This window comes from Oryzias latipes, chromosome 3 (genome assembly GCF_053564925.1).
Source record: "Oryzias latipes strain Hd-rR chromosome 3, Olatipes_Hd-rR_3.1".
Taxonomy (NCBI): domain Eukaryota; kingdom Metazoa; phylum Chordata; class Actinopteri; order Beloniformes; family Adrianichthyidae; genus Oryzias; species Oryzias latipes.
This window is the reverse complement of record NC_136239.1, coordinates 33,361,592-33,505,770: the sequence shown is the minus strand read 5'-3', so window position 1 is coordinate 33,505,770 and position 144,179 is coordinate 33,361,592. Positions and strand designations below refer to the sequence as shown.

General features: G+C 40.4%; 3 protein-coding genes and 1 long non-coding RNA gene across 14 annotated transcripts; 1 reads left to right on the top strand and 3 right to left on the bottom strand.

Annotated features, from left to right (window-relative positions):
* Positions 1-30,512: 30,512 nt before the first annotated feature.
* LOC101162827 (retinoblastoma-like protein 2) lies at positions 30,513-40,506 on the bottom strand. The gene is made up of 14 exons (XM_023953643.2): positions 40,373-40,506; positions 39,156-39,240; positions 38,863-38,969; positions 38,677-38,768; positions 38,399-38,533; positions 38,157-38,315; positions 37,975-38,038; positions 37,788-37,894; positions 37,536-37,712; positions 35,081-35,152; positions 34,292-34,343; positions 33,261-33,382; positions 32,884-33,045; positions 30,513-31,636 (listed from the first exon to the last, which is right to left on the bottom strand). The coding sequence occupies exons 2-14, from the start codon at positions 39,230-39,232 to the stop codon at positions 31,442-31,444; spliced, it is 1,521 nt and encodes a 506-aa protein (XP_023809411.1). The 5' UTR covers positions 39,233-39,240; positions 40,373-40,506; the 3' UTR covers positions 30,513-31,441.
* A 766-nt stretch (positions 40,507-41,272) lies between these two features.
* On the bottom strand, positions 41,273-115,748 carry chd9 (chromodomain helicase DNA binding protein 9). 10 transcript variants are annotated; one of them, XM_011493380.4, is made up of 39 exons: positions 115,379-115,748; positions 102,680-104,301; positions 83,235-83,653; positions 73,354-73,462; positions 69,555-69,701; positions 69,078-69,146; positions 68,830-68,885; positions 68,306-68,423; positions 68,011-68,097; positions 67,596-67,733; positions 66,620-66,741; positions 65,408-65,651; positions 63,091-63,267; positions 62,818-62,961; positions 61,078-61,333; positions 60,724-60,934; positions 58,802-58,997; positions 58,522-58,704; positions 57,464-57,649; positions 57,191-57,301; positions 56,903-57,099; positions 55,850-56,049; positions 55,554-55,713; positions 52,513-52,602; positions 51,163-51,266; positions 50,792-50,909; positions 50,637-50,694; positions 50,492-50,540; positions 50,122-50,380; positions 49,833-50,038; positions 48,681-49,574; positions 48,429-48,598; positions 48,093-48,326; positions 47,109-47,286; positions 45,860-46,008; positions 45,513-45,743; positions 45,200-45,349; positions 44,927-45,031; positions 41,273-44,760 (listed from the first exon to the last, which is right to left on the bottom strand). In XM_011493380.4, exons 2-39 carry the CDS (start codon positions 104,201-104,203, stop codon positions 43,753-43,755), a joined length of 9,057 nt encoding a protein of 3,018 aa, XP_011491682.1. In that variant the 5' UTR covers positions 104,204-104,301; positions 115,379-115,748; the 3' UTR covers positions 41,273-43,752. The 10 variants fall into 10 exon arrangements, with proteins under 10 accessions (XP_011491682.1, XP_011491685.1, XP_011491691.1 ...); XM_011493383.4 differs by having other exon boundaries at positions 47,109-47,283; XM_011493389.4 differs by having other exon boundaries at positions 48,144-48,326.
* Positions 86,171-96,708, top strand: LOC144991215 (uncharacterized). The gene is made up of 2 exons (XR_013655191.1): positions 86,171-86,311; positions 91,956-96,708. It is a non-coding gene; the product is annotated as an uncharacterized LOC144991215 (long non-coding RNA).
* A 2,130-nt stretch (positions 115,749-117,878) lies between the features above and the next one.
* aktip (akt interacting protein) lies at positions 117,879-123,320 on the bottom strand. Of its 2 annotated transcripts, none has more exons than XM_011493367.4 (10): positions 123,145-123,320; positions 122,478-122,595; positions 121,634-121,842; positions 121,399-121,463; positions 120,487-120,587; positions 120,127-120,215; positions 119,446-119,544; positions 119,015-119,122; positions 118,868-118,928; positions 117,879-118,758 (listed from the first exon to the last, which is right to left on the bottom strand). In XM_011493367.4, the coding sequence occupies exons 2-10, from the start codon at positions 122,523-122,525 to the stop codon at positions 118,648-118,650; spliced, it is 891 nt and encodes a 296-aa protein (XP_011491669.1). In that variant the 5' UTR covers positions 122,526-122,595; positions 123,145-123,320; the 3' UTR covers positions 117,879-118,647. The 2 variants fall into 2 exon arrangements, with proteins under 2 accessions (XP_011491669.1, XP_004067364.1); XM_004067316.5 differs by having other exon boundaries at positions 121,634-121,845; positions 123,145-123,319.
* Positions 123,321-144,179: the final 20,859 nt, after the last annotated feature.

The following is a 144,179-nucleotide window of genomic DNA, read 5'->3' as shown; positions in this document are numbered from 1 at the left end:
GCTCTTGGCCTTGCCAGAGAGCTCAGGGATCCCTCTCCCTGCGTGGAGAGAGCACTGCCGGGTCCAGAAAACCAGCACCCAAGGGACGCGACCACCGTTGCCAAGGGCCCAGTACCCCCTACCAGGGATGGGGTAGGGGACAGATGGTCCAAGGTCCCACCTTCCTTGCGAAATGCGTGTGCGTCACCCAGAAATGCAGGTGTCATCCAGAGTGACCTCTGTCAATTAAAGGTATGTCCTTTAATTGACATCACAGCTGAATGAATATATGTGTATATATGTATAAATATGTATGTGTATATATGTGTATATAAGTATGTTTGTGTATATATAAAAAAATAAAAATAAAAAAACGCCCCTCTCACCCTCCGCGGGTGGTTTCTCCTCAAGGCTCGGGTCCTCTACCAGAGGCCTGGCAGCTTGAGGGTCCTGCGCAGTATCTTAGCTGTTCATAGCACTGCGCTTTTCTGGATTGAGAGGTCTCAGGTCTTTCCAGGGATCTGTTTTAGCCATCCTCCATCTTGGGGGTTACTGCCCCGAGTGCTCCAATTACCACAGGCACCACTGTCACCTTCACTTTCCATGCTTTCTCCAGTTCTTCTCTGAGTCCCTGGTATTTCTCCAGTTTCTCATGTTCCTTCTTCCTGATGTTCCCATCGCTTGGCACTGCCACATCCACCACAACGGCTTTCCTCTGTTCTTTGTCCACCACTACAATGTCTGGTTGGTTCGCAATTACCATCCTATCACTCTGGATCTGGAAGTCCCACAGGATCTTTGCCCTCTCATTTTCTACTACCTTTGGAGGTGTTTCCCATTTTGACCTTGGGGTTTACAGTCCATATTCTGCACACATGTTCCTGTATATTATTCCAGCCACTTGATTGTGGCACTCCATGCATGCTTTCCCTGCCAGCATCTTACACCCTGCAGTTATGTGCTGGATTGTTTCAGGCGCCTCTTTGCACAGCCTACACCTTGGGTCTTGTCTGGTGTGGTAGATCTGAGCCTCTATTGCTCTGGTGCTCAGGGCTTGTTCCTGAGCTGCCAGGATGAGCGCTTCAGTGCTGTCCTGTAGGCCAGCCCTTTCTAGCCATTGGTAGGTCTTCTTGATATCAGCCACTTCAGTTATGGTCCGGTGGTACATCCCATCCAGAGGTTTGTCCTCCCATGAGGATCTGTCCTCCAGCACTGTATCCTCTGCTCTCCATTGCTTGAGACATTCACTGAGCACACTGTCAGTTGGGGCCTTCAGCTTGATGTAATCAGGCATCTTGGATGTTTCACCCTGGATAGTGGCTTCTACGCTCACTAGTCCTCGGCCTACTTCCTTGCAGCTAGCATACAGTCTCAGGGTGCTGGATTTGGATAAAATGTGGTGAACAGGCATCCCATGGGATGGGATATATATATACATGCACATATACATATATATGCACATATACATATATATATACATATACATACATATATACATATATATACATATATACACACATCTACATATATATATATACACACACATCTACATATACATACATATATACATACATATATACACATCTACATATATATACACACACATCTATACATCTATACATACATACACATATATACATCTATATCTACATATATATACACACACATCTATACATCTATACATACATACATATATATACATATACATCTATATCTACATATATATACACACACATCTATACATATATACATCTATACATACATATACATCTATATCTACATACATATATACATACGTATACATACATACATACATATACATACATATATACATACATATATATACATACATACATATACATACATACATACATATACATACATACATATACATACATACATATACATACATACATATACATATATCCATACATATACATACATATATACATACATATACACATACATATATACACACATATACATATATATACATACATATACATACATAAATATACATATATATACACACATATACACACATATACATATACATACATACATATACATACATATACATACATACATATACATACATACATACATATACATACATACATATACATATATCCATACATATACATACATATACACATACATATATACACACATATACATATATATACATATATATACATACATATACATACATAAATATACATATATATACACACATATACACACATATACATATATATGCATATATATGCATATCGGAAATATGAGAAAATAAAAAAGGTGGAGGCGTTTCTGCACTGTTTAGAGATAATATTGCAACCCGCAGACTATCATTTGGTGTGTTTTCATCATTTGAGTATGTGTCCTTTAAGATTGAGTTAAAACAAACTCCTCCCTTACTCTGCATAGTCATGTACAAACCTCCTCAGCACAGCCAAAGTTTCATTGATGATTTCACTGAAATGCTCTCAGTTGTGTGCACAGACTTTGATGGTCTAGTCATTACAGGTGATTTTAATGTTCATGTTGATAATGTCAATGACAGAAATGCAAATGAGCTCAATGCTGTCCTTGAAACCTTTGATCTAATTCAGGATGTAAGTTGCCCCACCCACAGCAGAGGGCACACTCTCGACCTGCTCATCACAAAGGGGGTTAATATTTACAATGTCAGTGTGGTTGATGTCGCCCTCTCTGATCATTTCTGTGTATTCTTTGACCTGTCTGTTGCTCCCAAACCACCGCCTGGCCCTGCAGTTGTCCAAAGGAGAGTTTGTAGAAATGATAAACCCTGAAAACGCCTCTGGTGCCAATGTTGATGAAATGCTGGATTCTGTTACTTCTAGCATCTTGAATGTTCTAGATGCCATTGCCCCTATGAAGGTTAAATTGAGAAAACATAGACAGAAAGCTCCCTGGAGGAACGATGATCTAGTCAGGGCACAGAAACAACAGTGCCGCAGAGCTGAGCGAAAGTGGCGCAAGTCAAAACTCCAGGTTCATTATGAAATGTATAAGGGGGAGTTGTACGCTTACAACCAGATCTTATGCAGAACAAGGGAAAAGTACTTCTCTGAAATCATTGGAAGTTGCAGCAGCAACTCTCGTGTCCTGTTCACAACAGTAAACAGATTAACTAACCCTCCAACCCAGCTACCAATAGAACTGGTTTGCACACCCAAATGTAACGAGTTTGCTGTATTTTTTAATGACAAGGTTCAGGGCATTAAAAAAGCCATCAACTCCACAACACATATAAGTATCGAACGGCCACCTACTCACTCTAAGCTGACTCACTTTGTACCTCTAACTGACCAAACTGTCCAAGAGACCATCACCCGTCTGAGCTCGTCTACATGCTGCCTTGATGTGTTACCCACTAGATTTCTAAAGTCTGTCCTGAACAGTGTGTTGCCATCAATTACTCAAATAGTTAACATGTCTCTTCAATCTGGAATATTCCCAGAGGCCTTAAAAACTGCAGTCATTAAACCTCTCCTGAAGAAAAGCGGTCTTGATCCCACTGTACTGAATAATTACAGACCTATCTCTAATCTGCCATTTTTAGGAAAAGTCCTTGAAAAAGTTGTCTACCAACAGCTCACTGATTTTCTCTTATTAAACAATTCATTTGATGTTTTTCAGTCAGGTTTTAGACCCCATCATAGCACAGAAACTGCTCTTATCAAGGTAACCAACGACATCCGCCTGAACACTGATGATGGCAAAGTCACTGTCTTAATCCTGCTAGACCTGAGCGCTGCCTTTGATACTGTTGATCATGGGATCCTTTTGCACAGACTCCAAGACTGGGTTGGCATCTCTGGATCTGCCCTAAGTTGGCTCAAGTCTTATCTGGAAGACAGGAAATACTTTGTTGAAATTGGGAGTTGTGTCTCAGACTACATGGCCTTGACTTGTGGTGTTCCCCAGGGATCGATCCTGGGACCCCTTCTGTTCAACCTCTACATGCTGCCACTAGGGCAGTTAATACGCAGTAATAACATATCTTATCACAACTATGCAGATGATACTCAGATCTATGTGTCACTGACAACAGGTGAATATGGGCCAGTGGATTCACTCAGCCACTGTCTCCAACAGATCAGTGCGTGGATGCAGAACAACTTTCTCCAGCTAAACTCAAACAAGACCGAAGTTATAATTTTTGGCCCACAAAAACAAAGAGAAAGTGTCAGCAGCTACCTTCATTCTCTGTTTCTTAAACCCTCAACTCAAGTCAGAAATCTAGGGGTAATCATGGACTCTGACCTGAACTTTAACAGCCATATCAAGTCAGTAACATCAGCGGCATTTTACCATCTGAAAAACATTGCCAAAATCAAAAACATAGTGTCAAAGCCAGACCTGGAGATACTTATTCATGCATTTGTCTCCAGTAGGTTAGACTACTGTAACGGCCTGCTCACCGGCCTCTCCAAACGAGCTGTAAAACAGCTTCAGTACATCCAGAATGCTGCTGCTCGAGTCTTGACCAGAACCAGGAAGTATGATCACATTAGTCCTGTGCTCAGGTCTCTGCACTGGCTCCCTGTAGCTCAAAGAATAGACTTCAAAGCAGCTCTGCTTGTGTACAAGTCTCTCCATGGCCGAGCACCAAAGTACATCTCTGACATGTTAGTGCCATATGAACCATCTCGTACTCTGAGGACCTCAGGGGCCGGCCTCCTGTTGATTCCCAGAGTCAGAACTAAACAAGGGGAATCAGCGTTTCAATATTCTGCAGCTAAAATCTGGAACAGCCTCCCTGAAGTCGTAAGACAGGCCTCTTCTGTGCTCATGTTCAAATCTAGACTTAAAACATTTCTGTTCAGCCGTGTATATGACTGAAAGGTCCTATCTGCACATTTCTTTCCTTTCCTTTTTTTTTTTTTTTCTTTTCTTTTAAAGTAAATTTTACGTTGATTATTTCTATGATGTATTGTGATTTTAATGCATTTTTCTGTTTTGTGAAGCACCTTGAATTACTTTGTGTACGAATTGTGCTATACAAATAAACTTGCCTTGCCTATATATGCATATATATACATACATATATACAAACATATATACAAACATATATACATACATACATACATACATACATACATACATACATACATACATACATACATACATACATACATACATACATACATACATATATACATACATATATATACATACATATATACATATATATATACATACATATACATACATACATACACACACATATATATATATATATATATATATATATATATATATATATATATATACATACATATGTGTATATATATGTACATATACATATAAGCCCATCGAGACGACTGTTGTTGTGATTTTGGGCTATACAAATAAAATTGAAAATTGAATTGATATATACACATATATATATATATATATATATATATATATATATATATATATATATATATATATATATATATATATATATATATATATATACACATATAGGCGCTTGAGTTTTCCTTACTTTTGCTGTCTGTGACTCCGGTTAAATGTACAAAAGTAGTCAGAATAAATGCCTAATCAGAATAAAAATGTGTCATGTAAACACACCGTTCGGAATACTCTGTCCTGATCAGTATCATTCAGATCAAAATTTCCTTCTGATCAAGATAGGTGGGTAATGCAGATTGTTTATCTGATCGTGGTGCATGTCAACAATTTATTCAGATTGTGGGTCATTACTGCGCTGGTTTTTACATCATGCAAAGACGGTGTGGCACTCCAGAGAAGGTTTTGGAGCGCGAACAGGTCCGGCCGGCTTCTCTGCATGGGTAAGCTGCTGGACTCAAGAGAACCATGTCTCCTGGGAGAATTGTGTCTCCAAGCAGAGGAGCGGCTTTTGTATGCAGAAATGCCACTCCGCACAGTGAGAAACTGCAAATAATCATGTGAATTGGTGTATCCAATCTTGTCCGGACAAAATAAAGGCTGATGTTTTTCCCACATATTTACATGAACCTAAGAGGCACATTGCAGCATTGACCACGTGGACTTTAGTTTAAGTACATACAAAGCTAAATGTTTTTGGCACGTATTAGCCTAATCCTAACCCTTCTTCCGGGTCTGTTCCACCAAAATTAAAGCACTGGCCGAACATCTTTAGAAAATTATGAGCAAACAGGCACTTAATAATAATAACAACAATAATTAAAGCATGTTTAGAAGATTATCTTGCTGTATGCCGCAGCTTTTTCTCCTCTTTTTTTCTACTACAGCCGTTTCCAGTATTTTAGATAGTTTTGCGCATGTAAAAATGAGTTATTCCAATCTAAAGCGTGGCGTTTGTAAACGTGTGATATAATCGGATAACGTTTTTTGGGGCCCATGTAAACAGTTCAATTCTAATCCGATCTTTGATCCGATCAAAGACATTTTGCACATGTAACCGCAGCTAGTGTTATTGAGCTGGGTTTACTTGAAATGGAGAATTTCAGCGCCTAGTGGGGTTAAGTTTCACATGGTTGCCACTTGATTTGAATCTGAAGTAGGGCCTTCATAAAAAAAACTTACTAAAAACAAATGTTTTTTAGTAAGTTTGTAAGGAAAGTGGTTTTATTTTGCTATTTTTTTTTCTGGGGGACTGAAGCGCCGCCTTCCCTGTCACATCTCCAACAGGGTGCAATAATCAAAACAAGAATAAACAGGTACAGAGCGTGAAGGGAGGGGCAATTCCATCAGATATGAATAGAACTGAAGGCTTGAGGTTGCCTAGAAAAACTTTAACTGATAAATGTAGACTAAAAAGCTGACAGAATTAAAATACCAAAAGATTTGTTTACTCGATTTTGTGGACAGTTTATATTTATTTTAATTCATGCTTTAAATTAAATTTTGAAATATTTTATTCAAATCATGATAGGACATGTGTGGCTGGTAGACTACCAGCTAATTGTCCTTTAGAGATGAATAGACTTTCAGGGAAATAGCCTGTGAAGTCACATTTGCTAAACCTCAACCCTCCTGCTGCGGCAGGTACAAACATATCTGGACACCAAAACTAGAGTGAAAGGGAATAAACGACAGCAGATATTGCCTTGAGGCTCCACTCTGACTGTCATGTAACATACATGCCCGATGGATGCAGAAGACAATCACTCCATGTCTGCTCCTGCGTGTATGCATGTCAAAAAGTGGACTGAAATTGCTCTGCTTTTCTGTTTTACAGGAGGAACAAAAACATGGACTGGTCTGAAGCTCAGTGCCATGCGCTAGTCTCACTCATGTCTGCCAAGAGTATAATCAACATCACACGTCACATATAAACACATTAGCTTAGATTAGATTGTGACCAGAGTTTCAACTCGTCAAATCTAATACATAGGATGCTGGATGGAATCCAGATGGTTGCTATGGTGCTGTTGGTCCTGCAGGGAGTGGGGGTTGGTGCTACTGAGGAAATAGAATTGTTTGTTGTTATTTCCAGGTGGTTTGGTGTGTGTTCATCTTTGTGTGTGTGTGTGTGTGTGTGTGTAGTCAGGGTAGTGAGTTACAGTTTGTGCAAATCAACGCTCCGTACACACGTATGTTTGTGCAGCCATGTGTCACCCTTAACGTATGCTTCCCAGCAGCTCTGCCTGCTTGAGAAGCAGAATGAGCCTTGGCGCATGACAGGAAGCTCCCTGAGATGATCCAGGAGGACAACACGGAGATCCGCCCGGAGCCAGAAGAAGAACAGGGATCTGTTTTTGTCCTCCCTGCCTGGTCGCATCAGCTCACTGGCTGTGTGTGCAAGAAATCGAGCTGACCGTGCTGTAAAACAACACCATAGATACAGAGGGATGTAAAAAGTGCACTCGGGTCCATTTTTAGCCTAATTATTATAATACAAATGTTTTTCAATTATCTTCTCTGCAGCTCACACCCTCAATCACAAACAGAAAAATGCTAGATCACAGGAAAGTAAATGGATAAAAATTACAGCTTTTTTATATTCTGAGTTAATATATTTAATATACCTTGCTGCAGCTTGCAAAGACATGATAACGCAAAGAAAAAGCTAAAACTACATAGGGAGCAGTCAGTCTGTTCTTGAAAACATTCTCAAAAAACAATCTTGTGTTAATTCTGAACTGTTCCTGTACTGCTAGAAGGACTATTAATTAAGATAATGTAATACAATTTTAACATAGAAAACACAAAAGTGCACAAAACCTAAAATGTTTTCTGTACAAATATTTTAAAAAAAAAATTTAAAAAGACATTTCTAAAGGTGCTTTTTAAAATTATTTTAATTGCTGTTTAATAAAACTACAGATTTTTGCATCATTCCTTTATATTTTGTGAGTTCCTTTTATTTTTTAGAAGCTCTAGAGTTGAAAATAAGCAGTTTTTACCTGATGAATATCAATATTGTATATTTATAAAGGTATGTTACAAATAAATAAAATGCCATTTTATTTGGTTATGTGCATAGATCCTGCAAAACATTTAACAGCACATTTAAAAGCACTGGCCGAACATCTTTAGAAAATTATGAGCAAACAGGCACTTAATAATAATCACAACAATAATTAATATGCCGCAGCTTTTTCTCACTATTTTTTGTACTACATCCACTTCCAGTATTTTAGATAGTGCTGCGGATGTCCAAATGAGTTATTTCAATTGAAAGCGTGGCGTATGTAAACGTGTGATATAATCGGATAACGTTTTTTGGGGCCCATGTAAACAGTTCAATTCTAATCCGATCTTTGATCCGATCAAAGACATTTTGCACATGTAACCGCAGCTAGTGTTATTGAGCTGGGTTTACTTGAAATGGAGAATTTCAGCGCCTAGTGGGGGGAGGTTTCACATGGTTGCCACTTGATTTGAATCTGAAGTAGGGCCTTCATAAAGATGGTCTGCTTTTTTTTCCAACCAAACGCAAAAAAATAAAAAATAAATTTGTTTTTGTTAGTTTGCAAGGAAAGTGGTTTTGTTTTGCTATTTGTCTTTCTGGGGGACTGAAGCCCCGCCTTCCCTGTCACATCTCCAATAGGGTGCTGTAATCTAAACAAGAATAAACAGGTACAGAGCGTGAAGGGAGGGGCAATTTGTGGACAGCTTTAAATTAAATTTAAAACTTGTGCTATCTTATGGGGTCCAAATGACCCCACCCTTACATTAACGTGTTCCACCTACCATGACAAAGGTGAATAAAGGTGAAGAGGATTTCATGTAATCCATGGACACCAGTGAAAATCATAAATCATTGAAGAAAAAGGTTTAGCGCACTGTCTTGTGGGGTCCAGATGACTCCCAATGTTAAAGTGCCTTGGATAGCACAGGGGTTATATCAAGGTGATAAGAGTTTTCTTATTTAATAGACGAGTTATTTCACTCATGATACTGCTGGTGTTTCTGTTTAATCTTTTATTAGAAGGTTAAACACAATTTTAAAGTACCAGTAACCTTTTGTCACCCAATGTTTAAGTAATTAACAATTAAAAACTGCTTCAAGGTAAAGTCAGTTTGCATCTCCCACCCTGTAATATATTTTGTTCAAGACTGCATTTGAAAGCATCAGACTTATTTGTTTTTGTTTTGCTTTTTTTCCACCTTCATCTTGCAATGATTTGATATTTTGAAGGGGGACAGAAAAACTTGAAGTTTTCTCTTCCAACTGGTGTCAGTGTGGGTGGGATCCATCATTGTTGTGTGCTCAGTTGTGCAGAGAAACGTTGTCATTGATCGTTGCACATTATTTCAAGTCTGACTTCCACATACTGACTGTCTCTTTGAAACTGTACTCTAAACTGTATTTGGGCTTTCAAGCATAAAGCTGTGGAGCATTTAAGCTGTTGTCACTCAAAGAAACATCTCTTCTCTACAGAAGCAACTGTTTGTCAGGATCGGAGTCCTTTTTACTAGTTTTCCAAGAAAACAAAAATATTTTGCAAAGAAATATTATGGAAAGCAAAAGTAATTTCCTGAAGAAGAAAAAAATCAAATGTTAGAAAAACAAAGCACAATGAGAAACCAGTAATAGATAGATACTATGGGATATTACTGATTGAATGATGATAACGTTTTTCCAACCTTTCAACAGAAGCGATACTGGATATCATTATCCAATCAGCGATGTCACATAATACCTGTCTTTTCCGGTTTCACGTTGTGTTTAATTTTTCTAACATTTCATTTTGTTTTCTGGAAATTACTTTTGTTTCCCAAAATGTTTTTTTTACATTTTGGTTTTTAATTTTTTTTGTTTTGTTTTCTAAAATGTAACTTATATTGTTTCTTCAATTGCCAATGTGATTCTTAATATTTTTGGTCAAGTGATTTACTGATCAGATTTGCACTTCTGGGCCACCGTAGGAAGTGGTTAGTTCAAAACACGTACTGCAAAAAAAGAAGGATGAGACATCAAAATGAGCTCATGACAAATAGTATCAATATATACCAATGTTAAAAACTGGGCAAGTTGGGGGAAAGAAAGTGGACCTCGACCATTAAAAAACAGGAGTACCGGTACAAATAAATAATGCTGGACAATGGTAGCACCAGACAACTCTACCCCAAAACCCCCAAAATTTATAAGAGAGCTTCATATTTTGGTTGGCTTCTTATGGTCGGAGAAATCGGACAATATTCTTTAGGTTTGTTGTTTATTTACTGTGTGTTTGTGTGAGTTTTATTGCAAGAGGATTTGTGACCATACTTCAACAGTATAGCAGCGGATCCTGCATAGAAAATGTATGACTCATTTTAGCAAAGATCTGTCTAATATAACCTAGATACTATTGTTTGGGACTAATTAGATTCAAGTGGGAAACATTTTTTATAACACAAAGTGCTAGGTTTGGCCAAAAAACAAAAGATAAAATTTATACAAAGAACATCTTATTTGACCATCTTTAAAGAAATGTCAGCTACAGGGAAAGGTAAGAAAAGTGTTTTTACCAGGATAAATATAGTGTCCTTCCAAGAAGTTGATGTAATGACATAAAAATTCTATTTTTCTATACTTCAGTTATTACAGAAAAGGCTAGGTAATGTCAAGAACGCAGCCTCAGCAGTTCTCTGACCATGTATTTTACTGTTAAAATGTGCAGCAAAGATTCTGGCTTTCACTTACCTGGTAGTTTTCCTTCTCCAAACCTGGAAAGATGAACCCTGTGTTGCATGCAGCTGAACTTCTCTAACTCCATAATTACTGGTTAATCAGAGCCGAGGACAATCCTGATTGGATCCAGCTGTCTGTTTATTGCATCTTTCAGTTCTCTACTATGACCACATTATTAGATGTGGCATCATTCCACGCATGATGTCAATTAGTAAATTATAATGAAGCCCAATATTATACAAAGGAAACAAAACCAATACAAGTTACTGTTAGTAAGGTTGTCTTACCTTTCAATGTTTGCTACCAATAAACAATCAAAAGGAACCTTGTGACTTTTTAAAACATCCACCAAGGTAACAGCTTGTCAGGTTGATCTAAATAAAATAAAGTCTGTTTCTTCATTACGACATTCAATTTATCATGTTTAGACAGAAAATCAGCTTAGAGATTTTTACGTTCTGGTCTGTGAAAAAAAGTGGAAATGGTTTAACCCTTGTGGCTTGTGCTATCCTAGGCACTTTAACATTGGGAGTTGGGTCATCTAGACCCACTAGACAGTGCTTTGAACCTTTTTTCTTCAATGATTTGTGATCTTCACTGGTATCCATGGATAACATGAAATCTTTCCACCTTTAAGGCCTGTTCACACCGGGACGAATTTCGCCGGCGATTTTCGCCGACGTTTAACGCCTCGTGACTAAACAAAGGGCACCAACGAGAGTTTGCACACCGACGCGAAAAAACGCCAGGCGTTAAAGCGTCAAAAAAAAAAAACGCCTCGGGTTCGTTTTTTTTTTTCGACGCGTCGCGTCGAAATCTACTCGACCAATGAGAATGGCGCTTTTGCTCACGTGTCTGTAGCTTCTGAAGTTACAGTAAAACACAACTTGGGGGCGCTCAAACACAAAATGCCTTGCTGAGCACACATACCAGCGAAGAAGATAGACGCCAAGTAGCGTCTACACACAGCCGCGAAGCAATAATGACGGACATTCTAAAATATCCCCGAACCAAGCACCAGTTGGAGCTACTGGTGCTTGAAATATTCATGTTTTCTTTGTTTGATTCTGACAAGCGTGTAAATACTTGCTCTCTTCTTCTGAGTGAAAAGCGACTTTCAGAAGCGTAAAGTTGCGCAGCGCCACCTTGTGTACAGGAGTATTTCTGTTTTACATTAAGCGCCATCTAATGTCAGGGAATGAAATTGCATGTTCACTCCACTCATCGTCAGCGAAAATCGCCTGGGTGTGAACACAAAAAACGTGGCGAAAAACGCTGGCGAATAACGCCTGGCGAATATTCGTCCCGGTGTGTACGGGCCTTTATCCACCTTTGTCATGCTAGGGAGAACATCTGATTTGGTGGCATCAACCATTAGGCCTATGGAGGGTATTCCAAGTTCTTGTGATCAGTAAATATCCTAAACTCCTAAAGCCAATGGCTTACAGAGCTATTTGCATAACTGTGATCTTCTCTCCTACTCCATAGTTCCTTACGATCCTCCTCTGCTGTGAAAACTAAAATTGCAAAGTTAATATTGATCATATTCAAAGCAAAACAAGGAACAGAAAAAGAATACATTTTGGCATTTGCGTTTTGGGGAAAAAAAGCAAGAGATTTTATGGAATATCCTGAAAATCGCTGTTCAGTATTAGAATGAAGACCCAGACTAGTGGAGATCCTAGACTCCAAAAAGATGTATTGGGAGGAAGCCAAGTAGAAATGTGTGTGGTTATGGTAAAAAGCTTTGTTGGAAATGTAGACTTGACTTGAACTTAGAGACAGGATGGAACAAGCATGAAAAACGATAAAACAGGCATGAAGGTGGAGACACCAAAGGTAGTTTTCCCAGGGGAAATTGGTGAGTAGCATAAGCTTTATTACACTAAAATAGAGAAACCAACCAGAAGAACAATAAAGACCACTTAGAGCTTCATAATGAAGGAACATACAAGCTGCTAAATTCACTATAGGGTTCCCAGTGAAAAAAAAGATGGCTGAAGGCAAAAAGCAGGACAATGAAACCCGCCCAAAGGCAGACGAAAAGTGGATCTTTCACAACACTAAGTCAAAAACAGAAAAACAAGGGTTAACTGAAAAATTGAATCGCATCCAAAAAGATTTAACAAGAAGAATTTAAACTGGTAACACACAATTGTTGTGTCACAAAATCCATAGTCATGGAAAGAAAGCAGTTCAGTCATGGGCATCCCAAAATCAACAAAACTACAAAGCAATGTCACCAAAAATAAATTAGTCAACTTTACCACAAAACACAAATCTATTACAACTTTCCCAGCAGATAAGGGCAGAGTCAATATCATCATGGACACAAAAACATGAAATTAAAAATGGAAACTCTAGAAACAGACAGAGATACCCATGACATTTTGAAAAACAACCCGAAAAGACTCTGAACACCCTTTTATAACCACTTCCAGAATGGAACATGACAAAAGATGCAAATGAAGACATTATACCCACAGCCAGCTTAACCCCAAGAATACATGGTGCACCCATATTTCATAACAAATATGCTTCCCTGCAACCCTTGTGGATAGTATTGGAGTGCTATCATAGAATTTATCAAGGACCTTGGTGAAAATCAAAAAACTCAAGGTTGAACTAAAAAAAAAAAAAAAGAAATGGCAAAACTGGTAATCAAAACAAAATAGAGGAAATCCTTGTCTCACCTCATATCGCCCAGTTTGAACTCCAGCTGGTCATCTTGACCTCACCGGCATGCCTAAAGGGTTTGGTACCTTTGAGCAGTTAATCTAACTACCGACACAAAGCCAAGAGCTTTTAGACCCATAGCAGAAAAAAAGGACACTGACAATCTAAAAGCCATTAGTGCTGGTAAACTCATTTAAAAGACAAGCAAATGTGATTGAAGTTAGGTTTGTTTGTCATATCCTGTAATCGGGATGAGTCATATTCAAAGCCTTAAGGCCCGTACACACCGGGACGAATATTCGCCAGGTGTTATTCGCCAGCGTTTTTCGCCACGTTTTTTGTGTTCACACCCAGGCGCTTAATGTAAACAGAAATACTCCTTTACACAAGGTGGCGCTGCGCAACTTTACGCTTCTTAAAGTCGCTTTTCACTCAGAAGAAGAGAGCAAGTATTTACGTGCTTGTCAGAATCATACAAAGAAAACATGAATATTTCAAGCACCAGTAGCTCCAACTGACTGGTCAAAAGCCAAAGAAAAAAATGTTTTTAGTGATCATGAGATTCTCTTCAACAAAAGCATAGTGTCTTGACAATTTTTTAGTATGCTCTTGTAAAAAAACAAGAGAAAACAGCAGCATTATAGCTTGTTTTTTGATATGAAGCCCCTAGGCCTGAATAAATGTTCACTGCTCACAGCAAACCTTCATCTTCACTCGGTTTTCCCTGTGAAGGTCATTGTTTGCCTTCCCCATGTTGTATACATTACATTTCTCAGTCTATTGGTTTATTCTCATCTAATGACTTGCATGCTTCGCTGTCTGATTTGCCAAAAATGAAAGCAGACATGACAGAGTAAATGACTTCCAATTCAAGTCGGGAGTCGAATCCTCAGTGAAAAACACACAGCAGATGAATTAGAGATGGAGAGGCTGCTGGTGCTATCAGGAGATGCAATCATGATGCAATAAAGCTGCAAAACAACAGAGAAGACACAATTAGAGTTGACTGCGCAATAAAATGGAAACAGTTACTTTAGTTTTTTTGAATTGTGTTTCTTATAAAATTGCTTTTATTTCTCCCCAAGAACAGAGTGTGAAACTAAAAACAAAATGAGAATCATGTCATCTATTTAAAAGCTTAGGTCAATTACATTTGTAAGGAAATGAAATTATGAATATTTGTTTTCTGCCCTCGCCATAACTGTGTAAAATAAAAGCTCCATCTAGGAGATTCCTGTGTTTCATCTGCCATTGAATTTGATGTAAATTGGAATCCGGTGTTCATTAAAGGCACTTTCTGTGACTCATTAATCAAAAGAGAAATGTTTAAAGGATTTGGAATTATATCTTTGTGCTTTTTATCAGTGCTTTGCAGTTTTCACAAAACACTGCCGCAGATGAATCAGAAGTCTTCAAATAAACGAGTAAATGCTTCACTTTCATCTGCAAAGCTGTTTTGATTTCTATTAATGTTGGCGTGTAACGGAGATATAGTGCAGCATTCAATACTCCCTTTGCGATATAAAGTCCCTAAAAATAGTTGCTCTTTAAAGCTACTTGCAATCTTATGAAGAGATAATTGTGCTGCTTATTTCTGACTCCATAATGACATCATGCTTCTTCACAATCTACAGTACCTTTAGCAAGTATTGCTTCAGGGTTCATACTTGAAATGCCACAAAAGCTGCAACAACACAGAGTAATTTAATAGCTTTCTGACTGCCAATCCCCAGGAGCCGACACAAAGGAAAAAGGCAGCTATTCTAATGTGTGCTTGGCTCTCCTCCTAAACTCGGCTGCAGCTAGCAGTGATAGGACTGATGGTTTTTATATGTATCTTTTTCCAAGTGATGGCAGATGTTCCGCATTTTCCAGCAGAGCTCCGTTCCAGGGGGAAATCAGGGAAAACTACGCACTATAAAATTAAACCACTGACACTTCACCGGCCCTGAAACCAAATAGATGTTGCTCTATCTGCAAGCTGGAGCGAAGCCATCATTTCTCACGTTAAGGGTTGCATCATGGCTAACTTTTTATTAAGGCTACAATCTACAATGAGATTTTCTGTGACAAATAAAACACAACCCATACCTTATCATCAGCTGTCATTCTGTGAAAGATAAAAACGCTATGAAGAACTAAATACAAATCAAACAATAAAAATGGCAGAAGCAGTGGTGAAAAACAGTCCTTTCCACAAAACCCACAACGTTCTTAGTCGGATTTGTTTTATCTATCTAATAAGCGACTCGTCGCATTTCGGGCAGACACTCGGCAGAATTGCAGTTTACTCCCCTAGGGCGGGTCTGTTAATTAACCCACCTGCTTAGCGTCCTATTTAAGTCAGGTGTACAATTGTTCATTCTCTCTTACCTTCAGCGCTCATTCTTTGCCCCTCCCTCCTCCCCGGCTTCCACCTGTGGGCTCCGTTACGGGGGTTGTTACCCGAAAGTGTATGGAAAAATAATTGTCTCAAGGAATTGAACGGAGCCTTATGCCAAAACGAAGTTGTGAATCAAATTGTGAATGTCATCCTAAAGATGTTGTGAAATAAATGTTCTTCTGCAAGAGTTGTCTGACTGAAATGATTTTAAACTATTAGGGTCTTTCTTGTGAAAATTCTGCATCAAAGTCAAGAAAAATATAGGATGTATTTTTAGCCTCACAATAAAAAAATATGTTTTTAACATGGTGTTGTTGCATTTTACCGATGGACATAAATGAGGAAAAATGGTGAGAATTGCATTTCTCAGTATTTTTTTAATTAAGTGAACAAACTGGAGTTGAAAAAAAAATGCTGTTTGAAAAATATTGCAGTTGCAAGGTAGAAGCCACTGGGCAGGCTACAAGTTAACTATTCTGCTCTGTTCTGATATAGCCGCTTGTAGACAACATGGTTGTCTTTGTTTTCCTTGTCCAAGCTGGTATCTGGCTCAAAACTGTACAGCTGCATGGCTCCAATATTTCTTGCCGTAAGCTACTGGAAGAGCGTGTAAAAGAGAGAGCTCTCAGTTATGGGTAACGGGAAGGGGAGAACAGAGTTTCTCTGCACCAACAGTTCCGCCCACAACTCGGAGGTGACTTTCTAATGAACTCCTGCTGCTCTGCAGAAACTATGTCCATAGAAAACACAGGTTTTTGATTGTGCCTAAAAATTGGACATTCATAATTAAAAATGTCAGGAACTGGTGGTGTGGGACCCAAAAAGCAGGAGACCAGGCTTGGTGACAAAAATTAACCCATTTGATAAATATACTGAAACTTCACAAAACCATGGGAGCAACAAAAAACATAACAGGTGACCTGACAAGGAAGAACTGAAAATCAGACACTTAAATAGACTGATGGGTAATTAAACTGAAATGAAGACAGCTGTGGTGTGACTGAAGGAAAGTTCAAAACATGACCAAAATCCATAATATAACTGAAGTTAACCAAACCAAAGTTTGCAATACTCACAAAAAGACCATGGGGAATACTTTCAAAATAAATAAAAAATTGATTGGAGTGGGTCTTTAGAACTGGAGATTTCAATGATCGTAACTCTTGAACTGTTTACACAATTAACATAATTCTGAAGTGGAGAAAAGCAGCTTTGCGCTGATATGCAACACTTTACAGTATTACAGTATGAGCAGCCGTGGTGCAGAGGTAGAGCTTCCATCAGTGTGTGAATGTGAGACTGTAAAGCGATGTAAGTACACACCATTTACCGTTTTAGTGAAGTGGTGACACAATCACTGCCATCCACATGAACCAGCTGATTTTATGCAACACTTTGCTAATGTAAAGTTAATAAAGTTGCACAAGTTAGTGAATTTGGTGTAAAGCTGATATGATTCATGTTGAAGTGCATCAAAGAGTGCAGGTTACCTCCATTTTTAAATGGTTAACAAGGTTTAAACTACATGTATAACGCATTTTCTTTGATTTTTCCTGAAATAAAAGCACTGTTAAGTACTTTTTTCTTTCAAATAAAAGATTTTACATGATTTTCTGTGTAGCACAGTAGGTTAATTTCCCTTACTTTAAAAGTGCAAATGTTTTTTTATATATTTAAAGTTAAAATGCATATGATGTTAAACATTTTGATTTTAATTTTTTTGTTAATCGAGTTTTTTGTTGATTTTAAATGTATGTAAGAAGTTCAATAAATGCTGCACAAGTAATAACTTTTTATTATTATTATTAACTTCAAAAAGCAGCTTTATAACTCTGATTTGTCTTTTCTTTGTTTTGCTTTGCTGTTAAACTCAATTTTAAGCTTCCACAAGCAAATGTTTTTTTTTGTTTTGTTTTTTAAACAGTGTTTAATGCTTTTTTTTTTTTTGTCAGAACTTTTAACCTCCAAAGCTGCCTCATTAGTAGCTGGTGACATGGAGTTGAACCTGGATAAGGGGATTAGGCCTTGGGCATTATGCAGAGAGTAAAGATCAAAAGAGAACCAGCAGTGGTCAGAGTGTTCATACAGGTAGACTGGTGGAACAAAGCCTTTTTTAATTACCCTTTTAATTGCCCCTTTAACAGCATGAATTAGCATTTTAATGATGGGTATGTAATTAGGGTGGAAAAGGCTGTGAGAGCTGCAGGCTGCTATTAATGTCTCTCAGCTCAGAGATCACAGCAACAGGAGACAAAAGCAGCTGCACCTGAGCGTCGACACTCACCGCATCACTCAACCAAGAACGAACAGATGCCATCCACAACAGAGCCTCAGCGTTACATGCACACGCCTGCTGCCGCGCAAACATGTCGCATTAACTCGGGTGAGCATTTGGTGGACATCCAGACATGAAGAGAAAACAATGACAAACATTTTCATACACACAAACCACCACCAGCCTGCCAACTCTCTGAAAGACTGATGGAACCATTAAAATAAATGTCCATTAAAATGATTATGCCATTCCTGATTACACACTGGACCCCTGAACTCATGATTTTCTTTGTTAGTGATATTGCTTCAGAGAGAACAATAACCATCTAAACTAATGTACAGCAAAAAGAAGTTCATGTAAACAGAAACGTGCACAAACACACTGAAAACTCGCAGGATCAGTCTGTCACACAAAAGCTCTGACGACCTTGGCAATTAGACCATTTACAGCAGGAGCAGCTCACATGCAGCCAATGAAGGAGAGAATGCTTGCTAAAGGCTTTTTGTCTAATTAAAAAAAAAATAAATAAAAAAAATAAAAAACTTGCTGGTTGCAAAACAAAATATTTATTTACAAAAAAAGACAGAAATGCAAACATTTGTAAGGAAACCAGATCACCTGTATTGTGCTTTTTATTTTGTTATACTAACTCACTTTTACAATGGCAGGTAGAGGTTTAAACATGTGAGTTCAAAGCATTTTTAAGTGAATATGTCATCTCCTTTTTGCTTTTATGATAGCCATATAGCATCTTGAAGTGTTTATGGCTGGAAGGGGATAATGTCCTTAAATGGAAACACAAATTGATGACCTGAACGACCCCAAAAAACCAAGAAAACATGTAATCTGAAAGCTGAACTAAACTGAACTAAACAAGAACACACGGTTTGTTTATGGTGGAATAGTATTTAAGAAAGTCGATGGTTAGGATGGATACAAGCATGACATGCATCAAAAACACATCCGAGGCCTCTATTCAGAAAAAAAACCCCACGAACTTTGGGTTTATTTTGGATACATTTACAATTTTTTTACTTCAGGGTTACTTTCTTTAAGGTTAAAGGATCTGAAAAACAAAACTTGCTACCATTTGATTGGCAGACATCTAAAACTACGTTTCTACCATTCTCAGCGATGTGCGTTCAAACGGCCACTCCCAATGAAAAGTATATGTAGACACACATAAATGCGTGTTTCATGCTCCTGCCTTCAAAACTATCACGTTAATGCACAGTTACACAATTTTCTACAACCGAGTTGCCACAGAAAGCGTGTTTTTTTTAAGGTCAATCAGGTTGAAACTGTCACCAATCAGGAACTTGGATTTGGTGATGGCGTATGGATGCCGTCCCTTCTAATTCCCAGAAGTGCCAACCATTAGAAAATTAGTCATGGAGGAGAAATTTAATAAATGTGGTTTCTTCCCAGCTGGAATCATATGACACCAAGTCTTTCACATTTTGGAAGAGAGCTTTGAAAGAAAAAGCCTAGAACAAGATTCGTGACATTTCCGCCGCTTTGACATTTCACATCAAGCCTCCTCCAACTGTTGGTGTCAGACACAAACTAAAGAAACAAAAAACAAAGAAGCCCCTCCCTGCTCATCCAGTGTGAACTCTATGGGCTAAACCATGGTTAGAACCCATGTTTAGCATGTTTTTGAACACGCTACCGTGCCCGGTTTGTTCGTAGCTTTGAGGTATCGTTCACCAGCACCCTGGGTTTGATTATTGGGAATTAATTCGACTCAAACAAATGTAGACATGCAGAGAGGAAACAAACAATAGATCATCTTAATACTTAAGCAATGAGCCTTCCAGCTCTGAAACAACAGAGCAGCTTTTCCTCTCCTCCCTTGAGCATGCAGAACTGTGTCACGATGACACAGCAGGCAATAATGCTATTAGCAGACTATTAGTGCTATTTGATGTGTGTAAAAAAAAAAGCCCTTCAGCAGATGGTTTAGTGATGTTCAGGGTATTAGGCCTGTTGCCGTGGTGAACACAAAAGCTCCAGCAAAACTGCGGGGGAAATTATTGTGATAATAAGGCTTTTCTTCTCCTAATGGATTTTTATTTTATTCCAGTGATGATGAATGTTAAACATAGCAAAGCAAAGGAAAATAGCCCTGCCACAGATGGGCACTTTTGTCTTATTTGCATGTAGTTTTATTTTCATCTCAGGGGAAAATGAGATTCTCTCTTTATTTTCTCAGGTTTATATGCACAACAAGATTGTTTGATAAAATATTTTCATTACATTCCTTTTAAAAATACTTTTAGATTTGTAATTGGTGACTAGAAATATCACAATTATTGTGTCCAAATCATTTATATACATATACTGTATATCTTTAAGCTACTGAATTCTGTTGCTGCTTTGGCACAGCAAATGCTAGTTTTGTTGTACTTTTTTTCTCATAAATGATATTATTATAAATATTAACATCAAACGTTGGTTCAATTCCTTAAAATGTGAAACACTAAGTGAACAAATACCATCATATTGGAGGGATTTGGTATCATTTGGTAGTTTTTCACAATACAGTTTTTTAGGTAATGTAAAAATTCCTAAAAAATGTGATAGTCTTTGATATTCTCGCTGCACATAAAAACAATAGGTCGCTTATACGTCTGATTGTTGGATTAGAAAGTTCGTCATGTTTTAAAAATATGTTTTACATTCATGACTGTAGCAGAAGAATGTGAAAAAAAGGACTAAACCATTTCTAGAAAGCCTGTATATTTTCTCATATTTGACTGGAGGCTGTAAAGGAATCCCATGCAATGAGATGTTAAATTAGAATTTGTTCTATCTACAGAGGCCGTGTTGTTTGAAGGCTACAACAGGTGTGCAGAATGTGCACAGACTGACTTCAAATTCAGACTTAAATTTAATAAGCAATAACAAAAAACGAGAAAGAAGCTTGCAGTGTGCAAAGATGATAAAGTCTGTTTGTAAGTGTGCTCTCAAGGGTGTCTGCATCAAGAATAACAATGTTGTTGTAGCAGACAGTACTATAAGCAAACAGAAAGAGTCGATTTTTTATGTTACTGTTGAAAATGTAATTTATTTTTGTTAACTCTCAATATGGCAAAGAAAACACGTGTGAGTTTGTGCCTGTGAGCAGGAATGCTGCTGAAGGAATGATGCATTCCTGCTGAAGAATTTTCTTTGTTATGTACGCCGCATTGGATTCAGAAGAATTTACAGAAAAAAAGTACATATAAGTGGAAAACTCGGAACAAAGAGTCCTCATTGCAACAACTTACTTACCTCCAGGCCCTGGAGTTCTGACTTTTTGACTGTCAGGAATTAGGATTTTGGAGAATCCGCTTGCAGGAGACGTACAAAGGTGGAAGAGAACTTCAACTCAACAAAACATAAAATTAAACCATAAATGAAAGGGGGAAGACAAGCGGAAAAGCAAACTCTTATGGATCAAGGGGTCAAGAACTAACAGAAAACAGCTGTGATGGTTGAAGACTGAAACCAGGTGGGAATACAGGAACCAAAAACCAAGTTGATAAAACAAAACATGATTCATATAACATAAAGTAAGAAGGAGAACTTAATAAAATGGTTTATGTGTATTTAGCGCTCTAAAACTCAGAAGGCCCAAAGCACTTTACAGTCACCCATTAACACACTGATGGCGAACATTGATGCCAGCCTATAACCACCAAAAGCAATGTGGGGCTCAGTGTCTTCCTCAAGGACACTTTAACTACTGGGCGCCCAGAGCAGAACCAAACCTGCGATTTTACAGAGGTCGACCGCTCCACCTCTGCCTTAAAACACACTTAAAAATGTTCTTTCAAAAAAGTCTGCAACATTCTTAAAGACCCACTCTAATGAAAATGGTGGATGGAAGCACACACATATATATATATATATATATATATATATATATATATATATATATATATATATATATATATATATATATATATATATATATACATGGTGACATATATAAATAAATTTCATCTTAAAATTGCATTTCTTAGTATTACTTTATTCAAATTGTTGTAAGTGCTAGGTTAAGGGTGTGAGGGGCTGTAAGCTAGAGGGAGAACGCAAACAGATATGTGACGGGTTGCAGGTTTACTCTGCGCCAAAAGTTCCACCAACCACTGCGAGGTGAATTTCTGATGAACTCCTGCCGCCCTGCAGAAACTATGTTCTAGGAGATGACAGTTTTTCAGATTTAGGCTAAAAATGGTATAATCCTGATTAAAAGACCGCTGGGAACGCTTTAAAAATGTATTTCAAAAAATGATTGGAATGGGACTTTAATTTAGTTTCCAAGAGTCTGAATTGTGATTTATCGGAGTAAAAAACAGAAATCTGGGCCTCGTGTGTGCAACAGTCAGACAACACACACGTGCAACTTCAAGATGAAATACTTAAAGCATTCATGAAACTGAGTTTGCCACCAAGTTAAAAGTGATTACATTTTTGTTTTTTTACAATAATTGACTTAAACATGAACAGCAAATATGAAAACATTAACTAAAGAAGAATCCATTTAGAGCTGCTTTGCTCTAACAGACATCATAGTCACCAAAAAAAAAACAATTCAACCTGGACGAGGAACAGTTCTATCCAGTCTATTTAGATAACACTTACACCTGATGTAGTGATGCCACAGTGCCTCCCACCCCCCCACCCACTGAACCATCATACATTCACCTTCACAGCCTTTTTTTTTCTTATCAAATTTGATATTTTACACAGCGCACTCGTCTACCTTCACAATAGAGGAGCCGATTCGGCTGAAGGTCACCGTGACATCCGGGCTGAATAAATGACATTTAGAGTACAATTTCTTATTTTTCCCCATTTCCTTTGAAGGTGTTCCGCTACATGAGCAGAGCATGTTCACGCCCACGTTTATGCACAGGTTCATAGGCGCAGCCTGACAGAGGGGCTGCGCTTGTTAGATCGTTCATGTCCGATGAAGGGAGTTCTGCATTCAGTGATGAGCAAGTCCCAAAGTCCGTTCCTCACCTTGAAACACAAAAAACATTCATCTGTCACTAACCCTTGTGCTATCCTATGGGGTCCAGATGACCCCACCCTTACATTGACGTGTTCTCCCTACCATGACAAAGTTAAATAAAGGTGAAGAGGATTTCATGTAATCCATGGACACCAGTGAAGATCACAAATCATTGAAGAAAAAAGGTTTGTTTCTTAGTTTGTTGTTTTGTTTGTTTTGAAGTTATTCTTCTATAGTTTTATTGAAGAAATTTATGTATACTTTTCTAGTTTTTTATTTATTGCTTTAGTTCTGTGTATTTTCAGTAGTGTTTGAGTTTCAAGAAATAGGTTAGCTTCCTGGCACATCCACAATTGGTGTCCAGCATTTTGGCGTTCCCCAAAAACCAATTTTCATAACATCCAGCAGTAAATGTACCTGGAATTCCCACGTGTGGCGCAGTACGCCCTCATGAGAGTGTTGACAAGATTGTGTCAGCGATGCACCCAAAACAGGTCCTTTCCAATTTATGTCTATAATTTTGTAACAATTGGATTAAATAAGCCACCAAATCACCAAAAATCTCACACTTTTCGATTCCTGCAGAACTAAGAACTGTCTAAAACATTTGACAAAACTGTGCCGGACTTTAACAAAAGATTAGTTTAGCCATTTTTAAACGTTTGAAGTACTGAAACTCCTGGTAGTCTTTCCAAACACTTTTGGGCGGATTATGGTTATTTTTGCATTTTCTTTTAGGATACACAATGAGATACAATCCTAGATAGGACGGATAGGATCAGGAATTAGTACATCGGAGGGACACCACATGTCAGAGGTTTTGGAGATAAAGTCGGAGAGGGCGGACTCAGATGGTTCGGACATGTCCAGAGGAGAGACGGTGAATATATTGGAAGAAGGAAGCTGAGTCTAGAGCTGCCAGGTAAGATGAAGACCAAAGAGGAGGTTTGTGGATGCAGGGAACAAAGACATGAAGGTAGCTGGTGTTAGAAGAGAAGGGACAGAAGACATGGTTAGACAGAGGAAGCTGATTCGCTGTGGCGACCCCTGAAGGGAAAAGCCAAAAGGAAAGGATTGGAAAAGAAGTGAGATACTATACACAACCTCATTTGTCTGTTTTTCGATCCTGTTTTTATGTCTACTCATGTTTTACTCTGATAATTTCTTATTAATGTTTTATTCTGTTTTTTCTTATTTTTAACCTTGTACAGCTACCTTGGGTGACCTTAAAGGCGTTTGAAATCAAATTTATTATTAATATCATTATTACTATCCTATTCAAAAAGTTTTAGTATCATTATACAAAAAACAGCAGGTTTTTACCCTTGTAATGTTAATTTTATTCTATGTTACATCATAATCAGAAGTCAACATGATTATTATTATCAAGTGCATATATTTTCTATACATTTATCTACTTTATTGTCTTAAATCTCTATTTCAGAGTTCCACAATAGATGAACTGCACATCCCACCAACATTGTCACTCCAGACATTGAACTATTTTTAAATCAGAAAGTGTTTCGATGTGCAGAGCTATCTTAGAATTGTGCAGCAGTATGATGTTCAAGTACAACCTTGGATGATGCAAAAACAATCAAACGTTGTGTCACTTACTGCAGTTTTTGCGCTATTGCAGCACTGTAGCGAGAGATTTTTGTGTCCCTGTTCAGCAACACAACTATTTGTGTTAATAGATAAAACCCATCCATGTGGGTGTTTTTCATTTGCTTGTTTGTAAGAGGCCACATCACATTTTAAATGTAGAAAATAATGTTTATTTATACATACATTGCTTTCTTTCTTTATATGCACAGCTACAGAACCATTTAAACAAATTATTTGTGTCCATGCAAAACTGTGGGTCTGTGCATCTACTTTGGTGTTTTTGCAAACATTCCCAGCTGGCAGGTTTGCTTCCGTTATTAGAGGATGGCCTTTATTTTTTGACCCTGTTGGAAAAGGACATGTCTCTTTGTGCTTCCATCCAGGATAATCAAGTCATCCTTGTCCTCGTGCCTCCCTGTATCTCTCCTCCAGCACCCTGACCTTTATCTTCAGTTAAATCTCATTTGCCTTCAGGACTTTATGGGGTTTTCCACTCATTCATAATCTATTTGCAGTGTCCTACAGACTTTTCATTGCTTTGACATTTGACCAAAAACTTAATGGTTAGATATTTCAGTCCTCATATTCGTTTGTGGTCTATTCAGTGAACTTCTTTGGGAGCAAAGAAGCTGGGGTGGATTGTAGGAAGCCTTGCTCCATTTTTCCTGCCAATTGAGCAGACCAGATTATATGTCTTCAGGAAAAATAATAATAATATGTCACCAAAATATGTAAAACAAAGCCTTAAACTTTGAAGATACAAATCATTTTTGTCTAAACATTTGCATTAGATCCTGTTTAAAGTAGAAAAATAAAACACAAAGCTGGAGATATTCTAAACACTTTTATGTTTTGGCGGGAAAATTGACTGTCATAGAGATCACAAACGATCTCATCATTTTTGCTTTAACGTCCTCTTATCCTATTATTCTGATTTATAGATATGAGGCAGAAAGATGAACTTTTAAGCACATTTAAATACAAATATATTTTATTTAGGGATGTCAAATTATTGCATTTACTGCGATTCATGAATAACAGACATATTACTGCATTTCTTTATTGTTTTAATCTTGTTTTTAATCAATAACTATGATCTATTATGTAAGCGATAATGCCTGATAAGTTGTCCTGTATTAAATGATGATGCAGAAGCCCAATCATGTTGGACAGTTACATCTGCAGAATCTGTTATTGTGGAAGGCCATTATCCCACTTATACCATAGTCACTTACAAAAGAAATACATATCAAACCAATTATTAGTACTTTCATCTTGGCATAGTTTAAGTTGAAATCGTTTTTCACAAAAAGTGGACTATTTATAAGGCAGTGTGACGCATTGTTATGGCAACGGCTTCATAGCCAACACTGAACCTGCGCCACTGCTTTTCTAAACGTTAGGATAAGTTAAACAAAGCCTCATTTCAGGGTGAAAGTTCACCTATTCCTGCTTCTTTTTGTCCAGTCCGAACAAATAAACAAAATATTCCTCCGGAGTCACCTCCTCATTCTCTTTTTTTTTTTCCTCTTCTGCAGCATCCCAGGCTTTAAAATAATCCAGTTCACCAAACGTGTAAAGCAAACTCTGAAATCCCTCACGTCTTTTCCACTGTCTGATAAACTGTGGAATAATGTATGTCAACATATGTAATAAGAAGTTTGGATTGTTGAGTTAAAAACACTCTGGACCTGATGTTTTCTTTTTGTTATTTTTCACAATTGTTCAAGATTTAAAAAAAAAACCTTGGTGGTGTAAAATAAAGGTTGGAAGTCTGTTATGATAAAAAAAAAAACTTTCATAAAGCCTCTTTTTTAGTTGTTGATCTTTTACTGTGCTACAATGTCACAACTTTCAATGAAAATACCTGAAAATGAGACTTTTCACATAGATTTAATTAAAAATAGATTAATTAAATTAATCGCACAAAAAATGAATTGCATGACAGCACTAGTTTTATTTACATTACATTTTTGGCAACTGATTATTAAATAAAGCTGAGGTCTTTTTCTAAAGCCTCTGCTTGTTTCAGCGTAAGGTTGCAGTACTATATTATTGGCTTACAGCTCGTAGGGAGTACAGTCAATTTTTGTGTCACAGCTTCAAAAGCAGCAAACGTGCTGATGAAAACCCCAGTGAACGGGAGACAGTAAAGCCTGAGAATGCTTTGGAGTTAGAATTTAACAAAGCTAAAGTTAAATTTGGCATCTTTTTGAGCCAGTCTTTGCTGCTTTGGTTGTTTACAACCCGGCTCTCCAAAGATCCGACTGGCATTTGATGATCAAATGGTCATGACAGATTTTTCCCCAAAAAATACATATATATATATTTTTTTCTTTTTATTCTTTCTACTACCACACATAAAGAAACTAATACCCTTGTCAGAGCCATGCATGCAGCATAGTGTTAATAGGCACACAGTTATGGGGATGGAGGAGGAGGAGGAGGGGCAGGCTGGTTGAAATCTGTGACATTCTTCAAGGCCAGTGTAAGATTAAAGACCCGAGCTGTCGTGCCTCTGATCATATATTCACAAAAGATACCCTGTGAAGAACATCTTTAAAGAAACGCCGGCTGGAAAATAAGACTAGCACTTGAGAATATTTTGGCAGGCCATTATACACATCACATAAATGGTCTATTACTGTGCAAGAAGATTAAGCCCCAAAGTTGTAAGTTTTCCTATTATTTGTCCTTCTGTCAGCGTTCTTATTTCTAGCAGAGCTGTGCGAGCAGCCATTACTATTTTCTTCGACTGTAATAGCTGGTACGGTCCATTTTTTTTTTTGATCAGACAAAATCTTTTCACTTTTGAGATGAAAGAACACCGATTTAGGAAGATAAATAAATAAGTAAAGCAAACAGCCTTGGGCACAATGCGCAACCAAGCGCATTTATGCAGAAATGAGAAATGTCAAAAGAGCTTCTTTCTGTAATATTGCCTATTTCACTGGCACATAACACTGCCGGTGACTCGGGGACATGAATTCGGCACACACAGTACAGTAAAGCGAATAATGATTAATATAACTTTCATCTTAGGTTTGCTTCACTTGATGTGGCCTTGAGTCCTTTAATGGTTATTGCACGGTAGAAGGATGGAAGTCTGCATGTCCTTCAAATGGAACGTGCCCATTATGGACTCTCCCTTACCGGAGTTTTCCATACATGGCTCTCTATATATAAACATATATTTTTCCCTGCTCTGTTAATCAGTTTCTTTGTCTTTAAAGCAGCAGAGGAGTTATCCATTCCTGCGCCATTAAAACATCAATGTCTCATTTCTGCTAAATGGCAGAGGAAAGATAATTGGCATGTGTGCACGCATATTAATTAACTGATAACGAGACGATAAGCCCCCCCCCCTTCACCTGCAGGTGTGCTGCTGCTAATCAATTGAAAATGAAATGGGGTTAAAATGGGCTTCTTTTATCCCGCCACTGAAATTAAAAACCTATTTAGTGCCACATTTTTGAACAAAGTGCTTTTCATTTATCTTCTTCGGCACATTATTCAATCACACTTTCCATTTGTATAATGGTAATATTTTCATGTAATTTTCCACTGCCTCAGAGATGGTATTTTTTGATATGTCTTTGTGAAATGGCTATTCCATTCCAGCTCCCTTCACTGGCTGGTAATAAACTTACAACCTATATTTCAGATTAAATGTCTTCAGCAAATGGAGCCACTGCTGGATGTGTGACGGAGCTGGTGGAAGAACACTTCTGCTCCCTGCTGGAGCCTGGAGGAACTGCTGGTTCAAGCCCCCCCTGCTGGAGGGAAAGCTAAAGTTGTCTTTTTAACCCACCTCTGGGCTGGAGCTTGCTTATTTGCAGTGTGAAGGACCTGCTGCCTCATAAGAGCACTTGCAGTCGTGTGATGTGCAGAGCATGGCTACCCGGTGCAGATAGCTCCAGCTGAAACATAAGCTGGCTATCTTTACGGGTGCTGGAATAGCCTGCAGCAGAATTGGAAGCGTTTGAAAGAGCGTGTTGGAACTATCAGTCCTGACCAGAGGTGTGTGAGCACAAGCGAGGAGAGAAGAATGAACATGTGAAGGGCTGTGGGAAGAAATGCCGCAGGGATGAGTGCAGGGATCTAAACAAAGGCTAAAAACAAGACATGAAGGAAACACGGGTACAAAAACAACTCAAAGGAAAGTCTTTTATCACATAAGACATGCGAGAAAATAACATTTCTATGAGATGGGCCTTGCTTTCAGCAGGTCAAGTCGAGGCGTTGGGGGAGTATTGTGTCTCTGAAAAGGCCTGGTTCACCTTTGGACAGGCCAATCTGTACACACACGGAGCGCTTCTCAGTCACCACGCCGCCATTTGTCACGTCAGTCGGGCTGCAGAGGTGACCATTTCAAAGTGACCCCTACACGGCCATCATAAATCGCTCTCTGTGGAGGGAGGCCCCATGACCGTGGGGATCATGTATGAAATGAAAGAACAGAATTCAGTGGATACGTCCAATGTTTCAAAGAAATCTTTTTTTTAATGTGTTTTATAAACGTTTTTACTCTAATATTGGTGCTTCTGCTCTGCTTTGATCAATTGAGCTTGTCTTTATGAAAAACGTCTCCTGGGCCTCTTCACTAACAGTGACCTTTTCATGTTTTTATATACATTTTATTTAATTGTGAATGTATTTAAATTGTTGTTTTAACTGTTTATTGTATTTTTATACTGTATACATGCTGTGCAGCGACCTTGAGTGCCCAGAAAAGCACCTTATAAATAAAATGTATTATTATTTTATTATTATACTTTTGGCTTCAAAGAAGTTCAGCAGCAGCGGTGGAACAGCCGATGCTGAAAATGACTGTAGAGCTTAAAGGAGCTGAAATTTCAACTACTGACATTCATGTTCACATTCATTCTCTCAGCTTTCCCAGCAGTTTTTTAATGATGTCGTTATTAGCCAGAATCCAAAAAGAAATGTCGTTTTCTAGAACAGAGTTTCTGCAGAGCGACAATAGTTTGTTAGAAATTCCACCCTTGCTTTCCGTCACCCATTACTGAGAGCTCTCTGTTTACACTCTCTCCCATTAGCTTACAGCCCCTCACAACCCCAAACTAACATTATCGGAGAAGAAGAAAAATATCGGAGCTGTTGAGCCGTTCCGTTTTTAGCCAGATGGTTGCTCCCAATTCAGGATTTGAAAAAAGAAATACTTCATTTTCTTCATATATGTCCTCCATCATGAAAAAAATGCCACGTTAAAAACACCAACGCCATTTTTATCAGTCTTGAGGTCACATTGATCCATATTCTCTTAAATTCGTATCAAAATAAAGCTAAATAGATCCATTAATAAACTTGACTTTGGGGCTCATAAGAATTCCTCTAAAAGTTTAAACTTAAAGCCATAAACTTTGTACCATCTAAACATCTACTAACTCCCTTAAACTGCACAAATGTATGAGGGGAATAAAAAGGAAACACTTTTTGAATCAGAAACGCAGGAAAACCCTTTTTAAAGTGACATTCTCTTATTGGTGATTTACCAGAGTTTATTCAATGATAACAACAGGACTAACATACAAAAAAATATTCATACAAAAGCAATTCTTAACAACTCTTTCAGCTTTTAAGACCTGCTGAAAAATAAAACAGACTTCAGGACTTTGTGTGCAAAATCCTAAATGTTTTCTATACCATCAGTGAGGCAACAAACTCACTTTTAAACAAGCTGTGGCGTGCGTAGCTTATGCATTTTCACAATAAACAGAGAAAAAATTTATTCATAAAGGAAGAAAGTTTCTGTAAAAAGCATTCAGCTCAAATGTAAAAAACGATTTTCTGAGTGGATCTTAAAGAGACCAAACCATATTGATTGTATCTGCGGTTAGTTTTTGGTTAAAGCAGATGAATTGCTGGTAAATCCAGACAGAATTATTCTGTCAGATTAAAAAAAAAAAAAGTCTTCTTCACTTCATTCTTAATACTAGAGCTTCTCCTCTATATCCTGGAAAGTGCACTTAGTTCCTTTCAAATTCTCTTAAAAAAAACGATCTTTTCATCAGGAATCCATTAAATGAATGCTTTACCAGATCAACACATACCAGTAATCATAAGCCTCTACAGCTTTGTAAATACTCGTGGCTAATGAAGTCCTTCTCACAGGTTTCCCCTTTCCTCTGGAGCGTGTGAAAGCTTTTAAAGCAGTTTCCTGTAACCGCGCTCAAAAATACCACACCTGTCTGATCATCACAAGGCAGGAGTTCCCATTATTCTGTAGGTTTGAGGGCAACAAGCCCAAAATATGTACATAGAAATACATATATATTAATATATATAATATATATTCATGGGTTTATATTAAACAAGATTTTTGTTTTTTTACATCGTTTGAGTGTTTTTAAAAGAGGAAGAACGTCAGACTTCCTGCTGAAGAGACGGTCAAACTCGGACGTGATTCAGCGCTTTGGACCGATCCTCGATGACTTCGGTCAGACGATGGTGCAGGACGGACTGACCGTCTGACTGACGCCTCTTAGCAGGAGGCCCTTCCTCGTCCTCCTCTTCCTCTCTGAACGACAGAGCGCGTCCTTTCAGAGGAATTTTTGCTCCGACCTTGTTTATTACACAAAGACTCTGAAAAACAAGGGCTCAAATTCAGTTGAAGAAACGCGACATTTGCCGGGTTCTGCTGAGAGTGGAGTGGAGTTGTGGTGGAGGTGTGCGGCGGTGTGGTGGAAGTGTGCAGCGGTGTGGTGGAGGTGTGCGGCGGTATGGTGGAGGTGTGCAGAGGTATGGTGAAGGTGTGCGGCGGTGTGGTGGAGGTGAGCGGCGGTGTGGTGGAGGTGTGCGGCGGTGTGGTGGAGGTGTGCGGCGGTATGGTGGAGGTGTGCAGAGGTATGGTGAAGGTGTGCGGCGGTGTGGTGGAGGTGAGCGGCGGTGTGGTGGAGGTGTGCGGCGGTGTGGTGGAGGTGTGTGGCGTGGTGGCGCGGCGGTGTGGTGGAGGTTTGCGGCGGTGTGGTAGAGGTGTGTGGCGGTGTGGTATAGGTGTGCGGCGATGTGGTAGAGGTGTGTCGCGGTGTGGTAGAGGTGTGCAGCGGTGTGGTGGAGGTTTGCGGCGGTGTGGTGGAGGTGTGCGGCGGTGTGGTGGAGGTGAGCGGCGGTGTGGTGGAGGTGTGCGGCGGTGTGGTGGAGGTGTGCGGCGGTATGGTGGAGGTGTGCAGAGGTATGGTGAAGGTGTGCGGCGGTGTGGTGGAGGTGAGCGGCGGTGTGGTGGAGGTGTGCGGCGGTGTGGTGGAGGTGTGTCGCGGTGTGGTAGAGGTGTGCAGCGGTGTGGTGGAGGTTTGCGGCGGTGTGGTAGAGGTGTGTGACGGTGTGGTAGAGGTGTGCGGCGATGTGGTAGAGGTGTGTCGCGGTGTGGTAGAGGTTTGTGGTGGAGGTGTGCGGCAGTGTGGTAGAGGTGTGTCGCGGTGTGGTAGAGGTGTTCGGCGGTGTGGTGGAGGTGTGCGGTGGTGTGGTGGAGGTGTGTGACGGTGTGGTGGAGGTGTGTGACGGTGTGGTAGAGGTGTGCGGCGATGTGGTAGAGGTGTGTCGCGGTGTGGTAGAGGTTTGTGGTGGAGGTGTGCGGCGGTGTGGTAGAGGTGTGTCGCGGTGTGGTAGAGGTGTTCGGCGGTGTGGTGGAGGTGTGCGGTGGTGTGGTGGAGGTGTGCGGCGGTGTGGTGGAGGTGTGTGGCGTGGTGGCGCGGCGGTGTGGTGGAGGTGTGCGGCGGTGTGGTAGAGGTGTGTGGCGGTGTGGTAGAGGTGTGCGGCGATGTGGTAGAGGTGTGTTGCGGTGTGGTAGAGGTGTGCGGCGGTGTGGTGGAGGTGTGCGGCGTGCGGCGAACCTCAGCGGGGCTTGAGCCGAACACGCAGGTGCGAGTGGGCGTCAGCAGAGACGGGCTGTCTTTGTTCAGCCGTGAGATGAAGAGGTTGGTGTTGAGAACGCGGTACCTTGCAGAGAATTCCCTCTGCCGTTTGGGATACGGAGACGAAGGCGGAGTGTCCCCCTGGACCAGAGAGACAGGAAATGAAATTTACAGTCTCACTTACACACCGTCTCACTTTCTGCCCGTCCTCCTCTTCACACGGAGGTGAGATTCCACCAGCCTGTGTGGAGTCACTAAATATCAAGACTAAAATGTATTTAAACACTCACATTTTTTCCATGTTCACAAGTCTAAATTCAGAGGCTTTGTCTTGCTTCTAATGGTTTTTCACTCACCCTGCAAGCGGGGTCAAACTGTTTAGCAAAGTTCTGCATTTTGCTGCTGTAGGCTCGGTAAAAACTGATGAAGCTGCCTCCTCCCTCCTCCTCCCTGGGAGAGCTGGGCGTCAGGATGTCAACTGTGAGGTTTGGAATGAACCAAAAACAAAACATTGACTCACTATGACAATCCACAAACACCATCCATGGATGACCAAAGGGTTATTTGAAGAATTTTAAAACAATGAACCAAAGATAAGGAGGAAATAACAACATCCTCATTACTATAACTTATAAGAGAGTTAGTTATAAGCTCTCTGTGGGAGCAAAATGTAAGAATCTATATATGTATGGAAATATATATATATATATATATATATATGTGTGTGTGTGTGTGTATGAATGAGTATATATATGAATATGCATTTGGTAGGTCAGCACCATAAGAGGAAAACTCACGATGCGCAATATTAATGATCAATATTGAATAACGATTTGACTTGTGACACATGAACAAATAGCAAAATAACCAAAAACGTCATTTCTATTTCACTGCAACAGTTTGATTTAAATAAGAGTCAAAATCATTTAAATGATTCTCCAAATGACCCTTGTCTACATAGCAGACAAGCATCTAACAGAAAAGGGCTCCATCCGATTGGTCAAACGCATAACTGGATTTATTTTTTTTCGTTAAATACTTCAAGCTGCCATAAGTTTGTTTTAGCACATTTAAGGTAACCATTTATCCCATTTCCCGCCGTCTTTTGCGATATGCGTATAGCACAGCTTGATGTTGCGATAACAATAAACTTGCGATTGGTTGCGCAGCCCTAGTATTTGGTTAATAAATATTTGTGTAATATTTGTCAAGTTTTGTATCTTTTGGATGGGCTTGGATAAATGCTTTTCCATTTCTTTGGGGTTAATGTTGATTTATCATCAAATTAACTTCTACATCAAACTGTAGTCAACCATAAATAAGCAGCAGCTAAATAAAGATTTTCTATAGCAGATTAGTGAAACCTTTAGTTGCATGAAGTCGTCACCTGTTCCTTGAGTCTCCATGACAGGGTCTGTGATCTGCAGGTCTTTGCAGACCTGAGGACAGAAAAAGGCTTTAGAATCAGGGATTTGGGATCAGATGGTTTATAAGTAATCTCAGTGTAAATGTTCTAAAATATTGTTATAAATAAAGCTAGATAAATGAGGGTGCTAGGAGGACTTATTCTAAAAATGGTTTAATGTCTATAATCATAGTTATAGTTGAAAGCTAATCTGCAACAGCTGGACAGGAAATAGGAACTAGATTTAACGACAGTGTTCACTCGCTATTTCACAGTCTCACGGTTTTGCAGACTTTTTTTGTTTTTTTAAAGCAGATGGAGAGAAAAGAGTCTCAAAAGTGTAATACTTGATTAGAAACTTGATTTTTTTGCCCAACTGTGTGCACTTGCAGTTGTGTATTCATATAAGTTCAAGTCCCGTTAGTGTCACGTCCCCTGGGGGAACGGTGAGCTGCAGACAAAGCCGCACTCGGGAACCGTGCGATGGTTCAACCCCCAATCCGACCCTTTAACTCTGAGGGTCAAGCAGGGTCCCATTTTTAGAGTCTTTGGTATGACTCGGCCTACCACTCTACCACAAGGCCAATGAGCTGGTGTACAAAACGTACAATGAATTTACACACACACAATTGAAATGTCAGCAGCTTAAAACTATCTTTGAAACGCCTCTGCACACACATCTATAAATGTACGCACCGATCGCTGCCTGACGCACACAGACACAAAGTGTGAGATCACTAAAACAAACTGGCATGTTTTTAACAAACTTACACCGTCTGTGGAATAATGCAGAGAGCTGTAGGCGTCCATGATGTCACTGACAGTTAATGTGGTCCTTGTAACCTGTGAAAGAATAAAAGGCAAACACCAGGAGTTAAAGACTCAGTTTAAGCTTTCAAATACAAACATAAATAGGGAATAAAACCAAGAGTTTACGCTGCCTTTTTGCACCTTAAAAACAGTAAACTTCTTAACGCTGTGTAGTTATAACTGGTGTGATTGATAGATAGATAGATGATGACTTTATTAATCCCACAATGGGGAAATTTCATTTCTGTGGCAGCAACACGACATTCAGAAATAATCTATATAATATAACATCAATAAAGGACATCACAAATGACATTTATATTAGATAATTAAAAATATTACTAAAATTATTATGAAAAATTATTATCAAAAATGAGATTCTTATTAAATAAAGAAATAAATATTAAATAAATACAGCTGCAAAAGTGTAAAAAACATCTGCGAAACATGTAAACTGTAAAAAACAAAACAAAAAAAACATTACAAATTTTTTCAAAATACAGAAATAACTAATGAAGTTCACACCAAAAACAAAAACAAACAACTGTTCAGGAACAAAAAACAATTTAAAATTGAAAAACAACAACTACAACAAAAGTAAATGAATCAATGACTAAACAGAAAAACACCCCTGGGACCGTGGAGTGTCACTTTGACACGGTGTTGTACAGTCTGATGGCTGTGGGGAGGAATGACCTGCGGTAGCGCTCCTGCTTACACTGAGGGTGCAACAGTCTTGTGCTGAAGGAGCTGGTCAGTGCCTCTACAGTTTTGTGCAGGTGGTGGGAGGGGTTATCCATGATGGATGTCAGCTTAGCCAACATCCTCCTGTCCGCCACCTCCTCGATGGACTCAAGTGTGCAGCCCAGGACAGAGCCGGCCTTTCTTACCAGTTTGTTAAGCCTCTTCAAGTCTCTGCCTGCACTGCCCCCCGCCCAGCACACAACTCCATAAAGGACCACTGAGGCCACCACAGTGTCGTAAAAGGTCCTCAGCAGCTGTCTGCACACGCCAAAGGACCTCAGTCTCCTCAGCAGGTGAAGGCGACTCTGGCCCCTCCTGTACAGAGCATCCGTGTTGTTGGACCAGTCCAGTCTGTTGTTCAGGTGAACACCCAGATATTTAAATGTGTCCACGACCTCAATGTCTGAACCCTGGATGTTCACCGGTGACTGTGATGGTGAGGACCTCCTGAAGTCCAGTATCAGCTCCTTTGTCTTGCTGGTGTTAAGCAGCAGGTGGTTAACTTCACACCAGCTAACAAAGTCAGTGATGACCCCCCTGTAATCCTGCTCACCCCCCCCCTGATACACAGCCCACAATGGCACTGTCATCTAAGAACTTCTGCAGATGACAGTGGTGGGAGTCGTAGGTGAAGTCTGATGTGTACAGGGTAAACAGGAATGGGGAGAGCACAGTTTGTCAGAGCACAGATTGTGTCACATACAACACAGCCGAGCAGAAACTGGGAGGAGTACGCTACATAAATGTAGTTGGCACTTACGGTGAGTTTTACCGAGCATGGAAGAGGAAAGCAGAGCACAGCCACACAGGTGTGGTTGGGAAGAGGAGACGATACAACTGGCGTTAGAACCCCCAACCCCTGCCTGTGCCCCATCTTTGAGCCCTTTGCAACAGCAGCATTGATCATCGTCCGTTTCAGACTCGCCAGCTCTGCCATGCTGCAGACATCCCACCTTGGTGCTCATGTTTATCCATGTCTGACTAGCTTAAGGAGCCGTGGACTGTTTTTATTTGCTCCAGAACAATCTCCATCTATGAGGTCCATTCTAGTATCTTCCACAATCCTCACTCAAATATTTATGTTTGCACCTCCTATTTATCATGGAATCACTCTTGAATTAAAACCCTCAAATGCTAAACCACCAGCACACGGTACGCGGTTTCGTACTCCACTAAAAGCGAGCGGTTTTGGTGTTTTTAACATGTTTTTGTGGCATTTTTCTGATGATGGAGGACATTTAAAAAAAAAAAAGATTCACTTCTGACTATTTCTTTATTTAAGTCATAATGAATCAGGAGCAGACGAAACAATGGCGTTTAAAATAAGAGCGCCAACAGTCCCATCCACAACTCCTGCTGATCTGCAGAAACGATGTCCCAGAAAACGACTGATTTTTTTGGGTTTAGCTAAAAACGGCACAATCATAATAATAATAAAAAAAAAAACTAATGGAAACACTTTAAAAGATGATTGGAGTGGGATTTTAATATGGGTCTTTGTAAATCGGATTCCTGGAGTATTGATATGTTTTTAAGGCGTCCATCTTTGTTACAGACGAAAAAAAAACAACTGAGATTTTGGTGGAATCAAGAAATACTTTTTTCAAATAACAGCGCGCTGGTTTTTATGGCCAAAACGTTCACCAGCATGAAGGAGGAAATCCAAGCTCACCTGAGCTGTGATGTAGATGGAAGAGAAGAGCAGCTGATCCAGGTGATGATTCACCATGAGGCGAGGGTGCTGAACCAGCGAGTTCTCAAAACAGGTCCAGATCGACCTCCTCAGATCACCAGAGAGCTTTAGTTTGGAGCCCAGATCCTCCAGACGTGCTGCTGTCATGGTGTAAACCTGCGGCCAAACAGAAGCAAAGCTGCACCAAACCTCACCCGTTTCCAAAAACAGTAAACAGACGACGACGCTCACCATGCGAGAAAACTGATGCAGGAAGTTGTTCTTCTCCGCCTTGTTCACTGTTGTGGAGTGCTCTTCATCGTCGTTGGAGGAAAAACACGTCTCCAAACTGACTCGATCTGACAAAATAGAGCAAGAGTTCAGTCTTCAGTGCAAAGTGCAAAGAAAACCCAGAGTTTTGGCTACACTTTTAGAGGACCTTGTGGTTGGTGACAGCCTGAGTCTGGACGTACAGGACTTTCAAGGAAACTTTGTGGCATCACCTGCATACAGCACAAGGGATTCTAAAACACTGCTCTGCTGGAAGGAGCTGCAAAGTCCTGACATTCTGTTAGACACCAAAAGATGAAAACGTGTCAGATCTGATCTGTCTGTGTCCACCTGCTGGATGAGAGGAAAACGGCCGCCATTAGCTTGGATCTCCTCCCACAGTGGCGAGTCGCCGGTCCAGGCCAAGCTCTCCAGGATTTGTTGTTTCACTTGAGAGAGGGACTTGCAGACATGATAGTGCTGATCGAGTGTCCTCACAAGCTCAATCACCTGGACAAAAGGAAGTTATAGATGTGACAAGGGCCAATAAGCTCTGATCACATGTTGACTACTAGTCTAAGCTGCAAACACACCTTTATCAGGTGGTAGGGCGTGAGCTGGAGGATGCGAAGAAGCTGGGGGAAATCACACGGTAGGTGGTTTGAAGCTATCTGGACCTCCAGACAGCACGCCACCAGACAACGGTGGAAACCATTTGACAAAAGTCCCTACAGCCAACAGTAGAAAAAGAAGTTTACTCTGAAGGAAATAAAATGAATGACTGGAGTAAAAGTAAGGTATGCAGTGATCGAATTTCAAATCAAATATAACTGCGGTTTTTCCAATGGCCACAGGAGGGCGACATACTCACAGAGTTGTCACTGATGACCCGCCTCTCCATCATGTTCTTCAAAATCCTAAAATAGTAGATCCCGGCTTGACGACAACACTCTTCGGCCAAATCTGTAAGCATTGAATGTGATTCATACTCATCATAACCTTTCTTTCTGAAAATAAAAAAATAAAAAGTAAATACTTAAATCACAAACATGCCCACCTTTGTTGCTCTGGTCTTCCTCCCTGCTCTTGTAGTTCTGCAGAAACTCTTGGAGTGTACCATCCAGTCTCACGTTAACCTCCTCTGTCAGATCTTTGGACCAATCCCTGGATTCAAACCAATGCACAGAAATACAAATAATTCTTTCATCAGCTAGAAAAATAAATGATATGCTGAAGTTTATAAACAGATGTATGAAGGGTTTGCTTCATGTGTTTTCCTCTTATCCGTCAAAACAACAAAAACAACTCGTTTGCGGTGCTAATTTGCTTCTGCTCAACTGACTGTCTGACCTGCACGCATTCGTGAGGTGCTCACTGGGGCCCAGATTCTGCTTTTCCTCATCGCCACCCTGAGGTGTGGTTGCCATGGTGACCTCTTCACTCACACAGGACAGGAAGAAGGTGGAAACAGAAAAAAGAAGGGAGCCATTAAAAGAGAACACATCCATGCATCACGTTCAGAATGAACAACGAGAACAAATGACTTTGGTGTAGCGTCTGCTTGTTAAGTCGAACATCAGTCAGGTACTTTATAAAAACCAGAAACATAAGTCCTTAAACTCATAGAAGTGGTGTTGTTGTGCCTGCTGAAAGACTAAATGTTAAGGTTTTACTTAATAAAAAACTTTACTGTTAAAAAATATATTCCAATCAGATAAAAGTCTGGTCTATTGCAACGCTTTGATTGATGTCAAATGGTAATCAATGGTGTCAGCCCATTATTTTTGACAGATGTTTACAAACTTGTCACTCAAAAGCTCCGAGACACTGGGGTCTCTGGGAGTTTAAGCTGCAGCACAAATGACCAAGCTTCCACCACCGTGCTCAACAGTTAACACAATCTTAGCACTGATTGTGATGTTGAACAATGCTGTGCGTTTAAGAAAACATTTCAAGTTTGTAGCACGTAGCCAACTGACTTTGATTTTAAATGTTGTTCTTAGCAACGACATCTCTAAATCCTTAACCCTTGTGCTATCCTAGGCACTTTAACATTGGGAGTTGGGTCATCTAGACCCACTAGACAGTGCGCTGAACCTTTTTTCTTCAATGATTTGTGATCTTCACTGGTGTCCATGGATTACATGAAATATTTCCACCTTTATCATGGTAGGGAGAACACTTCAATGTAACGGTGGGGTCATAGGATAGCACACGGGTCAAAAAGCGGGTCTTTACTTAAAAGGGCCTGATTTCGCTCGTCAAACATGTCTTTTTTTCCGTACCACTTTTCTTAAATATTCCAGACTTTAATGAAATATTGTCTTTCAGCCTAGTTTCAACAATATAACACATTAATAATTACTAATAAAATAATCGGGGGAGAAAAATAAAACATGTCTCGACAAATTCCAAAGATGGCGATCACAGGCTAAAAACTATAACAATTTTATCCCTTCTTTTACAGAAACGGCTCCTTCTAAAACAAGCACGTGTCTCTCCATGTTTAGCATATACAAATAGACAAAATAGGAACTTGGTTAGGTCTTCCTGAAGAGTCATCTTACCAGAAAACCTGTCGTCGATGTACTCGCGTCGAAAATTTAAAAGTCAAAAGAGGCGCTACACTAGCTAGCAAGAACGTGACAGTGGTGCGTTCCTTTTCACCGGAAGTTGGGGGAAAATCCTCTGTATGGTACCTAAAAGTGTAGGATTTCATAAAATAAAACAAAAATTGCCAAAACAGAACCAACCGTAGTGATACAACATGTTTATTTAAAATTTACCTGAACTTAAATCTACTCAAACGTAAGTTTTAATGGACAAATTGACCAAGATCCCGCGTTGATTTAAAAACGTTTTTTTTTTTGTTAAGTCCTGTGAACGCAGCATTGCATGTTGCATAGTGACGTAGTTTAAAAGGGACAAGCGTGCTTAAGAGAACGGAGGCAAACTCCCGCGAAACTTGATGGAAGAAATCTCACGAGCAGTTTGGGGGTTGCTTTATCTACATGGGCTATTTATTTGATGACCCAATCTTCCGTTCCGATTAAACATATATAACAAATTTAATTATATTATTAGCAAAATATTATACACACATGACAAAAAAAAATCTTTTTTTTTTAATTTCATACTCAACATCTTCAGTGTGGAACCACATGGTTTCTGGAGAGAAGTTCATACATTCATCCAAGCTGGAAATAGTGTAGAATGTGCTTGTAGAAAACTGTTCAAGTCATCCTTTATAGTTGGTACATCCAGTTGTAAAATGTTGTAAATGGAACTTTTTAACGGTTTTTAAGGGTAAACTAATTTGAGGTACTTGTAATATGAAAATCAGCTTAGGTAATTAGCACTCAGACAAACACTTGACACTTTCACCTCAAATGTGAAGGTTATCACAAAAGAAAAAAAAACCACTTCCTTGCTAAAGTCTTTCAAAGAAAAGACAAATACACAAAGAATTAATAGTCAGAAGAATATGTTTAATAAAAATAATTAAACCTCAATTTCCTCTATAGAACTTCATAGAAAGTAATCCAATAAATTACAAATGACTTAAGACGCATTTTCCTGCACTACATGAATTTTTTTTGACTGCACGGACCACAACTTGCCAATGTTTGAGAGAGAAAAAAAAAACAGGGTGACATTTGATACTGGTTTATACTCTCCGGGATTGCATGAGAAAACTGTATTGGAGACCTTCCATGTACAGCAGTAGTGTGTTTTGTCGTTCCTCTTGCATATTGGTCTCTGTTGGCCTGTCAACCACAATTCAGCACTGCTGCTGTACCAACAGCAGTGATTTAGGAGTCCTACAATACAACATCAAGAAAAACAAATCTCCACTTCTGTCTTTTAGAGCATCATCCAATCGAGCCACCACTGATGGTCAGAAAGTCCTTACATCAGTCGGGTACAGCAGAGGCTATGCGTTTGCATACAGACATACATATGAGTTAAAAGAGAGCAGAGGTGCAGATGTACAAAATGACAGTGGCATGTTTCATTGCTCCGACATAGAAAAATACCATACTGTTAGTAATAATTAATGAAAACTCAACTGCATTGCAAGCAAACCCATGACAAGGTCTATATAGAACAGGCATACAAGATAAGCACTTTAAAGCAACAGTAGAAAACAAACATGTCTTCAGTCTTTGTGTTCATGGTTGAACCCACCAAAGAGGGATGCTACAGCTGTACTTAAGAACTGAACAGTATAGAATCAGGTTGGAGAGGCCCAAGCCAGAAGTTTCTCCCTGGAAATGATGAGTCTAACAGTCCACTGTGTAACAGCAGTCCTAGAGTGAAAACTGTTGTGCCAAAGAAAATTACAACAAAAAAAAAGGGATTTCAGCTCGAGCATACTCCAGTGTCTGTGTCCTGGTTACGGCTAAAAAGCTGACGCGTGCAGGAATACTGAACAGGATGGACAGCGGGCACAGATCTGAGCCGCGGAATTCAAGAGCAAAGTACGAGGTAAGGGCACTTCTACCTAAGCTTGAGATCTATTTGTGTGGATGAGGGAAAAAAAAAGTTAAAACAAGAACCGTCTCGGAAGCCGAACATATCCTCATATTAATACTCAAAATGGATTCAAACCCTTCTGAGAGAACGTCTTTGAAAGCGATACACATTAGTGATGTGGCTTCTGAGTTCTAGTTTGTCCCTTCAGCACAGGAAGGTTTTAACAGTGGAAGATGCCATCCCAGAGAAACGGAGGGGTGGGGGGGATAAAAAAAAAAACAACATGGTGGAAGCTCTCAGAGGAAAAATGGACAAAAAGGCCTCTGACACTCAGTCTAGCAGATACAAGGGAGTTGTGTACATGGACAGAGAGCAAAAATACACTCATGCACATGTACATTTGCACAGTGAAGCCAAACCATTGAGCAGAGTTGAGGTAAAGATGCAGTTCAATGCACAAAGACTGTAGTAATATCCAGAAACACTGTCAAAGGGAGGGGGGTCAAAGGGCAGTTGTTGTTTTTTGGCACACAGTCAAATTTTTTCACCACAGTTTGAGGAGCTTTTATTCAATATAGATGTGCGTATGAACAAACTGTGGGCAACGCAGAAGCACAACTATCATAAGGTGATGGTGAAAAATAAAAAAAAGACGATAAAATGTGTGAATCTTTGAGAGAGAGAAAAAAATAACAATCCACTAAAAAAAAGTGACTTGAGCTTATTAAGAATTGTGAATTGTTATTGAGAAGTTTCCCCACTGATTTGATATTTGAAGAGAGAATGCCAGGTGATTGTGTCACCAAAAATAACAACCTCCAGAAAGTGAAGTTTGTGAGGCGGAGCCAAGTTGTGCACGGGGGGGTGGTGAGTGTCAAAAACATGGCAGACGGAGAATCTACAGCTTCAGTGACATTCATTAGCTGCCCAGGTTATTGCTGACATATCCGATGTGTAATCTGCCAAGCATGGGTGTCAACAAACCAGCAAAAAGGTACAGACTATTTACAAAGAGGAGCCAAAGTGTCAAGCGTCAATCTCCCCACAGCCCCGCCCCTGACAATCAAAATATATTAACAGTACAGCTCCAAGAGCATGTTGATGTAGTTTCACTTTTTTTTAATAAAATTAATCCTGACATAATTACAATAATGCCGTTTTTTGTTGCAGTTGTACACAATGGTGTGGTACATGTTCACAGAGTTCAGAGTTCCACTGAAGCCGGACATGCAAAATGTCTCAAACAAGATTGTACCTCGTGAACAAACACATACTTTAGGTCAGTTCTTCCTGTTTTTTTTTGTTTTTTTTGTTTTTTTTTGTAGACTTTCTTACACAACATTGTAGTTAGTTTTCATATTTACATGTAAAGAAATTTCAACATAAGTGCTTGAAAAAATCCAAATATGTGAATATATGTTTACATTTCTAAGCAATACATAAATAAAATTTCTGTTATATATTTATAGGTTCAGTCCTCGTCACTCGAGTCTGAATTATCAGAAGATGAGGAGGAGCTCCCAGACTCTGACGAAGACGAATCCGCTTTGGCCGAACCTTTGAGATCACAGTTTTCTTTTGGATCTGACGGTTCGTCCTCATCTTCCTCCTCATCTACAGTCTCCTCTGGCACCTCGTCGTCGTCCTCCTCTTCGTCGTCCTCCTCTCGATCCTTCTGCGCTTGAAGCTGCTCTGCCCCTTGCAGTGAGGACTGGGGGGTTGCAGGAGGAGGAGCAGCAGCAGCAGACGGAAGGGTGGAAGGGTCATTGTTTGAGCTCGGCTGCTGTGTGGCAGACACGGGAAGGTTAAGGCCTGGAGTGAGAAGCATCCCTGGGTAAAGCATACTGGAGAGTAACAAAGGGTTAAGAGAAAGTGGTTGACTGGTGGCTGCAGATGCAGCTGAAGCACTTTGTGTGGTGGTGGCAGAGGAAGAAGAGCTGGAAGTGGAGGAAGGAGTCCCGTTTGAGTCCTCTGTCCTTTCTCCTTTGTTGTCTGAGGTGTGAGAGGGGGTTTCAGAGGCAGACGTCTCATCTGTTGCACTGCTGCTGATTCCCTTTGTCTTCTCTTCAGAGCCTCCTGCTCCTTCCTGAGCCGGTTTCCCAAGCAGGTTGCTCACACCCAGCAGGTTTGGCATTCCAGCCATACCAGAGAGCATCATGGGAAACATAGCAGCTAAATTACTTGCAGCCAGGTTGCTGGTGTCAGACGGCAGGCCCAGGAGACCAGCAGTGAGCTGCAGGGACTGTAAACTCTGGAGGTTTTGCTGGAAAGCCTGCAAACTGGTGAGGTCCATACCAGGGAGTAGGCCGTTAGCCAAGACCGGGTTCAAGCCAAAGGCGGAGGCAGCCGGATTTGGCGCCGCTGCAGCTGCAGCCATCTTTGCCAGAGGATTCTTCGGCCGGCGTCCTCGTCGGCTGACCTCCTCGGGAACGATGGGTCCCGTCAGGATCCGATCAAACATGCTCTCCGGAAGGTAACCCTGCAAAATAAAAGAACACGAGTGTTCGATGAATCACAGTGTTTATCAAAACCAGGCAAAACTTTTACAAAAGCTGTTATGAATTACCCAAAAGCTTCAACAAACCTATAATTAGGAAATTGGGTTTTTGATAACATTGCATTTCAAACAAAGATCTGCAACCCACCGACTGTTTGACTACATCCGCCCATTCAGGAGGGACTCCATACTCCGGGTTCTCCTGAAGGAACCGGGACAAATCCTTCAGAGGAGGAGCGAAGGCTCCCCCAATCTAGGAGAGAGACACAGGCATTGAAAACCCATCCAGGCCTGATCACAGCCATTCCATCTTCACTCACTTTATAGTCTTCTGTGCATTAAAACCAGTGACAGGGATTCACCGAGAGTCTTTTATCGGTTGTTAATTTCTATTTAAAAACAACCAAAGATGTAAACACACCTTGCGTGCATTTCTCCTGTTGATAATTTGGACCCTTTCTTCTCCCGTCAGGCTATTGACATCAATCTTGTTGGGGTTCCTGCAGCGGTGCCTTTTCTGTTTTGGCCGACCGTCCTGGAAGTGGAACTGCATTTGCATCTTATTTACTCCCTGAAGGTCGCAAAGAAAAACAAACGAAAAAAAAAAGGATATTACAACGTTGTGCACTTGCATTCTTTGTCCATATACAAATATTTATCAGAGTATGGGATCCATAGACAGACAGAATGTGTGGTCCCTGAATAGAAGAGAGGAAAACAACAGAGGGACTCACGGGAATGAAGGCCCCGGTGTCTGCCACGAAGCCAGGATGCTCGTTGAGCCATTGCTCCAGATCTTTCTTCCTGGGAGCATCGTCTCCAGCGAGCCGGGTGCCGTCTTTGAGGTTAATGACAGGAACTCTGCTCTCCGTGTCCGCAGGGACCTGACTGGTGCTCGGGCTGTAGTTTGGCATGGCGGCTGCAGGCATGCCCACCTGACCGATACCTCCCCAACCTGGAGGCATCTGAAGACGTGGAATAAGAATGTTTATATGCACTGTAGGGAGACATGCATTTAACTTTCTTATATTTATGCAGGAACTTAAACATATGTTGAATGAACTGCCCCCCCCTTGCGTACCTGATGGGAAACAGCAGGGGTTTGATTCCTGTTCATGAAAAGCAGGTCCATCCCCTCCACGTTCTTCTTCCTGCCCCTCCTCTTCTTCACCGCCGGCTGACCATCGAGTGCTCCGTTCAGCCTCATCTGACTGGTAAGACCTGGAGAAACTGAAGGGGAATCAAAGAAAGAGGACAACTCCGATGAGTATTTTCAACATCAGGTTTCACATAAGTGCACATTTCACTAAAGGACAAAAATCTTAAATAAAAGTCCAACTTAGGTTAATATGTTTACAGCATGAACCAGCTGTTTTAGCTGTTAAAGAGTCTATGGTAATGATTTGGTACATCTCAAAAAGTAATATACCAAGATTACACAAGTATATTTATAGGAGTTTTATTAGAAGAGTCATTTAAAAGAATTCAGAATAAAAAACCTATTTATTTAAGAAAGTAAGAGAACAGAAATGTGGGAACATAGGAAGACAAAATAGCAGTCCTCCTCTAAAAGCTGTGCTCTGCTGCCATCTAGTGGTGGAAACAAACTCCCCCAATTGCAGCACACATAAACGGGTCTGTAGAGGGTCTGCAACTCTTCATGCAAAAACAAATTCCATTTGGTCCGGTTTCTTTCAGAGCCGCAGAGTCACTGTTTATAAATTTACACTTTGTATTTTATTCAGACTGTGAAGGTATTCCTTTATAAAATGTAGCTTTTAAATATTTACAATAATTGAATCATAGGAGGGTCTAAGGGCAGGGATGCCCAGTTAAGTTTAGTTTAGCGATCGATGGAGCAGATTTACAAGAAAAAAAAATGTAAGAAAGCCAAATCAAAGCTGACACATCCCATCTTTAGGATTTTGGTGTGCCGTCTTCCTTATCCAGAGTAAACATAACAGTGATGCAGAATCCAATTTTTTAAAATATATTTGTATATGCTTTAAGCGTATTCTAATAATAATCTGCTCTTAACAGCATTTTTCTCGTTTATTTGACACTAAAATTTAAAATATAAAGGACAAAACGTAATAAACTAAGATTAATTAACTACAAACCCTTATCATATTGATATAATTTGCATTTCTTTACAGCCACAGAGCCACACTGAAGGGATGAAGAAGCAACATGTGGCTTCAGAGCCTCAGGTTACAGCCTCCTGGTTTACACCATCAGGATATATTAACCACATTAATCTACAATCTACTTTCCATCTACAGTCCCGTTCATGACTTCATGATTTTCTTTTATTTGTTGAACAAACGTACCCGTCTGGAAGTTGCTTTGAGGCTTAGTAATGTCAGCCAGTCCTGTGTCCGAAGCGTTCTGCAGCTCCTGAAGCCGGGCCAGGTACTGCTGCTGGGCCTGGGGGCCTTCTTCGGGCTCCAAAGGCCTCTTCAGAGGTAGACCTTGCTTCTGGAAGGTCAGCTTCAGACCCCCTTCCTGCTGCGCAGAGACACGTGGATGTGAGACAAGCTGAAGACAAAGGGAACCATACTACTGAGCTGAGGAAAACGGATCAGGAATTGCAGAAGGAGGATTTCTTTGAAGGGACTTTTTAAGAGCACACAACAAATGAATCTATAAAGCTGTACCTCTAAAAACAGTCTACACCATGAAAGTCCCTAATAGGAATGCTCTGATTGCTTCTTATTGAAATGACAGGGACACACAGACACACAGTGGGTAGAGCACAGCAGAGCAGAAGGTAAACTACTAATGGTCTGGATTATAAATAAAAGAAAATACTATATCAATACAGTTTAAGGTAAACGGTAATAAAAAAAGAGTCAATCTTTATCAAAAAACTGCACAGAAAACAATAAATAAAGCAAATTTGAGACCTGCCGAGTTAATAGCCCTATTGCCAAGAAACATGTTAGATATCACCCACAGCAGAAGGCCTCCATTCCAATCAGATTCCTAGTGAAACCCCCCCTTCAGTGTAAAGAGGCTTCAAACCTTATTATATTCTTATGACTGAATGATTTGTGCTTGTGTAATTACAGCCTGAGAGCTCAATTCAAATTGAGTGTGTGGGGAAATGAGGGAAAGGCTGCTATTAAATTAATCTCTCCTCCTGCCGGGAAGACAAAACTGCTAATCATCCCCAAAGAAAAAAGCGGGCCAGCAACCAGAGAAACATGCTGAATGCTGCAGCTAGCACCGGTCAAGGCAGCAGAGGTGGCAGGGGTCCTAAAGTTAGAGCTGAAGCGGAGGAAGGAGGAGGGTGAAGGGAGAAATCAACATACATCGTTGAGTTTTACTGAGAACTCCTTGTTTTCTGCAACATGCTTGGTCACCTTTGACCCCTGTGGCGAGGCAGAGGGGTCCTCGCTCACGCTGTTGTTGGCATTGTCCAGCAGCTTGGTGGTGTAGAAGGAGGCCACTGCGCTGCCGGGCTCATAGACCCGCCGTGGGCCTGGCCACTTGCCTTTGAGCACTGCCTGGCAGATGCTGTCCAGGCGGTTGATAATGACTCGGTCCTGAAAGAAAAGAAAAAAAGACCACACCCTTAAAATCTGAACGTTTTTGGAGGCTTTTTAAACCTTGAGATGTCAAACCACCCGTTTGTTGACGTCATTTACCTTTGGCCAGTACGATGCAGCCAGCATGTACCCTCCTCCCTGAAAGGGATGAGATGAATTGCTGGAGATGCCGTTCTCCGACAAATGGGCATCTTGTGCTTCATCCCGTGCGGTGCTCAGAGACGCCACGCTGTCCTCGTCAAAACCCTTCACGCTTGCTGCTGCAGGCACTGCAAACATGCCAGAGGCGGAGCTTAGACACACTTGACACGCCCTGCTGAGCAGAGGCTCTCTGATCAAACGGAATCTCACCTTTCTTCTTCTCCTCCTCCCCCTCACTTTCACTGTCATCAGAAGAGGATGAGGAGGAAGAGGAGGACGACGAGGAGCCGGAAGAGCAAGAGGTTGATGAAGAAGAGGAGCTGGATCCGGAGCGTGAGGAGGAGGAAGATGATGAGGAGGATGAAGAAGAGCGGGATGATGAGCTTGAAGAGGAACCGTCGGAGTCCGACCCGGAGCCGCGTCGGGCCTCCTTGCGACCCCTCTTGCTGGCCTTTTTGGGTTTCTTCTCAGACGAGTTGGGTGTGAGTGGTTTGGTTCGTGCGGCCACCATCTGCTTCTCCATGTCCCTCACTGGTAAAACAGGCTTTTCTTCCAGAACCGAGGGAGCTGAGGGAGCTGATGGCATTTCCGGTGCACTCCAGCTCTCCCCTCGTCTCTCCTTAGTCTCCTCCTCCTCCTCCTCTGAGGCTGGCTCCACTTTGGGTATAACCCCACAGGGATCGGCGTCTTTCTGAGTGGACATGGGCATCGGAGAGCCTGTTAACACTGCGCTGGCCGCCTGGTATTGAGGGTGCAGATGGGGGGTGGGTAAATGTGCCTGCTGCTGCTGCTGGGCAGCTTTACTTTGGCTGTAGTTGCGCTGGGCCGCCATGAAGCTGAGCTCAGGGTCTCTCAGGATGTGGTAATCTGTGCGGCTCACGCCGTGCTTGGCAGCCCCGATCAGCAGGTCATGGTCGTGAGCGCCAGCCTCCCACCACACGGGCAAATCCGAGCTCATCTGACACAGCGACAGGCGTTCGTAGAGCAGTGGATGTCTGAGAACCTGTTCCCGGACTTGACGAAGCAGCTCGACTCGGTACAGGGTGCGGGAAGCTCGCTCCTCCGTGATGGGCTGGATGGTCAGAGACGGGTCCACAGCCGAGTCTGGAGCAGAGAGGAAGAGCGAATGAATACTTTCACAATCCAAAAGCATGTTTGTGGCAGCAGCTTAAACACCACGCTGTTTGCTTTTCCACTAATGATTGACCTTATCAACCAGTTACCTCAGAACTGCTGAGTCAGACAGGACAGGGGATTCACAGAGGAGTTCAACTTAACAAATAAAATCTCAAAGCAGTTGGTGTAAGTAGTGGTAATTTCTTGAACGTGTGCGGTTGGGACTATAACCAAAAATCTTCTGACCTCCCTCTTTTGGCGGCAAGCGACACACCCGTCGACACATGGCGGTGAAGGCGCAGAGGTACTTCTGAAGGCTCTCGTCGGTTTTCTTGTGCAGTCGAGCCATGGCTCTGAACTTGGTCCAGTCGAAGCGCCCGAGGCTTGGGTCGAAAACAACCCCGAATGTGGAAACCACTCGATAGAAATCTGCCTCTTCGCGCCTGGTCCACCTGAAGGAAACACGTATTTAAAAAAAATGGTACCCTTTGCACATATTCAACAGATTGGAGGATCCGAGGTTTTTTTTTCTAACCTTTGCTGACGCTCAATTTTCGCAGCCATCTTGGGGTTGAGTGTGTCGTTGAGCATTGGGGGCAGGGGACAGAATGCAGTGGGCAGAAGCATTGGCTGCTGGGACTGAGTTTGGAACTGAGACTGAGCCTGGTGGATGTGCATGATTTGCCGGGTCTTGGTGAAGCGCTGCGAGGCTGTGATCAGCCGCCGAAGTCGGGCTGTCAGCACAGAGGGGGAGGGCCAGTAGGCACTCTGGCCTTCCATCACAGGGGCGGCATCTGGATAGGAGCGACAAAGAGCAAACTCCAGCCTTTGTTGCCATTTTAACGGCACAGAAGCAGCTTAAAATTGTGAGACAGTCTGCAGATTACAGTACATCTAATTCTCACCTCCAGCATTATCAGAGACGACTAAATCTCCAGGAGAGGAGGCGTCATCCTAAACGAGAAGATTTATGGAAATGCAGTGACACACTTTGAGCAACATTTAACAATTTCTCTTTTCTAGCATTACTGAGGCTTCTTTGAATCTTACCTCCATGTCGTCCTTTAGCAGAGCCGGAGCAGGCTTGTACTCTGGATCATCCACATCCCTACACAAAAGATTTGCATCATTTTAATAAAACCAGCAGGTTACAGCTACACACCCACAGTGAACTGTGATCCCACAGACTTTTGATCTGTGCATACCCATCCATTAAGTCGTTGGCTCTCTGTTCGGCAGCGATTGCCTTCTCGTCGGGCCGTCCCACGCGCTCTAAGAAGCAGAGAGTTGGGTCTGCACGAATAGTGTTGTACTTTTCATAACCTGGAACGGAGCAGGAGGACACTTAGTCTGCTAGCTTGAAGATAGGACCAAGGGAGTATACACAAGCTGGTTAGATTCCCACAAAAACACTCGATATCAGTGGAAAAAGACTAAAAAAAGAATAGCTAAAGTATACTTTTAATCATCTTATCAAAATTGCCCGTTAGGTCATTTAAACACCAGAGGATATTTTAGAACGGATAAAGTTTTCTCTCTTTTTTGGAGTATTTGAATAGCAGACTAGGTTTTGTACCATGCTTGAAGATGCCGAGAAGCAGGCATTTGTCAGCGATTGCATCCCACCACAGAGCCGGCAGCTCTGAATGGTCGGGATCTGGCACCCAGATCTTTATCTCACTGTAAAAGGAAAAAGGAACGGATATCAAAACACATTCTTTGTGGAGAAATGGTAAAGACGGACCATTTTGCAGTGAAGACGAAGTACATGTTCGTCATCAATGAACTTCGTTTCAAAATAAAGCCTTTTTTAGGGAAACAGCCAAAAAGTGAGTATTAATAGAAAATGTTTTCACAAATCGGCCAGTACAAGAAGGAAGTGGGAGATTTTTTTTAGCTGCCAGTTTCCCTCAACTTTTGAGGATAAAGTTTATCTTCATTCTCTGTAAAATATGTACAGCTGCTTTAAACTTTATTTGCACACTTTCAAGGTACAACAAACAAATACAAAAAAAATACACTAAAGTTGGTATTTTTTAAATATAATTACTCGAATCCAGCGTTTAAGCAACTTTATTAGCAGCATCCTCATAACAGTTTTTTGCGGAATTTTGTGCATTATTATAACGGTGTGTAGGAGCAACTGTTGCAATGAATCCACTTAGAGTAAAGATTCCTGTTTTCTTCTGTGAAATGCAGTTTTTTTTTTTATTTTGAAGTCAATGGCTTTTCTTCTGTTTCCTCACTGGATCTTTTCTGTCATAAGACACTTTTCAAATATGTTTATTTTAGGCAAACTTGGCCCAGCTAATTTAGCAGTCAGCGCAGCTGCTTCAAGAAGATAGAAAATGTATTGTCAACATTTGTGTGCAGAATGAGTCTGATGGGGAGAATCCAGAAGTTTTCCAATATAAAACATCCTTGAGAATCAGATTGTAAATAAAACAGAAAAAAAAAGTAGACCGGGTTTTCTTTTTTTTTCTGTTCCACAAAGCAGTCAAGGGACTGGGGACCACGGAGCTACACTGCACTGTGGAAACCGTTCCCTCTTTCGCCACCAGGTGGAGCTCTGGATCTTTATATTGAAAATGCAGGAGATGCCTCTTCCTTCAACAGGTTGATTTCACATGTGAATGAGGCATGTGCTACCACGGGATTTGATCAAATATTTAAGGTGGTTGCAGAAGTCTGACGTTGGGATCTTCAGCACGAAAAGACAAGAACCACCTGTAGCTGCAGCCGCCTGCTGGATCTGGAGGTGCCCTAACCACAACAGCTGCTCTGGTTGAACTCATTTAAGGCATAAACTAAAAAAGGACAGCTTTGTTTTAGAAATCACCTGCTGGATTAGTTGATTCTTTGTGAATAAAGCGGCAGAAGAATACCCTAAAGGAGATAAACGTGTGCAGCTCCGAGCTGCGCTCACCTGGAGTCCGCGCCGTCCAGCACCTTTTGGGCCAGGCTCCCTATCACCTCCTGTTTTAGGTAGTAGAGCATTCTGACCCTGAGCAGCACCCTGCGCAGAAAAGAAAGCCGCCCGTCACAACAAAGCACTGACTGCACACAATTGCTGAGCGAGCAGAACTGACACACCCACACGCAGATGAACACACATGCCTGACAATCGTACAAACCGAGTCCAAACCGAGCAGGACGATGAATGCCGCACTGCCCTTTCAATCTAAACCCACTGATATTTTCTTAGTTAGCTTTGAGCAGGATGTAATTTAGCCCAGAAATGGTTCTAAAAGTGTTCGTCAATTGACGGTCAGCATCGATGTTGCTTAGGCGCACGTTGCTGCACAGATCACAGACGCTGTACAGCAGGACTCTGAGGATTGATCTAACAGACGAGAGTTTCTCCTTGGTTGTCGTGTAGCTGCGTTCTGCCAGGAGATGGGGGGTTTGGAGGAAAAAAAAAAAAAAGGCTGACAAGGTACAGAGAGCGTGACTCACGGGGGAGCATTAGCTCTGTGACGCACGATTGCACATCACACAGAGAAGCCTTGGAGCAGCGTGGTGGGAACTGCGGTGCACCAGCCTGAAACATCTGGCATGATATGAGAACTTCCTCAACTGCAAACACATTCTCTATATAATGACTGAAATAATACAGAATTATTGTAGGCTTCGATTTTCCTCTACCTGCTAAATTTGAAACCTGAGCCCCAAGTTCTGTCATTTACAGGAGGAGGAGACACTTTGGAGCCCTGAGGGCTGCCGATCTAAATACTTAATGTCTGTTTGCCCAGTCCCCTTTTCCCTCCTCCACCCTTCTGCCTCCTGGCAGGGAGGTTGGCTGGACCCACCCAGCCAGCAGCTGCGGCTTCCTCTGCCTGTCAGCGAGTCCGTCGTCACCCCTTTGTTAATGTCCGTGTGCCGTGTGAGAGGCGGCAGAGAATCTCCGCACAGGGATGGGAAGACTTCCTTAAGCAAACGAGCCACAAATTCCCGACGTGTTTAAAACCTCTCATGATATCATACACTAACATACCGTTATTTTGGGAGTATAAAGCTTAGGACACACCGGACATGTGAAGCACATTTAAGAAACCATTAGATGCACTTTTAGCCCATGGTGTTCACTAGGGGTATGCCAAAATATCGATATGGTGATGTATCGCGATATTTAGTCCCGTGTGAATTGTATTTTTGTTTACACCACAGTTGCACTAATTGGTGTAATTTATTTTGAACAAAGACACTATAATTTGTTTACAGAATTACAGAATTATTAATGATTTACAGCTATCTTTTTAAAATAACGCGATAGTCTATATTTTTCAAAAGTTAATACCAATGTGCCTGGCAGCTACTTGACTTATTCATTTTTTATCCTGTTTACACTAATTTTGTACTAAATAAAGGCACTGCTGTTCATGTTCACTATTGTTTACACTGAATTTTACAGATGCTTCCAGATGAAAATTGTCATCGTTTGTCAAAGACAGAGTATTACTGATTTCAGCAATGTCACACAAAAGTCTGTTATTCATTACACCAAATAGGACACAAGTTGTTCATCATCATTGTGTTAAAAAATAAAAAAATAAATGGGGAAATATTAAAAATATATCATGAGTTCTTAGAGATGATTTATATCGATTATCACATTATAGCCATATTGTGATAGTATTGTTATCGTGAGCAATGTATCGCTAATCGTATCGTAAGGTACCCAGGGATTCCCAGCCCTAGTTCACACTAGACTATTTTTGTACCGTTTACTAGCTCATTTTGTGCGTAGAGCCCGAAAACTGTCATAAAACCTTGCATGGCTACACGTGATCGTCAGAGTTTTGAACGTGGAAGCTCGAAACGCGTTTCCATAGCCTTTTCATTGGAAGTGGCCAGTTAAAGGCGTGTTGGTGAGGGTGTGAACGTAGCTTCAGTCGTGGTTTTTCTGCATTTTTTTGGCCAGAGGTGCAACTTGTAGTCAGAAAAGTATGGTAGCAAGAAATGATAGCTCAACATGAAATGGTATCTGTTTGTGCACCTTTTTCTTAAAATTATTTTTTTAAATCCAGCTTTAAATCAAAGAAATGCCAGGAAAACAACACATACCAAAGAGTAAAACTATTTATTCTGATCTCTCTCCTTCTCTGCCACCGTTTTGGGTCATTCATCTGTATTTTCTCGGGTTTCTGGGGCTGAAACTGTGTCCTACATTTGCAGTTGTGTTAAGAAAGCCTGCAAACCTCACTAACCCCGTGCCACCAGTCACATTCCAGCTTATCAGAGTGAAAACTCAGAAGTCAGCAAAACCTGCTAGCAGCATGTCCCCAATTGCCCGGGGCGTCACATATCAGACAATCCCTGGATTCAGCACTACTGGATGGGGAAACAATGGAGAACTTTCTATAGAAGCTGCAGTGCTCTGCATGCAAAGGCCAAATCGCACACAGGCCTCCCTTTTAAAAAGAATCGGCCGTCTATTTGGCTTTATATCTCAACAGCAAATGTTTGCTAACAGCCATCTTCCCTCCTCTGTCTGAAAGCAGGGAGATCTATGACGGCCATTAGCAGGTCTCAAGTCTCCTGAAGAGTCTAATCAGCCACCGAGACTCGGTGTGATGCTCGTTTGTTAATCAATCAGTACACTGTCAGCTCCAATAGACGTTTGAGTGCCTCTCAATTACCGAGGCTTGGCGGGGCCACAGTTAAAAGCCACATGCAAATTGTACTTTTATTCACTTAGACTGCATTCTATTAAAAGTAATAGAGACAATCACTGTTAGGAGAGAATAATGATTCCCTGCCAGTTTCTATAATAACAACACAAGAACACACACACACAGACTTTCTCCCCCATTAAAGAAAAAGTAGACAGCCACCACATACACTTTTAACAAGCACTAAGGGCTGCAGCATAAACAATCTCTGTTCTACTAACCCAGTTTTACATCCTGGTTGTTACGAAACAAACAAATGTTAGAGATCCCAAGCAGGAGCAGGGGGAACACCTACTTGTTGCAGTGATGTTTCAGGTGCTTCTTGTAACCATCGTCCTGAAGAATATGCTCTGGGTTGTGCTTCCTCAACCACTCTGCCTTGTGGATGTCAAAAGAGCTGGACTGAGTCTTCATCTTCTTCCCCTTCCTGCCCCGTGGGACTGGAGCTGACAAGCCTGGTGAAAAACGAGAAGGATTAAAGCCACCGGTGCTGTAGAGGAAAAGCGCTAATTCATAAATCTCACCTTTCCCAAGGTGCAACGGCTGCGCCGATAAGATCAGTTAATGAGGCTTTGAATTCCTGACACTCACCCAGGTGATTCTGCAGCTCCTTTGTGCGTCCATCCTCGGTCGGGGCAATGAGGTCCCACATGAAGCTCTTGATTTTGTCGTCTCCACGGTAATGGACCAGGCAGTAAGCCAGCAGGGCCCTGCAGATGGACTCTACGTCCCACTCAGTCAGCTGTTTTTTAAAACGACCGTGGTTGAGAATATCCTTCCAGCGACCCCACCTGGAAAAGAAAGAATAAAAGAGTTATTTCAAAGTTTAGACGCACAAGAATTTGGGTGGGATCATTTTAGTGTTAAGCTTACTAGTGTTTTAACAGACTTGGTCCATCTTAATCTAGTCTTCAAAAATCTGATTATATGTACTATCCACAAGTCTGACAGTTCTACTAGATCTGGAGTCTGAAACCTGAGGCTGCAGAGGCTCTTTACCCCTATTGTAGCTCTAATTAAAGAAAACATGATCATCTTTAAAAAGTAATTGTAAAATAGCAAAAGTAAAGTTAACCAACTCAAACTTTATTCAACTCATTCACAAACAGTTTAAGGACAGTACGTAACACAAGTCAAACTCAATAATTTTGACAGTTTTTTGTGCACCACAGAAAATCAATTGCAGGCCCTAAGCACAGCCAGAATTAAGGCGTACCACATTATAAAGCACATTTTTTATTTTTGAACAAATGAAAGGATTTGGTTCGAAAAAATGGGCCGCTGAAGTAGCTCTGATTTCATTTTTGTTAGATTTACAAACTTTCTGGCTGAGACTACTTTTTTTTTTTTTTTTTAATCACTGCCAACATTCCACTACCTACTACTACATTTGTAGTAAATTTGAGACAGTCTTTTGTAACACAAGGCGTCTTATTTAGAAGAAAAGTCATGTGAACCTGTGTTCTAAGGTTATAAACTATTTCATGTTTAGAAAAAAGGAAATGTTCACTAATAGTAACAATACCATAAATACAAATCAGCTTCTCATTTTTTTCTAAAGGGGTGATGCAAGACTTTGTTGTGGACTGGGTTGTGGACCCAAATGGGTCTTTAAGGTTGTAGACCTGTGAACTACACACGTACCCGTACACAAGCAAGTTCTTCTCTACTCTGAAGCATTCCGTGCGGCCGTAGCTGTTGAGGCGATCGTTCCGCCTGAGTTTAGGTTTGGTTTCGTCGCCGTCACTTTCTCCCTCTGAGAGCTCTGCCAACTCGTCCTTGGTGGCACTGAATGGCCTGGTCTGCTTCCTGACACGAGGTGTGTCGATCACTAAACTGTTCTGTGGGGCGGATAAACGGACGTGGTTTATGTTCACCACCGTTAAGTAAAGTTGACTTGCCAGATGAGCCGTGTTGAAGCGCAATACTTACTCTGCCGTTGACCATTTCCATATCAATGTCAGCCTTTTTAGCCCACTTGTCCCAGAAATTGGGGTCATCCAGAGAGATGTCTGTGCGGTTTCCAGATGCCACGAAACTGGCCTGTAACAGACATCAAAGCCAAAATCAAATTTCAGATTTCACCATTTCCTCCTAACCAACAAACAGAAGTGGCCAGTGTTTATTACCATGGGGAGGTTTGAAGTGTACAAACTGCAAAAATCACCACATTTGGTTAAAAAAACACTGTTAATTTGTATTCACCTTGGCAAAAGTGGACCCACGTCCCTCAGACTCGATAGTGATGGTCTTTGTTCGCCGCTGGAGGATCTGGTCAATGTCCTCCTCACAGAATTTGGCCCCTTCATCCTCTTCATCCATGATGGCCCCGTAGGCGCCACGCCGCAACAGATCCTCAATCTCCTTCTTGGACAGCTGCTGCTGCACAGCCTGAGACACGACACAGTCAAAAAAATTCAACCCATTGTTATGTGTCACGCGACACAGACTTCTACACAGCCAAACACACACATGCATGCATGCATGCATGCACGCACGCATGCACCTACACGCTGTATTATTCAAATCACATCGGCAGCCCTAAATGTGACCCAGCTGCCGTCTTATATGCAAATATGTTCTGTTAGACCAGATGCAAAAAAGCAGCCACTGAAATACTTTAACCTTCTTGAACTTTCATAAAAGCCCCAAGAGGACAGAAACGAAAGCCCTACACACTTCACACAGGGCCGACGCACACTGTCACACACACAAGTCCAACAGCATTAGATACATATCAAGAGGAAATTCAACAACGACCTTCAAACTGTTTAGACTGTTTACTTGCTTTACATCTCACTCCTGATTAAATCTCTTGAGCGAACACTAGACACGAAATTTTTATCTAAAGCTCCTCTGCCAAGGTAAAAGAAAAAAGTACATTTTACGTCAACACCAACTGCTTTTAAAGTGATAAAGAAAAAAAGAATATAAGCTTTACAGAATTGAAGCAATTTTGGGAAAACTCAAACCCTAACTTCTCAGTATTTCTTTTTTCCTGTAGTTACTTTTTTCTTAGTAATTCAGACTCATCTAGTTTTCAGTTTTTTGCAACCCAACAAGGTTTAAAGGTCAAAAACGGGACATGGAAAAAAGGAAATACACGTTTCAAAAAGATAATCTGTGATTTCAAACAAACATTCATATATTCACACTCAGCCAAAGCTACATAAAATAAATGCAACATAAAAGCAAAAATTGCTCTACTGCTTTTTTTGAAATAACCGTTGTCACGTTTTAGTGTTTCCATTTCTGGGACTTACGCCTCCCCCGGAGCCTCCTCCCAGGCTGTTATCCCGGCCGCTCATGCTCTGCAGGACAGCTTTGTCCAGGCCCAGCTTGAGGCTCGCTCGGTCAAACATTTCCCGTTCGTATGAATTCCTGGTGACCAGTCGGTACACCTTTACCGCCTTGTTCTGACCGATCCGATGGCAGCGAGCCTGAGCCTGTGACACACAGAACCACTGATTTTAGCACCTGGAGTCCCAGCTGTCAGAAAAGCACTATTTTCTCATCTCAGTGAAGTGATGTTTGGATGCAGACCTGCAGGTCGTTCTGTGGGTTCCAGTCGGAGTCAAAGATGATGCAGGTGTCGGCTGCAGTGAGGTTGATTCCCAGGCCTCCCGCTCTTGTGCAGAGAAGGAAAACGAAGCGGTCCGAGTCGGGCTTACTGAAGCGGTCAATAGCAGCCTGTCGCAGGTTTCCACGAACACGACCATCAATCCGTTCATACAAGTACCTGAAACGCGCACAAAGAAACTAACAATTAGCCACCAGGTGTCCATACAATATGTGATTTCATGCTTCACTTAAGACGAGACATGTGAGCTGCCTATAGACTGAATGCAACTAAACCAGTTCCTTCATTCTCCCTCTCGACTTCAATGGCGTTTTCAAACACTCCTTGTTTAAGAAGCGACTATGCTCTTCCACACTGTGTCCATTTTAATTCTCCCCCACAATCCCACCCCCCTGGCCTCCCTGTGGTAATCCACTTCCACTCCAGAGAAACCTCACAGAATCAAAATGCAGCTTGTATGATGTGGTGGAGCCCTCAGGGCGTCCAATAACCCACTCCTGAACTCTGTCTGAGGTCTGCGCTGAGCAGCTCCTCTCAGGGTTCCAGCAGTTTCATGTTCACTGAAGCTTCTGGAAGGAAGCCAACGGGAAGAGAAAGAAAGAAAGAAAGACGCAGATGCGTGGGAGCAACAGAAGGGGAGACCTGAAAAGTTGACAAATGGGACTGATGGATCTGTGACATGCCCTCACTCCAAAACGATGATTTGTCGATGTTTCTTTCCACACTAAACCCTTCAATTAGTTTCATTTAGCTGTAATGGAAGCTACAAGATTGATCTAAGACCCCGGTGACACACACAGCTCGTTTTCACCATTGACCGTATACAGAAACTGGACTGAGTGACTCCTCCCTCTTCACCCTCCAAACAGGAAGTGCCAAAATCTTATAGACTTCTATCGAGACATAAACAGCTATAACTCAGCCATTCTATTTGTCAGAATTACCATTCTTCCTATGCTACTTTTTTTTAACGTGTTCTTCATAATCATAAACTATTTAGATATTTTTTCTGTTGCACCAGTTATTCTGCATATTATTAACTGGCCAATCAAATACCTCAAAATAAATCATGGGGTCTCACATCAAACGTTCAAAACGTTTGACAGATTCTCTCGAGCCCGCTCTTAAGTGGTGGGGGTGTGAACATCCAACAAGCTCACTCGTTATTGGCAAGACTGGTTGCCATAGAAACGATGACCCAGACCAACTCTGACCAATTGCTGCTTACTGACATTGTTTGGCTGCAACATGGCGACTTCCGCAAAAAACATATCGTTACTGAAATGTCTTCATTTAGTTGGAGCTGGAAGTGAACCATTCTCTATAGGTGACCTCACACTCACTCAGTCCAGCTCTCTGATACAGTCAATAGTTGGAACACAATAAGGACTTATTTTCAATAATAAGAATGATCTCAGTTCAGACCACAGCCATGATTGGGTTAGAGTGATTTACTTTTTTACATTATGAATCTTGACATAGTTCAGTGAGAATGAATTGAAAAAATATATTGATTTTTATACAAAATGCTGGACTTGATGTTTTCTTTTACAGAGCAGTTGAAGGTAAGTCGCACACTGCCAACATCAGTTTATCAAACTTCTAAAGCCTCATTACAAAGTAGCATTTAAACGACTGTGACCAAAACACTTCGCTTATCTGAGGTCATCTAGCCTGGTTTTTGTAATGTGGTCTCCTCCCTTTCTGATTATCTACCATCTCATTCTGTGGTGACCTTTGAGGTGGGTACGGTTTTATAGGCCAACTGTGATGCCGTCAAAGCCCCACTCCAAAGTAATGACAAAGTGTGTGTGTTTTTGTGACGTCTAAGGCGAATGAATGAAAATAGCTTCATGCAAAACGTCACATGATTCCACTTTGTTACCTTCTTTGAATGAGGTAGTCTTCTAAGATGTCCAGACAGCGCACCATTTGAGAGAAAATGAGCACTTTGTGGCCCCCAGCCTTCATCTTAGGCAGCAGTTTATCGATGAGGACCAACTTTCCAGCAGACTGAACCATTGCCTGAAGGTGGTAGTCGGGGGCAGAGGGGTTGTGAACTTCCCTGAAGTCCTCTAGAATCTTTTCTTCTGCTCCTGATGTGGAAGACATGACAGATTAGATTCATCAGTAAAATCCTAAAAGAATATTACAACAGAAGAAGCAGAACAGCCCATTCACTGATCATAACTGCATCCTATACGACAATATAGGATTAGATTAGAAGTGTTCCTCCTACCTTTGATGAGGTAGGGGTGGTTGCAACACTTTCTTAGTTCCATCATTGTGTTGACCAGATTGGGCATGTTTGCCTGGCCCGCTCCTTTAGCCAGAAAGGAAAAGTTCTTCTCCAGGATGGCACGATAGTATTTCTTCTGGATGTTGGTCAGTTCAACCTCAATGATAGTTTCCTCTTTAGGAGCCAGTTTCTTCTCCACATCCTCTTTCAAACGACGCAGCATCATGGGTTTCAGGATGCCCTGGAGTTTCTGCACCTGTTGGCAGAAAAAAAAAAGGCGGTGGCGTCACGACAGGCGATGCTGGAGTGAGCTACAGATGCTAAATGTGGGTTATAAATGAAAGAAAATACTCTTTTTGAACTTTTTGTAATCGCAACTTTTACTATTTCTGCAAAATTACTAATAAACCTGAATGACAGTCAAAAACCACAACCATAGTTGTTTCGTCAGAAAAAAACTCAATTTTAAGATCAGACATGAAAAATAAGAGATATTGAACAATGTTTTGACCTACTGCAGCAAAAAAGATTAGGCTAAGACTAAGTGCTCCACCGGATGTTGGACTAAATAGTCCAAACATTAGGCCCATCATCTTGTGTGACATAAGCTATAACTATTCAAGCTGAATTATCATTTTCAATTGCATTTTGTTTGGATTCCAGTTTTTGGAATTGTGTTACATTTTTAGAAAATACCCCTTTGTGACAAAAAAAACTGACAGATGAAACAAAATTCCATTAAAAATCATTGGATGCAGTTTTTATGGTAAAACATGCACAAAATAAGTGATACAAAGTGACAATATAAAGATGGCAACAATGAAAGGCATCAATATTAATATTCATGATTGACTGAGGCTGTGAGAGCTTCATCCACTGTGGAGATTTGTTTAGAATTAAACCTAAATCTCATCTTTTTAGCTTAACTTTTAAGTACTTTTTACATTTCCTCATGTTTTTATTTGAATTTATGGAATATTTCTCCCTGTTCATTTTTGTGTAATGTGCATGTTTGATGAGGGCCTTAATTATGATTTTTTTTTTACAATAAATAAAGTTTAAGTTGAATTTTACTGTATTTCAACCTTTAAATATAATAAACATTTGCTGCAGGGCAAATAAATCGAATCTTAAACGCTAATTCCTACTGTTTAAGAACATCTAATAGGAGATTTAATTATTTTAAAGTACAAAACATAAATGTATTAGGATACCTATTGCTATTTTCAACTATAAAGTTTGTTTTTTCGCAAAACATATTGCAAAAAGTTCTTTTGTAAAATCAGTTTTTTTATAAAACAGTGTTGTTGTTTTTTCCAAATAACACTAGCATCTTGTACAATGAAAAGAATAACACATTTTTTGTTGCCTCTGGACTGGTACCACACATTAGGCAGGGCCTGTTTCAAAGAAGTACATTTTTAACTTTACACATCAAAGACACTTCTATGGTCTTTTCTTTCGAGGTCTGTTTAGTGTTTTTGGCTGAAACTGGAAAGCCAAAAGCAATATGTAGCAGCTGTGAAAAGCTTTTTCTTGTTAAAAAAAAAATAAAGTAGCACACTTTTTACCAAAAGATAATTTCCAGTTAGTAAATTCTTCTTTGCAAGTACCAGAACTCCTCTTTTTTGTTCAATTGTAATAGCAATAATGAATTGCAAATAATTTATTTTAGTGCAATGATCTGGTACGTTTGCATTTCAAGTTTATTTAAACACATGATAAAATCTGGGAGCCCACCTGCTCCTCGGTCTTGAGGTCTCCAAACTCCTGCATGAAGGTGTTTTCTGAGGGGAAGCGCGTTGGCTCCAGGAAGTGGAGGAGGCTGAACAGCTCCTCCACTGTGTTCTGCAGAGGCGTACCCGTCAGCAAGACCTTGTGCTCCTTTAAAAGGAATAAAGTGAGCAGTCAAAAATACATTCCACTTTTAATAGCAGCATAAATCTGTAGAATGCAGCCAGATGAAGATGTATTGCAACTTATCAGTCTGTAAGAGCTGAAAGGTTTAGGTACCAAATTCATGAGCTTGAAGCCTTCCAGAAGCTTGCAGTTTTTGTTCTTGAGGCGGTGGGCTTCGTCGATGATGACGCAGCGCCACTCGATGGCGTTGAGCTCAGGGCAGCCGCCCAGGATCATCTCAAACGTGGTGATGACAGCCTGGAACCTGTAGGCGCCTCGTATCGCACGACCCTACAAGCAAAAGAGAGGTAGTTAAGAAAAAAATCTTTTAAATTTGCCACTCTGATCATGTTTTGATCTATTTTCAAAGCGTTCCCAGTGGTCTTTTAATTACGATGATGCTATTTTTCCTCGGATAAGGAAAACAAAGACCAACGTGGATCTAGTCGTCTGCAAGAAGATGCATCAGAATAAAGCAAAGCAGGGAGCGTGTGGCTAACCATAGTAACGTGTGCGTCACACTTGCAAGCTTTTTCCAGTGGCGTTTTTTTTCTGCTCCTGATTCACAACGATTTGATTAAAGAAATAGTCAGAAATGCAATTTCAAGATTAATTTTCTTTATGTGTGTCATCCATCATGTGAAATGTTACAGGAAAATGTCAGAGTTTAATTCAAACTAATAAAACATGGGTGGGATAATATAAGTTTGCTTCCTTCCACTCCCTTTCAAGCAATCTTTGATTTAATGTCTAATTATCCTAAGTTTAATACGTCGTTGTATGAATGTCTAACAGCTGATTGTATTGTTTTGCGCATTATTCTTATTTGATTGCTTGAAATGAACCATTTCAAATCAAAAGTCAAATAAAAAAAACTAAATATATTTTTCACGTTTTCCGTGTTTACTACACGCAATCAACAGCATTAAAAATAACCTTGTGACTTTCTTCGGTTTAACTTAGACAATATCTAAGCACACCTCTTCCTTAAAGGAAATCCACAGCCCAACACACGCTCCGGTTTCTGAGCCTCACTGCAGTTTGTTTATCTGCCTGTCTGGCTTTGCATCGCCCTGCTTCTCCATTTGTATCCATCGCCTTGACAACAGTCCTTGAGGGATACTCGGTTATCGTGTAGCCCTCCCTCCCACGGCGAGCCAGACAGCACACTGCTGGAGGAGCCGCTCTCTCTCTGATATGGCTGAGCGGTGTTGACAGAGAGCTCCCCTTGGGGAGCGCTGTGACATCACAGGCGGCCTGGGAGACAGCCTGGTGGCAGCTCTGCTCCGTTTCGTCTCCCTCACCTTAATTCCCGCCACGGTTCGCTTGCACACTAAGAGTTCCTAACTGCCTGTTGTGAAACATCACATGGCCTGCCAACCACAGAAAGCCTCTGCCCAAGGCTCACTAACTACCTCTCAGCCGACTTATTGTCTGCCACACGCCTCACTATGGTTCTTGTTAAGATGCCATCTCACCGTTGCACAACATCAGGAGCCAAATTAGTGTTAAAACATTACATGACGTTAGCCCCTTGTCGTTTTGCTCATTATTTCTTAAAAGCCCTACAACAAAATCAACATTTTTCAATCAGTTCTTTCACAATTTTGTTTGTCTTTTTTCAGCAGGTACCTTTCTCTGGAAAAACACTGAGATAAGCAAGTTCCTGTTCCACTGAGAGGTGGCCGAGTATCTCATATGCTAATGCCATACACACCCCCTTCATATCCTACTATGATTTTACAGTTCTATGTTCCTCCCAGTGTTTGTGATGAACAGAAGTCTTCCAGATCTTTGCTCTTCTCTCTTAACATGTCCCTGTGGGCTGTTTTTGCTCATTTGAGGTGTGAAGCCCTCTTGTGCATCTGAACTTTAAGCCCCACTCTTTTTTTGCATCACATGTACATAGAAAGGTAAAGAAACAACAGGAAGAGAAACTGACTAAGTTAGCCGGAAATCAGTTATTTATTTCCCAATTGACTTTAAACCTTTTTACCAACATAATCTTGTTTATATCTGTGTTTTTTTTAACCTATACTTCCGTTAATCTTATATTTAGATCTGTAACCTTAACGTCTCAACTCTTTGTCACAACAAGCACAAAATCCAGTACGGTTATTCAAGGGAGAAACGTATTCAGGACAAGATTATTACATCTAATTAGAACTAGAAAAAAATGTTTTGTTAGCGACGCATTTCTCATGGAAGACATGCCCAATGACATCACACAAAAGAGCTTACAAAAATGGGATTTTATAAGATCTAATGAGTGGTTTTAGTGAATATTATCACTGTTCATTCCAGTGTTTTTCTGTCAGTGCTCTCCATCAGTGCTTTGAACAACAATGCAGTCACAAAAGTATCCCTTTCAGCGTTTTATTGTAAAATCCTCCCGCTGGGAGTGATAGTCCTGTGTGTGGTGTCCCGTTACCTGAGCATCCCTGAAGTACATCTCGTACTGCTGGAGCATCTGCCTACTGACTACGCTCCCGTGATAAACGATGACATTGAGGTGGGTCCAAGTATGGAACTCGCGCTCCCAGTTGGCAATGGTGGAGAGGGGTGCAATGATGAGGAAAGGCCCCTTGATGCCAATGCGATAAATCTCCTCCAGGAATGTGATGGACTGGATGGTTTTTCCCAGGCCCATCTCATCTGCCAGGATGCAGTTGCGTCTGAAATGGGAGAGGTGAAAAAAGATGGGATCAAATAGTGAAAAGCACCTGCATGGGTATAAGAGTTCTGTCCTTTAGTGTCTTCATTTAACCCAAACAAAGTGGGATTCTTTTATAACATTTGTTGTTGAACAGAAGAAACTTAGGGAAAACCTAGAGGCTGAAAAGGAAGAAAAATAAACCCCCATGATGCAGAACGAACAGTTTGCAAGCAGCAGACAAAAATACATCATCAGCAGTAATAACACGCTAAAGATATGAGATAGGACATAATGCCTATGTTTTGTAGTGTGCTCCTGGATTCCATTAATTCAGCTGTCCGGTGGGTGGGGGTATTATGCCTTGATGCTAATTGCAACGTGCAGCTATTCCCACTGGCCTCTTAAGCAGCCCTCTACTTTTGATGAATCTCCTTGCGTAGGCATACACAAACTCCTGCATGCTCACACACAGCTAAACCAATTCCCAGGGTTAATGCAAGCACACTGACACGGTTCTCCAGATGTACTCTGCGGCTCTTCCTCTGTAAATGTGGGCGAAGAGAAGAATGGCTGCTGCAGCGGTGTGCACCTTGACAGCCAAAATGACTTCTCATAGCTCAGAGCAAAACAAATGAACCCAGATGGTAGAACAGAAAACACAACGGGTCTTTTATTGTTCATTATCGGAAGTCTCCAAACACCCACAAGATCATTTTCAATGCACTGGCAGATGTTTTTGTTGTTTGGGAGATTCTCCTTCTTATAAAAAGGAAAAAGATAACATAAAAAGCAATTTGAATAATTTAAACCCAGTTAATCTGCTGAATGACCATAAATTGATCAGGAAATTATCAATAGCAGCCAATTGGACTTTTTACTCTTTTTTGATTTTATTTTTAAAACTTTCTGCAAACATATTTAAGAAAACACGCAAACACGTGATTACTATTTCTGTGTAATCACGTGCTGAAAGGGCTGAAAACTCACCTGTTGTACCAGTTGAACAGGAGCCAGTTGACCCCCTCCAGCTGGTAGTCCCTGAGCATGTTTCCGTTCCTGTACTCCCTGGAATGCTCCCTTTTCTTCCACAGGTTGGCTGGGGGCCGCTCCTAGTGGACACATTTTAAAAGGGGATTAGATACAACTGTTTCATGGTTTACTGTACAGTTGTCCCTAGCTTTAGTGCAGATTTTCTTCAGTGTACATTTTTATACAGTGCGCTGTGTTCTGCGTCTTGATTGGCTGCAGAGGACGACAATCAATCTCCGTGTCGCGTCTCCCATACAGCATACGTTCAGTTTAACAAATCCACGAGTTGTGAGTCATTTTTAGAATTGTGAATGAATCCCTTTCTTCAAAGATTCCAGTGTGCAGTGAATTCTTTGCTTCCTTAGGTTTGACCAAAGCAGTGGCATTTGTTTTATTCACTAACTAAATGTTGGAAGCGTTAGAGAACAATCTCTTAGGTTTCTTGATGTCTTCTTAATAACAAAATAGACTATTTGGTTCAACCAAATTCCTTGCTTTAGTGTATGAAAATTACATAAAATAATAATGTTTCATTGAAATTAGATTGACAGATGAGTTGCGTTTAATGGGAATTTTAGAGCACTAAACTGGAAATTTCACGTAGCCAAAACACTAGAAAAATTATAATAAAAAGGCAAATTTTCAGCTATTAATAGTAGAAAATTGGTAAAAGAATGTCCAATTTGAACTTAGAAATTTTAATCTGGTTTAGAAAATACCTTAATGACATGTGAAAAAATATAATTTAAGTGCTACCATTGCAATAAATAATAAGAATCATTTAGCAGCTTTTCTTTAGGTCTGCAAGCATGTGCAGTCTACAAAGGCATCTGAAATTTGGTTTGCTTAAAAAACAACAAGATAGAACTAGATTTTTTTAAATATCGGAAACATAAGAAGTCCACCACAGAGGAAAGATGCACGTTTGACTTACCACCCTCCGAGAGTCTGGCTTGACTGCCTGCAGCTGCTCAAACTCCTCAATCTTGCTTTGATCCACATCGTCCTTCAGCTCCCAGGTGCTGTCCTCATAAGGCAGGGAGCACCACTTCACCAGGTAATACACCACTTCCTGCAGCGGGCAAGGACAATTAGAACTGAAAAAGACTAGAACGAGGCCAAGCTTTGCTTTTACAATATCGTCAAAAGCTGCGAGGAATCCCATTAAGGTGGCCTTGGGCATTTTTAAGATTCAAAGACATTGCTAGAATGGCTCTTGTACTGAAAAAAGCACAACGAAAGGAAACACCTCAGTAAGAAGGTGTGAGAAAACCACGTCTAGGAGCAAAAGACACTAAAGACATTTTCTGTTGGAATTCTATTACCAAAAGGAGGGAGATTTACGTTACCTGCCCCGTGTCTTTGTCCTCACAATACGACACTTCTAGTACCCGGTCCACCTCTACATAATCAGGATTAAAAGGGTCCTCCTCGATCTGAAAGGAATGGAAATACAGTAAAGCCCATGGGACATCAGCAGCAGTGCCCACACACCATCTGGACAGTCAGATACATATTTAAGTTAAGAGATTAAACACAAAATATGGACATCACATGCAATAAAACTACTAAGTTTCTTCTGAAAGACTTCCAATTACATACAGACTGTAAAAAATAAAGAAGAAGAACCAGAAACAGGCTCACGTCTGCAAAGAAGAGGGCCCTCTGTGCTTGTTTCATCTTGAAGCGTTTGATCTTCTGCTGAATCCTCTTGTCCTTCTCCAGCTGCTGCTCTGTGGCCCACTCGCAGTGCAAGTAGGAGCTAACAAGCACAAACAAGACACAACAGAGGTGAGAAACCACAGAAAACAGGTTTTTTATGGCGACTGGGGGCGCCGCTCATCACAGTTTTATTTAAAGGCCTGCAGTGTGAATTGTCACTGCTGATTAGAAACATCCACGATTTCATTCATCCTGAGGTCTTCAGCAGAATTGGAATGGGAAGCATGAATAGAGAACGTTAGGCAAAAGGATCTTTATTGTGGAATAAATTCATACCATTCTGCATCATTTTCTCTTCTAAACAACTTCATGGTTTAAAGAAATGTCCAAAACACTATGGTTATTTCACAAGTTGATATCTTATCCACTCATATCCTTTTCCCCCAGATTTTTACAACCATTAATACAAAAAAATAAAAAAAATAAATCACATATCATAAACTTACTAGTTTTTGTATTTTACAAAAAACTCCTCCACTTCTACCATCACTCCTGGGGAGACCTAAGGAGAGGTTTAAAGCAATATTAGAGGAAAGTACAAAACATAACTATAGAGACAAAGCCTGTATCTAGCTTTAGTTTTACATTAACCAGCATAAATTCAATATGACTGATTAAATTATTAATTGAATTGTCTCTATTAATTCCTAACCAGTCTGGAAATGAACAAACGAGCGCAGAAGCAGGTGTTTACCTCCTTCTTCACAACTCGAGAAGACATGATTTTATCAACGACTGCAGCGTCCTCCTCAGAAGGATTCTCCTGAATATTCAGAAGAGATTAACAATGAAAAATGTAAAACAATATCTCGAAAAGCAAAAAAAAGACATCCTGAATCTGGTGAACAATAATTTTACCAAAGTGATTAGAATTGTTTTAAACCTTTGACAACATGTAGAACAAGTCAAACAACAATGCTTTAAATAAAACAGAAAAAGGCAGCAAATGCATATAAAAAATATTAAAATCATCACTTTCTACAATTAGAAAATAGAAAAGTGAATGTAAAATAAAACAGTTGCTAATAAATTGGACTAATTCAAATAATAGACACATTTTATCTTCTGGGACAAACGTACAATGAGCTGAACAGACTATTCTGCACCCGACATGGTAAAAATGTTCCCATATTGTAGATTTTTTTTGTAGTATTGACTGAAAATGACTTACAACAAACAGCTGCACGGACGGTTCCTTGGATGCTGCTGTGTTGCTTTTCTTGGCTTTAACAATCACCTTGACTTCTTCATCAGACAGCCTGGTCTCCAGCTCTTCAGTGTACTTTTTGCGCTTCACCTGTCTGTTGGAGCGCCTCTTCTGGAGAAAACAGCAGAGAGAGAAGCTGTTTTACATACAAGAAAGACTCTTTTTGAGCACATTTGACGGCTTCTGTGATTGATTTGGAATTTAGAAAACAACAGACTTGTTACACTTCTCAAAATGTCATTTTGTAACAGAATTTCGTTTTTGTTACCTCGCTAATTTTGTGTCAAATTTAACCTTCTATAGTCCTTGTTGAATATAGCAACAATAACGCCAACAAAAGAGGCTGCACACTGCTGCTGTCCTGTCTTTGTACTCCATTAAAACAAGCATCCCTCTGTGGCATTTTTAAGCACGCAAAGAAACAAATAATGAAATAAATCAGATTAATTCGTGAGATTAAATGGTAATCAGTAAGATGAATTATCATAGATGTTGGTCTTAATTTATAATGAACGAAGCTCTGAAGTCGTTATCGTTACATTAGTAATTTTGAAGTGGAAGAATTTGCTGTAGAAAAAAAAAAACCAAAAAAACAACAACTTTAACATTCAAGAAAAAAGGATTCATTCCTTAAAATGAATTGCTAAAGACATAAAAGCCTGCAGCAGGTGAGTTTCCAGCACACCTCTACTATGGAGGGGTCAGTCTGTGGACAGTATTTATTATTTATTCCATTCAGTTTGTACGGCGCTGTCTGGAGTGTAATCGAGTTTCCAACAGATCAAAGACAAAAAGCTCTCAGTGCAGAAATGCACTTAAAAAAAAGCGCAGCTCCAAGCTGAATCTTCCCCGTCAAGCCTTTATAATGGTGTGGGCTGCTGTATCCTGCATCCATCCACAAGCCCCTCCTAATAATAATAATGTGTAGTTAATTAGTAATAAATGCCACTGAGCCAAAGTTAATTAGGTGTGCAGCGCAATATCCCAGTGGAGATGTACACGTACACCTACAACGCTGAGCTGACCAGATAGTGTCGAGTCAAAGCTGCCACGCGTGCTGCAACAAAGGCCTGAGCCCTGGAGGAAACCTGCTTCTACTATTACTGTCCGCCACGCTGCCGCCTCCTCTGCTACAGGATCATCCTAACTGAGTCATCAACAGACGGTTTTAATTAAGGCAGGGGCAGCACTTAACAAGCATAATTATATCACAGGATATAGTCCGGGTTGGACTCTAAAAGCGGGGGGGGGGGGGGGGGGGCACTCGTCTTCCTGCTTCTTGCTGACATGATATTCTTCACATCACAGGCAGATTGTCAACTTAATAATAATCATATTCCCATGGTTAAGAATCCTGTTTATCAGAGTGAAGCTTAAAAGCGAGTAAAACCTGCAGAGGAGGGAGGACTGAGGACCAAACCGTGAACCTGGATCAACAATAAATCTGACGTTTCAGCTCAGGATGAAAAAAGGAAATCTTATAATCATCAAGTTGAATCGACATGCACTGCACTTAGATATTAGCTCTGTTGGATTCTTTATTTTATCCTTAAATCCATGATGTCATACACAACACAAAAATTGATTTCACCTTCCCGTTTTCTATGCGCCTCAAGGTTAAAGCACCATGCGTACGGTACGAATGACGCAGTCTCACAGTTTCTGAGAGAACAACTGATTGGCAGAGTTTGTAATACATCAGGGTAAAAAAAAAAGACTGTAAACAAACAACTGGAGCGACAAACTTTGTCAAAACGGAGAAAACGTCTCAAATTTAAAACCAACTCTAGCCTCTAGACTCCTCCCACTTTTAGCCCAAATCACCAGCTTCTCAAACAACACCAATAAACAATATCATTGTCTCAAACGGTATGTTTTAAAAAACAGTATAGCTTAGTGGACTTGTGGTAGAGTGTCCGCCCTGAGACTGGAAGGTCATGAGTTCAAATCCACAGTCGAGTCACACTAAAATGGGAGCTAATGCCGCTTGCTCATCACTCGGCTTTAGGGTGGTTGGATTGGGAAGATTCCTGAGAAAGGCTGTGTCTGCAGCTCCCCACTCCCCCAGGGGGATGGGTCAAATGCAGCCAGATGTGTGACAACTAATGGCACTATATTCAGCCTCTGCATAGCCACAGGCTTCATATTAAACACTCAAGAGCAAGAACACTGAGTTTCGACAAAGCAGAATATTTCATGGATAACACAACGTTTACATTCAATTTTGACTTCAAAACGTCAGTCTCTCAGAATTTCTGACTCCGCATAAGCAGCAGCACGCTTATACAGGTAAAAGTCAATCAGTTTTTCACCGAAAGTTCTCTCCTTAGCTTCAGGCGCACACGGGAAAGCCTCGCTTGAGAAAGTCTGTTGGTTGAATATCTGACTGCAGTCTGATCAGCAGCAAGACATTTTCTAAGAAGATGAACCAGAATGAGCTTCTCTTACACAAATGTGTTTTCTCTGTTGTTTACTAACAGTCAGGAAAATTGACTGGAATTAAAAATACTTGTTCGATAGCGAAGTAGGTTATAAACTGGATAAACAAAAAGAATAAAGAATGTTGTGTCTGCCAATTAATCAGAACATCTGGCTTCCAAATATCAAGCAAAAGGGTTTGCTGGGGTTTTATGACTCGACGTAAGCTGACAAAGTTTGGAGAGTGAAATAATTCTCGAGTTGTTCTTTAAACTGCAAACTTTGATCCAAACTTTTCTGGGTGATGTGGATATCAGGGCTAATACGTGTCATGGTTTCAGATTAATACATAAAATTAAGTTCATCTCAACTTAAAGCTATTCATCAAACATTAAGTAATATCATCCAAAAATGAGCACAAAGAAAAACTATATAGTTTTACATTTTCTAAACTGTATAGTCATGTCTGGGTTATTAGATCCTATAATGCACAGACTGTAACAAACATTATGCTTTATTCTCACAAAGTAGCTCTATAAAACAACCCTTTTTAACATAAATTTCTGCTTTTTATTTATTTAAAAAAAGAGTATTTTAATTAGAATGCCATATTTATTAAGAAAAAAACAAGTGTGTTAACAGAAGTGTTGTTTTCTGCTGCATTTTTAGTAAACATTTTTGTTAATTAGCTGCAGATCCCTGTGTTTTAGGGATTTTCAGAGCGTTATCATCTAACCCAAAACTACTTTTTTATACACTTTGCTTACAGTTAAATGTATAATATTTTCAATGTTTAATTATAACCAACCAAATCATCAATTTCATTTTTTAATTAAAACATGTTTTTGTCAATGTTACGAACTTGTAAAAAATGGTGAATTTAGGGATTTTTGTTGAAAGGCCAGCCAAGATTGTACTGGCTCGCTGTCAGTTCCCTTCATCATAAACAGAGACGGGAACATGCACTTGAGATAGCCACCCACTGCATGACCTCAACATGAACCACAGCCAATCTTTCCAGGCTCAAACTAAAGCTGCGAGTCTTCCTCTTCCTCTGCACCGTGTGAAGCGTCAGACTGAGGACACTAGTTCACACACTGCCTGCTATCGAACAGGGGGGGGGGGCTCTCTTTACTTGTCGCACCATAGGCAAATATCCAAACACCACATCTGAACAGGATTAAAATCAATTCAACGTTTCTAAATTCTTGCCAACCATCAAGCTGCTGAGTCACGGTTTAGCTCGACGTTGCCGTTTGAGTCAGCGTTGCTTTACAAATGCTTCCAACTGGCCCAGTTCTAACAGTCATCGTGGAAGTGAGAGTTCACCCAAATGAGTACTCACCGAGTCGTCATCTTTAGAAGTGTGTCGAAGGGGAGGGTCTTCATCCGACTCCTCCTCTGAGGACTCCTGCTTTCTTTTCTTCTTTTTTCCAATCTTGATCACAATTTTCCTGTTGGAAAAAAAAAAAGGAGCATTGTAAACAGAAACCAGGGAAAGAAGCAAGTTGAGATCTTATGGATCTTTCTGTGTTCCACATCAGGAAGGGTATAAAAAAATACCCAACCAGGGAAAGGTCTTCATGTTTTAGAAAAAAAAAGGATAGCAAAGTAACACATTCGTGCAACATGAGGCAACAGATGCATAGTTTCAATCACAAAAAAAACAGTAGTAATCCTAGTTTCTATAACTAAAACTGGTCAAGCCTCATTTTCCTGTCAAAGTAAACCAACAATGGGAAATATATTTGTTTTGGAGAATACAATTGTCTACATTTAAACATAGAATGATCATAAGTGAGTGATTGGAAAAACCATTTCACGATCAGATTGCAGTCTTAAAACTTCATTGTGGAAATTTTGGCAACTTTAGGAAATGGAAAGGCTAAAATAAATACAGCTTAATGTGCTTTAAGAAAAGTAGTCCAAGTTTCTAGAATAGCTTAAAAAACGTCCACATATTTCAGCTTATTCCAATAAAAAAAATGGGGATTAAACCATTTCCATGACTTTACGGGTTTGTTAGTTTAAAATTTCTACTAAAACGTTCATTCAATTACAAGACAGAATGTTGTGACTAAAAAACTGCTGTAAAAAGGAGGAACATAAAAGAATTGTTGCCAAAATAATGTTTCTTATTTCCTCATTTTCCTCTCAGTACTGGGAAAACATAACAAATCCATCTTGGCTCTACCACGAAGATAAACCTGACCATAAAGCTGCACACACAAACAAGCTTTTTCAAATAGACTGCAGCAGGAATAGGTATGCCTCTCGCCTTGAGAAGGTCCCTGTGGGGCTCGCTCATGAGACTATATTAGAAGCTACATGTGAACATGGATCCACTCTCTGGACAGTACTCTCTCGTCTTCGGTCTGTAGCCTGACAGAAGTTGTTTCTTTATATGATGAAAGGCCCAAAAGATAGAATCACCTTAAATATGGCTAGATGCTCCTCCTATGAGGATCGACATCCCAGAATGTTAGCAGAGGGTGATGAAAGGAAAGTTTTCAAACCCTTTTTACTAACCTACATTATATAATTCCTTAAAAACCATGGAAAACATTAGAGGAATGAGAAAAAAAAAGTGCAACAAAGCAATATAATTGGGTTACAAACAACGTCCCTGACTTCAACCTTAGGACCTCTTCTGATCTACTTATTGTGGTGTTGTTCATCTTCCGCATGTGTATGACAACATATTTTCAAAGCTGCAAACACAGACACCTCCAGCCTCCTGCGACAAAGGCCTGCCCGTCCCCTCTGTGGGAGTCCCTGCCCCCTCTGGGTGACATTACATATCACAAATCCTCTTGACAACAACACTCTGCGGTTGCTATGCAACCTGCTCCCGGGAGTTTATTCGGTAATGTAGGCGGCGATGCTGATAATGACATCACTTCCTGGGAAACGCAGGAGCACATATCCACTAACAGACTAGAGATGGCAATAAAGTGATGTACAAGGTCAGAGTGACAGATGACAAGAAAGAAAACCAGCTGTTGTGACACAAAGAAAAAATAAACGCAAGACAAACAACATAATATGAATTTAAAAAAGTGCAATTAGACTGAACACACTGTTCCTTTTAGCCCTGAAAAAAGTAGGACATCACTGTGTTTATAGAGACATTTACCAGGAATGAAGAATATGTCCAACTAATAACTACAACTGGAAACTACCGCCGCTTCAAAAGCATGTGATGAGCAAAAGAATACATGAAAAGACTATTAATGGGAATTAACTAGTAAACATGGCATCTACAAAACTATTAGGGCAGCATACATCAAATATGTAATTATGGCTGTTATGTAAATCAAAAAAATCTACAAAACAAAAGCCAAAACCTTGTATATGTTTTATGGTTACAGTTTATTCCAAGCATTTGTGGCTAAAAAAAAAGTAGACCAAACAGATCTGTAGTCACAAACCTATTTATCAGTGAGAAAAAAAGCTATGGAAAGGATCCATTTCACTTCTTTTGGCCACAATTCTTTCTTGCAAAGGAGTTTTGCACATGCACCAATACAACCACCTGTTAATAGGGCTGAGGAAAAAGAAAACTAAAAATTGAATAAACCATAAGAAATAGGAATTGAAATATAATCCTCTTTAAAAAGCTCAGTTTGAAACTTTTCCAATTTTTTGTTTTAGCACTGAAGGCATACATATATACACACAGATATTTATCTCGCGTGAGGGAGAGTGGCGTCCATACTTCTATCAAAGGATGCGGTAACAGAAGGGAAGTGTGTTGGCTGGTGAGCTGACACGAAAAGTGTGTGTAAGTCCGAGGTCTAAAACCCAAAGGTGGTATAGCTGGAGTGCTACATTAAGGTGGAGGGGTCTGTGGTGGAGAAGCAGAGGTTGCTCACGGCCAGCAACTGAAAAAGTGGTCCAGATCTGTGGAGTCGGCTAGCTGGCAGAAGTTGAGGCATGTTTCGAAACTACAAGAGCAGGACTCCAGACCAACTTTTTGTACCGATTGCCCAACTGCTGCCACTAACTTAAGGTAGATCTACATTTTCATCTGTATAGAATAGTATAGTTTGACAGGGTCACTGTGTTCCTACATTGCTGCTTACTGTCACTGAAAGGGTAAGGGGAACACTTGGGCACAACATTTGTCCCAGCATTGATTGTGTTTTGAAAATGCATTGAGCTTTTTAGTATTTCAATTCAAAAATGTATTAGAACCAGTCATTCAGCCACCATCTTCCCATAGCTTTACATGCATTACATTATATTCTGGTCTTTACTGTAGCCTTTCTGTAGGACATACATACAGCGGTACAGGCAGTTTTAGGATTACAACCCCTAGGCTCCCAATGTTTCAATACAGACTGCGAAATTATCAGCAAAATAGTAAGATTTTGGTTTAACTATCAGCCTCAATGATTTTCCTTTTTTCTTTTTTAAACTTTGTCCCTCTTTTGCCATCTTCTTCCCTCGCACTGAAATTTGCATTTAAAGTAGCAGTTATGAATTATTCAATTGCCATACAATAAGTCAAATGCAGCATTTATGACATTATAAACTACATTTTCCAGAGCCTAGAACTGCATTCTCAGTTGCTACATTCTCTTCTCGCTTTATTTTAATGTTCTCTTTTCATGCTGTCAAAAACAGAAATGTCACCGAATGTAATATCACTGCACAATGCACCGGCTGTTGGATTATTGAAAAGTGTCTCTTTCTCATCCGAATCTGTTTTGGTAAAAGGCAAAATAATATTCATTTGAAGGAGGAATAAACATTTTTGCTCTCAAAAATGTGGAACCTACTGACCATATATGAAGTACAGTTAAACTGTCATCAAGCGGACATTTCAAACTGTTTTGAGGGTAAAAAAAATAGTCCCCCCATTTAAATAATGCCCAAATGAAACTACCGCATCTGCGTAATGAAAGAACTCTCATCGTCCCCACAATAATTGACGCTTAGCTGTCTTCTGTCGTGAACCGGATCTTTTCCTCCGCGCTGTGCAGTACCACTGACAGCATCTTACTGGGTCGATGTTTACCGCTGTTCCACCTGCGATTGGATTGGATCTTACAGTAACCACCATTTTAGCTGGACAATCTGCACCTTACAACAATCAGCATGTTGAAAAAGATAGAGCAACAATGATTGTTCGCACTGCAATGCAGCTGGCTGCCTCTGGATGGACTAGTCTGGCCCCCCCCATAGAGCTTTCAGGGGACCTACTCTGATTGGTTATAATGGTTTCCAACCGAAGCACCACTGCCATGAGTCCATAAGACTGCGCTCCCAGAGATAAAAACTGTTTAGTGGAATAAAGTTTTATCATTTTTTGTAGGGCTCAGATCAAAAAAAAAAAGTTCTTCTATTCTTCCCTCATAACCTGTAGCTACATCCATACTGTATATTTGGTGTATATTGGACAGATCCCTATGACATTTGGACCCTAGCCAATCAGTGGTAGGGTTGCATCTTTCACTAGTTGGTTCATACCATGAAATGGCCTTAATGTGTGTCTGTTGTTGAAACACAAAGATAGTGTCAGAGTTGAGGTGATAGTTTTTATTCGTTGGGTGCACTGAAGCACCGGCCCTACCAGAGGTTTTTATCAGTTGCACCATTGAGAAATTAGGTCACACTCTCTACCCTAAAGAGGTTGGAAGGAAGTTACATCACAACCCTGACTACTTACAGAGAGGTGGGACCAGCATTGCAATCAACAGCCAATCAGGATTTGTGTTATAAAGTAAATGTGTTTGTGAGGCAATAAAACCGGTGCTAGGAAAAATACTTTATGGTATCAAAACACTATGGTTCATAGAGACTTTGCGAAAGGAATTTTCTTTGAATTTCATGATTAGTCATACTAATAATAATAATAATAATAACGGATTCGATTTATCTGCGCTTTTCCAGACGCTCAAAGCGCTTACATTGTGTCCATTATTCTACAGCCCCTCTGACCATCACCGGGATCATTCATACACATGCACACGCCAGTGGAGCCACACAGGAGGCAAGGAGGGTGAAGTGTCTTGCCCAAGGACACAATGACGGTTGGCAGGGGGGAGCGGGGATCGAACCGCCGACCCTTCGATCATTGGACAACCTGCTCAACCGCCTGAGCCACTGCCGCCACATTTTCCTGATCAGACGTTACCTCTAAAGCCATTTGGCAGTAAAGTTACTGGACTACAACCACAGACCAATTCAGAAATGAGTTTGGGCCTTTAATGTTTCTCCACATCCTCTTGACAGCCCCAAGCACGAGTTAAGCATATATCTAAGACTGATGTCTCATGACTTTTGTTAACTAAAAAGTGAATCATATAAGTACTTGTTTTCTTTAAGTCTCACAGCACTGGGTAAATAATTAGTCCATTGATAAATTTAGATCAAAAATCTTATTTATGAAACAGAGACGAGGTATTTAAAAAGTAAATGGAATGAGAAGGTTTCTTTTTCTACTAATATATGTAGATTCAGTCAAAATGAGTATCTTCAATTTTTTTATGTGATTCCTTCAGGTAAAATGGATCTATGATCCACTTTTAAACAGCTGCAGGCCCCAGTGTGAGGGTATTAAGCGATTCCTGATCATTTTCTACCTCAAGCTACTTCCCTAGGGTTACTAGCTCAAGTCACTGATGCACATGACATCAACGGCTTCACCCCTCCTTTTGTGCCAAATTACCCCCCCCATCTCTTTTCTCCGTAGTGATGTCCTGCTCTACTTGGCATGCTTCCACTGGCAGTGCATGTGTGAGGATTTCATTTTACTAGGATCATGAAGACCATGATGGTACATCAGCATGTCAGGATTGACTTTACAGCTTTAGTTTAACAATTACCAACATGACCAACCTTTCCAAACAGATGGACATAAGTGTGCCATCATAGTGTTGCATTTTACATCTTGGAGGGGGTTTAAAAACACGAGTTATTGGATTCTTATAAATATAAAGGTTGTAATCTCACTATGCCACAGACTGGTAACTGTTCAAACATGCCCTGTATTTAAAACAAATATACCACCACATCACACAAATATTAAAGATATATGGCTGCCGTGCTTTTTTTTATGCACACCCCTGCAATTGTGGTTCCAGAGCTCCAAATGTATTAAAATAAATCACATACCAGCAGACGTAGAAATATGCACCCTGCTAGGGATTAACTGGGAAAACAATTAAAAAATAGCTTTAGCTTTTGCTAATGAAAAAAAGTGAGAGGAAAGAGATTAGGCGCCTAGCAGGTGAACATTGAAATCTGAACAGCTATATGCTGCAGCATTTACACTAGCCCTAAACCTCCATTTTCTATCATGTAATTGATCTCACCAGCACCATTTTGTTTGATATTTCCCTGCTATCCTGCTGCTTTGCAATACCACCATATTTAGAACATGCCTCCTCACAGGAAGCATTGGATGCACAGCTTTGAGCAAGAACTAAATAGACGAACTAAATTTATTTGAGCAAAAAAAGGAAAGGACAAAAACAAGGAGGGGGGGGGACAAAAAGGGAATGAGCAACACTGTGCTTTGATCTTATGATTATATGAGAATGCTTTTCAGCAGGTAGCCTGCCCAGAAAAGCAAATTTCAACCTCCAGAGATCTGCGATTGACCAAGCCTATCCTGCGAAATAACCCCAGCCTCTTTTAAGGGCAGATTGTCCTCAGTGATATTTTCATTCATGAGTAGTAAAAGCAGGGCCTTAGTTTCATATTTTAAGGGGTCACGATTTTAGAAGATAAAAAAATAAATAAAAGAATTGCCTGAAATATCAAAGATAAGCCAGACTCAATTCTCTATGCTGCTTTAGGGGGTTCTTCAATCGCATTCATAACATCTAGACCCTGAGACAACCTCTGCTACAGTATAAGATAAAGCCATTACTACTGACAGACCACCATACAGACTAAAATGTATCACAAAAACTAGTAAAAAGACCAATAAGATAGTCAACATTTTTAATGTTCATATCAACCATTAAAGCAAATGATAAAGAACGCATTTAAAACACGTTTAAACTGCATTCTATAGGAGTTATCTTGTATTTGTTGAGTATTTTAAGCACAAACAAATTAAAAACTTACCGTAAGTACCGACTCTTTAATATACATCCATTGTGCTATCACAATGATCTAATGTGTGATCTCATTGTGCTATCACAATGAGATCACGTGATCTAATAATTTACTCCTTCAGGGATCAACTTTTTGAAATTATCTACAACATCAGAAAAAAAAACAAAAAAAAAAAACTGACTTACAGTCATTTGGTGGATGGATGGATGGATTTTAGTCAACACAAGGTTCAGTAGTCGTAGAAGTCTAAGTAGAGTAAGTAACGGTGCGGTACATCCTTACAGAATGATTTGAATGATTCCCACATCTAAATGAGAAACTCTTAGATTAATTTCCCTTTCAATTTTCATACTTTAGGCAGCCATCCGAGTACATCATTAAGGTTGTTTTCACACTGGAGTGGTATTGGGAATTCACTTTAAATGAGTGAGAATGCCAATACATTTTAGACCTAGGTCTGGTTTGGTTTGCTTTCACAAGCACTTTCAGAAGCAAACTACCAAGAAAAACCACACATTTCCCCTGAAGACTGCATTACCTGACCGAGACGGTAAGAAAAGCACAAAGAAGAAAACCGGCTAGTTCTGCTAATCCTCTAATTATCCCTTGTTGTTAAGTGTCTTTTTTTCCTTCCCTACACTATGTTTAGTGCAGACATTTCCCAACTCTTTTAGGAGTCTAGCACCTCCATTACTTGTTCCCCTTATTTCCTTTTTGGAATGGTTTACCCTCAAATAATGCCTTAGTTACATGAACAAATTCAGGGGTTGACCCGTATGGGTGCTGCAGGTTTTTCGATTCTCCAGGCCCATAGAGGGTCATGGACAAAAGGGGCTGCATCTTAAGGGGAAATGTAAGTCTAATGTAAGTAAGTGTAAGTTGCACTTAGGACGTACGGGTGATGCTGTTGTACGGTGCTCTTTAAACAGCACTCCAGGCGTTAGTGAAGTGCATGTACTAGGTTTTTACTGACCGCATGAAAAAAATACACAGAGAAATTTTCAACTTAGACATTTTGTGCGGGTCACCTACATGTCACGTACAAGTTTGCTCATTTATTGCCCGCAGACAGCACATATCTACCCATAAGGGCAGTTGTGACTAAGGCATAAACCAAAGCCATGTTTCTGAAGGGAACCCCAGTTGGCTTGTTTAGCCCACATGCAGATTTAGGTGAGAATTCAAACCTACCAGTGTAAATGCGCCCAAACTGCTAACTTAACAACTGGGTAGAAACTGTGATCTTTGCATCCCTTTTACAAAATAGTGAACTCCATCAATCTTGACTTTCAAGTAGTCCTTCTGATTGGGCCATTCACCACTCCCTTTCACACTTTAATAAGTTACACAGTTGTAAACAACAGTTCCTTTTGGAATGTAGGAAACAAAAGGCAAGTTTGAAACAGTTCAAACCTTTTCGTAAACCAAAGTTATCCCTTGGTTATAATTCCTTTTCCCATGTGCCAGTTTGTGGCACGTGTGCTTAAAGTATTAAAACTGGTACATGCAACAAATATGTCTAAAAAGTTTTTAAGGAAGAAAAACTTTCAAGAAATGTGTAAATATGGTGATAAGATGTACAGTGTTCTACTAAATTCCATATTGTGTAACATATCACTCCTCTTTGAAGCTCATTCTAAGTAGCAGTTAGCCTAGATTTGACCAACAGAGTTTGTCTTTATTCCCCAAATGGATGCTGAACGGTTTAAGGGCTACAGTCGAGTGCATGTGTCCTCATTTACAGTTATGGTGCTTTGCTCTAACTTGTGGATTTGTTGGATTACACAGTACACTACCTTATTACAGCATACTTGAATTGGTTTCAGTTATTCACATTTGGAACTAGTGACTTATATTACAAAAAAAACATTCTTAAATTGTCCTTGAAAACACATTTTCTCAATTATGCCTCAATAAATTTAAAGTAATGAGGGATAAATCAGTTTTTAAGTAAACTCAAATTGTGTTTTGAAAGCTGCTTGAGAGTAATATAACCGTAATGTATCAAAGATAAATGAAAAATACATAAATACAGAAAAAATCTATACCAATTTTGCTCTAAGATGATCAATAATTTTTCAAATGATGAAGGCATGTGGGGAGTCCAAGTTAGTCTGAGCTCTAGCAAGCAAGTACCTCCATCTACAGAAGGCTGTAGCTCCATCACCAACGCCTCTGTTCTTTTATTAATTCAACTTTTTTAATTATTACATACACACTCATAACGGGAAAAATCTATTATGAGCTACAAGCTTCTGCCCCCTGTGCTAACCTCATCTAATTATCGATCAAGGCAGCTGCCAGCTAGATTGTTGACCGCTGTCAGTCTCTTTCTCCCTCATTCTAGTACAAAACAGGCCTCGCTTGTGCTGGTTTAAAAATAACAAATGCTCTTACGCCCAGTCCGTTGAATATGATATAACCATATTTAAACATTATCCCGCTTCTTTGTCTCCCTGACGCTGCACTCACATCTGCACCAGCTGATATTTTAATAGCATGGGCTGGGTGTGGCTTGTAGCTCCACACTTGCTTTTTGCAGTTAAACTGAGGGGGATGGGAGGCGGATTATAGTATCTATATATCAGCGCTACTTGCTTAAACGTACGAGGCGCCGCAGTCCCACATGTAAATGCTCTCTTTGTTTGCTCCTCCCATGTCTCTGCTCATGACTGAGCCTGCTTTACTGCTATGGAGAGCAGTAAATGCTGAACTTTGAGCTTCCATCTCAGCAGCCACAGGAACAAAATACACACAAGTAAATATGTACCAGAGAAACAAACCAGAACCCAAACAGGCAAAAATATATTACAACGCCTTTTCTCAAAAATGACTACTTTGCATGCCTTTAATAAGACGTACTCGTCAAAAAGACCTACCCATAGACTTTGTCTTGTTAACTCATGGGAATTTGAAACAGTTGCTATACTGAATTCGACATCAACGGCTCAATTTGAAGGCCTATGCTATGTGGACAGTTGAGCTGTGAAGTAACCAGGAGTTAACCGCTGGCGCATGTCACATGTTGTTTTGACCTCACGAAATGCAAGACTGGTTCTGGCATGCGCTGAATTAACACAAATAGGATTAAAGTTCTTTTTTGGCAAACTAGTCACTGTAGCAGTTTACAAAACAGGAATAACATCCACATACCCGATCTTGGCTTTCTGCTTTGGCTTGGACTGTATAATGCAGGCCCTCTTAGATGACTTGTCTTTGGATCGGGCCTTGCCGTTTCCTTTGTGCCCACGGTCACGGTGGGTCTTGAACTGAGCAGAAGAACTGGGGAAACTCTCGGGGCTCATGACCCGCGGGATGTTCTTCTCCCCTCGTTGCCGGGCCTTAGCAATAGCCTCTGATATTATTCTGTTTGCCTTCTCCTGCTTGTCCAGTAGAGTTGACTCCATCTGTTGAGGCGTCCTCCGAGGTACCCTCTTCTCCGACGAGGAGCTGGATGACGAGGAGGACGATGACGAGGACGAAGAGGAAGAAGACGAAGACGACGAGTTGCTCTTCACTGGAGGACTGAGGACGCACACCTGGCTTCCCGGACCATTGATGTTCTTTCGAGGCTGGGAAGAATAAAAGATTATGTATTTGTATTATAATTAGGACACTTGCATAATGAACCATTTCATACATATTGAAATTAGGCTGTTTAAGATTCAGCACATAACAGACACTGTATTCTAGCTAGAAAGATAATTGTGTCTAAAAGTGCATTCAGCAAAAAGCAGAAAATAAGACAGGATGTGACTAACAGGCCATGTACAAGAGCACAACACAACTAAGAAAGACCTTTACCAACATCAAAAAGGCACTAAATGCTGTTTATTTCAGTCGTATTTGTTTAAAATTCATATATGTCCTTATAACCCTACATCTATACCAACATGACCTCAACCAATCGTTTGAGTGTTTTGAACACAAAAGACATTACTTCATATCACAGCCAACTAAGACAGTAAAATGTTACTAGAAAAATAAGATTCTGTTGTTTCAAGATCCAATTTTCGATACTACATTTTAAAGATGATACAAAGGCTTTAAATAAAAAACATTTACTACATTTTTAATTGTACATAAACCGTGCTACAAACTGAGGAATGGCAAGGTTACTCAGCTCATTGAGAAAACTCTCTGGATGCTGTAAGACAGCAGCTTGTTGCTGCTCTAATTCCTGATGCTGTGCACAGGGGTTGGACTGCCTGTCACCAACTACTAACCTCAACTCTCTTTAACATCACTGAACACTATGAAAACAGTTTTTCTATAGAAATTTCCTTTAAATCCTTTGGGTGCCATGTGACTCGAAAGTACAGGACAAATTCAACTCCTTTTTGGGTTAGGTACCCGATTCAAACAGAAAGTAAAATACTCGCCCATTGTAGCAGGTTACAGTGTGCCTCGGAGACATAAATAATCCAGCGTGCCTGACACATGATAATATGTGAATAATAGATGGCGTGACTGCCGTTATGCCTACACAAGTGCTTTGTTGTGGCCCTGGAGCCCAGCAGAAAGAGGACCCATAAATGGATGACCTAATCTAAAAAAGTGAGTTGCGTTCACGGTCCAGGCGCGGCTGGTTGCTGGGTCTTGTTTTTTTTTTTTCCTCGTCCCCACATTGCTAGCTAAATAAAGAGAATTAGCTTGAACCTGACTGACAAAGTGGGGGAGGGAATTGAATAACAAGCAATTCATTTGGAAGGAAGTGGAGAAAAAAAAATAAGCACACACACACACAAGAGTGGAATTATGATTTTCACGTGTGCAACGCCGCAGAGCCTAATAGGCAGACATTTACTGGATCAAACTGGAATGTTCTTATTTAAATAATGGTTTAAAAAAAGGAGGGAGGAGTTCGAAGTAATGCATATGAGAAGAACATACATGAAGGAAGACACAAGTGGAGGGGGGGGGGGGGATATTGAGAGGAAAATAGTAATGTCAGAAAGAAGGGCAGGGAGAGAGTAGAGATAAAATGCAGCAAAACGGAGAGCACTGCAGCTGTGTAATACATCTATAAATAACTGAAATTACAGCCTGCCAGCACTGCAGTGATTTCAATCTCTCTAGCAGCACGCAGGCCCATGAAAACGGTGGGGACCTACACAGCCGATGAAAAGGTAAAGTAAGCTCCATTTGGGCTAAACACCTTTCCCCTCACTGTCACCCCCCCACACACCCAGTTATTTCCACATGTGGTGAGCACTCCGGAGACTGGCGGACTCAACTTGTGGAGGAAAAAACACACACACACATACACACTGTACATGACGGAGGACGGCTCTGAGGGGGGGAGGGAAACTCCACAGGGGGAAATGGGGGAGTGATGGATGGGAGCGAAAAGATATCTGGGATGTGGAGGTACGCGGTGTCGCACAGAAAAAGAAAATTAGTCTGATGGGGAGCATAAGGGGAAAAAAAAACAGCAATGAGTTCAAGATGGCGGCAGTGCAGCATGAGCCAGTAGCAGAGGAGGTTGTTCAGTTCCTGCCGGGCCCCTCCTCCTCCCCCTGTCCCTCCTCCCTCCCAGCTCTGAGAGGAGCTCACTTACCCTTCCTCTTGGCCTCTTCACTGTAGACATGGTGCTTTTTTTCTTCCTCTTACTCCTTTTCTCTTCAACCCGCTAACAAAAGCCTTGCCCTTTCGCTGGGTTTTTCCTTGCACGCGCTCTCCTTTACAAACACTTCCTTTATATATATTTTTTTTCCCAGTCGATTTCTCCCACTGTTCCTTTGGCTGTGCCGTCCCCCCCTCCCCTCCCTCTCTCCTCGTTTGCCTCCCCTCCTCCTTCCCGGTCAGCTCCTCTCCTCAGGCAAGAGTGTTGGGACTGTTTCGTCTCCTCCTCCCCCAGCGGGCAGGGCTCAAGAGGAGAGCATGGGAGTTCTCGCACTCTCTTTCTCTCCTTCCTCTTCCTCTCTGCACCCCCCCACCACCACCCGCCTCCCCTCCCCTCGTTTGTCTCTTCACGAGGTGATGAGGGAGCAGCGCTGTTGGCGGTAGAGGAGGTGCGTGGCAGTCCAGGAAGCTCTCATGCTGCTGCTGCGTGCCGCTTCGCCGTCGTCCGGCTTCAACTCTCCGAGCGTGTTTGTCAAAGCTGCCTTACCGTGCCTCCTCTCTCCTCCCCCCTCATTGATTCCTCTTTCCGTCCGCCTCCGATTCCTCCTTCACTTTCTGCCTCGCTTTATGCGCTTCCCATCATTTTCTCTGCTGGTCAGGATAAGGTAGGTCGCTCCTCTTATTATCCAGAGACAAAAAAAAAAATAATTGGGTTGCCTTTCGCACTTGTTTAGGTCCTCTTCTTTCTTTCCCCCCTCACTTATCTCGTCCCTGGCTGTCCCTTGCTGCCCTCCCCTCTGCCTGGCTGAGGTGCGCTCGTCGAGCTCAGGACTCTGGCGCCGGAGCGGTGGAAAATGAAAGCACAAAGCAGCAAAATGCATCAGCATGAATATTAGAGATGTCGTTAAAACCCAGACTCGTTTTTCGCTCGCTCTCTCACTCACCCACTCTCTCCCTCTCTTTGTAAGGAAGTAGGCCAGCAGATGGTGCTAGCAGTTATTACATTAACTTTCACAATTTAACCCCCAAAGTACTAGATTTCTCCCACGCCAGAGATTGCAAGCCCCCAGCTGTGCACGGTTTCCTCCTCACCGTGATGAGATGGATTTATTCACGTCCACAGAGCCGAAGGAACACGGAAAATAAATAAGGTCCTACAGGCTAAAATGAAATTATGAATGAAATCAAAGCGCGCCGTTGAAGAGCAGTTCCTACTCGGTTCGATAGTGGAGGCGGCGCAGTGCACCACACACCAGGTCAAGGTCAGGTCATCAGAAGACACGCAGGCGTTTTCTGATGCTGCGGGGCAAAGAACGTCTTTGAGCTCAAGAATGTTTCAAGCACGATGTGAAGGCCATGTGCACTGACGAGCACATGGTGGTGGAAACTACTGTACGAGACTCACAGCTGACTCGGTGCCAGACACAGAGCTCAGCACTACAGGGCCAGGCCTGACTTGCCGATAGATATCAGGTATTTCCCAGCCTGTGAGTACCGTGCAAGAACAGACATTTTTCCAGCCCTGCTCACGTTTAACCAACAGCTGCTCAGCTCAGGATGGAAAAAAAATAACAACTTTCGACTCTTGTACAGTGCAAAAAATGTTGCATTATAAATAAAAAAAACAGCTTTACAATTTATTTGATTATATACACAAACTAATGTGCAATTTAACAGCTGGAGTGTTTTAGGACAATACCACCGTCCATCCAACCGTTCTGTGCCGTGTCCTCTTTGTATTTTCATTTTCAGCTGCTTTTCTCCCACACAGACACAGAAGGCTGCATGGTGCACAAATGCAAGCAACTGCAGTTTCTTTCAAAGTGTGGGGGGCAAGAGCAGGCACCGGGATCAAACCTGCAGAGCAAAGCCTTGGACTTCGAACTTTAAAGCAGACCACATGCTAACTGGGAGCCCAGAAGCAGAGTCCTCTCCAAGCCAAACAAACCTTTTGTCAGATCATTCTCAGCAGGGTGCAGTACCTGGGAGTGAGTCACGTATATACTCACATGCACAGCAATGGGTTGGAAAAATAAACGCCAAAAACAGGTTTTGAATTTCGTCTACCAATAGTTTATAAAATGTTAGAAATCAACAAACGACCACTGCAACCATCTGCATGAATACAACATTTAGCTTAAGGACTTAATCTTATTATTCTTCTAAAACAGTAATTATGCCTAAAACCAATAAGAATTAAAAAAAAAAAACTAAAGAAAAGAGAGGTGAAACAGCCACAAAAATAGAAAAACTTGATTGATCGAATTTCATGAGACCCCGGCAGTGAGACAGTTAATATGCAAACAAGTCTGGCGGCTCTGTACGAAGAGGAGTGGCTTCTTTATAGGACAGATGAGGGAGGAGAGAGGAAGAACAGACAGAGAGCAGAGGAAAGGGAGGGGAGTGGCCATGCTGGTGAAAAAAAAAAATAAAGCGGGTTGAAACACGCGTGTGCGCGGGCACACAGGAAGTGCGGGCGGGCGGCTGCAGAGGCACAGGTGTCTGTCTCTGAACACTCCATTACTTCCTCATCAAAGAGTCTGTATTAGCGAGGCGCTGCTCTCATTTTTGCCTGTACCACAGCGAGAGACTCCACTAACTCACCATTAGGGAAATGAGAGATGAGAGAGAGCAGTGCACTGACGGAAACTGACAAGATGGCAAGCTCCCACCAGTGCTCCTGAGCCTACAGCTAAGCAGAAATAAAGTCCTTATCCAACTCATTCTGCTACCTAGTGTTAATAACAATATCTATGTTACAATGAATGGCATTTTCTTGGTCTTGACAGAATTCAAAACGCCCGTTTTTAGCTCACGGTGGCCCAGAAAAGCAAATGACACCAACAAATCCCTCAGTGCAAAAAAACATTTTAAAAGCCCACTCCAATGAAAATGGGGTTTTTGACATGTTCTTGAAGGAGGACATTTAAAAAAGAATTCAGAATTAAAACTACTTTTCTGACCATTTCTTTATTCAAATTGTTGTGAATCAGGAGCAAACAAAAAACGTCATTGGAAAAAGCTTGTAGCTTTGACGTAAGTGATACAGTCGGCGGGCCAAAGCACCCAGATCCTCTCCATTCCAAGGCATCCACTTGTAGACGACTAGACCCATTTTTGTATTCCTAGTGTAAACTATATATATATATATATATATATATATATATATATATATATATATATATATATATATATATATATATATTTTTTTTTTTAAGAAAGATGCAGTTTCTAAGTTAGCCTAGATTATGTATTTAAATCTGAAATAGAATGAAAAATGAGCCGTCCAACTCAATTTTAAAGGCACATGCATGTAAAAAACAAACAAACCTGCCAAGTGGGTCCACTAAGGTCAACTCACGGAATACAAGACAGTGATCTCTGTCAGGAACCCATAAAATGAGACAAAGATGTTTTAGAAGATAGATTACTACCTTTATAATTGGCTAACTAACTTCTTTTTGTTTACTTCTGTTTCCTCTGAACTGTGCAAAAAGAAAACTCAGTTGTAATGACTAAAATAGAACTAAAAACATTTTTTTAAAGAAGACCTTACATACATTTTATTTTATGTGTAAAATCTTCCATCTTAACATGCTAATCTGTGTATTTGCAGCCAGCCTCCGGTGGTCATTTGAGGAACTACAACATTTGGAAGGTTCATTCTTCCCAGAAATTAAAGCATGACATGTCTCGTTATCAATCAACTTGTGTCAGACTCATCCAACTGAAGTCTTCTGCAACTCAAAGAATAAAACTAAAAGCAAAACCACAAAACCCCCTTCTATTTAGGCCTTAGGCTAAAAGGCCAGTTTGTAAGCAAGAAAGAGTGCGTGACTAGTTACGGTTAAACAAGCAAAAGGAGGCAAGATGCATAATAGCATCTTCTACAACAACAACAATAAGCAGCTCCATGTCTACACAACATCAAGCTCAAGGGCCCATATGCATGGATGAGGCAATAGAACAAAGCGTTCTACTGTTTTTGGGAGGAAACAGAAATGGGATTTAATCTTAATGGATCATAAAACTAAAGCAAAACATAAATGTACAGCTGCGGTTAATAGAAACACCCTGATTACAGACCCAGAATTAAAGACTTAATTCATATCTTAAGACTGTTTATGTTAATTTCCCACATGTGTACGGATCAGTCCTGCAGCCTGTAAATATGATTCAGCAAAACCATAGCTATTCAGTAAGCTGAGAAAATTCCAAGTGTCTTGTGTCTGGTGTGTTCATCAGCAAACTATGTAGATACTCCTGTGAACCTAACCTGCATTTTTTAGATAGATAGGTGGACAGTGTAGTCAGGAAAGGTCAAAGGTTGAGAAGACAAGAACTCTGATCTTAAAAGATCTAAACAGAAATTCCTTTTTGTGTGCAGCGGGCTGTAGCTTTGAGGTATGGAGGTTGAAAGGGTTAATATTCTTAAATTGGGGGCTTACTCAGAGGGTAGGCTGAACATGCTGCCTTCTAGGGAGGCTTCTGCAAGCACAGTTGGATATTTTTCTGGCCTTGTTTAGTGCCAGGATAGCAGCAAGCTCACTTAGATGCATCTGGAGACATCACACTTAGTTTCACAGAAAAGTAGAAAACTGGTTGGTTTCTTGTCTTATGTGTCCAATATATGAACAAGGAAAAAAAATGTGAAAAAGATGTCATTAACTGCACATTTTCAGTGAAACAAATCAAACTAATTGTAATATAAAGTAATAATAAAAAGGTGCGTTACTTACTTGATACTGTTGAAAGAGTAAAACTGAGGTTTGAAGTCACAGAGCAAGTCTATAAGCTCACCATCATGACGATAGGCGCTGTGCACCACAACTTAACTCAAAGGTGAAGGGGTTCAGACATGTCCCCTTTAAGTGATTTAGGTTATAACTTACTGAACCCAATCATGCACGGAGAACAGAAATACACACCAGCATGGGACGATCTCCAACATATATAGGTTCACTTCTCTTATACAGCAGTCAGCATCACTGCTCCAACTGGTTTCAAATACTGAGTACATCAAAACAATGACGTTGGGAACTGTAAATGTCCTATTGTAAATGTCCTACTGATGTACTCCAAGCGTATTCAAATGTTTTACATTAGGTGGAGTAGGACTGGGTTTACAAAAATCCAGTCATTGAACAAAACATCCTCATTTGTGTTGGATATTTAAATAAATAAACAAACAAACAAACAATCACATTAGCAGTGATACACAGTCTTAGAAATTGAAGAAAAATAAAAATCCGGTAAGAGCCTGCTTACACCAAGAAATCTAACTACAAGTGACTCCAATCCAGTTTATTTGGCAAATGTGCTCGCTCTGTTCTGACCTACAGCGTGATGAAGTGAACTGTGACGAGGCCGTCATCTGGAGGCATGCCAGAGCACAGTTTACTGGACTTTGGTTTAGTACTGATCGGGATTGATCACTAAACATGCCAGAATGTGATTCTCCAAAGCTATGACATCAAGTAGATCATAACAGGTGTTGTGTGTTAAAGGCTGGGCCTGGGTCTGGGTCCTCCAAAGATTAGTGCCGTCTGACTGCTGGACTGGACCCTAAACACCTAAAAACTCTCAATACTTAAGAGTCTATAAAATTGGAACATAATGGAAAAATGATCAACAGCTATGGATCAAAAGATGGATCAAAAGATATTCTACAAGTATTTTTCCTTACAAAAACTGCAAACAGATGATGCTTTAATTTCACTTTAAAAAGAAGCAAGGTCCATTTTTAACCAACCAAAGAATGAAAGCAATGAAACTGCACGTCTCACTATTAGTCAGCAAATATGCAAGACTGTTTTGGAACTGTATGGTTTGCATTCATTGAAAATGCTTCACTAAAGAATAATCTACCTTCTCATTAATGGGTTTTCTTCTAGTATAGTTCTGAATGCAGAGCAAACAGAGGCTGAGCTTTACAGAGATCAGTCTAGGCCTGGCAAAGTGTCAATCAAACCCAATGACCAGGAAAAGAAGGCAGTGATTCTATCTGGGGCATCTGGTCTTCTCACATCATCTTAACACGTCAGCACAGAGGGCAGTCGCACAGCAAGAATGACCGTATTTCGGGGGTTATCGTTCCAATTATCCACTACTCACTGTAAAATAAAAAGAAAATCAAAGTAATAAATCAAAAATCACATTTTTTGTCCATATGTCTAAAGATATCCCGACAGGTTTGGGTTTTCTATTGAACTGCTACAAATCCGAGTGGTTTCAGCAGTAGGTTTTTGAGTGTTTTAAATGACACGAGAAAAAAGCGAATTTGATACGTTTTTTTGTTTTTTTTCTCAGAGGCTCCGGATTCTGACTGTGAATGCTCAGAGTAATGATGTGCTGCTCTCTGAATCAGAGATGGCACAGCGGGTCAGACACCAGGCGGTGAAGTGAAGCTGAACTGTGCAAAACAAGCAAGCCGGATGATGCCGTTCATTAATGGGAACATCAGTGCGAACTGGAGAGGAGCTGAGAGGAGGTCCCTCAGGATGTGCCAGAGAAAACCAGAGACAGGGAGGAGGGAGGAGGAAGGAAAGAGATGGAAGGGCATACAGCCAGACCTTTACAGCTCCTTCATTATTAAAGCAGAGCAAAGAGAGAGCAGGGCCAATGCCTGCATGTCGAGCAGCACACTGAAGGCAATACTGACATCCATGCATAACCAAGACACTGAGTTCATTGCTGAGTCAGTCTGCAGACCTCTGGATTTTATGAAGAGATTATTTTTCAGTTAAAAATGTGCTTTTCAATAACTCTACCAATAAGGATGTTAAAAAAATTTGATAGACAAGGCAATAGTTCTCTATAGAGACCCGAATTCAAACCTCTGAATTGATCACAGATTTTGGAGATACCCATAATCAAATCATGATTTATTTAATTTAATTATAGCTTAAATAATTACTTAAAAAATACAGATAATAATGAACATTTATTATTTTAAGGAAAGATCAATTCAGTATTGACTCCTGGTTGAATACAGGTGATGTGTTCAGGTACAATCAGAAACAAATCTTGAAGTATTGACAGTGTTGTACTTGAATGGAAAACGGACACCGCAGTAAGATTTTCACAAACCCCCTTGAGGAGCCAAATTCTCTAAAGGGGACTGGGTCACAGTTTGGACTCGTCTCTGGTTTAAGATCCCTGACTGTATGAGAACTCCACTTAGTGAGTGTGACGTCTTCCAGTTCCGATCAAATTAAGTCAATTCAGACTTCATTTTTTCGCTATACAGACGTGGCCATATAGGAGCCAGACATCGTTAGGAAGCAGCGATTAGTACAAATTGGTCTGCCATTATTTCTATGGCAACCGCTCTCACCTATCAGGACTGAGCTTATAGGAAGTCTACACCCCTATCACTTGAAAACAGGCTCAGGCAAATCTGTCAATAAAACGTTTTAAAGGATTCGACGTGGGGACCAGTGGGCACCACATCCTTTTATTGAGGCATCTGATTGGTCAGTCTCTGACTTGAATAACTTGCACTGAAGAAAAAATATGAAGAAAATTTGGATTATCAAGAACAGGTAGTAGAACAGTAGTTGGAGCCAGCTGGTACTTTCTTATCTATATACAGTCAATGTTTAAGATGTATGGAAACTTTAGAAAAGTTTCTACTTGTTTTAACAGACTAAATGATACATCTACATCTTTTATAATAGGATGCTCATTTACGTTGAGATTTATAAAACGGCTTTTAAAGCCAGTTTATGACAAAATTGGTTTAAATTTTGGCTTTTGTTTCTTAGAATGAAAATGTAATTTTCTTTTCTTTTGATGCAAATTGCTCTAACTTTCCTAATTCCAGGTTTTACTAGGAAATATTGATCTGTTTATAAAATACTGCACGTACAATTTCTTATCAATCTCCTAATGACTGTTAATCAAAGTTGCTGTCTTTTCCTCTAGATAAGAGACAAAGGGGTGATGAATGGGTAAAATATGCCTAATGACTGATTGATCATGATGACAGCGTGGCTGACCGCTGCATCATTTTCAATTGTCTCATTTTCTGACAATCCAGATAGAGAACTAGGTCATTAACGCCTCCAAATGTTTACGTTTATACGTTATACTCCTCAGACTCCACAGATGACTTGACATTATCTCTATAAAACCCTCTCTACCCACTCAACCTTTGCTCACTTCTTGTAGGTATAGATGTGGTCTACATCACTACTTCCAAATTGCCTTTTAACCAAGAAACTGCAGGGTGCAAGAAGCTGAGCACCCTGCAGACCACAACAGTGGAGCGGCCACCAGTGTGTGAATATGTGAGTGAATGTGTGTGACTGGGTGAATGGGTGCGTGACTGTAAAGCGCTTTGTCCTTGTAGGAAGAAAAGCGCTATACAAGTATACGCCAACAGTGTGGGAGCATGCTCTGCTCATCCTGTGCCAGCTAAATCTGAAACCCTTTTAGGGTCAAATCAGCATGTAAACATCTAAAAATATCCAAGACTATTCTGGACTTTTAAAAATGTCTACATTGCCACTTGTTACATTTATTTTAGTTTCTGTGAGGCCATTTTGTTCACACTTAAATTCATGGACGTAAACACCGTAGCAGGTTAATAATCGGAGGTCTGCTTCTGAACTCGTAGATATAGAAGTGTCAGTTGTCAAGAAGTTAATTGTTTTATAAAAAATTGATCAGACAATAACTGCTACAACGTCTCTGTTGTGTATCAGAAAACACTATGTGACACAGTCTCCCCATCTTAAAAGATACAAAAATGTGGTTTCAAGAATTCATTCCTACCTCTAGTATTCACCGGTGATTGCATTTTAACAAGAAAAACAAAATAAATCAAACCAGTATTTTTAGAGCACACTAAACTATTAGAAATCCAACAACCACAAGCACAGGTAAAGTTCATAAGTAACTTCCCACCCCCTTCCAGATATTTTGGGAAAAACACCTCAGAATTTGATAGAACAACAACAGTATTATCTCCTCAACATCATTGCTGTTTTCATGAAAGAGGACTCTTCTTATTCTATACATTTGTTTATTGTATCGAGTGAAAGTGAATTCATGTACAGCACTTCCGTACTTAACATAATTAATGCAAACCAAAATGAACTGGTACTATCTCCGTCCTAGAAGTGGGCATATTTTGGCAGCAAAATCATTTCTTAGATCATCATGTAACACATTGAGAGCCAATTCAGCACTAATGCTGATCACGGGAAGGTCACTTGCAGGTTTTAAATTTTAGTTGACCTTAAGTGAGCTTTAACAAACTGATAGTTAATTGCACAGGTGGATCTGGGATGTCTGCAGGTGAAATTTGGGCAGATCTGCATGAGCCACGCAGATTGTCCACATGAAATAACAGTCGTAGATGACCCGGCGAGCCTGTAGGAAGAAAATCTTCATGCAAGTTTTTTTTTTCCTGCGGGCATCAAATCGCAGCAAACACGTATACAATAGAAAGATAAGTAGGTGAGACAAGGGCACGTCGTATAGATTTATCCCCCCGAGTCCTGTGCACTGCATAAGGAGTCTATTAGGGCTGTTCAAGTGAAAAGTGTGGCTCCCATGCACATCCCTGGCTTTGAAAGGCCATCCGACGGGCATCATGGGCTCTTGCATATCTCATGCACACCCTGTGCGTAAAGCATTTGCACGCGCTCAGTAAGGTGCCAGTACATGCACCTCACTGACAACTGGAGTGCTGCGTGTAAAAGGCACCGTGCGACAGCATCCCCCGTGCGTCATAAGTGCGTGTAACTTACATCATTCTTTCAAATATTTCACGATACACTAACCCAACACACGACAATGGTACGTTCTATTTTCATGACGTCCCCTTAAGGTGGCTGCATGAACATCATGGGAACGGCAAGACACACTTGAGCTCCCCTTAAGATGCAGCCCCTCTTGTCCACAACACTCCACAAAGCCAAAACCTGCAACTACAGCATTAGAGTTTGAAGAACTTCTCTCAGCTGAGGCAACTGTAACCAACAAGTACAAGTAATGCAGAGACTTGAAAGTAAAAGTAAGCAAGTAAATATCTATGCAGATACTTTCCAAATGAGAATGCTGACATTGTCACTGCAGGCCAGATTTGAAAGTTTTAAGAATTGACATCACCCTGAACAAAGGTTTGAAATAAAATACTTATTTTTAGCACAAATTGACTAAATATGACAATGAGAATGAGGTTTGTAAATACATCTGGGCAATGTCATGGTATCCTTTAACTCCGCTGAAGCGCCCCCAGCACTTGATGCCCTACAGATAACACGTGTAGCTCATAGATGGATCAGCGGCGCTGACAAGAACACAGTATCCTCTTGAGCACGAGACCATTCATACACATCTTCTGCAGCAGACATTAACCAATGGGGTATGTCCGTACTCGCATGAGATGCCGAAGCTGTTTTATAATAAAGCCCATGGATCTTATTCTTTAGGATAGGATGCAAGAAACATTGCACTAAATGAAGATAAAAATCAAAACCGCATGAACATTTGCCCCCGTTTTTCAGTTTTTAAGATGATACATATAAATCAAGAAGTAATAACATTTAATTATTACACATGTTTTTAACTTTTGATACTTGATGAAATTTTTGCTATGAAAATTCCTGAAGTAGTGTTGTCTGCTTTAATAATATAGTATTATGTTTTATTCATATGAATGGCTTTTATAAGTAACATAAGCTGCATATATTTCAGATGACTGATCTGCATTTGCCATGTTGATTTCTAAAATAGTTATTTTTGACGTAATACTTAAGTAATTCATCTTTGTCATGTGCTTTATCGATATCTTATGATTTTTAATTCTGTCTGATAAAAACTGGGAACCGGATATTGATAAATCATGTAATAAAATGGTTACAGTATAATCGGGGTGGGATTATATAAGTTCGCTTCCTCCCACTCCCTTTCAAGCAATATTTATTAATATGTCTAATTATCCTAAGTTTGATTAGTTACTGTATGAATGTATAACTGATGTTTATATTGCTGTTGTGTATTATTTCTACTTAATTTGCTTGAAATAAACCATTTCAAATCAAAAAAAAAATCAAAATCAAATCAAATTATGCCCAGTTCTGTATATACATCTTTTAACTGATGCCTTTGGATTTAAAGTTTGAACTAAAAAGAACCCATTCACCTGGACTACACAACATCAAGGCACTGACAATCATCGTATTGTTCTGTAGATTTAGAGCACTAATACATATACACATATAAAGAGACCTTTGACATTTATACTGAATTTCATGTTAAACCATGTTCAGAAGTTTAAAATGTTTAATCAAAACCAAATGGAATACAAAATAAGAGAAATGTCTGCAGAAACTTTAAAAAAATGAAATCATCTAATGAAATAATTTCTGCATGACACTAAAGCATGGATAAATCTACAGGGAAGTGAGCAGTTTCACTGTCCTTTTAAGAAAAATATTGTGTTTTATAATATATCCATAACGTTTAGCAAACAAAGCCTTAACTTACAGGTGTATCCATGGCAACAGGCTAAGGATTTCCCTCTGACAAACTTGTTTGCTGAAGTTACAAATCAGCAGCAGTTCTTGTGCTTCAGTTGCCTGTGTACTCAACAATTACTTCAAAGTTAAACCTTGGAACAGAAGTCTGACCGGCACAGAAGGACAAACTGGAAGTTCACCTGCCCTTGATAAACAGGTGAGACGTTTCTGAAATATTTGAAGGATTTGTTTCATAAATCTTCACAGACTGTGTCTTCCTTGAGCAACAAATGTTCACTGATAGTGTTGAGCATAATCACAAGGACAAAAGGGTCATTAATGGCCTCTTTTTTAATTTTATTTACCTTTTTCCAGATCTGCCACACTCAACTGAACTTCAAGTGAATTTAAAGCAGTCCTCTGAAATCTGTGTGGCCGCCGAGCCTCCTTCTCTGCCATTGAAAGGTTAACACCAGTTCAAGGAGGTTACCTCACGTCATAAGCAGTCTTGCATTCCAGTTACACAGACATACGCAAAAAAAATAAAAAAATAAACTCCACGTTTGACCACTGGGCAAACATAACCCATCCTGTCACCCCCAGAAAATCCTCAGAGCCATTTTATCTCCAGAGAAAGAGGAAGAGGGCCGCAGAAAGAGAGAAGCAAAGCGGCATAAAGGAGTATACTTTAAATTCAGACCTACTGTGCAGTTGGTGCTGGCAGCATTCCCACATGCTCCTGACACACTCAATTCAAGTACTACTCCCTCCTCCCTTCTGCTTCCCCCCACCCCCCACCTCCTGCTTGCCACTGATCCCTCCCCTTCCGCCCACAGAGGAGCCCTTCTGACTTCCTGTTTACCTCTGACCCTTGGTTATCCCCCGCCTCCACCCTTATCTGGCAGGCCTCCAAGCAGACAGGACAAGCAGGCTGGATGAAACAGGCAGACGGAAAAGAAAGCGGGAGGGAATGGCGCATGGGTGTCTGGAGAAAGCGTGTCACCCAGAACCTGCTGCATTCCCAGAGAAAACCTGCATTTAAAGGGTTTCTTAGGCGTGCGTGTTCTAAGGTGACAGTGCGCTGGCCGGGGTGATGGGAGGTGTCAGGTTTCAGAGCTGATTATGGCTTTGCCTGCCTGCTCAGTCGTGTCAGCTGATGGGTTAGCACTTGCAATAAATGCAGATATATTAAAGGGGCAGAAAACTATTGGGCAGCACATAAAACATATTTACTCTGACCGTTAATGGTCACGTAAATCAGAGGCCAAAGCTAGTCAGCAAATGACCAGGTCAACCGTAAATCCAACCCAGTGATGCAGCCAGACGGTGAGGAGGCACTGGTTCATTGTAACACATCTGTGGGCTTACAGCAAGCAAACCACCAGTCTCCATCAGCCTGCATTTTGACCTCTGACGCATTTCAAGAGTTCACAACAAAACTGGACAAGCCTAATGCAGACATGTTATAGTGCATCTAAGGCACACACATCCCTATTTTATGACAGAGGCAAACAAAAGTGTGTAGTTACCACAGCAACCTTTGAAATATTTCATTTGAATGAATCTGACCGCAAATGTAGAAAAACACGAGACTAGCAACTACAATTGTAGTGATTTTATTCTAGCAATATGGCTGGATTGTACCAAATTAGGTGAAGAATTTGCTTTTGACTAAACATCAAGTCACTATCTACTCACGTTTTAGTTTCTGACCGTTTAACACATAAGATGCCGCCAGCAACACCTAAATAACAGACGGTCTTTGACATCAACGTGAATCCGCTGGATCTACGTTAAATGAATGAAGAATTACAACAGCTGAAAGAATTTATACTCCCTAAATCACATTTTCTAAGGCTTTCTGGGAAAATGCAAGTTGTTATGAAGGTTGTGCAGCAACTTTTGCCAAAATATTCCACTAAAACAGCTCAGCTCACATCTTTACGCTAAATTATTACCACTACGAGTCCTCATTAGTGCATGGTGATCCATATTTAAAAATGAACGCTGGTGGAGCCGGGTCAGTTCACCGGGTAAACACTAGGTGGCCTGTTACATAAGCAAAGCAGCCTACAGTCAGGACCATAAATATTTGGGGACAGAGATAGCAAAAACCTAAACACAAAAACATTCAGACAACTAGATATACTGCAAGACTGTTTTACAAAACGTATTTATAAGGTATATAAATATCTGAGCAAGCAACACTAGCGAAATATGATACAGTACATGCTGTATGTTACATTTTTAATCAATTATTTTTTGCTGTTGAGTGAAAATATAAAGATTACTATCTAATGTCAGTATATCCAATGACCCTGCTTTCTGTCCCTTTAACAAGATACAGCAGGTTGTCTGCAACTATGAGACAAGATAACCAGAATGGATGGCACCAAACATTTACATCTAGACACAATCCAGAGATGGGTGCTGCTCTTGGACATTTGAGGTCAAGCTTGAATTGTTTCCTGAGAGTAAAAGTTTCTAAAGTTCACCTCCTATGGACTCATGGAGAGCTGTCAGACAGCTCCCCCAGGCCAGCTGCCTGCAGGTGGATGAGTTTTCACCACAGGACCTTCTGTCTTTGGACACTAATAAATAAGGCAATTTACTTGATAGTATAAGGACAAACCTTTTTTTGTGTCCTAAACACTTTAGATTACATTTTGCAATTGTTTTCTTAGCTTGAAAATGTTTTGTTTGGAGGTTTTCTTGCTTTGACTATATGTAAATGATCTTTACTACCTTCCTCTCTGTTGCAAACCTAGACTCACAGCAAATCTAAAGAGAAAACAACTGAGATTACCCACAAGAGAAGTAAAAAAGTGGGGCCTGTTGCCCAGTCACCATGTTGCTGCTTCTCTGAAACGGATTTTTGTGACATTTATTGGTTGACAAAAATATCAAGCATTGTTAAAGAAGAGCCACCAAGGTCGTAAAAATGGGGTTCAACTCAATCTGACAGCTAGAGCACAGCAGGTGTGCAGCTCATCAGTCATAACATGGGCAGCGAAAAAGGCCACAAAAGATGAGAGCAGCTGTCATTTGTGTGTGTGGGGGGGGACAATGGTGCGCCAAATTTTCACTTTTAGATTAAAGGAAATAATAAATTATTTGGAATCTTTGTTTAGTTGAATTAAATGTTTACCTGCAAAAAATTAAGTGAATGGTCTTTACATGTTACATAGCTATCCTTAATTAAATCAGAATTGCATTTTAACAAACACATTTTCAAAATGAGCCATTTTGTGACAAACAAATTGTCACTAATCTTAGTATATAGAATTTTCATTGGTAATATCTTAAAAAATCCTTTTCTCCTAAATGTCCTGTTTTTGTCTTTGATTTTTTAATAGTGGGGTTTATTCTGAAATGCTGTTTTCTTGTTTTCCACAAGTGAAACTCATCATTTGCTTTAAAGCAATTTTTTCTGAGGAACACTAATCATCCTTTCCAGGATTTTGTCATGTTGTTATAGCCCCAATTTCCACAAATTCAGGTGCAGTCATCACCTCAATATTTTCTAAAAACATTTTTCTTGTGAGGAAACAGTGCTTATCAAAACACTACTGTCGTCCAAAATAAGCAGCCAACTGCACACAAAATCATTCATTCATTCATTCATTCATTCATTCATTCATTCATTCATTCATTCATTCATTCATTCATTCATTCATTCATTTTCTTCCGTTTATCCCTTTCGGGGTCACGGGGCTGCCGGAGCCTATCCCGGCCACTTGCGGGCGAAGCCAGGGGGGACCCTGGACAGGTTGCCAGTCTGTCACAGCACACAAAATCCGCTATTCTTACATTTCAAAGCAGTCTACTACCAATAAATTGAACTTGCAGAACCTTGTTTTTTTTGTCCAAGACCCTCAACAGACATTAGAGAAATCTACTTTTGATGCAGCCACATTAATTTATGACAATATTTGGCACAGAATAGCACCAACTCCTTTCCCTATACAACTCTTGAAGCATCAGAATCTCAAATGTTTCTACATATCGCAGATCTCAAGATAGACCTGTTCATCTGTCCAAGGATTCCTCTAGATTTCGAATTCAACCTCAGTATAAAACATAACACAGGGCTGCTATTCAGTTTGGAACCTTGGGTACACACGGTATCCACAGCTGACCATTCCAGCCATTGGAAACCATAATTAGCCACATTCACTGCAGGGGAGTGAAGAGTGGTCCGCTATCCCCTGATGCCTTGCCTGTTCAGCAAACACACTCAGCAGGCTCTTCACACATCAGTGCACATGAATAGCCCAGTCAGCCCGTAAGCATCAACACAGGGCTGGATGTTGACACAGATGGAGAGGAGCTTGTTCATATGGCCATGGCTCATGGCCCCATTTCAATCAAGGACCTTTGCAGATGAGCAAATGGTCAGTGCGGATGAGCTCTAGCACAGGCCACAGGTTCTGCTGTTTTGCCATCAACTGATGTCACGTCAAAGTACTCTCCACTGGAAAAGCGTTTCAGTTCAGTTGCATAATTTCGGTAAGTGGCATGATGCGTCTGTAGTCAAAAAAGGGAACCCTAAAATGAGTCACCTAAACCACGACTGTACAGTTGCTGTATTTTGCATGTAGAATACCTGGATGTACATACATGCATTAATAACTTCAACAAAATGTCTATATTCTTTTACTGCTGTAATCCCAGTGTCCCTTTTTTTTTTAAATCAACCGTACCATGATACAAATGTCTTTAGCATTGGCTTCAGGTCACCTGTCACTCATGGGCAAGGACGCTGTGCAGATACTGCTAAGTTACCAGCCCACTGAGGCCCAGGAATTGCCTGAAGCCTGTTACAGACAGCTAATGCATGCTCTCAACATCCCCCTCCACTTGTATTCTTCTTTTCATGTACCCCCTGACTGTCTCCTTCCTAAGCTCTTTTTTTTCATGAGCAACTGCCCTCTGCATGTCTCAAACCCCCTCCCCCTCTCTCAAGTGCTAACCACTCTACTACACCAAGCTCTTTTCCTACAGCTTGCTCCTTCACACGTGCACATGCACTCGCAGACTGAAACCGTGGCGGCTACCACAACAGTGTGCAACCTCCCCCACACTCAAGCAAGACAGTGTGCAAGTGCCTCTGGCTTGCCCTGACCCACATCTTGATATAGCCCTAAGTATGCTTACAGCTAAGTCCTGAAGACACTCCTGCCACTCTTTGCCTAATCAGGCCTGACCTGCTGTCAGTGCACTGGGCAGATAGAGAGGCCAGGCTGGAATGGCCATTATCATTTTCTGAAGGCTTTCAAACTGTCTGAGATCCCACCTAGCACACACCTTCCCCCATTTCACCAAAGAATGAAGGTTTCCAAACAGGAGAAAGCATGTGCGCTACAGAAAATGATGAGTCATAATATAAGGGAAATCACAAATTCTCTTATCAAATAAATGTTAGCATAAAAGAAAGATTAAAAAATAAAACATTGGTGTAAAGAGTGGAGTATAAGGAAGGATTGAGAATATATACTTTCATGTTCAGTTATGTCCCGCCACTAAAGCTGAAAGAAAGAGCAATAGTGTTAAAAAACTTACATTTTCAGCTTTGTATTCTCTAGATGTTGGATTGCTGTCATCACACCCCTTCTGACTGGCTTCTATCCATGGTTCAGCCTTAAAAGTGTCCTCCAGCTGGGGCAGGAGGTCAGGTAGCAGGTCAGTAGTTTCCAGGCTCTCCAGCTTTGAATCCTGGGCTTCTGATGCCAAAAGCCCATCTCCCAAGGCTTGGTATCCATTAGTGTTGATAGCCCCGCAGCACTGAGGCTGCTCAGAGGGCAGGGGCCTGCCAACGTTGGGGTAACACTTCATTGTTTCACCAAACATCTCAGATGACTTGAAGTTTTTCTGGGACTCAACAGAGCACCCCAAGACCTGAAAGGAGCACTCGTCTGCCTGGTTGACGGTTGTTTTAGTGTGCAGCTGACGCATAAGAGCTGGGGACTGGAACTGGCATGCTGCCCCTGAGAGCCCAGGCACTGTAGAAGTGAGAGATGAGGTGGCAGTGGGCCCAGACACTGTGGCTGTGGATGAAGACAGCTGACCAAAATTGGGTATTTCTGACTCCCCGGGGTAAGCAGGGTATGGAGCTGGTTGGTAAGCATTAGCAGAAGTGACAGAGCAAGTGGAAAGGGACTGAACTCTTGATGATGAATGTGTCGGGTGTGATAGGATGGAGTCTTCAAGTCCTGATCCGGGGAAGGCTTGACCTCTCCTTAATGCATGGTAGCTATCCTGCTGCTGTATTGGTAATGAAGTCCTACTCAAAGAAGCATTTTCCAAATAAGACTTGTTTGGATGAACCCTTGAATAAAACTGTGCTTCTCTCTGAGGGATTTGGTGTTGGATTGGCTGCTCAGAATGTTGTACTTGCTGTTGGTTGTTGGACTGGCCTCCCTGATGGAAAGAGAAATTGTGATGCTGTTGCTGCAGGGAAACAACTGATGTGTTAATTTGTCGGTGCTGGTTTAACAGATGCTGATGATGACTTTGCTGCTGCAGCTGCTGCTGTCGCATTCGGTGTTGCTGCTCCTCCTGTTGATGACGGCAGGAGAGGTTTTGCTGTTGTGGGTGCTGTCTGACATGAAGTTGCTGGTTGTGCAATTGTTGATGACAAAGCTGCTGCCGTTGCTGTTGAGATAAGGGGTGGAACATGTTGCCATTCTGGTCTTGATTACCCCACATTGGACTGCCACTGTTGCAGAACAATCCATTCGATTGAGGCACTTGACCAATGGCGGTGTTGTGGAACTGGCCAAGCTGCTCCGCCATGATGTCACATCCTGTGCTTTGAGAACCAGAAAAGGCCTGTGCCATAGGGTTCTGCTGCTTGATTCCACCATAATGACCCATTTGCTGACTGTAATTGGGTAAGTGCTGTTGAGCCGAGACTCCAGGCATCATGTCTTGATGCTTCACCGGGCCAAGTGTCTCCACTTGGAGAGGTTCAAAATCAGCGCTGAGGTTGAGCTCATCCACAAGTGATGGCCCTGGAGGGAAGCCATCTTCCCCCAATCCTTCCAAACCTCCTTCAAAGAGGTTAGAGTCGTCAAAAAAGTCCATGGCAGAGGCCAAAGGGTGAGGGGGAACCTTGGGAGCACAACTGGATTGAGTTGGTCCCAGTAGGCTTACGGAGCTACAGCATGTCCATTATAGGGTACCTGTCAAAACGAAAGAAAAAAAAATTAAAAACTGGAAAATTATCAAATTAGTTAAACTCACCAACCTCAGACTTCTTCCTAAATTTAACCAGACGTCCAGACACACACAGTCTTTTTTGAAGCTTTTTTTCACCTTTCATGTGTGCAGCAAAGCAGCTGGTGTAAACTAACCACCAGCCAGTGCTTCTGCCATTACCCAGCACCACTTTCACACACGCAAACACGTGCACCTCGACCCCCCACCTCCACAGCTATTGAAGCCGTCTGCTCTGCTACTGCAGAACGCGTGGGAGGTGCAGACAGCAGATAGAATTTCATCAGGGAAGGACAGAGGCTGAGGAGGTCTTCTGCGCATGTGAGCGCTCTGCAACCACAGAGTTGACAGCCCTTTCCAGGTCAGTCACATGCTGACTTGTGCAAAGAAGCCTAAACACAGACTTATCTTTTCATCCAGATCCACAGAGATACATGTACCCGTTGTCTTGGTTCATAAAGCTATACATTAATTACATAAATGGATTCTTACCAAGCATTAGTGAAGCACATAATCAGTTGTAGTATTTGCAACTCTGTCATCAATATAATGATGAGATTGCTTCAAAACAAGAATAATATTTAAAAAAATACTAGTAAATCATTGTCAAATTCTCATTTCAAAATGCTTTATGAAGTCAAATTACTTGAATGTAAATCAGTTAAACAAAAAGGGCCAAAACACACTCTAAAAGTCCCATGCCTCTAATCCTGAACTTTTAATCAGAAATCATAGAAGACACCAGCCACCAGAAGACATGGCTGCTTTTTGCATTTTTGTGTTACTGGTTAAAAAGCATGATGAATGGAGAACGTATCAAATCTGTTCATGATCTCAATCTACTAGACTTAAACGGCATTTTGAATTTTCTTTTTTGTCTAAAAAGTTTTACCTGGGAGAGAAACATATTTAACACTACTCTTTTGGAAATGGGTTAATATTTTTTTAATACTTTGAGGTTATTCAACATAATTTGTACAAATGAAGTGTAAGTGGGATCAGAATAGTCATAAATACATTTATAATATATCCCAGAATGCAGTCAGCAGTGAATTTGGAATATTATAATACGACAATTAATATTCATTCTGCCAAACAAGTTTTTTGTGTGAATTGAAAATAACATATTTTAAATGTATTTATTTGTAAATGTGTGTATTTATGTGTAATGGTGCTATTCTTCTTTCGTCTCAGTGTTCTGAAATCACCTTGAAATCACCCATACCTGCTTTATCCTGACTGGAGTAATGATAGTGTGCCTGATGTGGTGCAAAAGCAGACCCAGAACAAGTCATCAGTCCACAGAGTCACATGCAGGAAAAAAAGGCCATACACATATGAATGCTTCTAATGTTCATCATAGAGTTTGAGATGAACCAGCGCTCTGAGAAAACAGGAACATGAAAACTCCACAGAGAAATGACCCAACTGGAATTTTTAACGAGATCCATGTGAGGTGCTGGTTCTAACCACTATACTGCAGAACAAGAAACAATTAAAAAGAATTTAAAACTCAAAAGTCTTGAAACACACGGTTTCTTAATGCCCCCATTGCATTCTGGGAAAAGGTAGAACTTGGTAGTCTTAATGTGGATTTCTGATTTGATTTTTTTGTGTTTTGAGGTGTTTTAAACAACCATGTTTATGCTAAATTAAATGTTACTGAATCCATCACCACCTTTCAAATGTATTGTGTTCCGATGAGTATTTTGTGTTTTGAAAACTCTTGCTCATTGAATAAGTTTGTTCTATCTGGAGGTCCTAACAGTTCTTCTCCATATGTGGCAGATTACAATAATCTGAAGGTTTACGAACCACGGGGAGCGAGGTGGATGTCACCATCAGGTCCTGTAACACCACAGGACAGTCTACCGTTACTTAACATCAACTCCCCGACCATGATGGTAGTTGAGCCTTAATGAAAGATCATAACATTTATCTCAGAGCTACAGGCATTAGCAGGAAAAGTGGGTACAAAAGTTAAAGAACAGAGAAACTACTCTCATTTAGTGTTGTTTATGACATGCTTGAATTGAAAGCAGCTAGACATTTCCTTTGTTCCTGAAGCTGGTATATCTAGTCTAAACGACTCCTTTCATTGCAACAGGTAGGGTTTTAAAATCTGTTCTATTCTGTTCTGTTTAAACTATTTTGCTGTACTAAAAATGTCAGTGAGTAAGCCCTTTGTATATAACTAGACTGATCTAATTTTCAAATTGTAAGGGTCTTGTCTTAGAGTAAAAAGGTCCAAGTTCAAATCCCAACTATTTCTATGTGGAGTTTGCATGTTCTCCCCTTGCACGATTGAATTTGTCCAGACACTCTAATTTTCTACCACAGTCCAAAAACATACTTCATAAATCAATTGGCAACTCTAAATTGTCCCTTTTGAGTGAATGTGTGTGGTTGTGGTCTCTGTGTGACCCTGTGATACACAGTTTAAGGTGTAGCCCACCTTCACCCAGTGGTATCTGGGTAGTAGTGGTGCATCCCCAACCTGAACAGGATTAAGTGGGTTTAAAATTAAAGGAATGATTTTCAAACGCAGACAGCAATCACATGTAATTCACAGATCAGTCCAGGAGCAAGGTCTCCAGCAGGTCTGACTCCATTCCTAACAGAATCACTTGCACAATCACTTAACCCAAAAAGTCATGTTGTTTTGTTTTTTTAAGATAAGTTTCACCTAAAGACCTTCTCTCCCCTATAAAGTCCCACTCCGATCATCTTCTGATCTATTGTAAAAGCATTCGCATTATGATTATGCCGTTTTTAGACAAAAATAAAAATACTTGCACAAGACAGTTTGTGAAGAGCAGCAGTAGTTCATCAGAAATTCGCCTCCGAGTTGTGGGCGGGACTGTTGCCTCAGATTAAGCCTTCCCATCATCCCTATGTGTGCATTCTTTCTCGCTAGCTTACAGCCCCTCACAACCCCAACCTAACATTACTGATGCAACAAAAATGGCAAGCAATACTGGAGCTATCCTGACGTACATTTTTGAGCCAAATACCAGTTTAAATCATTAAGATGTTAAAGGTTCTATTTTTCTGCAAGTGGATGCATCAGAATGGAGAAGAGCAGGAAACATATGGTCCACATATTGTAGTTTGTACGCAACAACTAAAAGCTCATTCAAAAGGCATTTTTTCATCTGCTCCTGATTCACTACGTATTGAATAAAAAAATACTCAGTTATAATCTTAATTTTCTTCATATAGAGTGGGGCAAGAATTTATTCAGTCAGCCACCAACAGTGTAAGTTCTCCCATTTAATAAGATGAAAGAGGCCTGCAATTTTCATCATAGATATACCTCAACTATGAGAGACAAAAATGAGGAAAAAAAATCTATAAAATCACATTGTCTGATTTTTAAAGGATTTATTTCCAAAAATGGTGGGAAATAAGTATTTTGTCCCCATAAAACAAGCAAGCAGTCTGGCTTTCAAAGACCAGTAACTTCTTCTGTAAGACGATCCTCCGTCCTCCCTTCGTTACCTGTATTAATGGCACATGTTTGAACTCCTTATCTATATAGGACACCTCTCCTCAACCTCAAAGGATCTCACTCCAAACCCCACAACGGCCAAGACAAAGAGCTTTCCAAGGACCTCGGAAATTGTTAACCTAAGCAGTTTGGTGTGAAGAATTATTAGAAAATGGAAGACATACTAGACAACTGATAATCTCCCTCCATCTGGGGCTTCCCTTAAGATCTTTACCCGTGGGATCAAAACGATTACAAGAACGGTGAGAAAAATCCCAGAACCACACAAGGGTCCTAGAGAATGACCTGCAGAGAGCTGGGACCAAAGTAACAAAGGCCATCAGCAACACACTACAACGCCAGGGACTCAAATTCTCCAGTGCAAGACGTGTCTCCCTACTAAAGCCAGGCCCAACTTAAGCTTGCTAGAGAGCATTTGGATGATCCAGAAAAGGGATTGGAAGAATGTCCTATGGTGAGACGAAACCAAAATTGGTTCTCTACTCATCGTGTTAGGAAGAGAAAGAATGCAGAGTTGCATCCAAAGAACACCAACAAAGAACAACCTACTGTAAAGCATGGGGGTGGAAACATCATGCTTTGCAGTAGGTTGTTCTTTAAGCAAAGGGACATCTGATCTGTGCAAAGGAAAGATTAAATGGGGTCGTGTATCGTCAGATTATGACTAAAAACGTCTTTCCATCAGCAAGGGCATTGAAGATAAAATGTGGCTGGGTCTTTCAGCATGACAACTAGGGATGGGTATCGTTAAGGTTTTAACAGTACTACTACTCTTATTGATACTGCTTATCGATCTGGTATTTTAACAATACTCTTATCTATACTTTTTGAGGACAAAAATAAATAAATAACAAATTAACGACATAAAGTGTTTTATGTCCTCATGCAACAATGTTTTTTTAACAAAACATTTTACTTTATACATTTTCCAACTTGAAAAGTAAAATACTTGAGAAAAGAAGTTATTTAAAGAAAAATAAACAGCAATGTTTTGACATATTGCTGTCATGATGTAAATATAAAACAAATTAAATAAATGTTTGAGTTCATAAAATCATCCCAGAGAAAGTCTCTGCTTCAACTCCCGCAGTGAAAGCTGCGTCTAAATCTGACTCCCGTGTTTCCATCTCTCTGACAGAATTTGAAGCCAAAGCCCCTCCCCGCCTCTCTACCTGTTCACCTGTTCATATCCTCTGCAGCAGCGAGTCGTTTTTCCCGCTCCCCTCCAGTGTGTTATACACAGAGAGCGCTAAATAGGTCATCATAGCAGTAGGTTGACACGATAGTCGGGGCACTCTAGCGCAGATTCTAGCGCAGTCCCCCCCGTGCACACAAATAGCCAGACAGACCTCTCCTCTTTAGCGAGAATAGCAATAATAATATCATCATTAATTAACGGAAAATTGATGGACTTGGTGAGTTAAATATGGCAGATAACGTTTATATCTTGTGGGACACAAAAAAATGCAATCCGATAGCAGAACCATTGAGGTCGGATCTTAACGATACTGCGGTCTTGAAGAATGTTGCCCCGGGGCTCGTTCAATACCGGGCTCGGTACCCATCCCTAATGACAACGATCCCAAACATACTGCCAGGGTAAAGAAGGAGTGGCTTCGTAAGAAGCATTTCAAGGTCCTGGGGTTGCCTAGACAATCTCCAGATCTCAACCCCGTTGAACATTTTTGGAGGGAGTTGAAAGTCTGTGTTGCCCAGCGACAGCCCAAAAACATCACTGCTCTAGAGAAGATCTGGATGGAGGAATGGGCCAAAATACCAGCAACAGTTTGTGAAAACCTTTTTAAGACTTAAAGAAAACATTTGAGTGCTGTCATTGCCAGCAAAGGCTATATAACAAAGTATTGAGTTGAACTTTGGTTATTGATCAAATAGGTATTTTACATCATAATTTACAAATAAATTCTTTAAAAATCTCATATTGTCTCTCATAGTTTAGGTATACCTATGATGAAAATTTACAGGCCTCTCTAGTTTTTTTTAAGTGGGAGAACTTGCATAATTGATGGCTGATTAAATATTTTTTTATCCCAGTGTATGTCCTACATCACATTTAGAATGCTACAAGAATATTTAAAAACGTCAAAAACAATTTTCTTGGAGTGGGTCTCTAAAAATCCATACCACAGGAAGCCTCAGGTATCACCTGTGTAACACAAACAATGCAGTCAAGACTTTCTGTACCAAGACACCTGCATTGCTTCTTCAGTCATGTGACGATACCATCACAGGTGGAAAGGAAAGTAAACAACTCGCCAATAACCACCACAAAACAAACTGCAGGCAGAGAGGGTGAGTCAGACGCACACGTGCAACTCAGCAAGTGTCAATGCTCCAATAAAAGCTGAGTCTGCGAATTGCCACAGGTATGCTGGAACTGTCTGAAGCGTTCAGGTAAGACATTAGGGAAAGAAAGTTCAGCTGCCATGAACTGGAACTCTTGACTATGCCATGACCCATTAGAGTGGGGATTTATTCCAGCATGGGAATTTTATTTAGCCACAAACTTTAAACACTGGATACTTTTTAAGGCTAACAAAGAAACTATTCAGACCATTGAGAAACCAAACTGCTGAAGTGCAGCATCAGCCAGCATCATTTTGCAATCTCTTCTAATAAATCAGAGGAACACAATGAGATGACAATATAATAATACATACCAGTGTAATGAGAGTCACCTCCTAACTTCTTAAGTCACATGGGGGACAATTTACTCACAGAGGTTAAATAATTCCTAATGTGCAAAGAATCAACAGGGGCATTCACGTAACAGTAGGAATGCGTCAGTTCCAAATTTTCTTGACCCCTTCCAGTTTTTTTTGCGTAGTGTCAGCTATCAACACCTTCTTTTGTTAATTCCCATGTTCTTTCCAAGATGAATAGACAACAAACAATCAAATATCAATTCTTTTCTTTATGAGAACTTTTATATTGCAAGAAATATTTCTCATTGCAAATCTTTTTCAAAACCCTTTTTTGCCTTTTAGGCTGCGGAAATAATGAAGGACTGAGAAAAAACAGAAACAAACTAAAAATAAAAACAAAACTACATTTTTAAGCACCTGTTATTTTATTCAATTTCTTTTTTATTTTTCCATTTCTTCTTTATCCAGCACATTTAGCATTTTATTTAGCAACTTAGAACTAGGTGGATGCCATCCTTAACCTGCCAATTCCTGAACTCTGTTTGGTCACTTAAAATCAAAGAGAGTGCATCTCTAAATTGTTTTATATTCAATCTGGCTTGATATGGGATCAGTTTCAGTCAAAGACTGGACATAGTACAGCGAATCCCTATACTGCCCTGCTGCAGTTGAGAAGTTATGCTGCATGAAGATAGAGGAGATTGGCTCTTTAAACCTAAAGGTTTGTTCTGAGTGCACCAGTTTGAAGCAGCACTTGCTGTGGGTTCTGGAAAGTCTTTACAAATAGCAACACAGCATTTATGTTTTGGCTAACCCTTTTAGAAAACTTCAACCCTAACCCTGCATGGTGATTGCATGCACATATTAGTGACCTCCTGTGTGGGTGCATCTGACAGACAACTTGCAAAAGATTAAATGCATTCGACTGATTCAGATGCATGAAAACAAGAGGGAAAAGAAGAGATAAAAAAAGGGAAATATGAAGTACTGCTTGGCTGAACACTGATCAAGACCAACCCCAAACGGTAGCTGGAGGTTTATGATTGTCCAGGCTCGTGGAGGGCTGTAGATTTGAGCAACCACCTTAAGAGTTAAGGTAAAAATGGAAAATGTGACTTTCTTGCGTGTGTTAAGTGCATTGTAAAGTACAGGTGATGCTGTCGTACGGTGTCCTTATGCCACACCCTAGTTGTTGGTGAGGTAGAAGTACTGGACCTTTACTGACTGCAAACAAATGCCACACGCAAGGGGTGTGCACGTGGACGCCCGCACAAACTCTGATTGTCTAATTTCCTAATTTCTAACAGTCAGGCTGCAGGTAAACATTCTGCAAGTACCGCACTTATCACTTGAACAACACTAACGGGTTCCCTTGCGCACTGGGCAGGATCTATACAACATGCCTGGCGACACCTCCTTCCCCCATATTTACGTGTTGTTTAAGTGTTTCCTACGACCCCATTATTTGAGAAGCACCGTCTTAGTACAAAAGCATTCTGCTGTTCATTTTTGTTTATTTTTAAACCTTGTATAAACAGGGAGTTAGAGTTGTTTATCACAGGCTATGTTCACACTACAGACTGAAATGACCCAATTCCAATTTTTTTGCCCCTATGCGACCTGTTTCTGATCTTTTCATGTCAGTCTGAACGACACAGATCCGATCTTTTCAAATGCGACCCAGGCCACTTGGGTATGTGGTCCTGAATCAGATACGTATCCAATCTTTTGAAATGCAACCTCTGTCTGAACGGCCAGGTCACCTGTCTCCGATAAGTCATTGATACGTTACAAACGTCATAATTCTGCATTGAAGTAGGCGGGAACGAGAACACAAACATCAACCATTGCGGACAATGCTGCTGAGACCAGTCAGTGGAAGGGAAGCGAGGTCACAGATTTGATTAATATTTGGGGTGACAGCTCTATTCAGGCCAAACTCAAGGGCTCTTACCGCAACCAGACGGTTTTTGAAAAAATTTCCAGCAAAATGGCCGAGCGTGTTATTGAACATTTTTCTGCGATAACTTTTTTCTCCCCTTTCTGACCGTGGTCAGAAGCGCGGGGGAAAGAAGGCGGATCCTCATTCGGGGTCCACTTCCCCGTTTGGACCCTCAGATTCTCCAGAGCGGGTTGATAAAGAGTCAATAGCAGTTCTTCTGGGGGGAGCCTTCTTTTATTACTGTTCTCCTCCCTCCCTAACACACAACACTGCCCCTCAAAGAGGACAAAGCTCGTGCAGCAGCGCAGTAGGTAATACTGCACTGCTGCACGCGCTCTCTCCTCTCTCTTACACGCATGCGGCCCCAGCACACACACATCCCCATTCCACAACAGTGGGTACAGACAGTCCTGGCTCCAATGCCTTCTGAAAATGAGAAGGTTGTAATTCTGCTGGCTCCTTTGTGAAAATATATTAAATAATGCAAAAAGAGCTCCGCTGTTGACAACACTGTTGTTGACATCCATTGTTAACGTTTGCTACTTCCGCAAACGAGTGACGTTGTTCACCGTTGAGTACTCTTCTGCACGTGCGCGTCACTTCTGGGTAATTTCACAGTCACACAGTAGATCACAAAAGTTCGCATTTAATTGGAAATGTGAACGGCCTTGCAAAAAATTCGAATTTGTTCAAAAAAAATCAGAATTGAGCATGAAGCCCTGCAGTGTGAACGTAAGTTCTTCACTAATTTAGGGCTTAATTTTCAGTCTGTTTTGAAGGATCACATATCTATGCATGCACTGAGCTTTAATAGCGATGTAGCATACATTTGTGGTATAAAAGATCTTTGTTTTTTTTAAACGGAATGGAGATTGTTTTCTGCTTGGTTATCTGGAGGTTATGGAACCAGGGTTTTCCTCATCCCTTTTTACAGAAATGTGTGAATAAAGCTTTGAAGAATAATTGATCGAAATGTACTGAAAGCCTAAGGCTTCTGTTCCAATAGGCTTCTTAAGCCATTGAAACTCCACATCTAATGCCGAGCAGAAAGTAACCAGGCTGACTGACCAGGCATGAGAAGACACCTCGTTAAATTCTGCCAGACCAAACTGGTCAGAAAGGTCTGTCAATTCCACTGTAATGAATTCTATCTAAAATGAGAATTAAAATGCACCTGACACCACACCCATCATGGGAATTAAGAAAACTCTCATCTATTTTTATGTATGCCTGAGGTCAGACTATTTCCCCGGCTTCAACTGAACATTTTCTGCCTGGGGTTGTTCAACAACCAGTTAGCATTTACCGGTTCAAACTGTTCACGCTGGTATGAAGCCATTCCTGTTTCCAGCTTAGAAAGAATGCTGTGCCAACAGCTTGCTGCAGAAATTCTTAGTTTACTTCAGTTTTTAGTGGTCCGTGTTGTAAGGATATCAGCTTGTGTTTAAAACTTGGTGATTTAGTTTGTTTTATATTTCTCTTGAATGTTCGGCCATCTGTGAGGAGAACTTTTGACCAAAGCCATAAATCAACGGGAGCTTAGTGATTGTTATTTCTGTGCTTGATCGCAAAAGACAGAGGAAAAGAATTGCATTGAAACATTTGTAAACCTCTAAAAAAGGTTGAATTACAGCTAAATTTAAAGTAGCAAGGGGCGTTGAACAACCCGAAGGTGCTACCTGCCCCTGCTGCTCCCTTTTGACCCGCCCTCACTGGTTGAGCGGCTTCTGCATACCCCTCACTCTATCCATCTCCCCATATAACCCTGGTCAGAGCTGTTTGGGGAAAAAACTCACTTTTAAAATGGCGGCTTTTCTTCTGGTTTTATTTCCATAGCAACCTTTTTCTTTGGTGCCCTGGGGATGAAAATAAATTTGTAGCTGGTGCTAAAGGTAATTTTCCTAAAAAGATGGTGGTGTCTTCCCAAGAAGGGAGGTGGGGGGGTCCTCTATGCCCAAAATGCATATTCACCAGGTCATGTAAGGTCAGAAATTCTGTGAGCCATAATAAGCAGCAATTCCCAAGTAGGAAATATCCCCCAGCACTAGGCCTGCACAATATACCGCATATTTATCGTTATCGCAATATCAAGCACGATTGATGCTAGCTTATCCACCATTGTGAACGCGCTTTTTGAGGGGGGGGGGGACTCCCTGTTGATTGTGAATGGGAGTTTGACCGTCATTCCAACCCACCTACCGTGAGTCATTTCTGCCTCCGGAGTGACCCGCATCCTCCTCACCTGCCGCCAGGGACGGATTTCTCACAGCAGTTTGCGCCTTCAGCTACTTTCAACCAACCGAACGGAGCTTTAAAGTTCGCCTTTATCTCTTGGTTGGGCCGTCCGGGCCGAACTGGTTGTTCGGATTTAGAAAAGGTGTCGTGACGTTGCCTCGCGGGAGAGGACACGGAGGAGGAGGAGGAGGAGGGGGAGGAGGAGGAGGAGAAGGGGGCAGGAGACTGATGAAGAGGCTGCCCGCCGGTGATAATGTCCGCGACAAGCCCACTTCGCTTTTCTTCATCTTTACTTTCGAATTAACGACCCAGTTCACGGAGCGGTTCTGCCGGAGTCCGGCCAGGCGCTGTCAGTTCAGAACCAGCGTGGTCACCAAGAAACACCGCCTCGGACTACTTAGTTTATCCAAAAACACACACAAAAAACAAACTAAAGACGAAAACCGCCCACCTTGAACCTCTAAAAGTACAATGACGTGTCCTCTTTTCGAGCGACTTTGGTCCAAAATCCTGATAAGTTTGTCAACTCCACTGTCTCGTCTCTCTCTCTCTGCCGCGAGGATCCGCACTCAGCTGAGTCGAGCCTCACTGACTGTCCGACAACTGACAGCTGAAAGCCCCGGTGACGCTCAGCCCTTCCCGTCCGAAAGGATCCCCGTTTCCACCCGCAGCGCTCGCGGGGGGCTTCTTACCTTAAAACAACCACGAAACGCAACTCCGGCCGTCAGTGTTTACACAGCGCTATCGGCGAAGTTGTGTCTGTGATGATAGTTGCACTCCTGTTGGCGACCACGGCACCGCCGCTCTGCTGCTGCTGACGTGACTGTGATAACGCCTCATTTGCATATTAGTGAACCCGTTTGTGATTGGACGGAAGACCATTTGCCGAAGTGGCGTTCGTTTTGGTCAAATTTAACAGCGGCCCCCCCTGGGGCGACAACTTTGGAGATATTCCCTGCCGAACTAGTTCAAAGAAAAGCCGGGTTTTCACAAGGAACTGAGGGTGAAATCCCAGTTTGGACAGAGTGCATAAGATGGCCGCGTCGGCGCCACAGCCAATCCGGAGAGGTTTTACTTTCATGGAAAGACAGGAGTCGCTCCTCGGTGAGAGCGTGACAGGAGTGGGAGAGATGTTCTAGGCGACAACACAGCGCCCTCTGGTGGCCGGCCGTGGGAGTGACAGGCTAGAACGGGCCCCTACAAGTAGAATTCAAATGCTATTTGTGTTTTTAGTCGCTGTCCGTTGTGGCGAAGAAGCAAAATCATCTGATCATTAATAAACAAAACTTGTTTTTTGGTGATAACGTAGATGCCATTATCATGAGAAAACTGTAAAGGAAAAAAGTAGGGTAGGCTGTTTTCGGCTTCCAAATGATACTGCATGAAAAAAGTTTGGAATCCTGCCCCAACAGAAAAGCAGTTAAAACAATTCAACCTTGGTTTGATTTGATCTTTACAAAAGAGCTTTTATTTGTCTCTCATCTCCAGGGAAGTTTAATAATCTGTTGTTTTACTTGAATGAATTTGCACCGTATGTAGTGTCATTTATTGTATGATGTTCTGAATGTGCCGTAATTGCCAATAAAGTTATTTTAAGTAATGTTTTCCAACATGTTTCTCTTCACAATCAAAGGGGGTACCTGAGTAAGAGTAGTGTTCCTTCACAATGATACTGCCCCAGCGGAAGTATAACGTATTCAAAAAATATTACTCAGGTAAAACTATGGAAAGTTTATGGACTCTTAGCAAAAAGTAGTCTATTTAAGTGTACTACAAGTATAAGAGGAGTCAAACAATCCAATGAAATTGATCATGCAAGTTATTTCCAAATTTTGCAATGAATTAATTAAAGAAAAAAAATCACTTGAAAGTTTTGTTGGCATTCACAGCCTTTCACTGAACTCCATCCATCTTCTTTGCCGTTTATTCCCTTTTGGGGTCACAGGGTTGCCGGAGCCTATCCCGGCCACTTGGGCGTAGGCAAGGGATACCCTGGACTGGTCGCCAGTCTGTCGCAGGGTAGAATATCCTCAATCACACATCCATTTGCTCTCACACTCACACCTATGGACAATTTAGAGTTGCCAATCAACCTGTGTAGCGTGTTTTTGGATGGTGGGAGGAAGCCGGAGATCCCGGAGAAAACCCACGTATGCACGGGGAGAACATGCAAACTCCACACAGAAAGGTCCCCATTGATGTTGTGTTTTTCATGTCCCCCAGCCGGGACTTGAACTGGGGGCCTTCTTGCAGTGAGGCAAGAGCGCTAACCACTGCGCCACCGTGCAGCCCCGCGCAAACACTGAACTGTAGAATAAAATTAGGGATGCACAATGTCACAAATCTAATATGAATCCAATATTTCATTGTGTCATCCTTTATTGGAGATATAAACCATAGTCTTTTTATTGTATTTTTTGAGTTCAAAGTGAACTTTTTACTGTTAAAGCATGTTTTGATCCCATTAGATTCAAAACTTCTCAAGATTGCAGGTTTACTGAAGCACTCATTGAGGTGTAGTCTAAGCTAACAGATTGACAGTTTTTTTTCATACTATTTAGTTCCGGTAGTTACTCGCCATTATTTGTCAACACTGGTCTACGGACTACATTTTGGTGCATAGAACAGGTGGAATTTCACAACCAAAATGGTATCCAACCAGAAACAGCCAGTGACATTACAGATGTTTGATTTTAAGGAAAAATAAAGTACTTTTAAGTACTAATTGGAGTGCACATTTATAGCTACTTACCCGTAGGTCAATTTAAAATGTAAATGACAATCCAGCTCTCTGCATAAAATCAAAACATGTAACCCATTTTACACAATACATGTCAAGTTAAAGAATCGGTTCAGAATCTGACATTTAAGTCTCAAGTTAGAGCAAAGTCCAAAATCATTTCAAGAAATCTTAAGTAGTTCAGGAGAATTCACGGAATATTTGCATAATTTTAGATAAAAGTTTCATAAAGAACATGATTAAAAGTGCCAACAGCCCCTGGAAAACACTACATTATTTGTTGGCTGTAATTCTATGTTTTATGGCTTTATCTTTGTTTTCAAATTACTTATCAGCTTGTCTAAGTCTTTCAAATCTCCAACTGCTTTAAACAGTAATAAGCAAACAATGATAAAAACAAATCAAATTCATCCTCAGTCAAGTAAATAAAAAAATAACATGATGCACAGACATTTATTTTGAATAGAATTTATTTAAAATACATTTCAGTTGCTTAGATAATCATGGAATTAAATTATTAAAAATTTCCCTCCACAACTTAAGACAGAAATCCCACAATAAATGTTTGCCCCGTGGCCTCAAACTGCTCAGTTTTCCAAGGAAAACTGTAAACGTTCCCAAGTAAACGGCGAAAAAGAAAAAAAACAAAAAAAAAAAAAAGGAAAAAAAATGTTATTAAAAAGAAAAAAATGTCACAGCATCCATTATTTGCACATACATTTTTAATAATAGGTAAAGCATTTAAAATTACTTAAACCAAAAACAATACAAGCTTACCTAAATGGTTTTAAATTTAAAACTCGTCTCCTCTGCTTTATATATATATATATATTTATTTATAACTTTAGAAACTAAGTAAAATAGTTTATGAAGCGATAAAAATAAACAACTGCTTGATTGTGAACTTTAATGGTAGGTGAAGTGGCTACTGCTTTTTACTCACTTCATTCTTTCTGAGCAGCAGCAAAGTGCTGCGTCTAGACATCCATCCCATAATCAGGTCATCTTTACCCAAACTTAAATCCCTCTCTACGCCAATGTAACCGTGACGATGTGCCAATTCACCTTTTCTTGGTCCAAATTTCCTTCCAGATATGCCTAAAACCCTTTCAGAGTTATCAAATAAAGGGGAATTTAAATTAAGTACAGCTTCTTTACACAAACTCCTGTCAAACGACGCTTGCATCTCCCTCTAGTGGTTGCTGTGTGAACAGCACAGGTTCAGTTCTGTGGTGGACTGTCGTCTTTGCTGAAGGGCTGAGTTGAACCAGGTTTCACCCACGACAACCCAGACACCTGCATTCCCTTGTGCTGCTGCTCCTCCGGACGTCTCTGAGGCACAAAGAAGAAGAAACCGTGTCATTTATCAATCCAATGCTCGCAGCTGGTGCTCTGGTTCTGATGAACGGAAACTGAATCTAGAAAACTGTGCGAAACTAACTTTGTATGCAAACATCCTTTCCTTTGCTTCTTCATGAACAGCCGGATTCCACGGAGAAAAACTGGAAGGAAAGAAACATGAATAGACGTAACACTAGCTTCCCTGACAGAGTACTACAAACGGTAGTGGTGAACTCTGTTAACCAACCTTATTGCGTAAGGATCATCGATCTTAGGCTGGTCAAAAAGATGACTGTTGCATAGCTTCACACTATCCACCACTTTGCTTTTGAATAACTGCACATCTTTTTCATACCTGAGATGGGGAAAAAACTTTTAAAGACACATTGAAGAAAAAAAAGCTTTTTATAAGAATAAAAACATACCTGCATTTGAAATCAGAACACTTAGATGACTAGATTTGGTTCAGAGAACTACTTGTGTTTGCTGGTTTAGTGAAAAATCTAAGATCATGTTGTCAATTCATAAAAAAAAAAAAACTATCAGTGCTTTTACAGTTATGATGTAATAAAGTACAGAATTGAGTCATGGTGTTAAAACAAAAAAAACAAAATCAACTGGAGGTTTTCAGAAAGAGCCTGAGCACAGAAACAAACCAAAGAAAAAGTGGAATCTCACAGGACAGCAGCTTCTGGGTTCAGCGGCTCGGCGGTGTTGATCTTGTAAAAAACCGTGCGTGCGTACATCAAGACCTGCCAGATGTGGTTGTGATTCCGTCTGCAAAGGCAGAACGAGACTGATGAGGCTCCATTAGAAACCTGCTGTTTGACAAGATCTTCAGTATTTAAGTGAAATAACGCCATAAAGACAATTATTTTAATTTTCAAATTACATTCAAGTGTGAGTTTAAAACGATCCCTTTTCAAAGATATCTTTTTACTTTATTCAGTTTCCCATAAAGCAGTGTTTAAAACTCCCCATTTATGCAAGTTCAGTTCTATGAAGCTGCACATCCACACGTCTCATCACTCAGAGTTTACATTTTTAATATTAGCTCTGAAAGTACTAAAGATACATCCACATCTGCATAATAGCACTTAACATATAGTGAAATGCAGTAACATTTAGTTGGGGCATCAATCATTTATTTAAGATGTTATCTAAAAAGTTTGTTTCACAACTTGGGAAGAGAACACAAGTTAACCAGAGGAGAGATACAACAGTTGGGTAAGTCAAACCCAAAGATCTGTCTGTTGAGCTTAAAGCTCATGGCAGTAAGATGATTGACATAGCTGACGTCAGCAAAAGGTGAAGAGTAACTGTTAGTCAACGTGAAGGAAGCCCTGAAAAAGCAGATACCTCCATTTGGTAAAAGCTCTTCTGACATCAAGTTCTCCAGATACCGGGTCCACCAGTGGATGAAAGACTGGGATGTCAAATACTAGTTTCTGAGATAAAGAAGAAAAAAGAAAAAGAATTTGCTTAAACAAATCTAAGAACGGATTTACTTACGGTCAAAGTTCAAGCGGCCAAGACCTAATACTGTTTAATGATCATGTTCTACATTGTTTACCTTGAAACGATTCACTTGACAAAAAGTAAACAATGCAAACAACTATCAGAGTTTAGGATTGTTCTGGTCATTCACTGATGACCTCCCGACCTTTGAACAGAACAACAGAAGTGGCTGCATGAGTAAATGGACTGACTGAGACTTACGGGGCACTGTCCGTCTGGATAGTTGTCAGGAATATACACAGTGAATTTGAAGACCCCGTCCTGGTACAGACCGTGTCGGATGAATATGACTCCAAACCACACTGCAGGTGGAGAGACGGTCAACATTTAAGAGATTGAGTCAGTCAAATCCAATGACCTGCTTAAACAACCAGTGAACAGAATGACCTTTGACCCCCGGATAGATTAAAGTACAAAATAGAAAAAAAAAAATTCTTATAAACAGTGGCATGTCATAATAAAACTGTCATTATTTTATAGACAAATGTCTTTTCTTTCAGTACTAAGAGTACTTTAATTCAGTCAACCCTGAAGGCCCCACCCCACAATTATAAAGCAATCACCAACTAGTTAATACTTTTACTGGAATTGTGTTTACCGTAGTTCTGAAAACACAACCAACTATGCTGAGCTTCAAATCAAGAGGCTTCAGGCAACTTTTACTAAATGGCTTTAAAAAGTTTTTTTACTTTAAATAACATGGTGTGGTGCTGTAATCAGGAGGAATGGAAATTAATCATTAATAGATTGAATACAAATATGAATATAATACAAGAAAGAGTTCATTTGAAATTATAATGTGTTTGTTCTCTTTTTCTCCAATTGTTTCTCTCAGACCTCTGTACGTTTGCGTATACATTTATAACTATACAAACAGCGTAATGATGCTATCCAGCAAGCCAAAATCTACTTTCCTTTTTGAGGAAATGGCAACACCGTTTATTTATTTTTTTTGCTTTAGCAGGATGACTTGTTACTTTTGACCTACAATATTTATTTCTCCTCAAAGACCAAAAGAGTGAATTTCATTCATCAGGTTACTGACAGCATTCTTTTTTTATTAACATCAACAAAATTCCAACTGTAAGAACATTAAAATAAGGAAATCCTCACTTAAAGCAGACTTGTACGATGGCTGAACGTAAATTCCAGGGAGTTTCTGCTTTATCACGAGTGTACTGCAAGTCACAAGGCAAGATGTTAATCAGTATGAAAGAAAAGAACTTCATTTCTTTAAGTGTAAGAATCTACAGCACTACAACCTACGTCAACTATCATAATGACAAAAGGAGGAAAACATTTCCTAAAGCTGAAGCAGTAACATGTAAAAGCCTGGACATTCACTTACAACTCAGCCAGAAGGGAGTACTCCAAATAAAAAGGCCCGTAGGAAGCATGTGTGCCATTGGCAGACTGAGCCGGAGTGCCTGCTGGTGAGTGTTTGGTTACCGGCGCTGTATTCTTAGGAATGGGGGGCAGGTGTTTCTTGGGAAAGTGAGGCCGGGCTGGACTGCTTCTTTGTTCTCCATGCCCACTCTGCTCTTCATTATCAGGCCTCTGCTGTTTTGAGCAAGAAACATGAAGAATCCCTCAAATGTTTTGGATCATGACATGGATGCTCACTATTGGAGTCTAGCCATCGAGGAGCTGACAATTCTGTGCCCAACTGCACTCATCAAAAATGCTAAAAAAAATCATTAAAAATGTTAAATCTGAACACATTATTATAAAACATGATTATATTTAACTGTATCTGGTTCATATGGAGCAAACACGAGAGAAACCAGGATGAAACGAAAAGTGACAAAAGGGTAACAGAGATTTAACTATCCCAGGAATGTTTGCCGCCATCATCATCATCATAATCATCATCATCAGAGTAGAACTAAAGCAAATAGAGTTTACTTCAACTAAAAAGTCATAGCTTATCTAAATGAGCCACTATTTAAGTCAAATATTCTTACAGAAAGCATTTAGTTTGATCAAGACTACTAATGTTTACAAATACTTTTGTAGGAAACTAAGCTTAAAGCATTCTACATGTTACGGAATACTTTTTATTAAAAGAGAGGAACCAAGCTTTTAACCTTCAGCTTACTCTTTAAATTTTGAGTATAAATATTTGGAATCTCAAAGTACTTACTAGTAATGCTTCATTAGTATGAGAAAGAATGGCTTAAAAAAAAGCATACCTTACGACTTGGGTTGGTCGACATGCTCCAAAAAGGATTACTGGTCATTAGTCATTCATGGAATAAGACTGATGCCTGTTGTTTTCCCCAAGAAAGCAAGCTGTGTCAGGGCCATCCGCTGTAATGGAAGATAGAAAACACAAAAAACTGTTGCAGTGTTCGACCTATTTTTGCTATAAACTGCAACAACGTAACTGCATTCGAAAAATCCATCTAGCTGGAAATCTATGTATAGAAACACCAAAGCTGACAAATCCTGAACCGAGACAAAATGTGAATATTGGAGGAATAAAACTGGAAAAACACATCTGATACCAGCGTCCAAACAATAAACTATACAGTGACTAGAATCACGATGGTATTTGACAACAAAATACCTGTCACAGACAGACAAGCAAGGTGTACTGTAGCGCAATGCTAGCACACCCTAAGATCTAAATATCTTTACATTCCCCCCCCCCCCCCCCCCGACACGTTTATAAATGTTAATACGAGTGAAAAAGAGTGTCAGAAGTCAAAGTCTGAACATAGATATCGTCTGAAAGTCAATGTTTTTAACCTATATTTATTCGGTGTTAGGATTAGCTTAAAAGCTACACTTGACGTTGCTAACTTGACTAACGCGTCAAACATGTAAAAATATTTTTAAACACATTATTTAACCTACCCTCTTTACATTAAAATATGAAAAAAAATATTTTTAACGTATATGTGAACCCATGTTCACTTCATTTTTAAAGAAAACCCCTCATCTGCTCGAAGCTCCTGTAGATGTTATTGTAGATAGCAGCAGGCTAATGTCTGCTAGCTAAATAACTTGACAGACACAAAAGCCAGAGTTCAATCTAACCTAATGATGGGCGTGTCTGTTTCACAAACTCGCAAAACGATTGGTCAGTGGGAAAGCCATCGCGGCAGGTGATTTGCTGATGCTTCCGAGGAAAATCTGTAACCTTAAAGGGAAACTGAACTGTCAGGTAAGGGGGAAATGTTTGGTTTACTCAGATGCGCTCCAAAAAAGAAGACAGATACAACATACGTAATTAAAAAATATATAGATAAACAAATAAAAAAAACTATAGTTTGCAACCATTTAAAGAGCATAGTCTCTATGCCCAGTGTTCCCCCATGAGCTTTTTTTTGGGATCAGTCAGAGACATGAGACATAACTTTAGTCCAACACTCCCATATGGAATTGTCGGTATATTTTATGAACAAATCAGTATGTCACAAAATTTGGATTGATAAAAGTTTTTGGTCATTATGACACACTATGAATGATAATAGAAACATCATTTCACTTGAGGCCTTAAGGTTAAATTAAATGATAGAAAATAATATATTAATGTGATAAAAGCAATCCCTCGGACTTGGATTCAAAGGTCCTTTAGTCTGGTATAATGTTCAATTTCAACTTCCATCTCTGTGACTTTATGGTCAATCGGTTAATTCAAAACTTTCAGACTCATTTCTACCATCTTTACTTGTTAGAGAACTATTTCCAACATCTTCCAAAAGTAACAGTCCATGTCACAGTATTACACAAAAGAGGAAGTGTGCAAGTTAGGATGTGAGTATGTTTAATACAATTCTTTCAAAATACAAAGAAATCCAAAATCATTGACATTTATCATGCAAGAAATAAACATTTTGGTTTTAAAGAAAATAATTGTTCTTTTTGTGAAAACAATGTAGATCATTTGTTTTTTAATGGAAATATGTTAATACTTTTTTGGGAAGTTTTGTTTTTTTAGTGCTGCTCAAAGTTCCCCGTTCTCTTTCAATCACAAAAACATATAGTATTATTTGGAGTCGTTTCTGGTGATAAATTATTTGATTTGGCATTTAATATTTTATCAATATTTGGGAAATGTTTCAATCACAAGAGAAGAATCTCAAATCAAACATTATTCAATACATTCCATAAAGATATTTGTTTATATTTTAAATCACTAAAGTTTATGCATAAAAAAATCAAGAAAATTGTCCACTTTCATTGAAGATAGCATGATGTATGACAATCCCTATGATGTATGACATTTGTACTAGAATACAATTCTAATTTAATTAGTTTTTTCCCTTTTTTTCTGTTCTATTCATGTGGACATTCATGTGATCTTCTGAAGTTCTAACAAAACAAAACAAACAGAAAAAACACAGTACTTTTAGATCCAGAAAACTTTAATAACCTAAAAATAAATTTATTTACTATTTAGAGAAAAAAAAAGAAAAGGAAAACATACAATTTGTTTTAAAGAAAAAGCCTAATTTAGGTTAAAAAAATATATAGCTTTATCAGTGAGGGACCTTTTTTTTACTAATTATCCAGATGTGTATTACATATTACACATACATGGATATAGATATAGAAATTTATAAAGCATACATGGAGCGCCACAACCAAGTGGCTGGAATAATATACAGGATCATGTGTGCAGAATATGGACTTGAAACCCCAAGGTCGAAATGGGAAACACCTCTGTTCCTGTGGGACTTTCAGACTTTCAGATCCAGACTGATAGGATGGTAATGGCGAACCAACCAGACATTGTAGTGGTGGATAAAGAACAGAGGAAAGCCGTTGTGGTGGATGTGGCAGTGCCAAGCGATGGGAACATCAGGAAGAAGGAACATGAGAAACTGGAGAAATAGCAGGGACTTAGAGAAGAACTGGAGAAAGCATGGAAAGTGAAGGTGACAGTGGTGCCTGTGGTCATTGGAGCACTCGGGGCAGTAACCCCTAAGCTGGATGAGTTGCTACAACAGATACCAGGAAAGACCTCAGACCTCTCAGTCCAGAAATCATACTGCACAGGACCTTCAAGCTTCCAGGCCTCTGGTAAAAGACCCGAGTTTGGGTGAGAAACCACCCGCAGAGGGTGAGATTTTTTTTATTTTTATATCATGCATAATTATATTGCAGAAATGGACATTTTAATAATAATTAATTCTTGTAAACCTTAAACATTATTGATCTATTTAAGATCACTTATGTCTTTGATTTCACACAGATGCTAATTTAAGGGAAATCTTAAGCAGAGGTAGATAAATCTACTCTTCACACATGAGCTGCTTTTTAGTATTTAAAATATTCTGCTAAAGAACGGATAAAGAATTACACCAAACAACCAAGATTTAGAAAATTACTCCAAAAAGAAATTGTAGATGTACAATAAACCCTCACTTCTTTTCTTCAATAATTATAAAGTACTGAATGCCACTCTCACATATAGTATGTGCTTGTTTATGGTAAAATCAACTTAAGGTATCTCAGGAAACTTTAAATAAAAAAGAGATTCTACACCTCTCTGTCTTCATTTTGTTAATATTAGGTGTAGAAGGCAAAAATTCCCTGTGGTTTTAGATGCATACCCATCTGTGTCACTCATTTTTTTTGGTTTTTACCACGCTTCATTGGCAGTTCGTCCTGTTGATTGATTGATTTCCCAACAATTACCCATAATTAGTTTTCTGGTGAGAGAAGAAAAAAAACTAATTTAATGCATGGGTGATTGCACTAATTGGGAGAAATAGTATTGTCCAACTTTCAGAGTAAATACAAATGATTGACTCCATTATTGTTAACTAATTATACACTGTTCCAAGTACACTTCACTGACAAAGGTAATTAATGTCCGCTTTCCCTGATTGGGGCATCCCACAATGCAAGGTCACTGGCACTTTTTTGGCATATACAAATAAAAGAACACCTCAGAACAAACAAGTTTGTGCCCTCTCTGCCTTCTCTGCCCTCACTGACATTTAGATAAGCTGCCTGACCAAAACAAGGAAGCAAGTATCCACACCAGTGCCTCTGTAATGAGTTTTTTGTCTTTGCCATTGATTCTTTATCTAATCAATTATTGCGACCTTGTTTGGTCAAACAAAGTTACTAATAAATCCAATTAAAGGGTGGAGATTGGTTTGCCTAATTGAATATGTGACCCAGTTGAGCTCCTTTGGCCTTTTGTTTTAAAAACGTTGGAATCTTTTTGTTTTAAAGATTTTTTTTTTTGTGTGTTCCAACACTGAAAAATCTGTAAATTATAGAGAACAGGATATACCTTTTAACAGCATTTTTAATAAATAATGTTAATCTTTTGTACAGCAGTGTTATAGCTTTTTATCCTTTGTTTTCTTTATAAAAGATTTATATACTGTGGATCCATCTTAGATTTCCATGAACTCACCTGCAGCTGGTGCCAGAATTCAAATTTAAAATGAAATATGTTCCCATCTGTCACCACATTTCTTCAGAGAATTTTAGGCTCCTAATTCAGATCCACAATTCAGTTTAAATGACATTTAAAAATTACAGTTGGCAGTCCTTGGGGAAGACTGTCTTGACAGCACATAGCAAAATAAGGTGAAAACAGATGACTCCACATCCAAACAATATGTAATAACAATGTTAGTTTGAATAAAGAACCCCTAATCTAGATTCAAATGCAATATTCATTTTCAAAAGAAGAGTAACTAAGGAGTAAAGGTTAAAAAAAACAGCATCTGCCAAAGTCTTCATATAGCAATAGTCTTTCTTATCCCTGAGGCTATGGCCTGGCTAAAACCTCTGTGCAGCAATTATTTGCTGTAATGACTGCAGTTCAAATAAGCCCAGAGATTTTATTAAACCAAATGAGAGAATCATTGCTGTATTATCGCCTTTTGATTGACAGTGACAAGTGTTGGGCAGACTCGAATGTGAGCATGATGAAGAAGCTCTCAGCAAAGCTCTTGATAATGTTACCCCTAAAAGTCCTCAGGAAAATCTCAGCCAACAGACGGAGAGAAAGCTCTCGCATATTAATTCCAATTGTCAGATCCCACCAGCGGAGGAAGAGGGGGAGAGGGTGGGGGTTGGGGGGGGGGGGGGGGCTAGTTGGGCAGGCGATCCCGGATGCCCCTTCATTCACAGACTGGGATTTTGCACAACTAATGAAAAAGAAATCCAATGTGCTGATCATATGCATAAATTCCACCTTATAATATTGATGAAATAGAAATATTCATAATAAAAATAAAGGTCACTTACTGCTGAAGCTAAGCTTCCTAAGCTGTAACCTTTTGTGAGAGCAGTTGTCAGGTTCCAGTGATAAAGCAAAAAAAAAAAAAAAAGGGAGGGACATAAAGTTTTTAACCGCAAAGAGGGTCGACAGGTGACGTTCTGCCTCTGAGCTTCTGTGCCGTGGCAGCTTGGTCGTAGATTTGCCTGCCTTCAACACCAAACACTGCAGATGTGTGTTCTTTCACAGTCTTTCAGAGTCCGGTGCAGAAGGTTAAAGGTCATCCACAGAGTCATAGTTTACACAGCAGATGCACTGCTCAGGGATTTGTCTTTTCTGGTTAATAAAGTACTAGGAGATATGAACATCCGCCTTCCCTCTCATCACTTCTTCTCCGTATGTAGGTCACCTGGGCTTCGGCAGGTATATGAGCAGTGGAGCAGAAGGGTGGAGGAAGCCATGTCTCACCTCTCAAGGACGTTCACAGAATTATTATTGCCCAGTGCGACTTCCACACAGAGCCATATGCATCATATGCTGGCATTTATTAGTGGCATGCACTAAGTGCAGGCCATGTTATTGAATATTGAATATCAGCTGCAAGCCACATTCGCAGGTCCTAGAAATATATTATATTAAGAAGAAGCAATCTCATTTAATAACACCAAAACTAATAAAAGGAGAGCAGATTGGAAATTAAATTTATGTGTAGAGCTTGGCAGCGGAAGTTCTTCAAAAAGAACAGCTTGGTCTGTCGTATGCAGATGTTTCTCGGCCTTAACGCTGAGGTCTTGGAGACATTTTTAGCCTTCTTTTTTTTTGGGAACCTTGTAGCAGAAACAGCAAGTGTGTTTTTTTATGCAAAAAATGTAGAAAAAGTACAAAGTAATGCTGTGGCCATCTTAAGCAAATGGAACTAAAGAGATTTGACTGAACGCAAAACTATTATCTGAGCACTACTACTGATTTGTTGGAACAGGATATCCAATTCATGCATATTTTATTATCTTTAACATAAGAATGTCAAGTTAACCCTATATAACCATTGGAATCACATTACATACATTCATTTTTGAGACCCCTATATCATTAGCATGATCAGAACTTTCCCTTAAAGCTCATTGTCTTGTCTAACTTGGTCTGTGTTTTCTGCCCTGTAGTGCATCATTGTTCCACTAGGGGCAGTAAAAGGGTTTTTCCTGCTTATTTTGCTCATGGCGTGAAAAGTTTAGCTAATTTTAAAAAAACTTTATGGTGGGGATTCCTCATCTATTCTTGTTCTTGTGGCCCTGCAACAGACTGGCGACCTCTCAAGGGTCTAACCTGTTTTTTCCTAATAGTGGCCAGGTTCGGATTCGACAACCCCATGACCCCGTAAGGGATCAAACAGGTTTGGAAAAAATGGATACCTGAAATAATGTAAAAAGTGTTAATAATGAACTCCTTATACAGTTGCACCATGTAAAGAATGTGTGGATCTGACAGTGGGGGTAAACAAGATGCTTTTCTCCTGAACACTCATGTCAAAGGTTCATAAATTAACATTGTTGTGAGTAAAAACTTACCAACTTACCCAACATATCATAGTTGATACTATATTTCTATATCTCATAAAAAAAGTGAAATTGCAAATTTATTAAGTACATTTTATTAAAAAACAAACAAACACAAATTTAAAATTTCTCTCAATTCTTTGATGTAGTGGGCTATAATAGGTTAAGAAAAAAAAAATTTGTATCAAAAAAATGCATGAATTATATAAAAAAAACAAAAAAACAAAAAAAAAAACAAGTGTTGCAGCCACTTGCTAACTCCAGGCCCGGTCCAACAATGTGTCAATGTTGACTCCTGGTGTAGCTGCGACTGCCACTCACCGCCTGCTCTGCCACGTTCCAGCCATTGATTGCATCGTACGTCTTGGTCTGTACTTCCTAAAGCTTCATCAACAGATGCAGCTGCAGAATTGATTAGCAGTGAGTCAATGGCAGAATCTCTTCGGAAACATTTTTATTTATGTGTGTGTTTATGCGGATAGCTTAGAGGGCCATTAGCAGGATTACCTTTGAGGTTTGGCTGAACGACAGATGTTCAAGGAGGACTTAATCAATTTGACTACAAGAGGCTATATTAAACAATTCAACCTTTATCGTGAGATTTTTAAACTATCTGTTGATATCATAGGTACACATTTTATTCATTTCAAAATAAAACTCATTTTATGTTGTAGTTTAATGTTAAATACAACATTTTCATACTCCCTTGTTTTGGCCATTAATATTCATATTCAACACATAAATAAATATTAGACCAATGAAAATGCATGAATATAAATAAAAGAATAAGAATAAAAACAGCAAAGGCTCCAGAAAAGGCTGGTTTCAATTTTAATTTGGAAGGAGCTGTGCATTAAATAATACAAGCAACTGTATTGAATTCACATTCATGTTTGATATGGATATTTTTCATCATTTTTATATAGTCTCAATTCAGCATAAAATTGATCCTTTCTAAGTGAAGATCATGTTCTTTTTTTTCTTTTCAATTTTCTCTTTTCCTCTCATGAATCAAGCAGTGCATAAATGAGACTCGCGATCTGCCTTTCAAGTCCGTGCTTATGCTTCCTTATCTGCAAACCCATTAAAATTAAGTCGAAACACAAAATGGTATTTAAAAAGTTTAAGTGAAACAATTTGCATCGGGAGTGTGTGAAAATGCTAATGCATTCTTTCACTAAGCCTCACAATCACTGTCATCCATTTTCGGCTCTGATTGTTTTCCGCATGGATGCCTTCATTCATTATTGCAAAATTATAAACATAAAGAATATCTCTGTATTAATATTTCTTCTTTTTGTGAAAGCTCAATCAACCATAATGTCCTAATTTTTTCTCTGTGAACCTCATTTTTTATTATCTCACTACTCAAGGAATGGATGTCCCAAAAGGGATTTATTTCATTTATCAGGATTATTGAATTAAATTAAACGAGACACTTCCCGCAAGCTGAACGGAGGTACCTTATCCACTTAAAAGGAAGGCCTGCTCCTCGCTGCTATTTAGGCAAACGCATTAGGCAGCAAATGCCTTTTGTTGGCTGAGCCTTGGATCCTGCATAATTCATTTGTTCATTAAGAAAAAGCAGTGAAAGTGCTTGAGGTAAGTGGAAAAGGTCATGTATTGAATAGATCTTTAATTAAGGTACTTTACAACCACAGTTACACAACTGATGACATATGCATCATGTTTGTTTACAAGGAGACTCAGAAGGAAGGTAAAATGACAGACTGACTGGAAATTAAAGAAAAATTCTTGATATTAGGAATATTTCAGCCTCACTGAGATATATTTTAAAATCATTTTTCTAATGTGAAATGGGAATTTGGATTACTTGTTTAAAAATGTTTTCATAAATGCCACAAAAAACCATAAGAACAGAAAAAGTCAAGAATGCTATGATTGTTATACATGTGAGCACCAGCAGATGGCAGACTGTTTCCACTGATGAACACCAGCTCATGCTGAACGTCTGCACCTTGATGCCATGATGTTGGACTCCCAGCCCTCACTTCTGTGAAATGAATTCCCGTTAAAAAAGGCATTTTTAAAGCCAATGCCAGCGCTATAACAATCATCTCCTCCACGCCAAACCTTCACACACACCCAGGAGTGCAGTGTGCAGGCAGACATGTGGCGGCTGCCACAAACAAAGGCCCTGCACTCGCCGTTCCTGTTACCTAAATCTCCTTATTGTTACAGGGCGGCATGCCACAAACAATTAGACCCACAGCCCAGAATGTGAGGTCTCATGAATCCCCCAGTAACGACAGCAGTTCAAAATCCCACAAACACACCTGCATATAAGTGTATGAGTGTGTGTGTGTGTGTGTGTGGGTGTGTGTGTGTGTGTGTGTGTGTTTGCGCCTCCTCCTCTCTGTCCGTTTCTGGCTCACTCTGAAATTATAACACATTTTAAATTGGCTGTGAAGCTCTTTTTAAGAGCAACAAAAGGAACACGGAGACAATCTTTGTGGCCGTCCCAAAGTCAAAGTTCACCATGGTGACAAGTCGTAGGGTTTTATTGAGTTTATTTAATTATAGAGGGGCACCAATGCTGTTCATTGTTAAGGACACTTTAAAATATATTTTTTTAAATTTTCCTCCATGTCCTTTGTTACTCTTTTTCCAACAGTACAGGTATCTGATCTCATGTTTTGCAAATCAGTCACTGTTGATTACAAGGACACACAATTCACTCGTCTTATCAGACCAGACAGATGCTGACAGGTTGGATAGTTGACAGAAACAGAAACTCTACTCCTGTACCCTGATACAGCCATCAATACCCATGAGGCCGTGTGTCATGCAGCCAGCATCCTGAACAGTGTTTCACATAGCTCCTGTGATAGGAAACCTCAGTGAGAGCCCACACTTCATGTCCTCACACTAAGCTCTGATGTGGCAGCTTGCTAAATAATTTGTGCTTCTTTACCGGGGTCATTGGATAGAGAATCTGGTCTTTGAATTATTAATTGAGAGACAATCTAAGCAGCCGACTTCAGTTTCCTCCTCATTTCAGGCAGATTGTGTGCCGCTGTCCCCTCTTCTCTCATACTGGCCTGCATCTAAATCGTCTAGGTTGAAACCTTCATCATAAGAACGCTATAGAGAGACTGGGGTTAAGAGGATCTTGACCTGAGGATGACCCGTACTGTCTTGAAAAGGAAAACCACACACAGCAACAGAAACTATTTTAGATTTGTGGATAGAAATAAAACAACAGCCTATTACCACTAGGGCTTTGTTTGGCTACATAATTGCTTTTCATTACCCGCTGCACAATTGATACTCAGAGTGTAGGTTGAAAGAAGCGCAGTTGTTTGAGTAAGACTGACTATGAGATTCTCTATTGATACAGCTGTGCCTAAAATCCGATTCTTACAAATGTCTGTGTGTTTGTAAAAAAAATAAACTGGATCAATCAGGCAGCAAGAAAGTACTACAATAGGTGGAGAAAGAGGCTTGTTCTAGCTGTGGTTTGATTTTATGAAGTGGCATATATAGTATGAGCAGACTGAAGACATTTGAAATGCATTCCAATTCCTTCAATGTTTACAAGTCCATCTACTTTTTGTCTTATTGTGTCGATAAAGCAACACATCCTCTCTGTTAAACACAGTTTCAGCTATAGATTTCTCATATAGATTTCACCCTATTAGTAAGGTATTTCAAGAAAGTAGCCACATCCTTCAAGTTGATTTATTTGACAATCACATTGTATTATAAAATAGAAAGTTTATAAGAGGATATAGAGTATTAAATTAGGAACTTGCAAATCAGTCACCACTCTTTAATAGATAAAGAGAAACTTGATTTATTCAAGAGAATTGACAATCGCAACAAAAATAAACATGTTAACTAGTACTTACCTGAGACTTATCAATAGTGCCAAGACAAAATAAATGAAATAAGAACTACGGTCTTGCCTCTGGGCCCAAAAATCCACAACTCTAAATAGAACACAGGTGATGCTTTAGACATCTATCCATTATCTGATTCAGCTAAGTCCCTTTTTAGTTACTGCCGGAGCTTTCCTGGCTACTGTTGGACAAAAGGTTGGAAATATTGCCAAAAAAAAAAAAAATACAGAAACAAAAAGGAAATATTGCCAGTCACAAATACATTAAACTCCAGAGACAATTCAGAATTATCAATTAACCTGTGAAGCATGATTTTTGACTGTGGGAGAAAACCCACACATGAGCCAAGAGAACATGCAAACCCCACACTAAAAGGTACCTCCTGGGATTCAAACCAGGGCCTTTGCTGTGAGGCGAGAGCGCTTTGCCCACACTTCAAACACAGATTTAAAATATACAGTTTTATTCAGTAGGTGTACTGACTCCCAACATCACTGCCAGAGTTCATATTGACTTTTGTAATTTAGATAGAAAATGACTCCAATAAATATGAATTTGTTTTGCAAATCTATGTACCAACACCCTGTAAATACTTTTCTAAATTTTTACAACTTTTTTTGTTTGATGAAGTTCCAAAAAATGCTCAAACAAATTGGTTTGCATTTCAACTAAACCTTTTCAAACAGATTTAACATTTTTTTTAAATCACAGTTTCTGATGCTTAAATAACATCAAATAATTTTTTCTTAGGGGTTCTTGGCCTTGTTCTTGCCTGTATGGATCACCCTTTCAGCCTCTGTCACAACTGTTATGTAAAATCAGTCAATTTTCATAAATTGCCATAAAAATACACAACTTAAACCTCTTAAAACCTGGCATCCAAATGCATAGACATCACATTTTGGGTTGCATTTAGTTACATTTACAGAAGTTGTAGAGGGTTAGATCAAGTATTTGCTCGGGGCTTAGAGGTTAAATAAACAATAAGGGAAAAAGTAGACCTGAACTTTGTATGCGCCGTAAATAAATTAAACATATTACGACTAACGTTCAGTATATCTTCGGTACCACTTCACCACACAAAACTGAGAAACCTACAGAGGGTATGTGGCTGATGAAAGGTCACGGTTTTAACGGGTTTTATTTTATTTTTTTAACATTAACACATTGCTTTTCTGGGTTTGTATTTAACCCTTTATCAAAGGCAAGCATTTAAATACTTTTATATGATAGGAGGTCTTCACATGAGACGGTATTAGCTTATGCACATAACTGTCATGATACTGCAGGTGGATGGAACCCAGATGCTGTAACCCAGAACAAGGACAGGTGAGTTTTGAGATGAGAAGAGTTTATTTGTTTCTCCAGAGATGAGATTGATCGAGGCAGGAAGCGATCCGGACGTGGACGTGACTGATGGTATGGCTGGAGGGCTTAATGCGGTTGGCGTTTGCCGTGGTGTCTTCCTGGTTCCTGGGCAGCTGAGTGGATGATCCATGCTGACTTCACTCGTGGTAGGTTGATGATCCATAAGGGCCAACGAACTGGCGTTGAACTGATGAGTGAGGTCTCCTTTTGAGCAGCAAGGCAGATGAGATGAGTGAAGTCAGCTGGTGGCAATCAGGGAGCAGAGCAGGCAGAGCTGGAGGGGGAGGAGTCTGACAGGCACCGTGACAATAACTACCATTATTTGACACCTTTTTGACTAAATGTTTCTTGAGGAGAGTTTTAACCTTTACGATGACTTTATATCAATAACAATAACTCAAACCTGTCAATTGAAAACTATTAACAATATTCCTCTACGTCAAAGTCCTTCTTTGTGTTTCGAAATGACAACACAACATTGGGAGACAAGTATATTTAAAAAAGCCTCACAGTGCAAGTACTTAGGAATAAGCATGGCTGACCCAAGTTAGAATCTGAGGCTCTAAATCTGTCACTTTAACTGGACGGCGTGCAGTATCATCATCTGGACAGCAGACACGGCTATTTAGGACCGTGTCACTGTGGTCTAGTTGAATTTTCCTGGCTTCAAGAACCAATAATTTGTTGTTTGTGAATTCTATAGATACTTTCCTTTCACTACAAATCACACTTATCTGCTTTATTTCTCATCACTGATATCCCTTTCACATGCATTTGAATGCTCATGTAGATTTTGTTTCATTTTCTCGCTGGTATTTTGGCTCAAGTACCTAATGGTGTGGCTGGCTAAAGCTGGTGGCTCGGGTTGATTTTCCGCCATTGTCATGGGTCTACGTCCACGTGAGAAGCAGGAGATGAGGCTATGAGTTTGGCGTGTGTGGTAAAGAGGACCGAAAAAGACAGAGCTCTTTATAAAAATACACCAGGACAGGAAGAATGACACTTAGCCCTTAATCATCTCCGTGTCTGCAGGAATCCCCTGTACTTTTGTGTCTATTGCAGATAATGGTCTTTCCTTTCTTGACAGCGTGTCTTTGCCAAGCCTGAGCTCTGTTTAAGTGTATCAGGGTAACAAAGCGCTGCTAGGTTCAGTGGTGTCACAGCTCATCATGTAGTGGCGTTGCTGACAGCTATGGTGTTCAGTCAGTGAGCATGTTGAATGAAGTTAGGATAGAATGTGGTGCTGCAGACCCAACTTCCATAACAATGCTTCTCCTTCGGATCATGCAGCAAAATGCAGTGGAATATCAGTACCTGGAACCACTGGACAACTGGAAGGAGAAGTAATGGAAATCTGGAAAAGCCAACTGAAATGCTGCCTCAGTTGTAGGAGCACGTTGATATACTTGTGTTTCAGGAGAAAAACCAGAGGCAAGAGGAATACAAGAATGACAATGTTGTTTGTGGGTTAGAACTTGCATGAGCTATCATGGCTGGCAGGCTGTCCAAATGCATTGGCTCCCCTCTATGAAAAAAACCCAAAACCTTAAAGGAAAGTCACAGCCGTCATGCATAACCACATCATTTTGAATCTGTCTTCCTACATCACTTCTCTGCTGTGAGCCTGTCAGAGGAGACACATTGCTGCCAGGTCCTGTGCTAGTTTTAAGGGACTTCCTGTTTGTTGAAAAGACTACAGACAAATTATATAATGACAAGTGCTGGGCCAAACATCGTGGGAGCCGATGTCTCTGAACCTCAGACTCAGTTGCGATTAATTTAGCCTCAACCCCAAAACAAGGAGGACAACATGACAATGAGCAGGCTTTGCCTGTTTCCACGCAGAAATGCTGGCTGAGGTTTGGCTAGATGAGAAGAGAGCTAAGCTCCCAGCTATTTGCTTTCTGCTGGGTTGTTTTCAGAATGAACCCATTCAGCATGATCAAGGCAAACACAGGTTCCTGTATATAAATGCAAGCAGGTCAAAAAGACGTAGCTTTGGGTTCACCATTCAAGGTTGTTGCCTTCAAGGCACCAAAACCGTTGACATCTAATAATGTAGTAGACTTGCCAATTAAATACACCACATTATTTATTTTTAGTTTTTATCTTTTAGTTTTGATCTTTTCTTTTTTTCCTTATGCCTTAGGGAGGTTGCGCTGGTTGGCTTGCTATATCCCTGCAGTCTGGAGCATCCCTTTGAAAAGGTTTCCAATTCACGGACGTCATTTACAAACCAGAACTAAGCTTCGATTGATGTAACCTGAACCAGAACCCCCTCAGTTAAATCTTGATATGAAAGAAAATTATAGAAAAAATGTTTTTGGCTGCATCAAACCCTTTTTTAGTTCAAAAACAACTTGGGAGTCTTTGATTCTTCTGGGAATTCAGATAGGGGCATGTTTACTTCTTTTGCATCTGTCTGACATATTGGTTTTCTGGACGTTCACCGTTCGAAAAGTCATGAAACCGGCTCATATCCTCTTGGATGATCGTTTTAAAATGTCTTTATCTGGCTGGAAAAAGTATTTGATAAAATTTATTGAGCAACTTACTAACAGCGGTTAAGAACATGATCTCCAATAAAATAAAAATGAAACATGACTAAAAAGGACAATATTCCAGCAAACTTTCAAAATGACCAAGATAAACCTTATTGATACCTTCTTGATACCTAAATATCCAACACTCTCTTTTTCATATTAAAAATTGTTTAACAAAAAATCATTCAAACTGGATTTCCTGATGAATCAGATCTATGCCTATGTAATCTGGTCTGCATCCACTGACTGTCCACGAACAGCTAGTTTGACTTCCGTGGGGCTCTTTGCATCCAAGGATACGCGGTTACTCAATTTCACAGCACAATCTTATTTCAAAAGCTCATTAAATATTGTTTTTTTAATTATTGCAATATGAAAATTGTGTTTGTACCACAGTCTTCTTGTTAAATTTTTATCTTAATTTTAAAATCGTCACGTTCTTTAATTCAGGTTTTTCCTAACTGATGTCGGAGCGATTTTGATAGGGGTACGCTGCTCTGCCAAAATGTTTGGTTGGGTGCTATTCTGAATAGGCTAACGTGGTTTGGGTGTTAGCATAGTGACAGTAATGTTTGTTTGGCTGTTTTTTTAACATATGAATAGTAATGTGGCTAATGTGTAGCATGTTACAAACGGGTTCTAGAGTTACTGTGAACACAATTAAGGAAGTTGGACTGACTGACAAACTCTTTTTGACTATTTTTCTCACCTAATGCGGCTTATAGTTTGGTAGAGCTTAGATATGATATATTTTCAAAAACAGACCATTTGTTGATGATGTGATGTTGTGCCCTACTGTGTAGAAAATTAGATGTCTGATACTTAAACATAAATCAGTGATATATTTGCGCTTTACAAAAGTTAGCAGTACTGTTTTCACCTCGTTAGTTTTACTCAGTGGAAATGTGGCTGTGACAATCATCTGACTGATCCTTTTTTTAGTGTTAAAGATCTGCAATGCCAAAAACATCATTCATCTGTTCATCTCAGCAGTGAAGATTAATGTTGCTGATGACTTTTTTTGTGCTCACATGGCAGCTCAGCTGTGTTGCTGGGATGTAATGAATGTTGAGGTAATCTTTTTCATTGCACAGTCATTTGCAAATCACTCTATAACACCAGTCAGAGCCTCATTTTCCAGGTCTCTAATTGCTCCAAGCAGTGGGCATCTAATTCCTACAATAAAATGAAGCCCCTGTTTACTGAGGCAAGAATTTAATATATCATGGAAAATTAGGTTGATTTTAATAAATTACCTATTCCACGGAGTGCTCCACATATGCTCAGATTGGGAGAAAGGGCTGAAATGCTGCTTGGAGGATCATTTGCTTTTACATTTGTATTTAAGGATGAGGATTATTAGCAAAAGAAAAAACTAGAGTGGGAGTGTCGCTCTCAAAAGAGGACCTGTCAGAACCTACTAAGCTGCTGTGCGACTTAAGGATTAGTCTGCAGCCATCCTACTGGTCTGTACTCACCTCCACATCTAAGTGGTCTACATAAATACAGCTTATTTGACCTCCCCAAAAAACCACTATCTTTTTTTGATGACACACAAACACGGAGCTACACAAAGCCTGAGTGAAAAAAATATGAGTTAATGAGTCTTCACCATGTTAGTCAGGGTGTGTTTTACCTAAATAGCAACATATTTTGCTTATGGTTGAGGGTGAGTCCTTCAAAAGTTGAAAAGCTTCCATAAATCTTTCCTTATGTTCTACCTCAAAAAATAATGTCTACATGATAAATGCTGGTTTACTGGAAGCATTTTTACTCTTTACAATGAGCGTTTATGTGTGTGTGTGTTAGAAAGTGTGTGTGTTTGAGAGAGAGTGTGTGTGTGAGAGGCAAATCTGGAAGCATTTTATGGTCAGCCACAGAGACTTCTGGGATTGGACAAGCTCGTCACTCCTAGTCTTAAAAGGCTTTTGCACAACAGCGAGGGCATCGGCGAGTCATCCTGACATTTGTGGGTTGCAAAAATTCCACAGGACACACCACAACCCTCAGTGTTATCTGAACAGCTTCTATCTGCAGGCTCTTGCTGACTCATGATTCAAACCGTGATTGTGGTCCATCATGGATTTCTGGAGCTTCCTGAAACAGATTTGTAACTGTGCACAGGAGGACACTTATGACTCAGGCAGATGTCCAGGAGATACCCTCAGGTGACTCCTTTTGAGATCAGCCAAACTCCAAATCTCATGTTGACTTTCACCAGCTGGGGTTCATTAGTAAAGGTACGAGCTGAACGAACTCCTCCACATGGAGAGGCTGCTCGTTTCTAAACCCAAAGAGGGCATTCTGTCCTTTAATCTGAGAACTTTGGCCTCCAAAACAGCCACAAGCAAAAGATTACAGTCAGAACTTGATAAATCCAACAGGATCTAGTAAAGATGCCTTTGAAACACTCCCTTTTTCTTTATTTTATCTGCATCAAGAAATTCAGTCAACAAAGTTATGAACTGATGAGCATCTGAGTCTGACCATGTGCTCACTCTGAATCAAAGACCATTAATCGCAGGATCCTGATATCAAAAAGATTTAGTGGAACACAAACAAACGTTTTTTTTTTCAAAGCCAATATAAAAGTAAACTCAATTTCCTTTGTGGACTAATTATTTTGACACAACCTAGAACTGTATGATTCAGGAGCGCTATGACCCAAACTCTTTCAGCTAAACTACACTCAAGTAGCCAGATAAGGGTGTTCCAGAATAATCATGTTTATTTATGCTATTACCGACCCACTCTGATCATCTTGTGATCTTTTTTTTTTCAAAGCATTCTCAGTGGTTCTTTGACTATGATTATGTTATTTTTTAGGCAAAATCTAAAATATTGTGTCGTTTTTAGGACATAGTTTCTGTAGAGTGGCAGTAGTTGATTAGAAAGTCACATTTGAGTTGTGGGCGGGACCATTGGCACGGAGCAACCCCACCCCTCTTTCCATCTTGTGCTCTTTACACGCACTCCCTCCAGCTTACAGGCCCTCACACCCCCAACCTAACATAACCGGTGCAACAAAAATGGCGACCAACATTGGAGCATTTCATACATGCAGTTTTGAGCCAGATGCTAACATCTATATGTAACCGGATATACATCTTTTACTCATCACACTCTGTCCTAATCCATTGGACAGATTTGAAGAAAGACACACTCAGGAATGCAATTTCGAGGTAAATTTTCACAATGCTTGTCGTCCATCATCAAAAAAATGCCACAAGAACATGTTACAAACACCAAAAACACTCTTTTCATTAGTAGGACTTTACAAGAACATGTTACAAACACCAAAAAACACTTTTCTCACTAGTAGGACTTTGAGGAAGGAATGATATGTGCAAACTGGCCTGTCCATGGATCTAAAAAGGTTTCTGGGACAGAGAGCAGGGGCGCTGCTTCTTCCTAGCTAACTGTTCTGTTGCTCTTTTCCTCAATTGCCTCACTTTTGCTCTACTTCTAACTTCAAGGCTCTATCTATTGAAGATGCTGCACAGCTTTGTACCCTAATAAATAACTAGATTTGAGTAAACCAGATTTCAGTTTGTTTTGCTTTACAGGTAATCATTTGCCCAACATTTAAACTACCAAGAACCCCCAAAACAATAAAATAAAAATTGATTGAAATGATTAAAGAAACATGTGAGACGAAACAGGCGCAAACTTAGAGACAAGACATTCTAAGTACTCCATTTGAACTGTTCATAAATCTTTCATTCACTCAGCCTGTTTGTGGTATATTTGTCGCATCTTTAAATTTGTTGAGTTATGATGACTTTTCTGTGTTGGTTTTAAGGGTTTGAATGGAGATAAAAGAAGGACAGTGAAGATGCATAAACCAAAGCGATAAGAAAAAAGAAGAACAAAAAGAAAAACTGGAACCTCATAGTTCATTTCATGATACTGGCTTGCTGAGAAAGCACACACTCATGAGACACTGAGCATCAGCCTTTCTAATTGTCCTTTCATCAGAGAAAAAAAAAGCATTAACAACTTTAAAGTGCGTATGCTTTTATTCTTACACAAGTGACATTGTTGTACTCACGGCCAGACACTAAAAGCTCTTTAGGGAGAACACATTACACACATCAGTGTCTTCAGAGAGCAAAAAGCTGTTTGCTGCAATGTCAAGGCCACAATTTGTTTTAATTGGAAACGCTTTTTTAGCAAGGGGCCAGTAAACACATAAGGAAATACAAATAGCATCCCAGATCGTTTGCAATTAATTTCATTATCTCCTTTTAATGGTCTCATTTAAAGATAGGTTGTCGGCTAAGAGTAATGCGTTGGTCACAACAGGTGGATACGGGGTGGATAAGGCCTGGCTGTGGGTAAAAATTGGGCACATTGGTAAGGGCCAAGCAGGTGGCCTGCACACTATTTTAAAGATTTGTAGACCACTCGTTGAGACCATGCAGTGCAGATGTTCATGTACATTTTTTTCTACAGGGATGCTGCAGGTGACAGGTCTTAGCAAACATTTAAACAACGAGCAAAGGTAATATAGGGACGCAGGTGTGTCATATAGATTTGTCATTTTTCAACCCTCCCCAAAACCTCTGCCCTGCGCAGGAGGCCCATTAGTGCTGTTCATGTGATAAGTGCATGATCCTTGTGTGCAGCCTAAAGGCCTGTTCACACCGGGACGAATTTCGCCGGCGATTTTCGCCGACGTTTAACGCCTCGTGACTAAACAAAGGGCACCAACGAGAGTGTGCACACCGACGCGAAAAAACGCCAGGCGTGAAAGCGTCAAAAAAAAAAAACGCCTCGGGTTCGTTTTTTTTTTTCGACGCGTCGCGTCGAAATCTACTCGACCAATGAGAATGGCGCTTTTGCTCACGTGTCTGGAGCTTCTGAAGTTACAGTAAAACACAACTTGGGGGCGCTCAAACACAAAACTGCCTTGCTGAGCACACATACCAGCGAAGAAGATAGACGCCAAGTAGCGTCTACACACAGCCGCGAAGCAATAATGACGGACATTCTAAAATATCCCCGAACCAAGCACCAGTTGGAGCTACTGGTGCTTGAAATATTCATGTTTTCTTTGTTTGATTCTGACAAGCGTGTAAATACTTGCTCTCTTCTTCTGAGTGAAAAGCGACTTTCAGAAGCGTAAAGTTGCGCAGCGCCACCTTGTGTACAGGAGTATTTCTGTTTTACATTAAGCGCCATCTAATGTCAGGGAATGAAATTGCATGTTCACTCCACTCATCGTCAGCGAAAATCGCCTGGGTGTCAACACAAAAAACGTGGCGAAAAACGCTGGCGAATAACGCCTGGCGAATATTCGTCCCGGTGTGTACGGGCCTTAAAGGCCTGTTCACACCGGGACGAATTTCGCCGGCGATTTTCGCCGACGTTTAACGCCTCGTGACTAAACAAAGGGCCCCAATGAGAGTGTGCACACCGACGCGAAAAAACGCCACGCGTTAAAGCGTCAAAAAAAAAAAACGCCTCGGGTTCGTTTTTTTTTTTCGACGCGTCGCGTCGAAATCTACTCGACCAATGAGAATGGCGCTTTTGCTCACGTGTCTGGAGCTTCTGAAGTTACAGTAAAACACAACTTGGGGGCGCTCAAACACAAAACTGCCTTGCTGAGCACACATACCAGCGAAGAAGATAGACGCCAAGTAGCGTCTACACAGCCGCGAAGCAATAATGACGGACATTCTAAAACATCCCCGAACCAAGCACCAGTTGGAGCTACTGGTGCTTGAAATATTCATGTTTTCTTTGTTTGATTCTGACAAGCGCGTAAATACTTGCTCTCTTCTTCTGAGTGAAAAGTGACTTTAAGAAGCGTAAAGTTGCGCAGCGCCACCTTGTGTACAGGAGTATTTCTGTTTTACATTAAGCGCCATCTAATGTCAGGGAATGAAATTGCATGTTCACTCCACTCATCGTCAGCGAAAATCGCCTGGGTGTGAACACAAAAAACGTGGCGAAAAACGCTGGCGAATAACGCCTGGCGAATATTCGTCCCGGTGTGTACGGGCCTTAACGGTTAGAAATCAGGAAATTAGTCATTTAGAGCAGTGTTTTTCAACCTTTTCTGAGCCACGGCACACTTTAACCTTAAAAAAAATCCCGCGGCACACCAGCATCCAAAAAAAAAAAAAAAAGGAGAAACTCATAATCTGTATTGATCTACAGCCCCTCCACAATCTCACATGCATTTTTGAGATAATTGTTGCAGAAAAAGCTGGAAACTGCAGCTGTTTTTTTCTAAAAGATGCAATAAAAGTTAAGTTAGAAGATTTAAAAGCAGTTTGATGTGTGTTCGTTGGTTTCAAGACGTTTAACAACAGATCTCCTTGTGCGCTGTCACTCTCACAACCCAATGCATCATGGGAGATGTAGTGCATAAAACAGCCGGAGATCGGTTTTCGGAGCTTCATTGTTTTGTTTACTTGTTCCACGGTCTGATACCGGATTCTGTGGGAAGCTACACCGCTAAAGACGAGCTTTAGCTGGTATTTTTGGTAGAACTGAGCGACTTTACGAGCTAAATCGGGACAAGGAAGTGAAGACTTTAACCACTTCTGATTGGTCAGACTGATGACATGTGATTAAGCCCCCCAAGAATGATTGGTGGAGACAGTTAAAGGGACGGGACTTTTCCAAAATACAGCCGAAGGTGCAGCTGAATCGCGGTACTGTACCGTCATTCTTATCAAAATGTCTTTAATAAAATAAAATAAATGCAAAGAAAAAGTATTTTACGATCTTTTATATTCCTAACTCCTCAGTGTTTTATCAGGGCCTGTTTGGATGAACAGAGAGCTGAAATCCTGGAGATGGTAAAGGTTTTTAGATCAGTTAATTAATGAGGGCAATTTCCCACGGCACACTTGACCATCTCCCACGGCACACTAGTGTGCCACGGCACACTGGTTGAAAAACACTGATTTAGAGAATAGTTTGTGTGGGCATCCTATAGCCACGGATGTATCACCTGCACACTGTGTGTGTGCAGCATTTGCACACGGTCAGTAAGGTGCCAGTGTGCACACCTTCTAAATACTGGTGTGGCATTAGGGCGTCATATGGCAGCATCACCCATACGTCAGAAGTGAGTGCAATTTATGTTATGTTTACAATTACTTCACTATACATTTACCACACGCAAGACAATGGTTTGTTCCTTCAAGGTGGCTGAATGAGCATAAAGGGAACTGTGGACACATCGGTGTTCCCCTTAGGATGCAGCTACTCCCACGGGCCTGGACAACCCAGAAACCCGGAGCACTCGTATGGATCAACCCCTGCATGGGTGCATGTGACTAAGGCATTAGGAAGAACTTTCATTGCTGGCCATTTTAGTACAAAGGTGCAGCTGCTGCAATGATAAGAAAAAGAG

Bases quoted from the DNA above. Each gene is read 5' to 3' on its own strand.
- LOC101162827 (XM_023953643.2), bottom strand. From the start codon at position 39,232: ATGGCAACCACACCTCAGGGTGGCGATGAGGAAAAGCAGAATCTGGGC. The intron at 38,970-39,155 runs GTCAGACAGTCA...GTTTGAATCCAG, and splicing joins CACCTCACGAATGCGTGCAG to GGATTGGTCCAAAGATCTGA. The intron at 38,769-38,862 runs GTGGGCATGTTT...CAATGCTTACAG, and splicing joins GGAAGACCAGAGCAACAAAG to ATTTGGCCGAAGAGTGTTGT.
- chd9 (XM_011493380.4), bottom strand. From the start codon at position 104,203: ATGGACTTTTTTGACGACTCTAACCTCTTTGAAGGAGGTTTGGAAGGA. The intron at 61,334-62,817 runs GTGGGCTCCCAG...TTCTGCCAACAG, and splicing joins ACCTCAAGACCGAGGAGCAG to GTGCAGAAACTCCAGGGCAT. The intron at 47,287-48,092 runs GTATGTTGATTT...GTCTCTGCGCAG, and splicing joins TCTCAGTAAAACTCAACGAT to CAGGAAGGGGGTCTGAAGCT.
- aktip (XM_004067316.5), bottom strand. From the start codon at position 122,525: ATGACCAGTAATCCTTTTTGGAGCATGTCGACCAACCCAAGTCGTAAG. The intron at 120,588-121,398 runs GTGAGGATTTCC...CTCCACCTGCAG, and splicing joins ATCGTACAAGTCTGCTTTAA to TGTGGTTTGGAGTCATATTC. The intron at 119,545-120,126 runs GTATCTGCTTTT...CTGCCTTTGCAG, and splicing joins AGAGCTTTTACCAAATGGAG to ACGGAATCACAACCACATCT.